The following is a 144,179-nucleotide window of genomic DNA, read 5'->3' as shown; positions in this document are numbered from 1 at the left end:
GTACTCAGCATTGCTCTGTATTGTTGACCCCAAGTATTTGAAGTCGTCCACCCTCGCTATCTCTCCTCCCTGGAGCTCCCCACCGGCCCTTTCATTCATGCACTGTTTTACTTTGGCTAATCTTCATTCCTCTCCTTTCCCAGTGCATACCTCCATCTTTCTAATTGTTCCTCCGCCTGCTCCCTGCTTTCACTGCAGATCACAATATCATCTGCGAACTTCACGGTCCAAGGGGAATCCAGTCTAGCCTCATTTGTCAGCCTATCCAATGCTACCGCAAACAGGAAGGGGCTCAGAGCGGATCCCTGATGCAGTCCCACCTCCACCTTAAATTCTTCTGACACACCTACGGCACCTCATACATGTCCTGTACTATTCTGACATATTTCTCCGCCACACTGGACTTGTGCATGCAGTACCACAGTTCCTCTCTTGGTACTCTCTCATAGGTTTTCTCGAGGTCTACAAAGACGCAATGTAGCTGATGAGTAATATTAAATAAAGGTTGACTGGTTGAAGGTTGGTTGGGTGAGAGACACTTACTCCTGAATAATATTAATACTGTAATGATAGTAACAATAAATTACTCTCACATAGCACTTTTCAAGAGGCAGCTGACTTCAGACGGATGGATGAAAGGCTTGAACTGCATACATTTGCCTTAAAAACAATCAACAACATTGCATCAGAGGTACATTTGCTTGTCTCAACTTGAAAACCATATCCATTCTTAATGTAAGCAACTCTTATTTTGGAGGGATTTACAGACAAAGCGTTGACTACTTGGTTGAAAATTACAAGTGGAAAACCGGCCATAAAACTAAAGGAGCTTGTCTCACTCAGCACTTAAAGAGGGATGAAGTAATGGAAGACTTGATGGCGTACACTTCGGACTTTATTTACTATTAGTTTTAATGGTTATCAGTAGCGGTAATTGTCATGTCTCTGCTTTCTACAATTGTACCATTGTATTCACTTACTGTTTCTGCCAATTCGTTACGACTTTGCGTGTTCACTGCTTTCGTCTGTTGTACAATGATTGATGATTCACTGACAGCCCATTTTGTTTTTGTTACCCAAACGTCTGACATGTAACATGGTTATGGAGATGTTTCAATGTTACTTAAATGTCTGTAACTCGCCACTTGTCCTGCTGCCCATCTGGCAAGGACACAGGGCACTCAAAAAAACAAAAAACCAAAAAAAAAGAAGAGATTCTGCTTCTTCTTCTCTATTAATACAGTGAAGAAAATTTATATTTGAACACCCTGCTATATTGCAAGTTCTTCCACTTGGAAATCATGGAGGGGTCTGAAATTTTCATCATTGGTGCATGTCAACTGTGAGCGAGATAATCTAGAAAGAAAAATACAGAAATCACAATGTATGATTTGATATGATTCATTGGAAAACTTAAGACGGGCCTTGACATGTGTTGGTTTAAGCAGGGGGAAGCTTCCGTGCCATGCAATATTTCAAACCATGACGTCTGACTGTATTATCAACAGTCACCTTGGAAACGGTGGTCTCAGCTCTTTTCAGGTCATTGACCAAGTCCTATCGTGTAGTCCTGGGCTGATTCCTCACCTTTCTGAGGATCATTGAGACCCCACGAAGTGATATCTTGCACGGGGCTCCACTCCGATTGAGATTGACCGTCACGTTTAAGTTCTTCCATTTTCTAATGATTGCTCCACCAGTGGACCTTTTTTTTTCACTGAGCTGCTTGGCAATTCCTCCGTAGCCCTTTCCAGCTGTGTGGAGCTGTACCATTTTGTCTCTGGTGTCTTTGGACAGCTCTTTGGTCTTGTTACAAGTTTGAGTCTTACTGATTGTATGAGGTGGACAGGTGTGTTAATGCAGCTAACAACCTCAAACAAGTGCATCTGATTCAGGATAATACATGGAGTGGAGGTGGACTTTTAAAGGCGGACTAACAGGTCTTTGAGGGTCAGAATTCTAGCTGGTGGACAGGTGTTCAAATACTTATTCGCAGCTGTATCACACAAATAAATCATTTAAAAAAATCATACATTGTGATTTCCGGATTTTTCTTTTTAGATTATCTCTCTCACAGTGGACATTGTCAGGATTTGCGAGTTGGACCCTACGCGTGTTCACGGATCGAGGAAGAGATGACCAATGATTAGACGAGTTAACAGCAAATGGATTTATTACAAAGGAATGGGCAATACAGACGTTAGGCATCTGCTGCACACGAGATGTGTCTTCTGACAAAATGGCCTAACAGGAAGACAAAGTTGCCCGGTAACACAAGGTTTTTATATGTATGGGTCCATGGTAGAAGTGGCTGCTGCCCCCAAGTCTGGTCCCGAGCCGGGATAGTAACTTTCCGCTCCTTATCTGGTGTTGTTCGTCTCCACGGCAACCCCTGGGCGAGGAGGATGTCACCAGCTGTTTTCTGCGTACAAAGATCAAGGACAACCGCCACGCTGCACAACACATTCTTGTATGATTAGCAAATGGACAACGCCTTATCTGTTCATTAAATGTATGTCAAATTTCAATTTCAAATATTGAAAGTACAATAAAAGTAAAATAGTCTTCAACATGCACCTAAGATGAAAATTTCAGCCCCCACCATGATTTCTCAGTGGGAGAACGTGCAATATTGCAGGGTGTTCAAATCCTTATTTTCTTCACAGTTCATCCTGGATAAATGGTTGCAGTTCAGACGTGCAACAGCCGCAGGTTTAATCTTGAAGTCGACCGCTTTCGCAAAAAGTTTTCTCCCGAATGTGGAAACGTGGTCAACCATTTGACTGGCGCTTCTGATTTCCCAAGTCAACAACAACAACAAAAAAAGATGTCGGCACACAATCGGAATTGGCCGTTCGTGCCTGCAATGCAAATCCGGCCTCCTCCTTGAAGCCCCGCCTCACAAAACTAATCCCCTTGTCCTAAACTCAACTCTCGACGGGTTTCCATCGTCTCTGCGCGATCGTTCGCCATCTGTCATTCTTTGTTCTTCTCCGTCTCTCTCCATCTCGCCGTCTCCCCAGGTTACTCTCGCACCTATACCCCGTCTATCTGTTTCCTAAACATGTCCCATTCTTTCATTGTCTCCAAGTCGCTCCATCTCTCTCCCCGCGCTGCGCTGATATGAGTTTATGTGTCACTTGATTTGATTGTGCCCTCCAGCTGCTGTCTGCCAACTCGTTCTCCCTCGTGTGACATTTTCTCTTTTTCCTCCGTTCTCTCACTTTGTCAGTCGTGCAGCCTCTTAAGATTCTTTCACTCTATCATGTTGTCTTGCCTCTCTTTCAGCATCATTCCTTTACTTTTGTCTGTGCTCCCACCCTCTCATTGCCTCCCTTTCTGAGACAGGCCTGTCAGAAAGATTCAGCCTCTTGTCTGCAAGTAGGCAGATGCGGTTGTGTGCGCTCCGGTATGTCTGCATGTGCCGCACGCCATCGTACTCGCATATTCAATTATGTGTGAGTGACAAAGGAACGCGGTAGCTGGGGAGCGTCCTGCAGACATTACGTGGGTCTAACCTCCGTGCGTTGTTGTCTTTGTGTGGGGACGGGAGGTGGGGTTGACGGCTGAAAAGGGGACGTAAGATTTCCTGTGTCATGTGAACACATCAAATACGCTCAAGAGATGGTGGTGTGTAGCGCAATAGTTTTATTATACAGCAAATACCACTGTTTGAACTTTAAAAAAGTTTGGAAATCGATGGGGCGACGTTGGATCTTTTGTTTTTCCTTTTTTTTTCTTTTTGAAGGTTACATTATTTAAGATCTTTGTCCCTGACACAATCCAATGGTTTTAACGGCCATGCATAAATCATGCAACAACAGATATTGTCCATCCATCCATCCATCCATTTTCTTAGCTGCTTGCCCTCACCAGGGTCGCGGGGAGTGCTGGAACCTATCCCAGGTGTCAACGGGCAGTAGGCAGGGTACACCCTGAACCGATTGCCAGCCAATCGCAGGGCACATAAAAACAAACACACCTAGGGGCAATTTACAGTGTCCAATTAATGTCGCATGTTTTTGGGATGTGGGAGATAAACTCCACATAGGTGGGTCCAGGATTGAACCCAGGACCTCAGAACTGTGAGGCTTTCCAGCTGCGCCACCGTGCCGCCATATTGTACTCAATAAAATTGAATTTGGATTACCGTATTTTCCGCACTATAAGGCGCACCTCATTATACGGCCCGGCTTCATTGATTTTTTTTAAAATTAATATCTAAGCCCCACCGCATTATAAACTACAGTAGAGGCTGGGGTTACGTTATGCATCCATTAGATCGACCTGCACTAGAGGCTTGATATTGATCCATACGGAAGGCGCACCAGATTATAAGGCGCACCGTCAACTTTTGAGAATATTGAAAGCTTTTAGGTGCGCCTTATAGTGCGGAAAATACAGTACTTATGTCAACTCTTAAAGCCTTGTAAGGGACATGACATCTAATATGTTTATAGTATCGTCTCTGATTCCCATCATGCTGTAGTAACACTAAGAATTTAAAATGCTTTCCTCTCTACAGAAGTAAAAATTAGATTTCTAGAATCAGAATATGAATCCGAATCATTTTTATTTGCCAAGTATGTCACACGAGGAATTTGTCACCACTATTTTTCATTCAAATCATCCACCTACACAGAAATTCAAACTATACAAGCAGATGGCAGGTAGGACTTGACTCATGCTGACAAGGGGGGCAGCTGCACTCCCATCAAATCCCAGACAGGCCCAGTGTAATAATGTGCAGCAATTTTGGATTCATAAGTTCAATAGTAACATTAATTCATTTTGCCCCATGTTTTTTTTTTATTTAGATTCTGAATGTATTAAGTTGTTATAGTTATTCTGACTATGTTTATGGGAATAAACTATGGTAATTTATTGGTGGCGAATTATAGAAAATCATTTTTGAAGTTCATAAAGGCACCTGAGACCTATAGGGTCTTTCAAACCATGAAAAGGTTGTGTAACCTTCAGTAGGCAATGTGCCTGTCTTCTTTCTTCTTCTTTTCCTTCCGGCTTGTCATCTTTTTCCATATCATCCATCTTCCACTCATGTCCTCCCTCGCAAACATCATCAACCTTTTCTTTGGTCTTCCGCTCCCTCTTTTGCCTGGCAACTCCATCCTCAGCACTCTTCGACAAATATGCTCACTCTCTCGCCTCTGGACATGTCCAAACCATCAAAGTCTGCTCTCTTGAACCTTGTCTCTAAAACATCCAACTTTGGCTGTCCCTCTAATGAGCTCATTTCTAATCCTATCCAACCTGCTCACTACGAGCGAGAACCTCAACATCTTCATTTCTGCTACCTCCAGTTCTTCCCGTTCTCTTCAGTGCCACGGTCTCTAATCCATACATCATGGTCAGTCTCACCACTGTTTTGTAAACTTTGCCCTTCAGCCTAGCAGACACTCTTCTGTCACATGGAACACCAGACACCTTCCGGCAGCTGTTCCACACTGCTTGGACCCGTTTCTTCACTTCCTTACCACACTCTCCATTGGTCTGTTTTGTTGACCCCAAGTATTTGAAGTCGTCCACCCTCGCTATCTCTTCTCCCTGGACCTTCACTCTTCCTCCTCCACCCCTCTCATCGTGGTCCAAGGGGATTCCAGTCTAACCTCATCTGCCAGCCTATCCATGACTACAGCAAACAGGAAGGGGCCCAGAGCGGATCCCTGATGCAGTCCCACATCCACCTTAAATTCTTCTGTCACACCCACGGCACATCACAGCGCTTATTCTTCTGCCCTCATAAATGTCCTGTACTAGTATAAAATATTTGTCTGCCACGCCAGACTTGCGCATGCAGTACCCAGTTCCTCTCTAGGTACTCCGGCATAGGCTTTCTCTAGGTCTACAAAGACACAATCTAGCTCCTTCTGACCTTCTCTGTACTTTTCCACAAGCCTCCTCACGGCAAATAATGCATCTGTGGTACTCTTTCTAGGCATGAAATGGGCAATGTGCCTGAGAGAGAGATCATTTGGAAGAGAAGGAAAACAACACATGCCTGGATCTTTGTGTCCATATGTGCGACATCCCATATGCGACATATGTGCCCTTCCTTTGAATGGACAAACGTAAAACAGACAGCTGCTCTTAAGACACTGAATGAACCAAGCAAAACGTACTCATGATAGCTTGAGCTCAAAGTAACTAATTCCTCAGATGAGCAACCAACGTGAGCGCCACCTCTTCATTCAAATAAGTTTTTACAAGGATTTTGGGGGCCTGACTGAAAAATATTTCAAACCCATAACACACCCCCTCTTTTAAATGCATTACATTTTCCTATCTCTGTCGGGCAGCAGGTTTTGGATCCGGGCGGGGGAGTGCGCTTTGGCACCCCCCCCCCCAAAAAAAAAGGCAAAACAGCGTTATACTGATCGTCCTTTCTCCATTAAGAAGTGAACGTAACGTTCCTCCTCGGCAAACACCACCACGGCTTTGTTGATATTTACATTTCGCATCTATTGCCAAGAGAACCTGCTGTACAGTATACCGAGTGTCTGACACCACTCTCGCGCTAAGTCTAATTGATAAGGGAGCCAAACCGTCCACGTGGAGACGCCACATGTGCCCTCGTATTCAATACCTCCCACCACGTTTACTTTTACTTCACTTTGCTTTCTCAGGCTCCCAGCATGCAGTGCAAGATAGAGAGATCGAAAGATGGGTTGTTTACTTGGCTTACAACATGACTAAACACGACTATACTCATCATTTGTCACATTTGCTGGTAACCTGTTGTCGCAATCCATATGATATTGATCTAAAACTGAATAATACATTAGGTGGTCTGAAGTGCATTTCATACAGTGTATATTCAGGGCCCTTTTCTGCTATCACATTAAGAGATAACATTACCTTCTCATGCTACACTTATTAAAATTATTATTACGGGCAGAATTTCTAGGTGCAGCCGAGGCGCAGAGGGTGTCCGGTTTGGTGGCGTTAGCATGGCATCTATGCTCTTTGCAGATGATGTGGTTCTGTTGGCTTCACCAAGCCGTGATCTCCAAGGCTCACTGGAGCGGTTCGCGGCCAAGTGTGTAGCGGCTGGGATGAGAATCAGCACCTCCAAATCAGAGACCATGGTCCTCAGTCGGAAAAGGGTGGCGTGTCCTCTCCGGATCGGGGATGAGATCCGGCTCCAAGTGGAGGAGTTCAAGTATCTCGGGGTCTTGTTCATGAGTGAGGGAAGAATGGAGCATGAGATTGAAAAACGGATCGGTGCAGCGTCTGCAGTGATCCGGACCTTGTAGCGGTCCATTGTGGTGAAGAGGGAGCTAAGTCCAAAGGCAAAGCTCTCAATTTACCATTCAATGTACATTCCTACCCTCACCTATGGGCATGAGCTGTGGGTCGTGACCGAAAGAACAAGATCCCGGATACAAGCGGATGAAATTAGTTTCCTCTGCAGGGTGTCCGGGCACTCCCTTGGAGATAGGGTGAGAAGCTCGGTCCTCCGGGAGGAGCCCAGTGTCGAGCCGTTGTTCTTCCGCATTGAGAGGAGCCAGATGAGGTGGCTGGGGTATCTGATCCAAATGCATTCCGGACGCCTCCTTTGTGAGGTGTTCCGGGCATGTCCCACTGGAAAGAGACCCCTGGGTACGACCCAGGACACGCTGGAGAGACTATTTCTCTCGGCTGGCCTTGGAATGCCTCAAAATCCCTCGGAACAGCTGGAAGGAGTGAATGAGGAAAGGGAAGACCGGGTATCCCTGCTGAAGCTTCTTCCCCCGACCCGACCCGACCCGACCCGGAAAAGCCGTAGATAATGGATGGATGTCTGCTGGTCAGTTTCAGCACATTTCACATTGCCATGAGAATCATGCTCACTGGAACCAAACCACCCACTCAGCTCTCTATGTCGAATCATATGTGAGAGTAATAATAGAATTTGTGTGACCGAGTGTGAGGCTCAATGAATAAATTAAAGTTAAACAGAACTACAGAGAAGCATCCATTAAAAGCCCATTAATTAAAATGAGTCTGCCAACAGCACATTTTGTTTCCATCATGATAGATGGTTTTGTTTAACTTGTAATGACTGGTGGGGCATTGAGTACATTGTAAACAAACTTTCATTCCAGTCTTGAGTCTTTGTCAGGTCTGCAGCGGGTTATACCTACGTGAAGCAACAAAGATGGGTTTTTAAGTGACTTATAGTAATTGCGTTCATGATGGGCCTAGTGGCAATTACAGTAGAATGTACCAAGTGCACCGTGTAAATCTCTGCTCAGTGAACAATCCTAAGTAGGGGTTTTGTCATTAGGACCCAGTCGATATTCATTTGGAAACCAAAGAAATAAGTATTGTACATGTATTTTCTAAGTGAATCTCATGAGAAGGGCGGTATCTATACACTTTTTCCCATTTCAGTGAGGAAAGTAACTATCGACTGTCCATTTAATCTTGTCGGGTCAAATCAGCCGGCAGTGGCTTTGCAAGAGAACAATTCATTTGTGATCTGGATGCGGAGGGGTGAACGTCTCTCGCTCTGGCTGCAGTCAGCAGGGAAAATCAATCTCCAAAGTAGCACAATAACATCCATCCATCCACCCATTTTATTTGCCGCACGAGGGTCGTGGGGCGTACTGGAGCCTATCCCAGCTGTCAACAGGCAAGAGGTGGGGTCTTCAGGGTGTTTTGGATCCCGTTAGGGGTCGCCACAGTGAAACGCTCAATTTTTACGCCGGCTGCCCTTCCTGATGCAACCCCTTTCGGGGAGTGGAGGCCCCAGAGGGATACGAACACACGACCCCTGGTTTACCGAACCAACGTTCTAACCACTGAGCTTTGGGCCCTCCCCTTTTCAAAGTGACACATTTACAGTACAGAAACAACAACTACTTGCTGGTAGTACACAGCTGGGCTCAATTACATCAATGTTTATCTTACATACCGACTAAATGAATGGGTATTTCATGCTCCGTCATCTGTGTCTGCCGAAAAATGTCCACATTTCAGCCTACAAGTGCCCCACCTTAAACTTGACAAAATGTGTTGTGGTTTTCTGTGTTATCTCTTCCCCGTGAGCCTTGTGCGGCAAATAAATTTGATGTAAGACCACTTCTTGTGGTTGACGGTTCCTTTGTTTTTTATTTTTGTTTTTGTTAACATTGTATTTTGGAGTACGTATCCGAAGTTGCACATTACAATTTTGGATTTTTCAATATTTGACGTTCATACTGTGATTTACAAAAAAAAAAAAAAACATCTAAAGGGACCAGTTACTCAGTATCCATCCGTCCCTTTTCTTTTGCCGCTTATCCTCACGAGGATCACGGGGAGTGCTGGAGAGAGAGCCTATCCCAGCTGTTAATGGGCAGGAGGCGGGGTACACCCTGAACTGGTTGCCAACCAATCGCAGCGCACATCGAGACAAACAGCCGCACTCACAATCACACCTAGGGGCAATTTAGAGTGTCCAAATAATGTCATGTGTTTTGGGGATGTGGGAGGAAACCGGAGTGCCCGGAGAAAACCCACGCAGGCACGGGGAGAACATGGACACTCCACCTCCGCCTAGCACAATAACAGTACGAAAAAAAGATGGAATAGTTGTCGCGATTCATGTTTGTGTTTTTAAAGCGTTGCCGGTGTGGTCTAAATAGGTTCTCAATATAGTGTCGCAACTCAACTCTAGATACAAATTTGTGTACTCTTACAAGTCAAACTCAAAATAAATCAGTCGTAAAAGTCAACAGTATACATCGAGAAATACTGTATGTGTCTCAGAATATACGAAGAAAAGGTGTACGTTGAACTAGTTTCCAAGATTTTCCACATTTTTTTTTTCTTGTTTTGTATATCTATAAGGTCTCAAAAGTCAGTGTGATCAAAACTTTACAAAGAAACCCAACCGTGACAACTGGTCTACTAATTAGTAGTGTACATGATACGCGGAGATGAATCCCCAACCGTTCTTCCCAGGCAAACTCTTGATGCGATACGCATTAATAGCATCCACGTGATTGTGCCAAGCGTCGTGGAAGAAACATTTCTCAATGATCTGAAGACTGTTGCTCTGCTCCGTGTGCCCCTTCACGATCTAAAGACTCTCCCACGGCACACCATTTTAGATCCGCTCAATCACAAGACAACCGAGTTTTAGACTTTTCTTTATTAGTTTTCCACGTTTTGTCATCCTCACCATGTTCGGCGGGCGGGATAAATCCCAGCAGCGGCAGACATGGTGTTTAAACTGGAAATCAAATACCGGTCGATATCAAATACTCCATCTTACATCACACTTTAATCATAGCTACTCCTCATGAGAGGTTATAACAACAAACATTTTAGAAACATTCGTAGCATTGCTCTTAACATCCGTGAATGCAGAATACTTTAGCGAAAACCAGTATTGCATGTGGGCTGGAAGAACCTCAGGACTTGTCAGCGCTTTGGTGTACCAGCCTTTATGGTGCGCTTTATTTTGTCTCGCATTTGATGCAACATCTCATTACCTATGTTATTTACTCATAAAAAGAAATTATAAATACAAGAAATTGTCTTCATCTAAAAATGTAATACCTAATAAGCTTATCAGTTTGCTTGATAGCGTTCTGAGGGCCCGGGTCCAATCCACAATGTTTTCTCCGGGCACTCCGATTTTCTCCCACATCCCGAAAACATGCAACATCAATTTGACACTCTAAATTGCCCCTAGGTGTGATTGTGAGTGCGGCTGTTTGTCTCGATGTGCTCTGCGATTGGCTGTACCCTGCCTATTGCCCGTTGACAGCTGAGATAGGCACCAGCACTCATCCCTTGTGAGGATAAGCGGCGAAGAAAATGGATGGAGGGAATTTACTTGATCTGGAGAGTCTGTCCCTCGTTCTCCATTGCATTTCCATTTGGCATGATGACGGTGTCATCTATTCTTAACCCTTTATGTTGCTTTTTCTATTAGCTTGTTTCCTGCACAATCTTGGCGCAAGTTGGAAGTTTTTTCATCACGTTGAAAATTTGACTGTAATGCTTTTGATTTGATATTGTCAGTCTACCAAAGTCCTGACCAGCTCCAGTTTCTTTCCTTTCTTTCCATCCATCAACCTCAGCCTTTCAAGAATCTCATTTGTTGCATATGCGCACATAATTGCTGAGTCCTCCAATGGCTCGCGAAGTAGCGGCCTCATGACTTTTCATTTTTTATGTTCACCTAAATACTTTTCTGACTCTCAACAATATGCCTCCAACCTGCAGCAGAAATTGTCATGCGAGTTAACTCCTCAATTATCAGAATAAGGAAGCACTTCTTGGCTGATTCAAATAGTTTCTTTATCATTGTGAACAGACAATGTGGATGGGGGGAGGGGGGGGTTTACAGAGCATCACCTTTTTTCTTTGGCTTGTCACCCCTCGTGAGAAAGCCTAACAAGAAAAACTCATTTTTACTCCAAAAGCATGTACCGTAATTCCCCGCCTACAGAGCGTACCTGGTTACAAGCCTGACCGGGTACATTTGTAAAGCAAATACCATTTGGTACATACATACGCCGCAGCTGTGTAAAAGCCGCAACTGCCCACATTGAAACCCACATTGAAACACGAGATATTTACAAAGAAAGACGTTACACAGAAAGAGTTTAACGCTAGCGCGGCACTACCGCAAACGCTAATGCTAGCGCCGCACTAAAGCTAGTATCAACGCTAACGCTAACAGGGCCGGTTAAAATAAAACTTACCGGTAAATATCACTGAGACACGCCAGTAACATAGCAGCAACATGCTAGCACAGTGCTAAAAGGGCCGGTAAAAGTCACTTCCTCTGCACCGGTCTCAGTCTTGAGTGCCCCCTTGCGGCCGTTGGAAAAACTGCACAAATGAGCTGCACCAGCGCATAAACCGCTGAGTTGAAAGCGTGTGGAAGAAAAGTCGCGGCTTGTAGCCCGGAAATTATGGTATTTGTTTAATTTGTTCCAAAACATGGCTCACGGTTCTGGTCCCGGCCCCGCCTATGTGGAGTTTGCATGTTTTTTTAAGCGCATGTTACAGGTATGGGGGAAGGGGGGGTTGTAGGTACTCGAGTTTCCTCCCACATGTCAAAAACATGCATGGAAGATTGATTGAAGACTTTTAATGGCATGCAAGTGTGTGAGTGCAAATGTTTTTTTTGTATGTGACCTGTGATTGGCTAGCGACCACTTCAGGGTGTGCCCCGCCTCTAACTGGAAGGTAGCTGGGATAGGCTTGCGACACCAGTGAGGATAAGCGGTAGAGAAGATAAATGGATTCATGGTTCTATTTTAGTTATCAATTTTTTTTTTTTTTGGGGGGGGGTAAATAATTATGTGCCCGCATGGTGAACGACGTAAATGAATTTTTAAAAAAATACATGCCGTTAAATGCTACTGGCTTCTTGTGTATGCGTGAGAGATCACACATGTTTCTGTAGCAACGAGTGTTTATTGGACGACGTGTAACACAGTGAGAGGGTATCGTGCACTCCCCAGGTAAAAACATAGAACAACATCAATAGATATCATAGATAAGAGATCAACCCATAACACCCAGGAGAGATGAAACAACCAATAATCTCCACATGCTTTCAGCTCACCCGTGTCATCTGTGACATATGTGTCGAACAGATGTGAAGCGCAACGTTCACAACCTCGCACATTTCCACGCCTCGACACCTAAAAACCGTTTTTATTGACGCGCACGCGACACAAAAAAAACTAGATTTGAGTTTGATAGCGTGATGTTTTCGTCTTCTTTCACGGAATTATATGCTTGTGTTTTACTTTGAGGTGGCATGTCAAAGTGCACGTTATCATTGTGTCAAGTGGCGTAGGCATGTCTGTAAGTACCTGTTGGGGACTGCATTTTAGTGTGCCTCCGGGTGTTTGTTTGTGCATGTGCGTCGTGTGTGTGTGTCTGCGTGTTGCTGGGGCTTTAGCTGGGAGTCAGATATGAATTCAAGGTTCCACGGGGAATAAAAGAGCAATTCAGCCGTTGCAGCAGACTGGTATTGATCAGCTGTTGTTTCATAGTGCTTTCCAGAAAACAAACTGTGATGTGGGGAGGGGGGGGTGGGGTTAAAAAATTGGAACAACCAAACATAAAAGGCTGGGGTTTAATCGGTGCAAGGACCTCGTTTGATTACAAAAATGTAGAGGGCACGTACTGGGGGAGCGCGTGCGAAAGGGGAAAATACCTTGACACTCCCAAGAAGAAGCAGACTGTTATATTCTGTGAATAGACAAATCGTACGGGCCATTAGTGGAAATAATTTGGCCATGGCTGTGCACACGTTTGTAGACTATCGCATAAAAATTATCACTGGCCCTAAAAATTAACATCCGTACAGAATGTATTCAAGGGTACTTGGAATTTACACATAGGTTCGAAGTGTCCAATTCCGATTCAGTTTCTAAGGGTCCAAGGCTATATCCAGCATTACTCTGTTTACATTACTTAAAAACTTGAATTCCACAGTACACAAGCCAGAAAAAAAATGCATATGAACAATCACTGCACAGAAATGTTTTCCATGTACTTTCAAGTTGTCTTCTGATTAGACATGGAACAAAGTAGTAAAGAATAATGAATGTTGCATATGCAAATACGACCATCATCATATCCCGTTTAGCTCCCCTGGATTGACCCTGACCCATCCATTTTCTTTGCCGCTTATCCTCACAAGGTTCGCAGGGAGCGCTGGAGCCTATCCCAGCTGTCAACGGGCAAGAAGCAGGGGACACCCTGAACTGGTCGCCAGCCAATCGCAGGGCACATGGAGACAAACTGCCGCACTCACAATCACACCTAGGGACAATTTAGAGTGTCCAATTAATCCCGCATGATTTTGGGATGTGGGAGGGAAACCGGAGTGCCCGGAGGAAACCCACGCAGGCATGGGGAGAACTTGCAAACTCCACACAGGCGGGGCCGGGATTGAACCCGGGTCCTCAGAACTGTGAGGCCAACGCTTTACCAGGTGATCCACCGTGCCGTTGACCCTGACCCCCACAGGTTTAACGACAGGAAATCTTGGGGTGCTTCCTGCGAACCACATCGAGATCCGTATTCCTCAAATGGCAAAACATGGAATAGTACTGAACATTCCCAGGAATGGCCAGCCTGCAAAAATGACCCCAGAGAATAATTATGACACATCCGGAAGGTCATAAAGGAGCCCGGGACAGCATCGAACGAAGTCCAGTCCTCCCTTCCCCAGTGTTCATGATTTAAAAATCAGGAAGAAACTGGGAAAAATGGCATCCATGACAGCGGTCCAAGGCAAAAACAACTGCTGACCAAAACAAACATAAACGGTTGAACGGTTTTAGAGTGGCCTTTAGTCAAAGTTTGGATTTGAGTTTAATTGACATGCTGGAACACAATCTGAAAACAAAAATAATGAAAATAAATTGAAACTATTCTTCAAGATGTGGAAAAACAAATAGCCAATTATAGAAAATGTGGCAGCGTGGGATCGATTCCCCCTCAGTGATGGTGTTGATAGCTACCCTGCGACTGACTGGTGACCACTTCAGGCCGTCTGAGTCTGCCTTTCGCCCAAAGCCAGCTGAAATAGGCTCCAGCGCTCCTGTGATCCTCGTGAGGATAAGTGGCTTGGATAATGGAATTGTTGAAAATGCTTGATTTAAGTTGTTGCTGCTCAGAGTGAACCAAACAATTTTTGGGTTCAGTAGACCAGGCCAGGTAGCTTTCAATCAGTTCATCCATCCATCCATCCACTTTCTTTGCTGCTTATCCTCACTAGGGTCGCGGGAGTGCTGAAGCCTATCTCAGCTGTCAACGGGCAGCAGGTAGGGTACACCCTGAACTGGTCGCCAGCCAATCGCAGGCCACATTGACATAAACAGACGCACTCACAATCACACCTAGGGGCAATTTGGAGTGTCTAATTGATGTTGCATGTTTATTCGGATGTGGGAGGAAACCGGAGTGCCCACCCGGAGGAAACCCACACAGGCACGGGGAGAACATGCAAACTCCACACAAGCGGGGCCGGGATCGAACCCGGGACCTCAGAACTGTGAGGCCAACGCTTTCCAGGTGATCCACCGTGCCACCTTCAATCATTTCATTTTTTAAATAAAATTACAATTTTGGGGGTTCAGGTTTGCAGACATTAATATTTTGATGATCTTAAACATCTGCCCCGTGACTGACTGGCGACCAGTTCAGGGTGTAGTCTTCCTTTCGCCCGAAACTAGCTCCCGTGACTCTTGTGAGGATAAGCGGATTGGATAATGGTTGGATAGATGGATGATCTTAAACATGAGGGTAGGGAAAATAATGATAATTTGTGAAGGGGTCAGGTTTTTTTTTTTTTTTCAAAGACATTGTATATGCATTCAGTAATTTACAGGTCTGTCCTTAACTGCCCTGTGGCTTCATTTGAATATTTATTTTTAATTCTCAACAAAACATAATATTGCTTGTGAAAAGGAGGCATGCAAGGCATGAAAGGCCCAGTGTTCACTGGACCTTTCAAAACATTGTGAAGAATTACGTTACTCCTGAGCAAAAATATAGCCCCTCAAGGCAGAGGTGACGGACGGGGCCATGCTTGTTTCATTCCCAGCAGCTTGTAGCCTTGGGTGCGATTCTGGCAAGCCGGTGTCGCACTCCACCGGCACGTTAGGGTCCCCCCTAGGGCACAAAACCGGGGTGTTTATAAAGCCGGAGATGCTTTTTGCATTGTTTACATACAGTGTGAGAGTGGCATGCCAGGAAAATAAACCTCTTCATTAGATCTGCGCAGGAACTATGCTCACTAACTGGATCCTTTCAAAAAAGCAATGTCAAAATAAACCTGTGGCACCGTGTTTCAACCAAGCGCTCCCTTTCAGCCCGTTCGGCTGGGTTTACAGAATACTACTCATTTAAACTGACACAGCACTGTGTTTTTGAGCAATTTGGATGTGCCATGGCAGCACACGGAGGGGTGAGAAAAACACAAAAGAGAAGAAGAGAAGAGACAACAGGAAGCAGAACTGGAGGTGGCAGAAAGGAAGATGTTGAGGTTCTCGCTCGGAGTGAGCAGGTTGGATGGGATTAGAAATGAGCTCATTAGAGGGACAGCCAAAGTTGGATGTTTTGGAGACCAGGTTCGAGAGAACAGACTGACAGGGCCCTGAGGATGGAGGTGCCAGGCAAAAGAGCGAGAGAAAGACCAAAGAAAAGGTTGATGGATGTTGTGACGGAGGACATGAGGACAGTGGTTGTTAGAGAGGAAGATGGACGTGATCGTCTTAGATGGAAAAAGATGACACGCTGTGGCGAGCCCTAACGGGACAAGCCGAGATGAAAAGAAGAAAGATGAAGATTCCGTATCATATGACACCCCCGCCCACCGCCCCCTCTATTTCAGGAGTATCTGAGACTACAGTGGGACCTCGGTTTTCAAACGTCTTGGTTTTCGTACAAATCGGTTTTCCAACGAAAATTTTGAGATTTTTTTTGCTTTGGTTTTCAAACAAAAAGGGGTATTCGAACACCCCAACCAGCTGACCCACGACGATTTGTTATTGTGGTTTCGAATGCACCCCTGAAAAAAAACGGAAAAGATGTAACGCGCGCTTACAAAAAGTATTTTTTTTTTTTATGCTTGGGACGCATTATTTAATTTTTCATTCATTCTAATGGGAAAACGTGCTTTGGTTTACAAACGTTTTGGTTTTCAACCAGCCTTCTGGAACGGATTGTGTTCGAGAACCAAGGCGCCACTGTAGTTTGAATCCTGCTTGTCTGGATGTTGAAGCTCAATGGCAAAGGACTGGTAAAAATGGGTTAACGTATATACTTTATGGAACACCAACCCATTGTGAGCATTATGCAAAACCACACATTAAATATTTAATACATGATTATATGTGTTTGTGTGTGGGTGAAAGGGAGGGGGAGTAGCCAGGGAGTAACAGAGGGGTGAATTATTTAGGAAAAAAAAAACCTAAGGGAAGAAATTGACACAAATTGGTCTTTAAAGGACTGCACTCCAGTGTGGATTTAGTCCAAGGAAAATACAGAATGACCAAGATTGCTGTTTATTTTGTATTTTTTAAGTGGATGCTCGGAAATATTGTAGGACGTGAATGTGAGCGCAAGGGTAAAGAACGTTGCCAAGATGAATTTGAGACGTAGGAAAGGAAGCGGATGAAGACAGGCGGTTTATGTCGTGACTGAGATCAAGAAGACATCCAACAGCGGTTCGGTTTGTGCCAGAAGGCAGACATATGATCAGTCACCAGTCACATACGTTTAGAACTGTCATTCAAGCAAAAAAACAAACAAACAAAAAAATGCTTTGGTAGTTGTAACAGTGTAAATCATGTGCCTCAAAAATACTCCAAGCCACCCGCAGCATACATTGTGTCTTTGTGGATCTAGAGAAAGCCTATGACAGACTACCAAGAGAGGAACTGTGGTACTGCATGCGCAAGTCCAGTGTGGTCGAGAAATATGTTAAAATAGTACAGCACATAGTACAGGATATGTATGAGGGCAGCAGAACAAGGGTGAGATGTGCCATAGGTGTGTCGGAAGAATTTAAGGTGGAGGTGGGACTGCATCAGGGATCTGCTCTGAGCCCCTTCCTGTTTGCGGTAGTAATGGATAGGCTGACAGATGAAGTTAGACTGGATTCAACTTGGACCGTGATGTTCGCAGATGATATTGTGATCTGCAGTGAAAGCAGGGAGCAGGCGGGGGAAAAATTAGAAAGACGGAGGCACGCACTGGAAAGGAGAGAAATGAAGATTAGCCGAAGTAAAACACGGTGTGACGACCCCCAATTGGGATAAGCCGAAAGGAAAAGAAGAATATATGAGTGTGGCTACATGTAAAGTGAGTGTTATGAACATAGATTGTTGCGTTGATTGGCCGTTGTGGACCGATTAATAACGGAATCAAATTGTGCAATATGATGTTTCACCTTCAGGGGGTGCTAGATTTACTACAGTCTCAGGAGTGCAAAACAAATGGCACCGAAACATAACAACAGAGCATATGCATTTTTTTTAATTATCCCTCAAAAGCAAAGTAGCTGTTGAATATAGTATTGAAATCATACATAGTAACAAGTGTGTTGAATTTTAGTGACCGTTTTAGAGTATCCAAGGAAGATGGAGCAGAAAAACTGAAAAGGAGTTTCCCCAAGTCCAGTTTTATTTTGAGGAGTAAACAGTCACTTGTGTTGATGCTTTATGAGTTGACAAGCTTAATAAAGTGCCGCCATACGGCGTCTGTCTGGATGAAGCAAATCTTCTTGACACAGGGCTTTTCCCCACCCGACTCAGGATCTCGTGAAAAATGTATATTTAACCGAGAAAGAGCTGTAGCTCAAATTCAAAAAAAAAAAAAAAAAAAAATAAAGTAAAATCTTGGAATGCAGCTGGTACACTTCCAAATGTGCGTGTCACTGGCGAGATAGAAAAGACTTCTGGAAAGAACAGACCAGTGTTTAATCCTCAGGCCTTTTAAGACCCTCCATAAAAGGGTGACGCGAGATTGACTTGATAGGGTTGCAAACACACCACGCCATTGTTCATACTGCCAGCCCCAAATTCAGTTTTTGTCCCGTCCATCTCACGTTGGTCAGATTTGATTAAGTCTGAACAGCAAAAACCTGACGGATCCACATTTGAAACGTGATTGAATCAAATTTATTCGAAACGCTCTGCTCTCTTGAATTGCTTATCAGATTGCCGTTTGCACCGCTTGGAGTTTCACACTCAACTTCTGCTAAAATACCTCAACACGGGGAAAAAAGCTCACCCTGGCCCGGACACGGACAGGATTGACAGATTTACAGCTCTTTCTCGATTGCATGGGTGGTGGTGCATAGCCGTTCTTAGTTGGTGGAGCGCTCTTTACAGGTTAATTCCGATAACGAACGAGACTCCGGCATGCTAGCTAGTTACGCGGCCCGCGGCGGTCGGCGTCCAACTTCTTAGAAGGACAAGTGGCGCAAAGCCACACTTGATGGAGCAATACGAGGTCTGTGATGCCCTTAGATGTCCGGGGCCGCATACACACCACACTGAGCAGACCAATGCGTCGCCTCCCCTGCGCCGACAGGTGCTGGTAACCCTCTGAACCCCCCTCATGATAGGGACTCGGGACTAGAACTATTTCCCACCAACGAGGAATTCCCAGTAAGCGCGGGTCATAAGCTCGCGTGGATTATGTCCCTGCCCTTTGCACACAACGCCTGTCGCTACTACCGATTGGATGGTTTAGTGAAGTCCTCAGATCGGCCCCGCCCGGGGTCGCCCCCGATCACGATCGAACTTGACTATCATTCGTAACTCCAGTAGCTACTTGCGGAGGCTACCAAAACTTTCACTGCATGAAGTAGTCCTCGTTGAGAACAGCTCAGAATACTCATTTTCCATGTTTTTATTTACTGACTATCTCTACCCTATGAAGCTGGTTGTACTGATCGGGGATGTGTGGATGCAACAGTTTGCCTTTCAGATCACTGCGCTTCATGATCAGATTTTATTTCTCCATTCTCCACACTGCTGATCCTATTCCAGGGTCACAGGGCACAAGAGTCTATCCCAGTTTACTTTGGGCGAGAAACAGTCTCCATCGTGAATAAGTCTCCAGTCAATCTTAGGGCACTTAGAGACAGAAAACCATTCAGACTCACTTTCGCACCGTCCCTGACGTGCAACTCAGATTTCGGTTACGGGTCAGATTTGGTTCCAGCGTGAAAAAGACCCGAGAGTTCATATCTGCTTTCCATTGATATTTTCCATTCGCCAAAAACAGATATTTCATTCATTTCATAACAGTATTGCTATTGAGAACAAAATGTCATGAGGAAATCAACGTTTTCAAGGCTTTTATAGTCATCTGGTATCCGTTCCTTCTGCACTGTGTACCAGGAGTAATGCTGTATCTGTATCATCTGTATAATTCTATCCAATTAGGATTTAGCAGGACAATCTAATATATAGCTTTAAGTTGTCTTAAAATATTAAATGTTTGTGTTTGCATGGCTTTGTATATTGCACATATCATGTTCACTGACCGAGTACACAAAGACCCGCAACGACAGGAATTGACAGCAAGACCAAAGGCTTAAACTGAACACAGGCGATGTACGCCGATCAATAAATGTGATCGACAAACTGAACGCCTGCATGAATGGACCATTTCAGGCCCTATTAACTTTGCCGACGGTGTGGACATGGTCAAGAGGTTTGTCAACAAACTCATCTCTGGTCTCCCTGTTAATCTGATCACTCGTCCAGTCGACTGCACACACTTCAATGTCACTTAAACTCAGATAGAGATGAGAGACACGACGGCAGCGGGACGTTCAAAAGCCCGACTGTGCACCGCACTGCCCCTCGGAGGCCAGAATGTGCACAGGAGGAAAACAGTGAGCCCGACATCGAAGGCACGAACAGGAAAAAAGTTTATTGCCCCACGTGAAGAAACGGTGGATCAGCCGGTAAAGCGTTGGCCTCACAGTTCTGAGGTTCCAGGTTCAATCCCAAACCCGATTGTGTGGAGTTCTCATGTTCTCCCTGTGCCTTTGTGGGTTTTCTCCGGGCACTCCGGTTTCCTCCCACATCCCAAAAACATGCAACATCAATTAGACACTCTAAATTGCCCGTAGGTGTGATTGTGAGTGTGGCTGTTTGTCTCTATGTGCCCTCCATATTGGGTGGCAACCAATTGAGGGTGTACCCCGCCTCCTGCCCGTTGACAGCTGGGATAGGCTCCAGCACTCCTGCAACCCTTGTTAGGATAAGCGGCTAAGAAAATGGATGGATATTATTTATTGAGGGTTTTTTTCATGCTCCATGTCCATTTTACCGGCCTCTTATCCTCATAAAGGTCATGGGAGTGCAGGAGCCTATCCCAGCTATCTTTGGGCTAAAGGCAGACTACACCCTGAACTGGTCGCACATTATTTTATGTATTTATTATGTTTTCTATTCAAATGTAAAATATGCTTGTTTAAGGTAAGCAGCGGCTGTCTTGCAATTTAAATATATTTATTGTTATGATGAAGGCACGGTGGATCAGCTGGTAAAACGTTGACCTCACAGTTCTGAGGACCTGGGTTTGATCCCTGCCCCGTCAGTGTGGAGTTTGCATGTTCTAACCGTGCCTGTGTGGGTTTTCTCCGGGCACTCCGGTTTCCACCCACATCCCAAAAACAGGCAACATTCATTGGACACTCTAAATTGCCCCTAGGTGTGATTGCGAGTGCTGCTGTTTGTCTCCATGTGCCCTGCGATTGGCTGGCGACCAGTTCAAGGTGTACCCTGCCCGTTGACAGCTGGGATAGGCTCCAGCACTCCCCGCGACCCTCATGAGGATAAGGGTTGAAGAAAATTGATGGATGGATGGATGGATTCGCATTCATTTTCACACCTATGGGCAATTTAGTGTCTTTAGTTAACCTACCATGTAATTTTTGGGAAAGTGGGAGGAAACGGGAGTACCTAGAGAAGACTCACGCAAGAACAGGGAGAACATGTAAACCCCACACAGGTGAGGATGGATTTCAATCCAGGTCCTCAGAACAGTGAGGAGGATATCATAACCAGTCATCAGACATGACTATTTTAATATTTTTTTTAGAATTTCAGATTTTTTTTTTATTCAATTTTAGTACATTCTTCAGTGTTACTATTTGTAACCATCTCTTGTAACTTTTGAAAAAGGTCTTGGCTGAGATGTGTGCTCTTTTCCAGAGAACCGGGGGCGTGGTTTAAGAAGATTGCAGCTCGTGGGTACGAGCTTGTGATTAAGAATGAATTCTGGCTCATTAACTGGTGTGAAGAAAATTGGCTGGTACATACGTGACATGAATGTGACAGGGATTCTGCACAGAAGGAGAGAACGTTGCTTTGCATTCATTAGTGAATGAAGCCCAATGATGCAAATGGGTTTAAATATATTACATTGCTATAAAGCCAAAATATACTAATAAATTTGACGGGGTGAATTGCGCAACAGGCTTAAAATGTGCCTTCCCAGATTGCTCAACTCACCCCATGATTACCATATTGAATTTACTCTCCCAAAACTAATATGATGCACTTTTGATAATACGATGCCTTCGACGTACAGTCAATAGTGCCACCTCTTCACTGAGACTGTCATTTGCACCTCATTTAAAGGGATTGAGAAGAGCTGCAGTGATTGGTGGCGACTCACACGGTGGCAGAGCTACCGATCCACTCTTAGATCTGCAGCCCGCGCTTGTTTGACTCACATAGTTGCAATGGCCGCCGTGCAGGGTTTACGCAGTTCACAAAAATAAAAGCCCTATTAGAGCTGGTGATTTGGTCAATACTGTAGTACACTTTTTTTTTTTTTTTTTAGAAGAACTTGTTCTTTTTCTTCTTTCGGCTTGTCCCGTAAGGGGTCGCCACAGCGCGTCATCTTTTTCCATCGCAGCCTATCTCGTGCATCCTCCTCTCTAACACCCACTGTCCCTCATGTCCTCCCTCACAACATCCATCAACCTTTTCTTTGGTCTTCCGCTCCGTCAACCTCTGGACATGTCCAACCCATCGAAGTCTGCTCTCTCTAACCTTGTCTCCAAAACATCCAACTTTGGCTGTCCCTCTAACGAGCTCAGTTCTAATCCTATCCAACTTGCTTACTCCGAGCGAGAACCTCAGCATCTTCATTTCTGCCACCTCGACTCCTGGTTCCTGTTGTCTCTTCAGTGCCACCGTCTCTCATCCGTACATCATGGCCGGCCTCACCACTGTTTTATAAACTTTGCCCTTCATCCTAGCAGATACTCTTGTCACATAGAACACCAGACACCTTTCCACCAACTGTTCCATCCTGCTTGGACAAGTATTTGAAGTCGTCCACCCTCGCCATCTCTTCTCCCTGTAGCCTCACACTTCCCCCTCCGCCCCTCTCATTCACGTACATATATTCTGTTTTACTTTGGCTAATCTTCATTGTTCTCCTTTCCAGTGCGTGCCTCCATCTTTCAAATTGTTCCTCCGCCTGCTCCCTGCTTTCCCTGCAGATCACAATATCATCTGCGAACATCACGGTCCAAGTTGAATCCAGTCTAACCTCATCTGTCAGCCTATCCAATGTTACCGCAAACAGGAAGGGGCTCAGAGCGGATCCCTGATGCAGTCCCACCTGCACCTTAAATTCTTCTGACACACCTCCGGCACATCTTACCGGTTTTCTGCTTCCCTCATACATGTCCTATACTATTCTAACATATTTTAGAAGAACATCCTCTGTTGTACAGAGAATTGTAAAACACAGAATGTATAAGTATTACACAGGCCATGACTCGGCCACTTTGTCCGTACTATGAAATGTAGGACACTGACAGGTAATCTCGAGTCCAATAAAACCCTTTTGAAGTGTCATTACTTTTGATAGTCCATTGTTAGCTGAATTGTTGCAATCACTCAAGTTGAATAGCTCCGTTGTCATTGTAGCGTGCTTCAGAATAATGGTTATTGATATCGCAAAGGGCTGCCAATGATGTCCGCCGAAAAGGTCGAAGTTGAATATTTCTCAATCAGATGGAACAGCAGTGAAGATGGAAAAGAGACGATTTGAGAAAGGTTGCCTAACCGTTTCTGGTAGCGGCGTGGACTTCTTGGAAACAATTACTAAATATACATCACAAACTGACACGTGGGTTTAACATATAGTTTTTTCTCTATGTGGAGAACATACAGAACTTTAAATTGACCGTAGGTATAAATCGTTGTTTGTTTATATCTGCCGGGTTTTTTTTGCAAACAGTTCAGTCCCCTAAACATACACATACACACACATTGTATATTCTATTTTTATTGATAGACACACAGTGTGTGTGTATAGATAGATAGATAGATATATAGATAGATAGATAGATAGATAGATAGATAGATAGATAGATAGATAGATAGATAGATAGATAGATAGATAGATAGATAGATAGATAGATAGATATTAAGTGAGGGAGGGGGAGAGAGAGAGAGTGATATATAGATAGATAGACTGTAAGAGAGAGGGAGCGAGAGGGAGATATACATAGATAGATAGATAGATAGATAGATAGATAGATAGATAGATAGATAGATAGATAGATAGATAGATAGATAGATAGATAGATAGATAGATAGATAGATATTAAGAGAGGGAGAGAGAGAGAGTGAGATATAGATAGACTGCAAGAGAGAGGGAGATAGATAGATAGATAGATAGATAGATAGATAGATAGATAGATAGATAGATAGATAGATGATAGATAGATATAGATAGATAGATAGATAGATAGATAGATAGATATTAAGAGAGGGAGAGAGAGAGAGTGAGATATAGATAGACTGCAAGAGAGAGGGCGATAGATAGATAGATAGATAGATAGATAGATAGATAGATAGATAGATAGATATAGATAGATAGATAGATAGATAGATAGAAACTAATCCATCTTGTCCTCACTCGGGTCACAAGCATGCTGAAACTTGTCCTTTATTGTAGTTGAGGCAAGTCAATGCATATGACTGTAGTTATAACACAACAAGATTTGACTGTCTTCATCTTCACAACCCAGATATATTCCAGTCTGCTGGCACGTTAAGCAACCTTAATTCTTCTTGCCGTAACAAAGATGATGCCACCGACAGTGGAGCGTTGAATTTCTTAACTCGAGGGAAAAGCAGAATTCCAGCCAATCACGGAATACTTAAATCGACTGACGCAAACTTGCCCCGCCAACACGTGAAACGTAACGTGAACACAAGCCGTCTTTGCTCGGAATTTGTTAGCATCTCTGCACCACTCCGACCATGATTACGACGATCCTGGCGGATGTGGCGTTTTTTTTTTTTTTTTTTTTTTTTTGGTCTTACGCGACGGAGGTGCTGACTCGTTGATGGTGCATTCCATTGATTGTTGTGAAGTTGCTTCAAGGGAAAAACTTTAAATTGGGCCACTTCATTGTGGGAGAGACCAGCTTGAAATAATGGTTCTTCCTTGCTGCTCTCTGAAGACGTGAAGCAAATATTATTTCAACCTAGTAAGGACAAGGGTAATGGACTTTAAGCACTACAGCAGGATATAATGACACCCGAATATAGGGCTTCCTTTCTTTATAGTTCCTCCGTTTCTCATGGCAACCATAGGCAAGCCACTTATCGTATTGGGAAGGAGAAAGCTTTACAGTATTTTTTGTCAGCACTCAGTTATTAAAGCAAAACTTGCTTTTCAGGGCTCTTAAACCTCCATTTTAAGTTGTAAAGTTAGATTGCTGAAATATTTCCGAATAGTTGGGAGAACAATCGACTGCGTGTTCTATTGTTTTGTTTTGTTTTTTACAAGTTGGTTTGTTCAGCGGTTTGGAAAATAGTGTTGATGGATTTCTACTGGGTGTATGTGGGATCAGCCAGCAATCTTGAGACTGAAGGCCCTTGGAAGATTGGATAATTTCTTATGGAAAGACACATCAATGCTGAATTCTGATCAGACCACAAAAAAACGAACCCTTTAACGAATACATAGAATCTGCACGTGGCGAGACACATGCTATAAAATGAGTACAAGAGACTCTCGGAAAGCAATTGATACAATTTTAGGTATGTTTTGAATGCGGGTCAGTGTTTCTGATAAGGGTGATGCCAGAAGAGAAGGCCCAAAGGCCCCCAGTTGCATCCCTCCAAGTGAAACACTTAAGAAATCACGTGGCAAGTGGTTTCCCAGACTAACTCGCCTCTCAGCATTTTCACTTGCGATTATTTTGTCTTACATATGATTTTGCTGTTGGGTGATTATGTTTAATATGACGAGGGAGGCATTAAATAACAATAATTACACATGTTTTAAATGTCACTGAGGGCTGAAAACAACAACAAAAAAACCAAATCCAGATAGAGGAGAGGCTGTATACTGTACATGAACAAGAACATGAAGAAAAACATGACTAATTCACACACACGGGCACAAACAAACATTTTAACAGTATCAATTAGTCATACTTGCGATTAAAAACTTCCATTTGCAGTCACTGGGTATTTGCAAAGAGCTCAAAAGTTAAATACTGGTGCAAACAAAGTGTAAAAGGTTGAAAAGAAAGAAATAATCCAGTCCTTTCCGTAAAACAAGATTTTTTTTTCCCGCGTGTAAATTGTGCATTTTTGAGCGCCAAAAGCACGGTGAAGCTCCCGCGCTGACGTGAAAGGAGCCATTATTAGATCGCACGCTATGAGTCTTTTTATAAAACAGTCACCTGGGCATGCGGCGATAAAGGTTTAGCTGTGACTGGTATTATAGAATACAAGATATTAACAACTGTTCTTTCGTATTTCAATAACATGAAAGCAACACTTGTAAGGAAAAAAAAAAATCAATCACAAATATCACATCAAAAGGCAGACACATGTAGCGCCACCTTAGTCATAGAATTGGTTCCGCTCAAGATTTAACCCGATTCTAAATGACAATACATTTATGGAAAATAATTTCGAGTGCAACAGTAAAAGCTTGTGACGTGAAAGATTACACCGATATTTAACTAATTTAAGAGTAACCTCCATCACCCAAAGTGTATATATCCATCCTTCTATTTTCTGAGCCGCTTATCCTCAGAAGGGTTGCGGGAGCTCTGGAGTATATCCAGGTACACCAGAAACTGCTTGCCAGCCAAAGGCAGGACACACGAAGACGGACAAGACGGTATCACACAACCCACACAGGCACAGGGAGGAGATGCAAAGTCCACACAGGCGGGCCAGGATTTGAACCGCGGACCTCAGAAAAGTGAGGCCAACACTCTACAGTTGCGCCACCATGCGGTCCAACGTGAATATCGATAGAGTAAAATTAATTCAACTTAATACTGGGAACCAACAACCAATTTAAAACGAAAAATGAACTACTTAAAGGCAGATTAAAAAAAAAATAGATCGCTTTTACCTACCCGTAATTGAATTCCAAAGAGTTTATTAACAGTGTATTTTAGTATATTTTCCGCTTATATTTTAAAGCTGTGACGATATAATTTTTTATATTTAGATAAAAGTTAGTTTAGTCTGATAAATGACATTGATTTGTGACCATCTTTATCACCTCGGTTAGGCCTGTAGAGTTTGGTGAGAAAAGGTAAAAAAAACAAAAGGACTAAGAATTAAGCCCTGTGGAACACCTCAAGCGAGGGGTGCAGAATAATGAAGAGATGAAGATATTATCGTGGCAGAAAAGAAATCTAAAAAAGTGAAAGAAAGACCCCACATGAGGAAAAACTCCTCGCGACAACATGGCAATCGATGTACAGTATGCAATGGTACGAAGACTTAACTGTGAGAGCCACTGCTTGTGGGACCATGTGGTACCTGGTGGTAGACAAAGCTAATTGTTAGCTTATCTCAGGGGTGTCAAAATCATTTTTGTCGCGGGCCACATTTTACTGACGGTTTCCCTCAGAGGGCCGTTATGACTCCAAAACCATAAAAATCTTCATGTTTTCATATGAAATTTATGAACTAGTTTTGGAATCAGAAATCAAGAGTTATGGGTTTTTCAACTATTCTCGTTTTGTAACACAAAAACGCTTGTAATATCTCAATGTTATCATTTATATGACGTGACAATTTAAAATTTTGTTACGGATTTTAACTTAAATCATGGAAGTTGAGGGCCACATGTCCGGATCTGGCCCCCGGGCCTTGGGTTTGACACCTGTGGCTTATCTGGTGACTACAGTCATGGGCACCATTATTGGAACCCCTTCATTTTTTGCATAACCTGTATAATAATATCAGAATTAATTTAATAAAGATAATGGGGTTTTTTTTTCAAACCCAGATATTGTAATTTCAAAGAAAAAGAAAAAATAACAACAATAACCGAATCTAGCATGTGCAGCAATATCAGCAAACCTTGTTAATATTTGGTTGCATAACATTTGACAGCAATGTCAGCCTCCAATTGTTTTTTTTTTTTTTGTATCCATCAATAAGCTTTTTGCACTTCTCAGGTGGAATTTTCTCCCACTTTTTCTTTGCAATTTGCTCAAGCGCTTGAACACTTGGAGGCTTCTTTTCCTCAATAGGAGATTTCAGCTCCGCCAAACATATTTCAGCGGGAATGAGATCATTACTCACTGCTGGCCATTTTAAAACGGTCGTTTTAGGACTCGTGATCTTCATCTCAATCGAAGTTTTCTCATACTGGGTAAGACATTTTGCTCTAAAAATCTCTTGATCATTTTCTTATTTCATGATACGGATGTCAATAACTTGAGCTTGACCGCGCATTAAAACGGTAAACTCATGCCTGCTAAAAATGTTTATAGAACATTTCGAAAGAACTATAGAAATTTAGGACCCAAGTCCTATAGAAATTCTATAGAAATTCTATTGTTCTGTACAAATTCTGTAGAATTTTATGGATTTCTATCAATTTCTATAAAAAAAAATTAGCAGAGATTTCCTTTCAATCATTTGGTGGTGTGGTGGTGAATGACTTGGGAGAGATGTTATAACTCAACCACGGTAATTTCCGAACTATAAGCCGCGACTTTTGCCACACGCTTTCAACTCTGCAGCTTATGCAATGATGTGGGAAATTTATGGATTTTTTTCTAACAGCCACTAGGGGCGCCTGAGCAGAAGAGGTGGAATATATGTGTCGAGGAAGACACAAGTTTAAATAAACTTCAGGGTTTGTGCATGAATAAAATTAGCATGAACAGAGGGTCATCATGGAAAATGCAAGAAGAAATGCATATGACGCAGCTTTCAAGTTAAAAGCAATCGAGCTGGCCGATAAAGAAGGAAACGGAGCTGCTCCACGTAATCTTGGCATAAATGAATCAATGGTGAGACACTGGAAACGGCAGCGGCAAGAACTGGAGCAATGTGAAAAGACAAAAAAAAAAGCTTTCAGAGGTAATAAAAGCAGGTAGCTTGAACCGTGTTGCTGCTGTGTTACCGTTGCGTCATAGGCACTGTTTGGAAAGTAAAGATAGGATATATTATTCAAATTTTGAAAACTCTTTCTGTGTACCGTCTTTCTTTGTAAATATCTTGTGTTTCAATGTGGGCACATGCGGCTTATACATAGGTGCGGCTTATGTATGTACAAAATGGGTTTTCCCTTAAAAATGTACTGGGTGAGGCTTTTAATCAGGTGCGGCTTATAGTCCGGAAAGGACGGCGATTGCAAGGTGTTGCGAGACCAGGTCACGTTATAACTTGAGTCCTTGGCTTGCCTGACCTCGTTGTTGAACACACGCAAGGATTAGCGAGTGAGAACCTGAACAAGTTTAATATTTATGATTGGCGTAGTGTTTTTCTTTTTTTTTTTAGCAGAGTGGGGATGAAATGTCGCTCGTGAAATTCTTATAAAGATGTCATCTTTTATCAAAATGGTGAGTAAATGTTCAGTTGTGGCTTAATTGTCGGCAGATGCAATTATAATAAAAACTGAAAGAAATAAAAAAAAGATATGTAGCTCATAAATGACTTTTATTTATGTATATCTCCATGCTTTCAGGATTTGGGCTTTAAAATGCCAAATATATACGTTTCGATCAAGCAAACTAACGACAATAACTTTTTTAGAAACCCGTCTTGCAGTGACTGTGTAGATCTACAGTATAGTTGGATCCCGTCACTAGACAGAACCACTTGGACTTTGAAAGTCAGATATAAAGTACAGTAAGCCACAACTGACCTGCTGTCAAACTTTGTTACCATTGATCCTGCTCGACTGTTTTAATTCCGGCACTTAAAGACCCTTTGTCTCAGGACTCACCTGATTGACTGCTGCATGGTCGACGGGTCCGTTTATTGGCACGCTTAAGTGTGTGTTCTCATTGGTGCTCTCACATGGATGGTAGAGTATAACGACCACAGCTTTCTAGAGTCTCAATTTGTTTTGAGTCAATGACAAATGTAATGAGACAAAGAAAATCACAGATTCCTTTATAATGCTTTCCAAATCCACGAACCCACAGTGAAGGAGCTATTACTCAGCTATTACACGGCATATCATGGCACATATTTTAATGTCTCTGCTGCTGTCATTTATTGAAGAACTTTGGTTTAAATATCCCCGAATTTGGCATGAAATCGACATAAATCTTCACGCATAGTCTCTATCCAAGCAAATATTGAATCAAGAAACTGCTATTTGCTTATTTCAATTAATAAATCACAAGTTTAATTAGGTCCTACTGTATAGCTAGAGGGGAAAAAAATAAAGTTGTATGGTTACAGATAGACTCGTTTCCGGTGAGAGTTGGACTCCACCAAGGCTGCCCTTTGTCACCGATTTTGTTCATAAGTTTTATGTACAGAATTTCTAGGCGCAGCCGAGACGTGGAGGGTGTCCGGTTTGGTGGCCTCAGCATCGCATCTCCGCTCTTTGCAGATGATGTGGTTCTGTTCGCTTCATCAAGCCGTGATCTCCAGCTCTCACTGGAGCGATTCGCAGCCGAGTGTGAAGCAGCCGGGATGAGAATCAGCACCTCCCAAATCCGAGACTACGGTCCTCAGTCGGAAAAGGGTGCCGTGCCCTCTCCAGGTCGGGTATGAGATCCTTCCCCAAGTGGAGGAGTTCAAGTATCTTGGGGTCTTGTTTACAAGTGAGGGAAGAATGAAGCGGGAGACCGACAGACGGATCAGTGCAGTGTCTGCAGTGATGCCTACCCTCACTTATGGGCATGAGCTGTGGGTCGTGACCAAAAAAACAAGATCTCGGATAAAACCAGTCGAAATGAGTTTCCTCCGTAGGGTGTCCGGGTTCTCCCTTAGATATAGGGTGAGAAGCTCGGTCCTCCGGGAGGGGCTCAGTGTCGAGCCGCTACTAATCCGCATTGAGAGGAGCCAGATGAGGTGGCTGGGGGATCCGATTCGCTTCCCGGACGCCTCCTGGTGTGGTGTTCCGGGGATGTCCCACCAGAAAGAGACCCCGAGGATGACCCAGGACACGCTGGAGAGACTTTGTCTCTCGGCTGGCTTGGGAACGCCTCGGGATCCCTCCTGAAGAGCTGGAAGAAGTGGCTGGGGAAAGGGAAGTTTGCGTGTCCCGGATGAAGCTACTTCCCCCGCCTCCCGACCCGGAAAAGCGATAGATAATGGATGGATGGATGGATGGATGGATTTGTTACAGATAGGGAAGAATATTGGACTGAATGTCCTTGCTCAATCAGTCGATCAGTGTAATTGTTTCTTTTCAACCATCTTTCCATTAATTTAAAATGGCAAAATACACTACGATGTAAAGGTTCTTTTTGAAAAAGAATCGCAATGTACATATAGAAAATATGATGCCTTGTCTTCTCGTCCCACAAGACTATAATTAAGTACGTCGTTGTGTAAGAGCTGATTTTTTTTTTTTTTTTTTTAAACTGGCATAGCAACCTGTGACTCAATACCATGCCATAATACAGACCTAAGTACAGCTTGTCCCTCTGGTCGTGAACATTTACAGGATCTATTTCCAGTCCATGTGGTCAATTTATAAAGTTTGCCTTTTTTGCTGCAATACCACAATTATAAAAACACGAAACACTTTCACACTCCTTATTTTTTCCATCCTCGGCGTGTAAGATCTTACACGTTACGTCAGAGCCTCGCATCTTTTGACATTTGCTGCTTGATACTTGGCCAGCCTAAAATTATGAATTTCACTTGGAGGTTTTCAGGTTTACAATGATAATCCTGTGGAAAGGAAATGCTGGAGTACATGTGTTGAAACCAATAAGGGAATGGTGACAAAATATGTGAAGTAAAATTAAATATCTGTATGAAATATGTTTTCCTCTGATGCGACAACACAATATGTGGTTAGCACCACCAATCACCTCAAACGATTTTGCTGTCTATATGTATTCTGTAGCATAAAGCTTCTGTTTTAAATCTTGTTTTAGATTTAGTGATTGTTTAATTGTTATTTTAGGGAAACAGTTTGGTTGTGGATTCTGTTATTATGGGGACTAAAAACAGATTTCTGTGCTTCCTTCCTTGCTCAGGAAGGCATTTTTTTGAATCAGTAAATGTAAAAAAAAGCTTCACAGCATTTCTAGTGGAAAAAGTGGCTTCCCCTTCCCCTCTGCTTATACATCTTTCAGTTTGTTTGGTGACTTTGTTGTCATTCTGCTGTTTCGTTGCAAACTTTGCCGCCTGCGACAAAAGAAACGTCCTTATTTCCACAGCCATGCTTTATTCATTATGTTTTTAATACATGCCAGCTCTGTGGGAGGCCCCTTAGCTCAGTGGTTAGAGGACTGGTTTGGTAAACCAGGGGTTGTGGGTTCGTATCCCACTGGGGCCTCCACTCCCTGAGAAGGGTTGCGTCAGGAAGGGCATCCGGCGTAAAAATTGTGCCAAACATATATATGCGTTCATCTGAGATGATGCGCTGTGGCGACCCCGAAAGGGACAAGCCGAAAGAAACACACATGCCAGCTCTCTGGTCTTCCTGGTGGCTTTCATTCGCATTTGCGTAACCGTATTTGCAGCGTTCCCCCCATCGAATTCCTTTTTTATTCTACTAATTGGTCAGCAGGAGTGGCTAAAACTTCTCTCGTGAGCAACCAGACTGTCGGCTAATGAGAGTAAATGATGCCAAGTAGGTGTCGGGAGGCAGAGGAAGCTGTGTGAGGGTGAGATCGCACTCCCGCACGCATACATGCGTGCACATGCAGTACACACGCATTTGCATGATTGAGACAGCAGGGAAGAAAGTCAAACAACGGGCTAAACACATTTGAGGAAACTATAATCGCACGTACGCAGTGTGTTGTAATGATAGACCACCCCCATGTTTCAGTAAATGTATTTATTTATTTCTGAGCCGCTTAACCTCACGAGGATCGCGGGGAGTGCCGGAGCCTAACCCGGCTCTCAACGGGCAGGAGGCGGGGTACACCCTGAACTGGTTGCCAACCAATCGCAGGGTAAATAGAGGCAAACAGCCGCACTCACAATCACACCTTGGGGCGATTTACAGTATCCAATTAATATTGCATGTTTTTGGGATGTGGGTGGAAATCGGAATACCCGCAGAAAACCCACACAGGCATGGGGAGAACATGCAAACTCCACACAGGCGGGGCCGGGATTGAACCTGGGACCTGAGAACTGTGAGGCCAACAGCTATTCTCAGTTTAAAGCATAACAGTAAAGTTCAAGCACCCGAAGCCAAAAGTCCGGGGAACCTCAGAAATGGAGCTGTGGGAACCTTGAGAGTAGTTGTTTAACAATCTCTCCCAAATCTTTGTTTTTTTTTTTTTAAGTCTGGGGGCTTTGGTTGAAAAAGTCCACTATCATTGTCAATTTCAATCTTTCGTTGCTTTCGTTTGTCTTTATTTTTGTTTGATCATGGAAGATTTTGGTCTCAGACTGTCAAGGTTTGAGATCAGTGAAGGAACAGAATCTTTGTGTTTGGTATTGTGCTGAAAATAGCGGAGTATAGCCAAAACTTTTAAATTCGCTATTGGTTTTTAATCTTCAGGTGTGGGGTCTATTGTCGTGGCTGTGCTCATCCAGATCTGTTCCTGTGAGCAGCCTCCCCACCTGTGCTTGTCTGGCCAAATTGCACCATGCTTATATACCTCGTGTCTCATTCTGTCTGTTGCCAGTTTGTTGTACCTTATCGTCTCATTCCTGCGTTCCTTGTTTCTCGTCATTGATTCTTTATAAGCTAGACCTTGCTACGTTTTTTTTTAACTTGCCCTTTTGCCTCATGATACTGGATATTGTTGCCTACCTGTGTACCGACCTCTCCCTGGAATTACACTTTCAAATGTCCTTGGTTCCTATCCCGTGGTCTGCCCCTGAAAACAAATCTTGAAATATTTGAAAAATCCTTATGTGTGTCCCTGGCCTTACACTTCCATGCGACTTCAAACGCATCAAACATGTTTCGAGTCAGGCCCTCTAAGCAAAAGCATTAACCTCTGAACTTACAATGTTTCCAGATGAACAAACGCACACAAAAAAATCTGTCAAAAAGAACTGAAATTCTTTCCAGAATGATGTAAGCTGTTGTAACTTGGATACATACCGCTTCCATTATTTTTTCAATTGTCAGTTCCAGTAGGTTTAATTCTCTATGTTGGCAACATTGAGTAGCCTTGACTTCAGTAGCTCCTCCATTCGACATTGAGGCATGAGACAGAGCCATCCATGAAAACCAAAAGTATTTGTTATAGTGTGTATGTACTTTCATTCATTTTCCTTTGTGTATTTTCCATAAAAAGATTGCCAAAAGACCTTTTATTTAGACAATTATGGGAAACTGTCACAAACCTCCGGTACGGGGGCGGACCCAAATGCAGGACTTTGAGGCGGAGGCATAATGTTCAGAGTAGTTTATTCCGGAAACTGGGTCATGCTCGGTGTAGCAGTCCGACAAGGCAGAGGTACAGAAACGCTAGGCTAGGCGGGATCTAAAAGACATGCAGCGAGGGTCCGATGACTGTGGGGCAAACTAACAACTCAACAGGACAGGATCAAACAAAAGGGCACAGAATCGCTATGACTAGGGTTACTCTAACTTACGCCTAGAGGCGGAGAGTCCCACAGGGAGTGAATGCAACTGACTAAGGCAAGGCAATGAACTGGCAAATGCCAGTGACAAAAACTCCAATTTAAATTCACGTCTAATTACAGTCTGAATGTGATACAGATGTGACCGGTGACAGGTGTCACCGCCCAGAGCAGTGGTCTGGCCAAGCCCTGCTCGGGACAGGAAACAATGCATAGTTTGTCCAGCAATATGTTTAATCTCAAAGGGGAAGGGTTTGTCAAATTCTGCCCCAGAAAATTACCAATAAAATGTTTTGGGTTTTTTTTTCAGGGGTGGGGGGAAATGCAGTGTTTCTCCCATTTGTGTACATCTCTTGTGGCTTGATTGCTGATTCTGTCTTTTCAATTGTCTGTTAAGACTAACATTCTTCTCTTGAGGGAAGAATTATTTTCTCCACACCAGAATAGGGCGCACAGGTGAGGACAAAAGTGAACGTGAAGCAGCTGTTAATCAGCAACGTGAACGACAGAAGCCAAGTCCAGCTTCTCTTCTTGCGAATGAAGAAGGAAATGGAAAGGAATGAAGAGACTCTGAGAGGTGAAGCTAAGTGGATTAGGACAGAAGGGAAGAGTAGGGGAGGGATACATCAAAGGTGCTCTTAAGTATGAAAAAGAAGCCAAAAGCAACAAACCGAATTGGACTAAAAACAAACTCAGCGTCGACTCCCACTAATTAAAATGCTTGACAGCGAGCATAACTTACACTGGCTGTATGACCATTCAGCTGATAGGTCTGAACTTAGCATCAATCCCTGCAGGCTATCATAAAATTTAGGTCAAAATGGGTCCGCCCTCTTATTGGCGCTTAAAAATAGGAATGCTCTTGAAATTCTTCCACGGTTTAATAGCAAAAAAAAAAAAAAAAAATGTTAGCTGTGAGAGCTTGCAACGACCACGAGACATAGACACATCAACTAGAAGCATAATGTTTGTTTAAAAGCCAAAGCGTAGAAAAATAGGTATGGCGTGATTGCAGTACTGCATTAGTACAGAGTGCTCGGGTTAATACGGTCTCGATCCAAGACGTTTCGACTTTACAACCCCCATCCCCCATCCACCATTTTGTCGGGCTAATGGTTGTCTGTGTTTATGCGCCGGGAGTATCTTTGCATTTTTTTACCCCAAAAAAGAAAATGCCTGTATCTTTTAGCAATGCTTCTGCAGCTATTAGAAAATCCATTACCATGGAAACAAAGCTCAAAATCACGAAAAGATTGGAGGAAAGAGAAACACCAAGACCACCAAGGTTCTTCAGTAAGTCGACCGCGGTCACAATTATTAAAGACAAAGCCCGTATTTTAGCGCATGTGAAGGGTTCCGTTCCTATGTCGGATCCAATGATCACAAAACAAGGTTCTTTGATACTTGTCGAGATGGCGAGAATTGAGGACCAGCTTCCTTCGCAATAGCCAAGCACAGCCTCCCCTTTTTCTTCTTCTCCATCCACATCTCAGCAGTAATGCTAAGTACGTCATCTTGTTTTTTTTTTTTTTTTTTACTTAAAGTATTTTGATGTAAATTCTGGTTTTAATGGCGGAATCCGACTTAAGTCAAAATTCGAGTTAAGTCGCTAATCTAGGAACGGATCTCAGTCGTAGACCAAGGACTCCCTGTATTTGTGTAAACACAGTCTTTCGGTTTCGTAACCATGTAAAATATAAAGAAGCATGTTGTGTATTTTCTTCTTGCCAGAGTGATTTTGTCGAAATCAAATTTGAAAAAAAATCTTTCACAGTAGAATGACCAAGACCAACACGTAACGCCGTTATTTCCCAGCAGAACACTTACTCATCGATCCACTGAGGACTTTTAGATGTATTCCTTTGTCTTCTCGCCGGACTCATAGGATGTTTCACGGTCAGAGAATTAGTATTTCAGTTTGTTGGGACAATGGATAGTGATAAGCTGGCTCTGTTGAGTCTTTGTTGTTCTTTTCTGGGTACAATTACACGGTGAGAGATGAGCTCCTTTGACATGTTCATGCCAAGCTTATGACAAGGGTTTCCCAGTGTCCCGTCTAACTCAAAAACGTGTCACTTTCATTTTGTTCGGCCTTGAAAGATACGTTTCAGTGGCGCTCGATTTTATTCTCACGCCTGATACCGGCCTACCTGCACCGAACCTAAATATCCGAACGTTTTTGCAAGGTAAGACGAAACAAAGGCTGGTGCTCAGCACCGCTGTGATTCTGTTTGTTGCCAATGCATACTGACTGCATTCCACCTCTCCCAGGGAGTCCAAAATCCAATTATAATGGGAGTTGTTGAGGCCAACAATTGAAAGTTTCTCTGACAGCCTGGCTCAGGGAAATATTGAAAGTGCTCGTGAGGACAAGTCAGCCTGTTGGCATATTACATGAGTAAGTGGTCTGGGATTGTGTCTGGTCAGGTAACTTTGGATAAATGGACTGGATATGATCCTTTTGCACTGGGTCCAAAAAGCACGTTTAAACTCAAAAGCTCTTTTAGTTCTTCAAAAACGCACAGAGAACTAAATGGGGGTAGGTACTGTTGCTTTTGAAGACTACTTTAGGAATGTAGTTGGTTCCAGTTATATGGTACCCTGTTGAAAATGTAATCCTGGTATAACTACTTCAATTACTTTTGCAACTTAATAGAACTAATTTCGCAATGTATCACAGACACGTGAAAAAAAATCATATTAGTTAAGAAAGCCATCTAAATTTAATTTTTGCGATTCTGTCATTAAGTAGCAATGTTTACATTTTTGTGAGCAAAATTTTATTGAATCAATGTATTCTGTAGGGCACCACAGTGACGCAGCTGGAAAGTGTTGGCCTCACATTTCTGAGGTCCCGGGTTCAATCCCGGCCCCGCCTGTGTGGCGTTTCCATGTTCTCCCCGTGCCTGCGTGGGTTTTCTCCGGGCACTCCGGTTTCCTCCCACATCCCAAAAACAACTTTAAATTGACCCTAGGTGTTATTGTGAGTGCGGATGTATGTCTCTATGTGCCCTCCGATTGGCAGGCCACCAGTTCAGGGTGTTCCCCGCCTCCCGCCCATTGACAGCTGGGATAGGCTCCAGCACTCCCCGTGACCCTCGTGAGGATAAGCGGCTAAGAAAATGGACGGATATACTCTGTAACCTGGACAAACTCTAATAAGACCTTGCAGCATTTCGATACAAAAATAATAATCTAACAAATACCAATCATGAGAGATAATTACAGAAATGAGAGGAAATGATCGTGGCTTTCTACTAATCAGAGCGGAAAAGAGTGGAGGGTGCATCTAGAAGGTAAAAAAAAAAAAAGGGAAGAAGCATAAAATCACGTTTGACATTTGAGAGTCTGGTGAAAAGAGAGAGGATTGGATATAAAAGAATAGGCATGGGATTAGAATTGTTTCTCTCTTGAATACATGTGGGCGGAAGTGAGAGGAGGGCCTGTGGACATCGAAAAAACAGAGACAGAAACCACATGAGGATGTGTTCTGCATTCCCATCACACAAATGTCTTATCAAAATGTTTTTTGTTGCTATTTTCTTTCTCATTCGCAAGAGCGGTTTTCAAATTTGGGTAGCCTTCCAGATTTTGGTAAGATTTGATCAAATGTTCTCTCGTGGTTGTTGGAATCAGGCCACAGAGGTGAGAATGTCAACCCGGTACATCCATCCATCCATCCATTTTCTTTGCCGCTTATCCTCACCAGGGTCGCGGGGAGTACTGGAGCCTATCCCAGATGTCAACGGGCAGGAGGCGGGTTACACCCGGAACTGGTCGCCAGCCAATCGCAGGGCACATAGAGACAAACAGCTGCACTCGTCATCACACCAACGGGCAATTTAGAGTGTCCAATTAATGTTGCATGTTTTTGGGATGTGGGAGGAAATTGGAGTACCCGGAGAAAACCCACATAGGCACGGGGAGAACTTGAAAACTCCACACAGGTGGGGCCGGGATCAAACCCGGGTCCTCAGAGCTGTGAGGCCAACGCTGTACCAGCTTACCCCACCGTGCCGCCTCAACCCGGTACAGCTTATCTGGAAAACTATTTTTATGTTTTTAGTATTTTGTGTCTCTCTGTGCAACACTTTTCGAAATGGTCGTCATCTCAGTCTAGCGTGGTAAAAAAATACAAAAAGCACAATAAAATGTATATTAAAAATTTGAATATGCAAAGCCACATTTCAATGTGATTGGAATGTAAGATTCTAAATTGTAAAGGTTATTTTGTCTCACCTGGTCTCCTGCACACAATCCATTCGTGATAACGGATTAGAAATTAATGTTTATGTATCAGAATAAGAGTCAAGTTTTGATGTAGAAAAATTCCAGCACAGAGTTCTGAAGAGTTTTAGGTCCGTGCTAGTGATTGGTCAATGGTCCAAACTGACCTCACAGAAGAATATTGGAGTCTGGCCGAGTGGCAAAAAATAAACGAAAAAAAAAAAAAAAAATTAACCCATATTTCCCATATGTGCTTGTGAAGATTCTGTGAAGATAGTTTTGAATGTAATTGACTTTTAACTACCTAGAAAAGGGATGGATGGCTTCTGTGAAGAGTAATTAAAAAATGATTGATTGATTGATTGATTGATTGATTGATTGATTGATTGATTGATTGATTGAAATACGACTGTCCTTGAAACTAGCTTGTTAATGTCAATATATTTCACACTAACAAAGGAAGTCCGTGTGTGTGTGGGGGGGGGGTGTCTGCTTATGTCATAATACTTCAATACATTATAGTCCAGTTATTACATAATGGTCCGATTGAAATTGAAAATTTAAGAACAGATTTATTACAGTATGTTATGGGCCATTATTATGGTATGAGCTTATGAGTTATGAAGTTCCATTCCTTTTTTTTTCTTTTTTTTTTTTTGGTCGTGTTCGGCTGTCAAGTGAAAAAAAAAAATGGAGTATCTATATCCTTTTTTCCGCCAGAATAGTTTTATTGTGTCACGTTGCAGTTTGAAGGATACCTCAGCCATTTATTTTTTTAATATTATAATTGATGTTTAGGCACAATCGATCAGTTGAACAGAACAAGCTTTCTCGAGAGGGAAGAAAACAGAAAGAAAAGACAGCGCTGGTTATAAATATCAAGTGAAATAAAAAATAAATCATTGCATATCTACAAGAAAGTCTCTTTAAATGTACAGTAGATTTAGCCTGGGGCTGTAGCGCTAAACCCTGTGAGGGAAGAAAAGAACCAGAACAACTGAAATGTGACAGGATTAACTAAGTAAATCATAAAGTTCTATGGAACAAAAGTATAAGTCTGCGATCCACAAGTTATTTTCGTGACGAGTGGTCTCACGCCCAGTGAAAGAGTCCCTGGGGTGTGTGCCCGCAGACCTATCCAAGTGAATCCACACGATTTTTCATGAACCAAGACTGACCGTAACATCCCGTGATTGCTGTGCCTGCCCCGTGGAGGCTGAGGTCTCCCATCCAATACATCGAGGGCGGGATCGGGCCCAGTGGACGGGAGACGTCCCGCACCGAGGGACCCGGGCCGGTCCGGCGGTACCCCCGAGGTGTCCTGCCAATTGGTCACTCGGCGACGTGACGCAACGCAACAACGCAAGCACCACAGCCCGAACGGGATCACCCGGCCCCGCCACAAAAAGAGGAGGAGGCGAGCGCAGTAGGACCCAAAGAACGTACAGAAGAGAAGAAAGCACACCCGAGGAGCAACAAGGCTCCATTCCGAGTCCGTTTTCCTTTGTAAAACAAGGTCCATCCATCCATTTTCTTACCCACTTATCCTCACAAGGGTCGCGGAAGTGCTGGAGCCTATCCCAGCTGTCAACGGGCAGGAGACGGGGTACACCCTGAACTGGTTCCCAACCAATCGCAGGGCACATGGAGACAAACAGCCGCACTCACGATCACACCTAGGGGCAATTTAGTGTCCAATTAATTTTGCATGTTTTTGGGATGTGGGAGGAAACCGGAGTACCCAGAGAAAACCCACTCAGGCACGGGGAGAACATGCAAACTCCACACAAGGAGGGCTGGGATTGAACCCAGGTCCGCAGAACTGTGAGGCCAACGCTTTCCAGCTGCACCACCGTCCTCCAAAACAAGTTCCATCATTAATTTTTAATATTACTGCTAGTCAACCTGTGGCCACGGTACGACAATACTGATAATATATACTGTAAGGTGGCAACACATTTATATTTTCAAAAGGAGTAACACATAATATTGGTCTGACACTGTAGGGCGGTATTAAGTTATTTACTGAAAAATACTAATCATATTTGACAACACCATTATGAGTCATTTAAACTCGCAAGAACCCCCGCTGAGGTTATTTGCATGTAATTCCACTATTCGTTTGCCTTTGAAACCCCGAAAATATCCAGCGATGAAGTGGATTTCGTGCCTCTGAGTCAAGGAAACTGCTTGAGGCCAGATTTATACAGCAACTTGAATGAGGGATCTCTTTGAACTAATTATACTGATGTAACGTACTCATCAATATTAAAGGCCAATCACGGTCTTTCCCGCTTCTGATTAGAAAATTGGCTGGAAAAAAAAGTAAAAAGGTTTTACAATTTAGACAGGAAATAAAGGAGTTACTTCATGACTGGGCAACTTTTTGACTAATGGCAAATGTATATAATCACACAACCGCCATATCACATGGGATTCTTCCAAATATGAATTGTCATGAGCGGGGCTGGAGCACTGCCACGACGGGCGTGGCTTGGTCACCGCTCTGGGCGGTGCCACCTCGGGCACTCCTCACAGCTGCTGCGTTAATTGTCTTATGTTAATGTTAATTAATCATGTATTTATATTGGAGTTTACGTCACGGGCATTTGCCAGTTCACTTAGTTTGCGCTGTGTTACTGTGTGCGGACACTACTTCTTCAATAAAACCCACCGGACAATATGCCTTTGTCTCGGAGTCCTGCATTTGGGTTGCGAGAGTGCTGGAGGGCGGGGTACACCCTGAACCGGTCGCCAGCCAATCGCAGGGCACACGGAGACAGACAACAGTCGCACTCGCAATCACACCGAGGGGCAATTTAGAGACATAATAACAAAGTCAGCATGCGTCTCGATCATTAGTGGATCACTTTGCTCGAAGTAAATGCAATAGTTTTGCCTTCTCCCGGCTAATCTAATTCCATACGCTACGAGGTGAACCGACGAGCCGACTGTGAGCCAAAAATATTGCGAAACAGTTTCAGTTGGATTTTGAGTGATGAGATCGTTTGTATCATAGCGGGTGTCATCCTCCTACACAACGCATTTGCAAATAAAAACATTCCACGAGTCTAAATTTACCTGCCGCTGAGACAATCACAATGCCGACATCCCTGTGGTAGAATTTGTTCTGCAGTTAAAATGAGCCACGTTTCTGATTCATTTTCTCATCAAAACAAATAAATCTACCATGACAGACAATCTTACCAAAATAAGGAGATTGCTTTTCTCAATAACGTTTTCAAATTAAACGTATCCTAGCAAATCAAGATTTTAATTCAGACTCGTAAAAGGAGCATTTAAGTTAAGCGCTCATGTCGCGCTTAGCATAGCGCAGAGCAAGAAGGTACTGTACTACAATTACATTTTATTTGGATTTCTTAGTTCAGGACTACGTTATCTTAAGGGTGAGGGGTGTGTGTGTGTGTCATAGTAAGATTTTTATAGACTTTGTCACTACATTACCTAATAATAGTTCTTTGTGGTGCGACATGAGAAGACATTTAGTTCAGGTTTCATCAGAAAGGTTTCTTGAGGCTGCATTTTTGAAGATTCATTTGGGTTGTCATGCAAGTACTCTCAAAAAGCTCAAGAAAAGAAGAGTTTTTAGCCTGGATTTAAAAAACAATCATAGCCGCGACTGATGTCACTTCTTTTGGCATCTTATTTAATTTGTGTGCAGCATAATAACTAACTCTTGCTTCACTGGGAGCGGCATGGTGGGGCACCTGGTAAAGCCTTGGCCTCAAAGTTCTGAGGTCCCGGGTTCAGTCCCGGACCCGCCTGTGTGCAGTTTCCATGTTCTGCCCGTGCCTGTGTGGAGTTTCCTCCGGGCAATCCGGTTTCCTCCCACATTCCAAAAACATGTAACATTAATTGGAGGCTTTAAATTGCCCATAGGTGTGATTGTGAGTGCTGCTGTTTGTCTCTATGTGCCCTGCGATTGGGTGGCAACCAGTTCAGGGTGTACTCTGCCTCCTGCCCGTTGACAGCTGACCAGCACTCCTCGCAACCCTTTTGAGGATAAGCAGCAAAGAAAATGGATGGATGCTTCACTGTGTTTGATTTGGACTCTATGCTCCACTATTTGACCTGTCTGTCGATCTCAGAGCCCTACTGGGTTTATATCCCATGAGCATTTTTTCACGTATTCAGGACCTAAAGCATTCAGTGGTTTATAGACCAGTAGCTGAACTTAAAAAAACGTATTCTAAAGCTGAGTGAAACCCAGTGCAAAGACTCGAGTCTTATTTTCTGACCTCCTGATATATACTAAGTCTGAGAAATTCAAACGATGTGATTTCAGTCCTCTTGGCTGAAAAACGGGCGCCATAGAGCCAATTTCACATCTGAAATCCTTGAAAAAAATGTTGGGTTGGCAAAATATGTCACAAAATATTGCAGGATTTCACAAAAAAGATGAATTTTTGTCTTATTTTCCAATGAAGTTGCTGACATTTCTCTGGCTAACTACAGAATCATCTGAGTGTAGTTTTAGCCGGATTTTGCTAGACGGCATCAGTAAGAAACAGAGAAGGTCGTGAGATTTTAAATGGTTGCTGAATACATTCTCGTTGGCCATCCATTGGATCCTCTCTACTGTTTCTCCAGATCTGTGTACAAGCAAACACAAAGATAAAGTTACTGAATAATATATCAACCCAACCTCTTCTGATTTGTTCAGTTTCAGCTTGTGCCGTCAAGACTCACCGCAGCATTCTTCATTCTTCTACATGTAAGCCCGACTCCTGCATTCTGATCTCTAACACCAACTACGCTTGTCTTCCCTTACTACATCCATCAACCTCCACTTTTGTCTTCCTCTGGCTGTCTTGCCTGGCAGCTCTTTCCTCCTCCTCCTCCTACCAAAATATTGATTTTCTCTCCTATGAATTTGATCAAACTATCTATGTCTGCTCTATCTAACTTTGTCACCAAAACGACTAACTTTGGCCGTCAGATCATTTCTAATCCAATCCAACCTGCTCACTCCTGGGGGGACACCTGAACATCTTCGTTTCCGCCACCTCCACTGTTTCCTGTTCCCTCTTCCGTTTCCATTCTGTACATCATGGCTGCCCTCACCGCTGGCTTACATTGCAACCCCAACATACCTGTAAATCTCGTCATCCATGAAATTTTGAAGGCTTTTGACTTTGAAAGTTCCTCTCTTCCCTTCCTGAGGTGCTTAAAGCCCCCACCAGTCACGTTGCAAGCCTGATGCATCCACTTTGGAAATCCTTTCAGTCCTCTTCCAAACCGTGAATTATGCCTGAAGCTGATGATTTGGGGGAGAAAGTGCTTTCAGCGCATCTTACATGTAGAAGGCGGTAGAACTCCCATAGCACACATAATTGCTCTCCTTCTCTCTTGGTTAAGTCCCTCTAAAAGTGATTGCTATGTGTCAAAACTGTCTTTTCTTATGGTGGCACTTGGTGTTGTTCAGGTCTTGTCAGTCAAACGGTTCCGGCATTGTAATTTGGAAAGCTTGCATCCGCAATTATAGCCGTTTATTCTATATTTCATTTGCAGTTTCCATCCTCTCTCCAATGTGACGTTCGTGTTTTCATCCGACATAAAAGATCAGACGCGCAGATGTCACATTGCAGCGGTGCTCTCGTGTGGGTACCCAGAAGGGTTCCATGGAACGGTTTTGAAGTCCAACGTTTATCTTCGTGAAGAGGACAAGATGTATCTTATTAGTGTCTACGGGTCCGCTCCTGAGTGCTATTGAACAAGATGGTGACACTGAACACAAAGACAGGTTGTTTAATAACTGAAATAAATCGATAATTGTGGCAGGGCAGGGAACCGCGGTCCCCCAGCGAGAACGTTATGGATTCAAACCCACCCCCGTGGAAAGAATATATACTCTGTATAGAAAAAAAAAATAGATGCGCACATACAAGAATGAATGCAGCAAATGGCATGTCAATCATTGTAACGCAATAAAAGTATCTTTCTTCACATAAATACTCAAGTAAAAGCAAAACGTGCGGTGCATTTAAAGTACTCTGACAAGTACAGTTAATGGTAATATGGTATGAAAGTAAAGTACATAGAACGGAGTGAATATAGTGCTTTACTACCCACCTCTTATTGTCCTAGGAAAATATTACACCCTTCATTCTCTTTGGAGCTCGTGCACCTACGTCATCAAATCACGTAACTGGACAGAAGTGCCGGTCAAACAAAGCATTCTTCAATGCTAAGTCGGTTGGAGACGACGTGAAAATACGTCTTGTAGTTTTGTGCGATACAGTTAAACATTTAGAAGGTGATAATAAACGAAGGTATGTGAAAAATGAGAGACACTTGGCATAGAGGGACCCATATTTAATGCCGAAGTCGATGTTTTCGCCGATAAAAAATTGGTCTATTGATCCGCTTCCGCTTGTCTTGGACAACTGGATCTAGACATGGATCTGGTGAGGAAGTCGTCGTGATTTACATGGAAGAGTTTGAAAGCGTAGAAAAGTCTGGACGCGTCTGTTCACTCCCTGTCGTTTTTTTGTTTTTGTTTTCAAACGCATTGTTCTCAAATTAGCCACCTTGGCATTATAAATACTTCTTGAGAATTTGAGATTGAGAAGAATAATTCCTATGTTTAATTGCCAAAATCCGTTGATCTTTTCTCGTCTTTTCAGCGGGTGTTCTACAGAATGATCTCTTTGAATATCTGTCTCGTCTGTTGTAACAACCAACAGCACAACAGATCTCAGGTATTGTGAATATTCTGTTCCGGTTCAATGTCCCCCCCCTCACCCCCTCCCCCACACACACACACACAGTCAAGCAGCTCTTTTTGACCGGCAATATGGCGCCGTCACGTGCACGAGCTCTATTTCCATCTTGAGCTGAAAGAATTGTATTAATTAAGCATTTGTTTTTATTTTGTAAAACCTCTCCACATTTCAGTGTAATACTAGGTGGAGAACATTGCTGGGTCATGAATGTGGGCTAAGAAACGAATTAATGAGGGACTCTTACACTGGTACGTTAATGTACTTTTCGGGTTTCACTTTTCTCCCGATAGCTTTGAACGCACCACAGTTTACGTCACTGGTTAATATCCCAGAAGTCTTTGCACCAGGAAGTGGGAAGCTGTCTATCTGTTTAGTGTTTTGACAATGATGGAGGAAGAAGAATTTGAATTCGCCGATGATTTGGAGGCAATTTTGCACCTCACGCCAGAAGTACAACTAGCGATTGAACAGGTGGATTTTTGGAGTGTTTGAAGCGAATAATTGACGGATTTTGATAACTAATAACAAGGATGCATGACTGCCTGGTCGTTGTGATGGAAGTGCAGCGTTATTTATTTTTTCGTTACCCCGTCGAAAACACTATCATATATGTGTTAGCTATTTTATAATCCTTTCCACAGGCGAATGTCAAAGAACTCATTTAACAAGATAGAGACATTTTATTATGCTGCTGTTACTAATCGTTGCTGGTTGGTTTAATAGGTGTGTGAATATAACGCGTTGATTAAACTAATGTTATCATGTGTTCTCAAGGTGTTTCCAAGTCAAGATCCGCTTGATAAAGCAGACTTCAACGCTGTGGAATACATCAACACATTGTTTCCCACCGAACAGGTAAAAGGACAGCAAACTAACTTTTTTTTTTTTGCATGTAAATGCATCTGAGAAAAATAATGTACATTATAGGACAGTTCACTGCATTTCAGTGTACAATTTAAAACGAAAAACGTTCCCTGTATTCCTTGAGTTAAAAAAATAATAATAATAATAAAAAAGTCATGTAATGTGTGGTGAGGTTCATGGCTAGTGAGGCACTGACAGTTGCCAGATTTGTATGATTGTTATGAGCCGAACAGAGAGGCATAATTCTTTTCAAAAATATATTTATTTGGGGCAGCACGTTGGCTAAGCTGGTAAAGCATTGGTTCAATCCCGAATCCGCCTGTGTGGAGTTTGCATGTTCTCCTCGTGCCTGCGTGGGTTTCCTCCGGGTTCCTCCCACATCCCAAAACATGCAACATTAATTGGACACTAAATTGCCCCGAGGTGTGATTGTGAGTGCGGCTGTTTGTCTGCATGTGCCCTGCTATTGGCTGGCAATCAGTTCAGGGTGTAACCCGCCTCCTGCCCGTTGACAACTGGGATAGGCTCCGGCACTTCCCGGACCCTCGTGAGGATAAGCGGCAAAGAAAACGGATGAATGGATATTTATTTCGCCATTGAGTTAGAAAGCGAATTCGCCATTGCAAAAGGCAGGTGAACACTGCATCCCGTAGAGCCACCATTATTTTATTAAAAAAATGTAAATACACGTCTTTTTCAACCGCACGGTTATGCAGAATTCTGGCCATGCATGCCCTAGGCGGTTTTGCGATCATCTCTGTACAACTTTTTAAGTCATCCACTTGATGCATCCTCTATTTGACGAATGGGGATTTTTTTTTTTTTTTTTTTTTTCGAAAAGAAAAATAAACTTTAGGGGAAATGTTTGACGATGTAAGTCCAAGCACAACAGGTTTTTGTCATTTTGAATTTCACGGCAAGAGTAGTCATCCGCCTTCTACCACCAAAAAAGTACTTTGGTACAAATTGTTCATAAACATGTCACCGTCTCTCCAAAATGGACAGATGGAAAATCCTTTCATGGCTCTGGAACATGGTCACAGTCTACTTGTGTAGGTATCCTATATTGCCATGAGGGGGCTCTGTAAGCCAAAAAATACAACTGGAATAGTAAGCAGAATTCAAAAGATATTTTGGGATTCAACATAAATTGTTTATATGTACCCTGCAATTGGCTGGCGACCAGTTCAGGGTGTACCTTATCTCCTGCCTGAAGATAGCTGGGATAGGCTCCAGCACGCCCGCAACCCTAGTGAGGATAAGATGAATGGAAACTGGATGGATGGATGTTTCACATAAATATAGCATGAAACGGCTTACGTTTTTGAAGACTAGTATTGAAGTGTTGCTTCAATAATAACTTCTAACTTGTGTAACTTTGTTTGATATATATATTTTTTTAAACCCCCAGTCCCTTGCTAATATTGATGATGTGGTAAACAAGATACGTCTGAAAATAAGGTCAGTCGATCTCAGTGTTTTAATTTACTCGCTCCGGATATATGCGTATGTATGTGTGTGTAATAATAATAATAACCATGTCTTACATTGTGCAGGCGCCTTGATGACAACATCAGGACGGTGGTGAGAGGTCAGACCAACGTGGGGCAGGATGGCAGGCAGGTGAGTTGACGAGTCAAATTTTGCACTGTTGTTATTCAGCCTAAAAGAGGAATTATTTCTTTCCTTTGTCCATTGTACAAAACTATTAGTGGGGGATACACAAACGATTCTCCTATACAGACGTCATTTATCCCAAGAAATTATTTCTGATTATTTAGGAGCTATTGTATTGCTTTAAATTTACAAACTCATTACATTTTTTTAATTAGTGTTACACGCTATTTATTGCCTTGCTCAAAGTCCACTGGGATAGGGTTCAGCATGCAGATGTCAATTGTCTGAAGTTCCACATTTTCCACAATATGCATTGTTATTCTGCAGTGCAAATAATATCTCACTTATTAAAATATATCTTTAACACTTTTAGCTCTTAAATTACTGTACAGTTGTTCTTAATGGATTGATTTAAAGCTTGGTACACATATTTTTTTTTTCTTTTTACATCTTGACCAATTTTCAACATGACAGACCCTACATGCTCAGAAAAAAGAATTCACGTGTGTTCTTCCTCTTTTTGTAGTCTTTAATGTACGTACTCAAGATGACCAGCACTCCCCACACGTGACCATATGTCCACAGATAAAGTCCAAAAGTTTGGCGTAGTACTACTGTACTAGACGGCAAGGTGATATAAAAGAAGAATTCAAAGATGAAAGGCTGGCTGTTAGCATATCTGGTAACTAAGTTATGGATGCAAAATGTCCTCCTTGTTGTTTTTATTCTGCTGGAGGACTTTAAAAAATTAACAGAACAAATCACTCCTCTCTTTTTTTCTCGGAACAGTGAGAGGTGCAGGTTATTTTCTAATATACTGTTGTTCTGTTTCACGTCTCACTCATAATGCGGAACGCTGTGTTGACCGCATATGAGAATTTCGTAAATCTGTTGAGCATTTACGACTGCTGTCAGTCCCAACTGTTTTGAAAGCTGGTAGAAGAGGAAAATTCTCTCAGCACACCCAACCATACATCATATCAGTCTACCGTAATTTCCGGCCGATAAGCCGCAACATTTTTCACACAGTTTCAACCCTGCGGTGATGCGGCTAATTTGTCCATTTTTTCTGATGGCCGCAAGGAGGGAAAAGGCAAGAGTGAGACTTTTACCAGTCCGCCCCTGTTAGCGCTGCGCTACCGTGTTACTGCCATGTCTCAGTGATTTTTACCTGTATGATTTTTTTTTTTTTTTTAACCCGGCCCTGTTAGCGTGGCGGCGCTACCGTTAAACTCTCTGTGTACCAGCTTTCTTTGTAAATATCTCTTGTTTCAATGTCGGTTTCAATGTGGGCACTTGCGGCTTTTACACGGTTGGGGCCCATCTCTGTACCAAATGGTATTTCTTTTACAAATGTACTGGGTAAGGCTTATAACCAGGTGGGCTCAGTAGGCCGGGAATTGCAGTACATAAAACTAGACTGAGAAACATCGCATTTAATGTTAAATATACATGTTACATGGACAGTTAAAGAGCTCTCAACATGATCTATCTCCTCGAGTCACAATGGAGCAAGTGGTCATGGATGTTCTCATCTCTGGAAAAGCAGGAATCCTTGTTGCTTTCCCTTTCCTTTGTCCACACTGCAACCCATGGAAAAGGACATGATGACTCAGATTCATCCCCATTGCGCAAACTGTACCTTTTTGCAAAAAAACATGTCTGGGAAATATTTCCCCTTGTGTATACTTTAGTAAAAACCCAGGCTTTCTTGTAAGCGCGTGATGGAAAAGACAAGCCCCTGCATATTTAATCCAAGCCTTTTCCCAGTCAAGGGTTTGTGGTTTAAAGGGAACATGACACTTGACAGTTGAGCCGTGAAGGTTCTGAAAAGTAGACTTCATTTGGTGTGCGTTGTCTTTTGGGTGTCTGCGCTGGTGGCCATGTCTTTTCCAGTTTGCTACTGTTTGGAAGCGGAAACACTTCAGGACAACCCCAGACGAATAACATTATCTGGTTGCACACACACACACAATAACTTGTGGTTGTTTTTCCAAGGCCATGAAGCATTTCCAACAGTTCCAGGGGGAAAATCTTTTCTGCAGATGGAAAGAAGGAAAGGTGCTCTTTTCAGAATGATTGAGCCATAACAGCCCCACTAGAAGAAAACCAACGTCAGAAATGTTGTCTGAGCAAAATGTGACCGCTGGTTGACACTGAAGAATTTAACTCTTATGAACTAGAGGGAGTTGACTGTATTAAGCAGCAAGATTAATGATACCCTAGTACGCTGCTAGTATAGTACCCTTAACCCGGGTTTGAACCCAGTATCTACTCATAAATATAACTGTGCACTGATTATGACAGCAAAACGCCAACCCCTTTGAAATGTAAACCACTTGACATACACATATTCATAATTTTGCCAGAATAGAATCTCACACACCTGCCTCATTCCAGTTCTCCTGGGGCTTCACCCACCTCTGAGGTCAATCTTACAGGAGTAAGAACTGCAGCTGCCACAGAGGTCTCTTGACAAACCTACATATGTCGGACATCATTTGTCATGGAACCTCAGTATAGAAGGCCACAACTCTGTATGAAGTCCGTGTTCAGGTTTTGTGCTCAGAGTTCAGTGATAAACTCTGTCAGAAGTGTGACTTTTTGCAGTTTGCCAAACCAGTGATCCCAGTTGGATCGACTCTTCACAAAAGTGTGCAATTGATCCCGAAGCTGCTTGCAGTCCAAGTAGGATTGAAATGGTTTCCATGGTGTAAGGGAGAAGAAATCTCATTGAGAATGTGACCACTATGGCTGTGTGTACTGGGCTTTACACAATCAGGGTTTTTGGGGCAAATCAGTGAGTTTAAAAATCCCCGATCCGATGACGATATGAACAATGTGTGTATTTATATGACTTCTTCATTTACCAGATAGCTAAAAAAACCCATCTTATTCTCGGCTTGTCCCATTCGGGGTCGCCTCAGCGTGTCTTCTTTTTCCATCTAAGCCTATCTTGTGCATCTTCCTCTCTAACACCCACAGTCCTCATGTCATCCCTCACAACATCCATCAACTTTTTCTTTGGTCTTCCTCTCGCTCGTTTGCCTGGCAGCTCCAACCTCACCACCCTTCTACCAATATACTCACTCTCTCACCTCTGGACATGTCCAAACCATCGAAGTCTGCTCTCGCTAACCTTGTCTCCAAAACATCCAACTTTGGCTGTCCCTCTAATAAGATCATTTCTAATCCTATCCAACCAGCTCACTCCGAGTGAGAACCTCAACATCTTCATTTCTGCCACCTCCAGTTCTGCTTCCTTTTGTCTCTTCAGCGCCACCGTCTCTAATCCATCTATCATGGGCGGCCTCACTTTGCCCTTCATCCTAGCGGAGACTCTTCTGTCACATAGAACACCAGACACCTTCCGCCAACTCTTCCACCCCACTTTAAACCGTTTCTTCACTTCCTTACCACACTCACCATTGCTCAGTATTGTTGACCTCAAGTATTTGAAGTCGTCCACCCTCGCCATCTCTTCTCCCTGGAGCTTCACTCTTCCCTTTCGTTAGAAACAGCAGTTCTGAAAATTTTACATTCCACACGTATTATACCTGTCCTCCATCTTTGACAGATCCATGTATTTCTTTCTTTTGACATTGAATCAGGTCTTTTGTGCCTTTCTAACAATGTGCTTTTCACGCTTGTCATTTAAAGTAACATCAGTGACACAAGCAGTAGTAGCATTACGCATTCGTTTTTCAGTTATGTGCAGTGATTTGAAGATAAGAATCCTATCAGATGCGACTGCTTCAATTGCTTTTGCAGACTCAGTATGTGGGGTGTTTTTCTGTAATCCTTTTTTTGATGTGTGTGTGTAAAGTGGATTACTTAAAAATGCTTGCATAACACCGTATGCCAGGGAAATGTTTCAACTCTCAAATTTATTCCTGCAAGTTATTTAATTTTGATAGTGTTTAAGTCAAATTGAAACAGAATTTTGAATTCACGTCAATGAAAAAGCATTTTGAAGAAGGCGTTCTCTCCCCTTCAAAACATCTCAATACAGACTTACATATATGTGATGGGAGGTGCTTCAAAGGCGTATACTGTTGTGTTTGTGTGGAAAGGCAGATAACATCTCGGGCATGAAGGCGCCTGCTGGGCAGTGGTCTCCCCCTGCTTTCCTCAAGGCTAAATACAGGAAATGAGCACTTGGCAGCAAGCCAGATTGATTCGGCTGAGTTTGCATGAGTGACAATCGCAGCCTTGAAGGCTCTTGGCTAATCTGGATGTACAGATCTTCTTTGAGATCACCTAAAGGGAAGTCCTTTAAAATTATCAGGAACTCGCATTCATTCAACTACCAAATCAACTCGCGGACCTCCAGTTTACATTCATTTTCAAATATTTCTAAATCTTCTTTATTGCAGGGGAATATTAGGGGTCCAAAAGAATAAAATCATTGCCACAATGAAATTAATCGATCAGTCAAAATGCTTAAGTTAACTGGGTCCGTTTAGATGATCGACCACATCCTACAAAAGAAGCAATTTATCGTAATTCCCGGCCTACGGAGCGTACCTGGTTACAAGCATCACCTAGTACATTTGTAAAGGAAATACCATTTGGGACATACATACGCCGCAGCTGTGTAGAAGCAGGAAGTAACCACATTGAAACACGAGATGTTTACGAAGAAAGACAGCACAGTTTAACGCTAACAGGGCCGGTTAAAATAAAACTCACTGGTAAATATCACTGAGACATGCCAGTAACACTGCAGCAACACGCTAGCACAGTGTTAGCGCAGCGCTAACAGGGCCGGTAAAATTCACTTCCTCGGCACATATATTCCACTGGTCTCATTCTTACCTTTTCCGCTCGAGTGCGCCCTTGCGGCCGTTGGAAAAAATGCACCTATTAGCCGCATCACCAGATAAACCAGAGGGTGGAAAAAAGTCACGCCTTGTAGGTTGGAAATTACGAAAAGTTTTATCATTTTAGCTAAGGACCGGATGCAGCTTTTTTTTCAGTCACATTTAACTGACTGATAATCATACTGTCTCGAAAAACTCAAACCAAATTGTGAATGGACAAGCTATTCAAGTCTTTCTTGTTGCAGGTTTTCATTTATGCTCATATTTGTTTTTTCCTTGTAATACGAGTAGAAGTTGTTTTTTTTTAAAAGAAAAAAAATCATGTAATGTGAAGACCTTTTCTCGTTTCATAATGACGTTATATGACTTTTCAAGTACTTTGTGGTGCAAATAACGTCTTTCCTGTTTCCTTGGTGATCTTCAATCATAAACTTCCGTAGAGCTCATGAAAGTGTAATTTTGAACGCTCCATTAGTGTTGTTATATTGTGGCTGCCAGTGACTTGAGGAAGCAACGATACACATTAAAAATCAGTGCGAGCAGTATTTACTGTATATACTGTATACACACATTTCTCTAGTGTATGTGCGCAGCTGGCGCCAGCTGTTCAACGTCCGCTTGTGTGCTAGCATTTGTGCCATTTTCTCATCGAAGTACATGTACAGTACAATGAGTTCAGTCATCCTAATTCTTCCATTTCTTTCCACGTTTTCATACTTATTTAATTCTGTCAGGGAAATTTTTGTTTTGTAAGTTGGTTTGGTGAACAAAACTACCGCAATTTCCGGCCTACAAGCCGCGACTTTTTTTCACATGCTTTCAACCCTGCGGTTTATGCGGTGATGCGGCTAATTTGTGCATTTTTTTCTAACGGCCGCAAGGGGGCACTCGAGTGGAAAAGGTAAGAGTGAGACCGAATATATGTGCCGAGGAAGTGACTTTTACTGGTCGGGCCCTGTTAGCGCTGCGCTATCATGTTACTGCCGTGTCTCAGTGTTTTTTACCAGTATGTTTTTCTTTTTTTAACAGACTCTTTTAGCGCGGCGCTAGCATTAGCGTGGGGATGCTAGCGTTAAACTGTCTAAACACTGTAGTTGACATTATTGCTTTCATGACTCTCTATGCCATAGCAACCAACCTCATGGGTTGCCAAAGCCCACGCCAGGAGCAAATCACACCATCACCCAACATGCTAAGATATGTGGTAAATTGCTATAACATTACCAACGTACGCCAGAGTTTGGACGGAAAACAAAATAGTAACCTTTTATAATAGTTTTAATAGTTTAAGTAGATGCCGTGTGAATGTATCAGGAACTCAAATTTCAGTGTCCATACAAATAACGATCTGGTGTATATGAGGTGTTGAACAATAATTAAAAAGAACAACATACTTTTGTGTTTTGTGCTCATGATTAATTTGTGAAATGTGAATTGATGAATTAATTTCCATCCCTATGCTGTAATCACACAACAGATTTCAAAACCGCTGAATAACCTCTTTTTTTTTTTTTTCATTTCATATGTTATATGCAGGCTTTGGAAGAGGCCCAAGTAGCAATTCAGCAGCTTTTTGGAAAAATCAAAGACATCAAGGACAAGGCAGAGAAGTCTGAACAAATGGTATGTATGCGCACACAGTTCAAGCTGCACCCTCAGTCAGTTATAATAAATAAGAGTGGGCAGCCTTTGTGTGAGTCTGTTTGTGTGCTAGGGGAAGGTTTAGAATGTGGAGGGAGTGAAAGGTAGATCCTCCCTGAAGTTTTCTAAGCAATGAGTGCTCAGACCAACGGAGCTATTGCTCTTTATCTTAGCTGTTTTCCCCATCTGAAAAACTCATTTTCTTGTCTGCCATTTTGTTCACTGCATTTGCTTTGTTTTTCTGTCGTTTCGCGTCCCTCCTCTATCTCTGATTTGTCTAACCTGCTCGACTCCTTCTTTTTCTTCTGTAGGTAAAGGAGATTACCAGGGACATAAAACAGTTAGACCATGCAAAGCGCCACCTCACGACATCCATCACCACGCTGAACCACCTGCATATGTTAGCGGGAGGCGTGGACTCTTTAGAGTGGGTACAACTGTCTTGCACACAAAAACACCTTTTGATTTATTTGCAAATGTGCGCCAATCAAATGAGTTCACCGAACATGCAGAAATGCCCCTTTTTTACCTGGATATTACGCATTACACCGTAATTCCCGGCCTACAGAGCCCACCTGGTTATAAGCCTCACCCAGTAAATTTGTAAAGGAAATACCATTTGGTACATCCATACGCCGCATCTGTTGTAAAAGCTCCAAGTGCCCACATTGAAACCCACGTTGAAATGGGAGATATTTAACAAGAAAGACGGTACACCGAGATTTTAACGCTAACGCTAGCGCCGCGCTAATGCTCACGCAAGCCTTGCGCTAACAGGGCCGGTTAAAAAAAAAAAACATACCGGTAAAAATCACAGAGACACGGCAGTAACACGCTAGCGGAGCGGTAACAGGGCCTGACCGGTAAAAGTCACTTCCTCGGCACATATATTCCACTGGTGTCACTCACTTTCCGGTCAAGTGCCCCCTTGCGGCAAGTAGAAAAAAATGCACAAATTAGACGCATCACCGCATAAACCGCAGGGTTGAAAGCGTGTGAAAAAAGTTGCGGCTTATAGGCCGGAAATTATGGTAATTGTAAGAATGGGATCGTATATGTATTTATACAATGTCATTTTAGACTAAAATTTAGAGATCATATTAAACTTGAGACTGTGTGTCCAAGGATGCGCATCATGGAAACAATGACAACGTTTTTTTTCGGATTTTTCCTGTTATAGTAATACTATATCACGGTTCTTCCTTTGCAAATTATTCACTTACTCTTTTTTTTTTTTTTTTTTTTTTTTTTTTTAAATTGTGCTTTTACAATATATTTGCCATTGCTCTTGCTGTCTCTCAAAATACAGTATGTTGAGGGCTGCCACGCTAGCAAATGTTTTAGAACACTATATAATTTTTTTTTTTTTTTTTTTTAGGGCAACATATTATATAACCATACATAACTTTCTCTAAAGTGTGTCAGTTGTAGCTAAAGCCATTTCGCCGGTAGCTCGCGTCATCATGAGCGGCGTGCCGGATGCTACCACAAGAATGACAACTTGTCGAGTCCGCAAAAAGCCGCTGTTGTATTTTCGGAACGATAAGACGCCCTCCTCTGCCACTGATTGCCTAGTACCAAGACAGAACTTGTACTTTTAGCGGATAATTACTCGCTGAAGCACTTCATGAAAACGCACACACGACTCGCACACAGAGGTAAGAAATGTCGTGCAACGACAGAAGCAGAGTGATCATGTTTTATGCCTCCCTGCCCATTTTTGCGTATCTCAGAAGCAGAACGCACATCCAAGGAGACTTCTGATACTATAGTATCAAGAAGTTAGTTGGTCAATTGTTAGTTGGTCAAGAGTAGACTAAAAATGTTTTAGTTTTTAATGTGTTCCAATTTTAATGCAACTGACAATAAAATGGTACTTGCACAAACAATGTTAAACTGCAATCCAGTCTCTTGTTAATACTGTTTTCAACATTTTATAATGTAGATTAGTCTTTTCATAACTAAGTTTTTGCATTTTGTACGTTCTAATGCATTTTTGTCGCGGGCCCCATTGTAGTTACAGTGTCGCGGGCCATGTTGTAGTTACAGTTTCCCTCAGAGGACCGTTGTGGCTGTGAAATCGTAAAAATCTCGGACCGCCTAATCATAGTCACACGTGGAATTTATGAAGTAGTTTTGGAATCATAAATAAAGGGAAGGGTTTTTCAACTATTGTTGATGTTTGGCAACACAAAAATGCTTGCAATATCTCAATATTATCATTTAGCACAGTGATTCCCAAACAGTGTGCCGTGAGCGCTCTTCACGTGTGCCCTGGAAGTTATCCAATTTTATGTAATTGCTAAAAAAAACATTTATTCCAAGAAATAATGTATCTTTATTCGTCTATTTATGCCAATGAGGCACAATGACAGACAGAACAAAAAAATCCTCTTGTATTAGATGGCAGAAAGTACATACAGTAATTAATCGATCCATTTTTGGTAACATTTACTTTCATTGGTGTGCGGTGGGATTTTTCAATTGTAAAATATGTGCCTTGGCTCTATAAAGGTTGGACATCACTGATTTAGGATATGACAATGGGAAATTTTGGTGCAGATTTTTGCAAAAATCCTGGAGGTTGTCACACATAATTTGTCTCCGCGGGCCACATGAAATCTCGTGGCGGGCCGGATTTGGCCCCCGGGCCTTAATTTTGACACCTGAGTTCTAACGAAAAGAGACCTTTACGTTTGTGGTGAATGTGTGCGTGTATATATGTTTTCACACTGCATTAAATTATGATCAATAATGCAGCTTTTCAATCTTCACTGTTAAGTCGTAGAGTGATGCTCGAGCTTTTTCAGGTATTTTAATTTAATGACCTTTACAGTAAATAAACTCAGGCATCTATGCATTTGTTTCAGGGCCATGACCAGAAAAAGGCAGTACGGTGAGGTGGCCAATCTCCTGCAAGGAGTGGTAAACGTTCTCGAACACTTCCACAAGTATATGGGCATACCACAGATCAGACAGCTCTCTGAGAGGTACTGTACCTCATACTGGGCATTTGCACGCACAGTCGCTTATATGTCTACCGCACTCAAAAGTCCTTCTAGATTATGCATTTTGTATGCCAAGTTATGGACTTATTTGACAACGGTTCTAGAATCCGATAGGACAAGGCCGCATATATCCAGGTTCAGAGTCGTGTTGATCCGCCAGATCTGGAAAGAAGAACCGTCTGCTCTGCTTTGACCGAGGTGTGGCAGACAGTGTTGAATACCAAACAACAGCTGCGCGGAAGAAGTGACTCTTCAGGAAAAACAGATGGGGAAAGTAAAGAAATATGAGAGGGGGGAAACAATGAATGCAGAGGAGCTAGACAGAACAGGTTAATAGCATGAAGCGCAACAGGAGACTCAATGACTGAAGCTTTTAAAATTTTAGAGTACAGATTGGAAGATTGGACAAGCAGAATTGTGTATTTTTATTAACTGACTTTTCTCCGTTTTTTTTTTCCGCTTTGGCAAAAGGTAATTAGTGAACCTGTGTGGCATTGTCCGTTAAAAGTGAACATTATTGTATATGTTAACGACCATATCAAAAAAATTCCATTTTGTTGAGCAACTTTTACAATATATACAAGTAATCAACAACTTTTAGACGGTGCCTGTTTTGGAAAACATCATCAGTATAGCGCTCGTGCACCTACGTCACCGATGTAACGTGACTGGCCATATTGACGGTCTGACAGAGTCTTGTTCAATGCTAAGTCTGTTCGAGAGGGCACGAAAATGTGTCGTACAGCACGACGCCCAGACTTTTGTCCGATACCGTTAGACATTTAGACGGTGATAATAAACGAAGGTACTTGGAAAAATGAGAGACACTTGGCATAGGGGACCCATATTTAATGCCGAAGTCGATGTTTTCGCCAATAAAAAATTGGACTGTTAACCCGCTTCCGCTTGTCTTGGACAACTGGATCAACACATGGATCTGGTGAGTAAGTCGTCGAGATTTACACAGAAGAGTTTGAAAGCGTAGAAAGGTCTGGACGCATAAAAATACTTTGTTGCTGGATCTGTTCTCAATCAAGAATAAATCCCACATAGTGATGGAGCCATTCACATTTTTCAATGCCAATATTTAAATAAATGACCCCTGGTTTTACACAAACTCACATTCATTAACTATGATTGAAAAAAAAAAAAGACAGCGAGTCGGCTCCTCCGTACACGGAGGCGTGTTGCGGCCACACGTTAAACTTCGGGAAAACCTCTCTGTGACATGTTTTTTTTTTTTAAATGCTTTGTTTTCAAATGAGTCCAATGGGTATTTAAAAAAACAAAATAAACCGCTGGGATAGGCTTCAGCCCCCGTACACGGAAGCGTGTTGCAGCCACACGTTAACCATCGTAAACCTCTGTGTGACCGACGGTTTATTTTTTTTTTTAAATACGCATTGGACTCATTTGAGAACAATGCATATTTAAAAAAAAAAACAAAAACAAATCTGTCGGCGAGAGGTTTGCCGAAGTGTAACATGTGGCCGCAACACGCTTCCGTGTACGTTGGAGACGCCTCCCTGTCTTTTTTTCTTTTTTAACGCATTGTTCTCAAATGAGCCAACATGGCATTATAAATACTTTTTGGGAATTTGAGATTGAGAAGAATAATTCCTACTTGAAGTGAAGTGCTCGTGTGTATTTGGTTGGGCACCTTCCATCACGTTTAATTGCCAAAATCCATTGCTTTTTTTTTGTCATCTTTTGAATTGGTATTCCATAGAATGATCTCTTTGAATATCTGTCCCGTCTGTTGTAACAACCAAGAGCTCAACAAGTCTCGGGCATTGTGTATTTTCTGCTCCTGTTCAATTTCCCCCACACTGTCGAGCAGCTCTTTTTGACCGACAATATGGCGCCGTGAAAACGGTGACGTCACGTGCACAAGCTCGATACTTTGTTTCCGACTCCGAATGACCTCTACTTATTGGTCCGAGATATGGCACACTTAAATTTGACATGATGGATTCGCGATTCTAGAAGTTATTCATTTGCATTTAGAAATATTGCCAACCGCTTCAGAATAAATGGGTAGTTAATGGGAGCACAGAGAAATATTTTCAAAATTCTGACAGCTCCACTGTGAATTTCCTCTTTGACTTGTGCAGAGTCAAAGCAGCCCAGAGTGAATTGGGCACACAGATCCTGGCAGATTTTGAAGAAGCGTTCCCGTCTCAGGGCTTCAAGGTAAACACATGCCACATGACATCTTAACAAATGTGTTTTCAGACGCTTTGAGGTTTGTTGTCCAAAAATCCACCGTGTTCTTGATCTTTTTATTTTTTATTTATTCTTTTGCCGCAGAGGCCCGGTGGGCCAAGCAATGTGTTAAGGGATGCCTGTCTGGTTGCAAATGTTCTCGACCCACGCATCAAACAGGAGATAATAAAAAAGTTCATTCGGCAGCATCTCTCTGAGTACCTTGTGCTCTTTCAGGAAAACCAAGATGTGAGTAAACACTCACAAACACACAACTGTTAACCTACTTATAGTTTGGCTTAAAGAAGGCTTAACGATTCATACGTTTTTGGACGATAGCGAGCAAGAAAAGTGTTTTACCAAATGTTTCAGGTTGCGTGGCTCGACAAGATTGATCGCCGCTACGCCTGGATCAAGCGGCAACTCATTGACTACGAGGAAAAATACGGACGCATGTTTCCAGAGGAGTGGTGCATGACAGAACGTATCGCAGTGGAATTCTGCCACGTCACCAGGTAAATTGAAAAAAAAAAAACCACTTTTTCTTGACAGATGAGCGTACAAAGCCTTTCATTCTTTCACAATAGGGTTATTAAATCAGAAAGTACTTCAATAATCAATTACTTCCAGAAAATGAGACAATGTGCTTGTTGTGTTTTTGATTTAGGCCAATTTCCAGTTCAATTGATATAGTTCAGTCTTTCTTTTCAGTTAGAGAGTCTCAGGAGTTGTCATAATTTCGCTCTGCTCTTGGATTTAACTGTTTATAAAAGTGAAGTGAATGTTGACTATTGAAAACTCACAAAGGTGACAGTACATTTATTGTAAAAATACGAAGAAATAACCTACTCATCATTTGTCTGTCAAACCAACTGCCGCCAAGGAAAAAAATATCTATATAGCGAAACAAAAATGGGCACCTGGCTATCATACCTATGGGAGATGAAAGTGGAAACAAGCGCGTCTAGCCGAATTCGTGATTGATTAATTTGGGGTTTCTCATGCTTTTGTCGGCTAGGGAACCCCTCAGAAGGGTGAACATTTTTTTTTAATCATCACGCATGTTTTATTTATTTTTCCTCTCCGAAAACGCCCTAGAGATTATACTTTATTTTTTAACCCTAATACTTTTTGGGAACATATGGAAAATGTACTTTATAATTGCTTGCATGTTTCTACTGGTGTTCAGGTCAATATGCAGCCTCCTGCGCCACTCCGAGTTGTCATAGTAATGAAATCCATACTTGCCATTGCACCAGCTGTATATGGGGTGGGTATAACTGTCATGCATTAGACAGGGCCACTTCAAAACAGGCTAATAATAGAAAGACAAAAAATAGGGTGTCTTTGCTGTAATGGGTTATCCTTTTCGGTAGTTTGATGAACAAATGTCAGTCATATTTTGTACCAATACACTTACAAGTTAATACAAAAGATAGATTTCTAACTTTTAATTACCAGTATTAGGATTGGTGCATTCTTAAATAACCCAGGGCTTTTTTTAACTAGTTCATACCATAAATATTACTTAAGCCTTAATATATAAACTTTTAAAGACATATAACTATGTATTTTTTTTTTACCAATTGAGTGTGTCTTTTTTTGCTCCAATGAATCCCTCTATGTTCTGAACGAAACAAAACTCTACCTGCTGTTATTGTGATTTTTTTTTTTTTTTTTTCAAAGTTTCGCCAATTTTGATTCTGAATTGTTTGACGTGTAAATGCATTACAAAATGCTGCAGCTCAGATGTAATGTTGGAGCTGTGCACCACGTGTGTCACAATCATATCAGTTTTATTTTTGTCCAATTGTAATTCAGACTTATTGGTTCAGATAACATACATTCGTAATTGTTTGCAGAACTTAATCATATTTTGGGCAAAATAGTTTGAGAATGGTGGAACTAGTTACTAGAGTTCTGTGATTTATTTATTTTTTTCCTCCCAACATGTAGTATACAGTAGATCCCCACGTATTCAGTTTGGGATTTGTCAAATTTACTGATTAACCGTTTTTGGCTCATGCTAAAGCATTAAATGTATTAGTTTTGCACCATATTGTGGCTGTTTGGGGCCAAGGAACTATGTGAAAGTGAATTAAACAGATCATTTAGATGAGTAGTTTTTTTTTGTCTGCATCTTCTGGCATATTGGTGTCAAGCAGCTATGTTGAATTGAGTGGAGGAGTCCAATTTTGACAAAATTAGTGCTTTGTTGCCATTTTCTGGCATTTATAGAAAACAAACCCTTTGGCGAGGGCCACTCATGACTTGCTGTAGGTGTTGGTCCTTATCACCTGCAAATAATAGGGAAGCACTGTACCTCTAACGGTCACCTAATTCATCCATATGTCATCCATGTGTCACCTTCTTTATGCATGTTTTTTCCAAAAGAGCTGAGCTTTCCAAAGTAATGAGAACACGAGCCAAGGAGATCGAAGTGAAGCTGCTTCTATTTGCCATTCAGAGGACCACAAACTTCGAAGGTCTGCTAGCAAAACGTTTCACAGGAAGCACATTGACTGATGCCCCCGTGGTAAGTCCTAGCATACGCACGCACATTCTTTTTATTCTCACATATTGTGAAATGTAAGACAGAATTCACTGCCTCCGTTTATATTTTAAATTGTTAGACAGAATTCTCTGTCCGTTTAGGGACGCGTGGTCGGGCCTTAGAAGAACATGACATATTTAAAAAACATTTTTGCTATTTTTTTCCCCTAACATTTTTTTCCTGCTTTATTCCTCCTAATGCAAATTTTTGCCAGTTAAAAAAATGCATCATCTGTCACGAGAAAAACGGAAATCAATATTATTCAGTAATGTGAATATAAGTGGTTCTTGGAAAAAAAAATCTATTTTTCAAAACAGTTGGAAGAAAAATCCCAATTAAATGTGTAACATGGTCAACAATTGAACAAAAAATTAAGTGGTATATGTACAGTATAACAGATGCATCTCTTCCAGCTGTCTTGCAGCCATTTCTCATGTAAAGTTGCACAGGTGCGGCAAGGTGACCTTGGTAAATTATTTGCAGCCTCAAGGCTCATATCTCAGGTCACGTATGCAGCCTGTCGATAAATCATTGCTTTTGCAATACATAAATGGACACGGTTACTATCCAACGGGCTTCTTTCATGCCAAATGTACTACAATGGGAGTATGGCTCCACTCATGATGTCTATTTCTAAGTTAGTTTCTTTTTTAAGGGTGGGATTTCATAATTGGCTGTTACATGAATGTCTTCCAATGATAATGGATGGTCCTTTTTGTAAATGTTAATTTGTTAAATTATTCCTCCGCCAACTAGAATTGTGTGATATAGATTGCGCTGTACAACCAAAATAATTTTGTTTTCTGAGCAGAAGCAGAGGCCAGAGAGTCCTTTAGACCCATCTAATCCTTTCTTGGAGGATGATCAAGGAGATGATGAGGGTACTCAGAAAGATGACAAGGATGAGGATCTGGCAAAGGTGAGATAAATGCCTCAAAAACGTTTACTGCACTCACGGTAAAGTATAGTTCCCATTCATTGGCTTTACTAATAACTGGGTTCTTTTTAGCTTATTTATCTTGCAGATTTTTTTTCAATATCTAAAATACATATGCATTACACAACTGTCCCCATCGAGTATGTGTTCTTGCTGCTGTGACTGGTTTATTAATAGATTATTAATTTGGCATTAACCGGTGAATCTTGAAACCTCAAGTTTTTTAGTAATAAAATGTGAGAATGCTCATTATTTAAAAATGTGGTGCATTTGCTTCAATGGACAGGACGCAAAATATTCTTTTTTGATTGTTTTAAGCGCTACTCCTTAAAACAAATCTTAGTTGTTTGTCTTAATGATTGTTTCTTGCATTTCTGTAGCCCAGAAAACCAAAGGCTCCTGATAATCCTTTCCATGGCATCATCTCCAAGTGCTTTGAGCCCCATCTGTATGTCTACATAGAATCTCAAGACAAGTGAGCAACAAAAATATTTACTTTATATACATATAGTGGTGTGAAAAAGTGTTTGTCCCCCTTGTTTTATTTCTTTATGTTTGTCACACTTAGTTTCCCATCGTCAAACAAATTTGAATATTAGTGCAAAAAAATTGGTTTTAATCATTTAGAGAGGAAAAAGTAAAAAAATTATCCTCCCTGACACACACCCACACAATAACTGTGGGTTCTCATGCCTGAGTTCAATTTCTCTAGCCACACTGCGGCCCGATACGGCCCCACCTGTTCTCAATCAAGGTATCACTTAAATAGGAGCTGCCTGACTAAGTCAAGTAGACCAAAAGATCCTGAAAAGCTAGACATCATGTTGAGATCTAAAGAAATTCAGGAACAAATGAGAAAGAAAGTTTGATATGCTAGTGTGGGAAAGATTTTAAAGCCATTTGTAAAACTTTGGGACTCCAGTTAACCACAGTGAGACCCATTATCCGCAAATGGTGAAAACAGAACAGCTGTGAACCTTCCCAGGAGTGGCCGGCTGACTAAAATTACCTTGAGTGCGCAGTGACGACTCATCCAACACGTTACAAAAAAAAACCAAACCCACAACAACATTCAATTGACTACAGGACCTCATTTGCCAAACTTAAGGTCAGTCAGGGTTCGTAACTCCACCATATGTGCAAAAATGGCCTGCAGGGCAGAGTTCCAACATGAAAACCACCGCTGAGAAAAAAGAACATAGAATGCTCGTCAATTTTGCCAGACGACATCTTGATGATGTCTTTAGACTTTTGGGAAAATAAAAAGTTGACCTTTTGGGAAGGTCTCGTTCCCATCACATCTGATGTAAAAGAACATCATTGTGGGGGTAGTGTGATGTTTTGCTGCTTCAGGACTTGGAAGACTTGCTCTCATAAATGGAAACATGAATTCTACTGTCTACCAAAAATCCTAAAAGAGAATGTCTGGCCATCCGTTCTGGACCTCAAGCTGAAATGCTCTTGAGTTCTGCTCCAGGACAATGACCCAAAACACTACAGCAAGTCCTCCTCCGAACGGCAAAAGAAAAACAACATGAAGACTTTGGAATGGCCTCGCCACATCATAACTTGAATCCTGATGAGGTGCTGTGGCATGACTTCAAAAAGGCGGGTCGTGTTGGAAAAACCTTCCAATGTGGCTGAATTCCAACAATTCTGAAAAGATGCGTGGGCCAAAATTCTTCCTCGGCACGTTAACAAACACTTGATAGCAGTTGTTGCTGCTAAGGTTGGGTCAACCAGTTATTAGATTTACATTTTGCAATCACATTTTCACACAAAGGGGTTTAGGTTTGTATTTTTTTCCTCCCATTATGATAAAAACTTTCATTTAAAAACTGCATTTTGTCTTTACTTGTTTGCTTTGACTAATATTTCAATTTGTTCGACGATGGGAAACATTTCAGTGTGACAAACGTTAAAAAATCTGAACACTTTTTCCGCAGGACTGTATAAGTGCATAACCAGGGACTGATTGTGTATAAAGTCGACACATACATCCTTGTTTCCCAATTTGACGTTCCTCACTAACGCACACACACACCCTCGTGCTTTCTACCTCACTGGCTTGTCTGTCTTTCCATCTCTTATTCCTGGACATGCCACCGACTCGGTTGTGGCAGAAATGTTTCCCATTAGCTACACGACCACAGACGCTGAGAGAGCGAGAGAGCTCGAATAAATTGCTGCCTCAGCAACCACTTTTTTTTTTTTTTAATCCCCACCTCTTCATTTTTTTTTCTTTCGACGCCCCCCCCCCTCTCTTTTTAGTCTGCTCACTCCTTGTTGGCTTTCTTCTTTTCTCTCCCTTTTCCCATATTTTCCCCTCTGTTACTGCCACCGGCCTCCACTATTCCCCCAACACTCCCTCCTTCCCACAGGAGGTAATGATTGCTCCAAAAACGAATGGAGTTTTAGGAGAGCTGTGATTGCGCAGTTATATGCGGCTTTAAATTATGTTAGTCAGTGCTTATTTCAATTAAATCCAGAGGCCCGACTATCGCATTTTTATGTGTGTGCCAATTAACCCTTCTGGCAATTCTGTCTGTGCCTCTTTCAGGAACCTCGGCGAATTGATAGACAGGTTTGTGGCTGACTTCCGAGCACAAGGCCCACCCAAGGTCGCCACCGATGAGGGCGGCGCTGTTCTGCCAAGCTGTGCCGACCTCTTTGTCTATTACAAGAAGTGCATGGTCCAGTGCTCCCAGTTGAGCACTGGGGAGCCCATGATTGCCCTCACGACCATCTTTCAGAAATTCCTGCGGGAGTATGCCTGGAAGATCCTCTCAGGCAACCTGCCCAAGTACAAACACATTATTAGTTCTGTTCAACTATACACATAATATTGGGGAACACAATATATGTTGAGTTAGGTTTGACTGATGTTTTTAACTACCGTAATTTCCAGCCTACAGAGCGCAACTGATTATAAGCCTCACCCAGTACATTTGTAAAAGAAATTCCATTTGATACATGCACAAGCCGCACCTGTGTAAAGGCCGCAAGTGCCCACATTGAAACGCAAGATATTTACATAGAAAGATGGTACACAGATATTTTTCAAAGTTTTAATACCTTAGCTTACCTTAACATATCAACAACACAGTAGCACAAACACGGCTGGTTAAAAAAAACAACAAAAAAAACCATACCGGTAAAATAAAAACAGGCGCGGTCGCAACATGGTAGGACAGCACTAACAGGGCCAGTTAAAAAAAAAATCATACTTAAATCACTGAGACATGGCAGTACTAATGCTACTGTAGCGCTAGCACGGCGCTAACAGGGCTGGTTAAAAAAACACATACCGGTAAAAAAATCACTGAGGCACGACAGTAACACAATCAGCAGCATGCTAGCGCAGCACTAAAAAAAAATGCCACATGCGCTAACAGGGTCGGTTAAAAAAAAAAAACGGACAACATACTGGTAAAAATCACAGTAACACGCTAGCGGTAAAAGTCACATCCTCGACACATATATTCCACCAGTGTCACTCTTACCTTTTCCGCTCGAGTGCCAGCTTGCGGCCGTTAGGAAAAAAAAATGCACAGATTAGCCGCATCACCGCATAAACCGCAGGATATAAAACATGTGAAAAAACTCATGGCTCATAGGCCGGAAATTACGGTAATTTTTGGTTGCAAAATCCAAAACTGACCTCAGTTTTTCTCTATCACGTCAAGTTTTTCATAATCATAGATCCGCAATTTTTTTTTTATAAATATGACAAATACTCTACCTATGTGCTTGCTTTATAAAATTGTCAATTATTGAAAAGCATCCATCCATCCATTTTCTTCGGCGCTTATCCTCACGAGGGTCGCGGGGAGTGCTGGAGCCTATCCCAGCTGTCAAGGGGCAGGAGGCTGGGTACACCCAGAACTGGTTGCCAGCCAAACGCAATATTGAAAAACAATGAAATATGAAATAATCACCCGTGACTGCAATATTTTTGCACATGATTGTTATACAAAGGAAATGACACAAGTTCTGTTCATTCCTGCTATGCTATCTTTGTGTTCCAGATATTGATAGTACTGACATTTTGGGAGCTGCACACACTTCTCACCGCACTTTCTCAATTGAGACTGCACAACCAAGTTTCCACATAGCTGTAGAGGAGTCCAATCTGTAATCAGATGGCAAGTCTGACTCCATCTTAATCAGTGGATTTTTTTTTGCTTATCTGGAGGGTAATCAGTTGGGGGGGGGGGGGGGACTTGGCATGGTAGGGGGAAAAAAAAACCTGACTACAATTTTAGACTCCGCGTGCCACTTTTGGTTTTAATCAGGATAAAAAAATCTAACGCCAAGTGAAATTATTCTCAAATTGTTCCCCCGTGTAATTTAATCCACATTTGTCACACCCGTATGTGGTCTTTCTTCTGGTGCGGTGATAAAGCCATTAGGGACTTTTGAGAATTCACTTTGAAATGAAAAGCTTCTGTCGCGGCAGTATTTTAATGGGGAGCAGTAACGTGGCAATCGGAGTGTGTTGTGGAATATCAATAGCGTGCAAATTGCAGTACCATTATTTGGATCACTACCCACACTAGAAATCATCACTGACGGGTCTTCATACACAATGAGGCCGTTTGACCTGCAGATATGCTAACATGCTAATTACACATGCACTCACTGACTAATGTTTGCCATATTGCCAAACATATGCGATTACTTATACTCTTTAGGGTACTCTCTGTGACACACTTGTCTTCTATGGTGAGTTATGACCTACTTTTTTCGAGGTTTATTGAGAGCAGCTTCATATAAATGATCGTTGATCACATCACGTTATTCGAGCTAATTAATGTTAATCTGGTTGCTGTAGTGTCATTATACTTTTATGTACGCTATTCGTTTCAACATGGAACAAACTTGCATGAGTAGGTTTCAAATTAATAAATAAGAATCTCGATTCCAGCACTATTATCACTTCCTGCTTGGTATGACAGTGTCGTTAGTTCTCAGTCGGTTTGTATCCATCTCCAGGTCAAGCAGTAACAGCGGGGTTCTGACGATCAGCAGTCTGCTGAAGGAGAAGGAAGGCTCGGAAACGGCCAAGTTCACCGTTGACGAGCTGTGCCTCATCTGTAGCATCCTGAGTACTGCGGAGTACTGCCTTGCTACCACCCAACAGGCACGTACCTTTAATATTAGAAAATCTTTAAATTGTGTCTGCTTTTCATCAGCTGTATGGAAGATTGCAAAGGGGTATTTGGTAGACCCGGGTTCAATTTTCATGGGGAGTTTAGATGAAGTGGGAATTAATGGGAAAAAAAATTAACTCAATTTTTGCTATTTTACAGAAACATAATAATGAACAGATTTTACTCATTTTGTTGACCATCGCAGTATTGTAGGGTCATCCGCCTCCTTTACTCTGCAGGATTAAAACTAAATAAATAAATACACCTCTGTATCTTGTAGGGTTTCCAATTTACGCACCTATGTTTCAATATATCTACTTTGAGCGTTTTTACCTTTGACATGATTTTTTTTACTTTTTTGAACTCCATTGTCCACTGAGATAATAGAGTGAAACATACCCCAAAAGTATGTTTTGGACAAGTCACTCATATGTTACATTGTTCTGTAAGTACAGTGATGCCTCTGTTATCGACCACAATCCGTTCCAGAAAACGGTTCGAGAAGTGATTTGTTCGAAAAGCAAATCGATGTTTCCCATTACAATGAATGGAAAAAGAAATAATTCGTTCCAAGCCTAAAAAAATTAGGCTTTTTAAAGGATTATTTTTTAGTTTTTCCTGATAATAAACTTCAGAGTAGAAATACATGTATAGTTTAAATAGTTTATATAATAAAATAATTTAAGAAATGTATTTATTTTTTGCTTAAAATGTATGGTTTAGTAGTAGAGTACGCTAGGCTGGGAGTGCATTGCCGTATCTGTAGCGACTCGGCCCCCAGACTTGTAAACTTTTTTTTTTTTTTTTTTTTTACTAACAAAAGTGCAGAATAACTTTAAACCAGCAACTTGTCTTTGTCTGTGATTGGGGGTTAATAAGATCGTCCCAATTTTTGTTTTTTTACGTTAATACGGTAGTCCTCGATAAGAAGAAGAACAACAGTCACTACTGGGATACATCTGTGTACAGAGGCTGCGTTATCCAGAATAACAAAAGTGCACTTGTTGTGCACGTTACGTCGTTTCCGGGCGTTCGAAATGACAATAACAAAATGCGCCGTGGGTGGGTCATCTTCTTGCACCGCGCGCGTTATGTTATTTCCGGGTTTTTTCAGGCTATGTTCGAATAGACAATAACAAAACGCGTCGTGGGTAGGTCAGCTGCTTGAGCCATGCGCTTTATTTCCGGGTTTATTCGCCGGCGTAGGAATTCACAACAAAGCGCGTCGTGGGTCAGCTGGTCTGGCCGTGCGTAATATGTTATTTCTGGGTTTTGCTCGAGTACCGATTTTCGTTTGAAAACAGAAGCAAAAAAAAAATCTCAAAATTTTCGTTCGAAAACCGATTTGTTAAAAAACGGGGGCGTTCGAGAACCGAGGCTTTACTGTACTTCCCTGACTATTGTATGGGCATCTGCCTTTTTACAGCTTGAAGAGAAACTAAAAGAGAAAGTGGATAAAATCCTGGTGGAGAGAATTAATTTGACTGGAGAGATGGATACATTCAGCACGTATGTAGCAAAATATAATTCATAGATTGTTTCTTCAATAGCAGCCTCCCTTTTATTTTATGTTATATTTTTATAATCTTGTGTTTGAACTTTTTTACCAGCGTGATCTCTAATAGTATCCAGCTACTTGTGCAAGATCTGGATGCCGCTTGTGACCCTGGTCTCACTGCAATGAGCAAGGTCGGACACTTGATTAAATATCAATTGTTAAGCCAAACCCACGGTAATTTAATAAAACATATATATATATATAACATATGGCTGAGTGTGTGAATTTGATTTTCTTTCAGATGCCGTGGCAGAATGTGGAGCATGTCGGTGACCAGAGTCCATATGTGACTTCAATCATCATGCACATCAAGCAGAATGTGCCGATCATCAGAGACAATTTGGCCTCCACGCGCAAATATTTCACGCAATTCTGCATCAAATTCACAAAGTAATACACATGAGACATCCTTAGTTTCATGGCACATAACGTGTGGAGCAAAGATGCATAAGTTAAATGTTTTTCAACTCTCATTTCCAGCTCCTTCATCCCTAAATTTATCAATCACTTGTTCCGATGTAAGCCTATCAGCATGGTGGGAGCAGAACAAGTATGTGCATGCTAATTATTTCACGTCCGCTTCATTTTCGTTACAATCTTAAGTGGATTGCTCGGTCCACCTGTTTGTGCTACATTGGTACAGTGATGCCTCGGTTCTCGACCACAATTCGTTCCAGAAAACGGTTCGAGAAGTGATTTGTTCGAAAACCGAATTGATGTTTCTCAGTACAATGAATGGAAAAAGAAATAATGTGTTCCAAGCCTTAAAAATGTGGCTTTTTAAAGCATTTTTTTTTAGCTTTTCCTGATAATAAACTTCAGAGTAGTTTTAGTAGTAGTTTAATTACTTTATATAATAAAATAATTTAAGAATATATTTATTTCTTGCTTAAAATGTATGCTTTAGTAGTAGAGTACGCGAGGCTGGTAGTGCTTTGCCGTATCTGTAGCGACTAGGCCCCCAGACTTCTAAACTTTTTTTATTAACAAAAGTGCAGAATAACTTTAAACAAGCAACTTGCCTTCTTTGGAGCCATGATTCGGGGTTAATAAGGTAGTCCCGATTTTCGTTTGAAAACGGAAGCAAAAAAATCTCAAAATTTGCGTTCGAAAACGGGGACGTTCGAGAAGCGAGGCTTTTCTGTACAGCTCCTGTTTTTGACTGGAATTATGATCTTGTCTATTCTTCCCAACAAGCTCCTCCTGGACACACACTCCTTAAAAACAGTCCTCCTAGATCTGCCCTCCATCGGTTCCCAGGTGCTTCGCAAGGCACCTGCCAGCTACACTAAGATCGTGGTGAAGGGCATGACCCGTGCAGAGATGATACTTAAGGTGAGGAACAGTAATGTTGCAGTTGCATGATTCTATACAAAGTAGTTTTAGGTTTAAAACATGCCATGCATAGCCTGCCTTTCTTGGACACATTTTGAAAATAAAACTTCGGTAATTGTAAAGTTTACTTTTCCCACAACCTCAAGATTTTAAGATGGTCATTATAAGGGGAGTGTAGTGAAATAATATCAGTGACGCTCATTTTGTATGGAACACTTGAAATAAATGCTATGACATATTTAACGAGTGTAGATAAATGTATGCCATCAACCAAAGAATCAAAAGTCTTAGAACTTTACTTTAGAGGTCCTCTTATATTTGGTGTCCATTTAACTAATGTAGTAATGGAAACAAATATTAGCTTGCAGATGTGATTTTCCCGTTCTGTCTTTTTAAATTGCATTGATTTAAAAAAAAATTATATATATATATATATATATATATATATATATATTTTTTTTTTTTTTTTTTTTTTTCTGTTTTTCTGCAATATTCCGACCGTAACCCGTGCCAAAATCCACATTCGTTCAAATTCCGGTCCGACTTTTGGAAGCGAGGTGGAAGTTTAGATACACGTCTGTTGATTGGTCGAATGTGTTCCTCCTGACCAATGAAAACGCTTGTTGTATACAAGGCGGTTCGTGGGGCCATTTTCAAGTGAACACGATGGCGGTGCTCAAGAGCAAAGATGCCTCTCGAGTAAAAGAAATTCATATGTCAAAAATCACTTGGAAAGAAGGAAGTTGCCACTCTGTTCAGCGACTTTATTCGCAAAATCGATCGACCCGGTAAAGCTTTGTGCACACGGGGTCAGGATAATATTGACTATGGATCAAAAGGTTTCAAGGCATTGGAAGTTCATGCGAAACAACAAAAACACGTCAAACAATTGAAAGCAACGAAAACAAACTTTTCCATAGCTGCTACCTTAAGATGTCAACCCAAGGCCAACAACCAACCCCAGTTGCAGACTGTGACAGTTCAGAAGCGATTACTTGTAAAAATGTCTGTATTATTTACTGATAACGACACATGGCGTTAATAATTCTTGTCAAATTCATGCGTTTCAATCATTTACTAAAACAAAAAATTTTTGAATTGATACACGCTATGAAAAGCACGCTTGCATGCCATGATGCAAATCTGTATTCAATTTAGCAGTTGGTTGAATTTGTATTTGAATTTATAATTTTTGGGGCTTAAAGGTATGCACCTAAATAATGAACGATCATATTTTGTACATTTTAAAAACAGAATAGCATTTATTTATAGATGTACTAGATATATTTCCTTTATAATACTATTTATAAAACTTGCACGTTAAAATTGGTGTTCATCCTTTGATCACGCTTGCAGCCCCCAGACCCCCCGGCTATTTTTCACTTTTTTTTTTTCATTCAGTCAAATCACGTCTGAGCTTGGCACCACTTGCCTTTCCAAACTGAATGAGGTACTTTCATTGTCCTCTTGAGGGAAACAATTTGCTATTTTAATCTTTAATTGGAGTCCCGTTTGTATAGTGGGAAATGCAACATTTTATCTGCAGAAAATTTATATAAAATCAAATAATAAAAACCTGCATTCATTTCATTGGCGATTCCAAGGTGTCCTTATGTGTGACTGTGACAATGATGGTTCGGGTTGTTTTGGTTTGTAGTGTTTTTACTATGTTTATGGTACTTTGTACTTATAATGAGAATAGCAGCATCCACTTGAACTCAAAAAGGTACTTGGCCTATAAAGTGCTTCTGAAAGTACACATATTGGACAGCACAAATTATGCAAAACATATTAATGAACATGAACACTGAGAGGTCAGAGTGAGAACAGCGCAAATAAACGCAAATCCAACAATAAGTACCGTAATTTCCGGCCTACAAGCCGTGACTTTTTTCACACGCTTTCAACCCTGCGGTTTATGCAGTGATTCAAGGGGGCGCTCGAGCAGGAAAGGTAAGAATGAGACCGGTGGAATATATGTGCCGAGGAAGTGACTTTGACCGGCCCTGTTAGCGCTGCTCTGGCATTAGCGCTGTGCTAGCGTCTTGCTGCTGTATTACTGGCGTGTCTTAGTGATATTTACCGGTAAGTTTTATTTTAACCGCTCGTGTTAGCATTAGCGTTACCACCGCGCTAGCTTGAAACTCTTTCTGTGTACTATCTTTGTAAATATCTTCAATGTTTCAATGTGAGCACTTGTGACTTTTACACAGCTGCAGCGTATGTATGTACCAAATGGTATTTCCTTTACAAATGTACTCGGTGAGGCTTGTAAGCCAGGTGTGCTCTATAGGCGGGGAATTACGGTAGTTTGACAATATGATGCCTTGCACAGGGGCACTGGAGGGTGCTCAGGTGAACAAGCCTGTCCACATTCATTTTTCACCTTTAAACCTCAAATTGGAGCCCCTCCATCATCTAAATAAAATGCAGCTAAGCCCTAACAGTGTGCTACTGTCATCAAAAAAATATACAGTAAAAGGAATAAAAAAGTTAAGTAATATCAAACTATCTCCAAAACACAGTATGTGTGTGGGATGTAAGTTGTGAAAGTCAAGACGTTTGGCCTTGTCTGTGACATCCAAGGGGAACCTGGTATGTTACTGCCCCAGATCTCTCTCTCCCCCCCGCCATTCTAAACTGTCCCTGGAGTGAAGAAAAATGTCCACACCCATGAAGTGAATGTGAATGCCTGTCGGTCTTTTGAATTTGGTGGGACTCCCAAGAGCACTTCTTTCCTTCCGAACGTTCTTCACGGTTGTCCTGTTTTGTCTCCATGTTGCTGAGATTTGGTGGAGCAATTCCGACTTCTGGCTTGAAAGCCAGAGAGCGCTTTGATTGACCGTGTTTTTAAAACAGCTGTGACGTCTCTCGAGTTTAGATGTTTTCTATCAGTACTGACAGTGCAGCAAAGGGAATACTTACACATTGCTTGTTTTTTTTCGTTAGGAAACCAGTGTTCGGTCACTTTAAGGGCCTGGTTTGCTAAATTTCCTCTTCCCCAACAGATCGTGTGCTCCATTGCTGGGTGTGTTTCGTGTGATATACTGAGATGGCAATCTTGTACTCCGATTGCAAATGGCAGCCGCTTAATTGTGTGTGCGTTCACTCTTCACAGTTTGAAAGCACTTTTGGCACCAGTTGGAAAAGCGGTGGACACCGGCGTGTTTAAGAGGGTTTTTGCGCTTTAATTAGCTGTAGTTTTTTTTTCACCGTAGAGCGAACCATTTGCGAGAGCACCGCAAGCACAAAATGGCATTTCAAGTGACGGAAATGGAAGTGTCAGTTGAATACAAACGGAGATATTGTAGTGAAACCTGAAATTAGTGGTCCCGCAAACAACTGACTGGATTTAATGAACAGATGTGGCGGTCTCTGACTGGAACTCAAAACACCCACGCATAGCAAGCGCAGTCTGTTCGTTCCTGAAGTAGCTGCTGTTGTTCACTGGCACAATCAACAAACAGAGACTGCTGACAGTCCACGGGCCAAAAAGGCCCGATAGGATTGCTTCTGCTCGACAGGATCCCTCAAGGTTGGTGTCGACCGGCACCAACCACCCTCTTCTTCTTTTCCTTTCGGCTTGTCCCGTTCGGGGTCGCCATAGCGTGTCATCTTTTTCCATCTAACCCTGTCTCGTGCATCCTCCTCTCTGACACCCACTGTCCTCATGTCCGCCCTCACAACAGCCATCAACCTTTTCTTTGGGTCCTCTCGCTCTTTTGCCTGGCAGCTCCATCCTCAGCACCCTTCTACCAATATACTCACTCTCTCGCCTCTGGACTTGTGCAAACCATTGAAGTCTGCTCTCTCGAACTCATTTCTATTCCTATCCAACCTGCTCACTCCGAACGAGAACCTCAACATCTTCATTTCTACCACCTCCAGTTCTGCTTCCTCTTGTTTCTTCAGTGCCACCATCTCTAATCTGTGCATCATGGCTGGCTCACCACTTTGGCCCTTCATCCTAGCGGAGACTCTTCTGTCACGTAGAATACCGGACACCTTCCGCCAACTGTTCCACCCCCTTGGACCCGTTTCTTCGCTTCCTTACCACACTCACCATTGCTGTGTATTGTTGACCCCAAGTATTCGAAGTCGTCCACCCTCGCCATCTCTTCTCCCTGGAGCCTCACACTTACCACATTCACCCACAAATATTCTGTTTTACTTCGGCTAATTTTCATTCATCTCAATCACCAGTCTTAACTGTGGAGGCACGGAACATGGCCCATTCAGACTGAAAAATCAGCCGCTGCAAATTACACACATTACTAAACACGAGATTATGAAACGTTTTTGCATAACTCCTCGAAGGATAATTTTGCGCATTCTGTGCACCTATTTAGATCATCTTCCACTTTCTGTTTGCATCCTTTTTTACATGTGCAAACCTTTTATAAATCAGACTCTTAATGCTGAGAATGCACAATAGCTACATGAGATTGTCATTTCATATTTTATAATAATGCAAAATAGCTACAAATGTGTTTTTTGTTGTTGTTTTTTTGACACCCAACACCCCTATTTACCGGGTACATGGAGTTTAAGTACCGTAATTCCCGGCCTTTTGAGCGTACATGGTTATAAGCCTCACCCAGTGCATTTGTAAAGGAAATACCGTTTGGTACATACATAGGCCGCAGATGTGTAAAAGCCGCAAGTGCCCACATTGAAACTGACATTGAAACACGAGAAAGACGGAGAGTTTAATGCTAGCCCCGCCGCACTAACAGGGCTGGTTAAAAAGAAACCATACTGGTAAAAATCACTGAGACGTGGTAGTAACACGCTAGCACTTTGCTAACAGGGTCGGACCGGTAAAAGTCACTTCCTCAGGCACATATATTCCACCAGTCTCACTCTTACCGTTTCCACTTGAGTGCCCCCTTGCAGCCGTTAGAAAAAATGCACAAATTAGCGCACCACCGCAAAAAGTATAGTTCCGCTGGGTTGAAAGCGCGTGGAAAAGAGTAGCAGCTTATCGGCCGGAAATTACGGTAATTGATGGTCGCTGGCTGAATATCATCTCGGAGCCTTAAAGACAACACTTGAATACAGATTTTTCAGAAAGTTCAGTCACACCTGGATAAGATGGTGGAATAAGAGTTATGTAGCCTCGGGAAGTGAGTTGAATTTAAATGTTAAGTTTTAAGTTGTTACGTTTTAAAAAGACTTATTGGGTAGAAACGTGCTATTTAATGCAGCCTCCATGTTCTTTGTGGGTAATTACTCCTTGGACTGAAATCAAAGCTTTTTAATGACAAAACCTGCACAAAGAGGTGTCAGTCCAAGTTACTGTACTTGGGACTTGAAAGCTGCCATTTTTAGCTCACTAAGAAAATGTAGATCTCACTTCTTTCAGGACTACTTTTTAACCAACCTCAAAATTATTTTCCATTTGCTCTTGTATGAACAGTTAAATCATACCAAACATACCAAAATTGTACCTAATAAGGTTTAAGAACCAAGATTTAGTACCATTATTATTTTTTTTTTTTTTTTTTAGCTCTTGCCATTGCCCAGTCCGAAGACTGTCAACCTGGGTCGAGTTTTTGCTCGGTTGCTTTTTCTGAACTTGTGATCCCGTTGTCGTGTCCAACAAGGTTGTTTTGTGCGCCGCTTCTCAGTTCCGTCCAGAGCTTTCCGACTGTCTGCGGCGGTCTCTCCTTGCTGGTGCAACCCCTGTGAGACGTGGCTGTTTTCCACTCTTCCGACCCAGCCCAGGATCACTCCGATGCTCACTTGTGAAGGTCTTCTCTGGGGACTATTTTAAAAAAAAAAAGAAAAGTCAAACCCCATCCCCACCCTTGTCGAGCCCTCTTTTTATCCAGCTGGGTTTTTTTTCTTCATTGCAGTCTTCAACTTGTTTATATTCTACAAAACCCACAGGGCTTTTCTTTGGCCTGACTCCAGCCCAGTTGCAAATAAATCACTTGGTCAGCAGGGCGAGCAAAAAAAGCTAAGAATTCTACACAATCCACAACCTTTTCTGCCTGCTAACGTCTCAAATTCTTGTAATTCCTTGACAGGGGTGTTCTTTGGATCACCTTTTTGTGCATTTCTGTAGTAACATGAGGTAATGCGTGACCATTCTTACCACTGTTAATGTGCGTTACCCTGTAAAAAGAGGAGAGGGGTTCTCGTCCGTCAGCCTTTTGTGACTGGAAAAAAATGTCTTCTCGTCCAAGCTTTCCACCTTGTTGCGAGACTGTTGAGAAAGCGACATTTAAAGACCCACCGTCGTGGAATGCATGATTTTTAGTATGTTATTCATGAAAAAAACTGCAGCCGGTATGGACCCATCCGTTTTTTCACCACAAAACATGATTTTGACGTATATGGCTTTTTGTAACTTCCGCCATGAAAATCCTCTTGAGGGATTTGTTTTCGAGAAGAAGCAGGAAGTGACGTACACGGCAGTAGCGCATTCGAGCGGTCTCGTCTGTTTCTACTAGTTTTACCTGCGTTGTTCCTTCGTGTTAGCCAAGATGGCAGCTCGTTGCATTGCTGGATATTGCTCGAACACTCGGGAGGATGGATTTACGCTTCATACTTTTCCAATAGACCCGGTTCTTCGTGAAGAATAGATGGGGGGGCGGGGGAGGGGGGGGGCGTAATCCGTATGTCAGGGGTGCTAAATGTGTCGATGTTCGCATCGGAAGGCTTCCGTGCAGCAGCCGCTGAAGGACGGCCTCTACAGACCTTGTGGATTGCTGCTGGCCTTGTGGATTGCAACCAGCCGGCCTTGTGGATCGCCGCTGGCCTTGTCAAAACTTCTTCGGCCGGGGTGGCTCGGCACGGCGCCGGGCTGCGGTGGCCCGTCTCCTCTAGCTGTACAGGGAGGCAGTTTGGCCGCGCAGTCATCATCGCTTCCGGGCGGGCTGCGTCATCGTTGCTCGTGGCCCCGGGCGCCGTTCTTCATCACCGCCGGAGAGGTAGATCGGGCGGAGAGGTGGTTTGGCTGCATGCGGTTTGGCTGTGATCCGCATATCATCTAAATATGGCTTGAAACGATAGGGAAATGTTGCCCCGGTCACTTCACTCGGTTGTGAGATGTTCTCTTCTTCGAAAACGGGTTCCGTGTCAGAAGGTGCATGTTCGTCTCCCACAGTAGGGGCCACAGTGTGTTTTCAATGGTGAACATCCCAGTGTGACGTCGCGGGCAGGAGATGTAGAACAATGTGGCGACCACTTGAACGTCGAATGAGACTTCCGCAACTTTGCCCATGGATGACGCGCTCTCCGCTCATTTTTTTGATCGTATAGACATTGAAGTGAATAATGTTATATGTATTTTTCATTACAATATCTATTTTAGAATGTTTATAGGCACGACACTTGGGCTTTAACATTTTCATTCATCTCATCATATCTCTTTCAATATTTACTGGTTAAGTTCATTCTCGGCTCAACAAATTGCACTTACTGCATGTGGTATAAAATTCCAGTGCAGAATGGTGAAATATGAAAATCTCAACTTCATTTGTTGCCAGAGCGATTGGTTGTGTCAGATTGAAACCCCCACCCCATTTGCTTGATTTAGGTCATTGCAGCAGCATATGGGATCATTTAAAGATCTCTTAGGTCATACCATGATGGCGCACAGGAGAACCATGGAGAGTGGGGAATGGGGGGCAAAACAAACTTTAAATTCTTTCTTTTTTCTTTTTTGTAGGTGGTGATGGCCCCACATGAACCGCCCGTGGTGTTTGTGGATAACTACATCAAGCTCTTGGCCGACGGCAATCCTGAGACTTTCCAGAAAATACTCGACATGAAGGTTTGCTTGCTTGGCCAAAATAAGTTTGATTGTGTAGTTTGGGACATTTCCTTGTATTATCTTCTGTCTGTCTATACAGTGGAGCCCCACGTATTTGCGTTGGGGCCCCCATAGTTTCACCTCGTCATGGTTAATTGTATTCATCTATTTTTCTGGCGGGAGGGGTTAGCGGGCTAACCTCATTTCCCCCCCGTATTGATTGGCGGTACTGTTTCACATTAACGCCCGGCAACTTGCCATATGTTGAGATGTTGGTGAATGTCCGCCGTGACAGGTGTCACTTCCATTAGCACAACTTGCCCCGATTATTGTCAATCAGGAAAATGTTCTATCAGTTCTAACAGTATGGTTTCATGCCTAAGAAGTGTACCGCAGACCCTGAGGATGCTCGTGGAAAAGTGCAGAGACGGTCAGAAGGAGCTACATTGTGTCTTTGTAGACCAAAGGAAAGCTTAGACAGAGTACCACGAGAGGAACTGTGGCACTGCATGCGCAAGTCTGGTGTGGCGGAGAAATATGTTAGAATAGTACAGGACATAGTACAGGATATGTATGAGGACAGCAGAACAGCGGTGAGATGTGCCATAGGTTTGTCAGATGAATTTAAGGTGGAGGTGGGACTGCATCAGTGATCCGCTCTGAGCCCCTTCCTGTTTGCGGTAGTAATGGATAGGCTGACAGATGAGGTTGGACTGGAATCCCCTTGGACTGTGATGTTCGCAGATGATATTGTGATCTGCAGGGACAAAGCGGAGGAACAATTAGAAAGATGGAGGTACGCACTGGAAAGGAGAGGAATGAAGATTAGCTGAAGTAAAACAGAATATATCTGCGTAAATGAGAGGGGTGGAGGGGGAAGAGTGAAGTTCCAGGGAGAAGAGATGGCGAGGGTGGATGACTTCAAATACATGGGGTCAACGATCCAGAGTGAGGGTGAGTGTGGTAAGGAAGTGACGAAACGGGTCCAAGCAGGGTGGAGCAGTCGGCGGAAGGTGTCTGGTGTTCTATGTGACAGAAGAGTTTCCACTAGGATGAAGGGCAAAGTTTATAAAACAGTGGTGAGGCCAATCCGGCCATGATGTACGGATTAGAGACGGTGGCACTGAAGAGACAACAGGAAGATGAACTGGAGGTGGCAGAAATGAAGATGTTGAGGTTCTCGCTCAGAGTGAGCAGGTTGGGTTGGATTAGAAATGAGCTCTTAAGAGGGACAGCCAAAGTTGGATGTTTTGGGGGCAAGGTGAGAGAGAGCAGACTTCGATGGTTCTATCAGCACCACTACCCACTGTATATTTCATTTTTGGGAGATTGGAATTCACTGACTGTATTTGCTTGATTGTCTGTCATCCTTTGGTGTGCAGGGTTTAAAACGTGGCGAGCAGAGCAGCATGCTGGAGCTCTTCAGACAGAGGTTACCCACACCGCCCTCGGGGGCCGAAGGCGGCCCCTCCTTGTCCTTCAGCGCCCCCACCCCTGAGCAGGAGTCCTCCCGCATACGTAAACTAGAAAAACTCATCAAGAAGAGACTGTGAAGGGAACAATACTTCAAGATGCCGTGTGCGGCTGGCCTGGCCTTTACCACTCAATTATTGATCTCACAAAATGTCGCTCTGCTGCTCCGTTGACTTATTGTTCAAAACAAAAGCGTTGACTCCATTTTTCATCACACATAAAAATAAACCAAGGTCCTGGCAAGTTAAGAAAAAAAACTTCCCCAGTGGTGACTTGCTGTTGGTAAATATTCGTTTATTTGTGCAATTTCCTTCCCGTTGCGTTCACACCGAGGCCAGCGGTTTGATTGGGCGATAGCGCAATTGAGTTTCCGTAATTCCCGGCCTACAGAGCACACCTGGTTATAAGCCTCACCCAGTACATTTGGAAAGGAAATACCATTTGGTACATACATACACCGCAGCCGTGTAAAAGCCGCAAGTGCCCACGTTGAAACAAGATTTTTACAAAGAGGTAGACAGAGAGTTTAACACTAGCGAGAGTTTAACACTAGCGAGAGTTTAACACTAGCGCCGCCACGCCAACGCTAGCGCCGCCGCGTTAACGCCACCACGCTACCGCTAGCACCGCCGCGCGCCCTAACGGCCGTTTAAAAAAAACATACTGGTAAAAATCACTGAGACACGGCAGTAACACGCTAGCGCCGCAGTAGCAGGGCCGGACCGGTAAAAGTCATTTTCTCGGCACATATATTCGGTCTCACAAATCACGGCAGTAACACAGCAGCAACATGCTAGCGCAGCGCTAACAGGGCCGGTTAAAAAAAAAAAAGAAAACATACAGGTAAAAATCACTGAGACACGGCAGTAACACAGCAGTAACATGCTAACACAGCGCTAACAGGGCCAGTTAAAAAAAAAAACATACAGGTAAAAATCACTGAGACACGACAGAAACACTCTAGCAGTAAAAGTCACATCTTCGGCACATATATTCCACCGGTCTCACTCTTACTTTTTCCGCTCGAGTGCTCCCTTGCAGTTGTTGGAAAAAAAATGCACAAATAATCCGCATCACCATATAAAACGCACGGTTGAAAGAGTGTGGAAAAGTCCAAAATTACAAAAGAATGAATGTTCTTATGAGCCAAGTGAAATGTTGTTTTCTTATTATGATAAATGACTCTACCCGCAGGGCCATGGTGTTAAATGGCAAATCTGAGTGTATTGATTTGAATTTTACACTTCCCTTCCATAGATTTATGAACGAGAAAATAAAATGTTCTTCGCGTTTATGAGGTGTCTTGGGGAATGTCCAGTTTAGACATCATATGCACCGGGCAGAAATTCACAATTAAAATAAATTCAGAGTATGAAATCTCATTCTAAAAAGCAATAGCGGGATAAGTGAATGTGGAAATAGTTATTCAACATTTTCAATTGCTTTTGATTTCTAGCGCATTTAGCAACATACTACTTTCTAGGGCACAGGTGTCAAAATCAAGGCCCAGGGGCCAGATTCGGCCCACCACATGATTTTATGTGGCCCGCGGAGCCAAATCTGCATTGTCAATTTACATGATTATTGCAGTATCTGTACCAACATTTCAAATTGGCATCGTCATTACCGATGAAGTTGAGATATTACAAGGATTTTTGTGTTACTTGATGAAAAACACGTTGCCCTTGATATCTGATTCCAAAACTAGTTCATAAATTGATGTAGATCTGATGAGATTTTAATTTATTTTTCACAGTCACAACAGCCCTCTGAGAGAAGCCGGTTCTACAATGTGGCCCGTGAGAAAAATGAGTTTAGGGGGAAAAAAAAATTGTACTGTATGGTTGTGTTGTATGATACAATGAGAAGTTATGATTACTAAATATTGCCACAAAAGAATCCTTGTGCGTCATTGAATAGTTTTGCATTCATTTTAACATGTTTTGGTGAATATCAATCGGAAAAGATTTTATCGGCGGAACGGTGGTGCAACCCCTTAAGGCACGGGTGTCAAACGCAAGGCCCGGGGGCCAGATCTGGCCCGTCACATGATATCATGTGGTCCACAAAGGCAAATCCTCGGTGCCAAAATCCGTGATTCTTGTCCCAACATTTCAAAATTGTCATATATCATAAATGATATATGTTGACATATTATCTGCATTTTCGTGTTACCAAACATGAACAAAGGTTGAAAAAACCCATTATGCTCGAGTACTGATTCCAAAACTAGTTCATAAATTTCATGTGTAAATATAATAAGGCGATTCAGGTTTTTCTACGGTTTCACCATCACGGCCCTCTGAGGGAAATCATAACTACAACGTGGCCCACGACAAAAATGAGTTTGACACCCCTTGCCTTAGAGCGTTGGCCTCACAGTTCTGAGGACCGGAGGTTCAAATCCCGCCCCTTCCTTCGTGGAGTCCGCCTCCTGCCCCGTTGACAGCTGGGATAGGCTCCGGCACTCCTCTGACCCTCATGAGGATAAGCGGCTCAGAAAACAGATGGATGGAAATGATTTTATCAGTGTTGGAGGTGCGAAATTTACAGCGCGGCCTCTGTAGAAACGCGACCGATCCGACTGAAATTTGACAACTTTGTGCGAGTTCGAAGGAGGTTATGAGGCCAGCTAAATTTCTCTGAATAAATAGTAAATAAATAAAATAATAATAATTTAATTGAATAAATAAATGAATTAAAGTAAATAAAATTTATAAAAATAAAATAATAAAATGAATCAACATAATAATAAAATAACTAAAAGTAAATAAATAGTAAATAGAAAAAGTTACTTTCTTTTGCAATTCAACAATCTGGGCTATATAGATAATAGAAGTGCATCAAATATGCATAATAGCAATGGGAAAAATGGTATCTGCATGGGGCCTGGGATAGAGAAAAAAACTGTTCACCCTAATGCCCCCCCCTCCCCAATTACAGACCCAAGCAGTTAAACGTGCACAGCAGTTTTCCATTGTGTGCGTGAGCCATTTACATGACAGTAACATGATTGAGTTGTAAAAAAAAAATTATTATACATAATTAAAATTTTTCAACACGTGTATTGGCTTCATATTTACCCACTTTGGTTAGGACGTTTTCATAAAAACATGTTTTGCGTCTATAATCTCTTGGTGCTTTTTTTTTTTTGGGGGGGGGTGCATAATAAACCCTCCCATTGACTTTCATTTTTGTCCTCCAGCCAATCAGCCTCAAGGAAAAGCCTTGAAGGGGCGTGTCTTTCCCTTTTAATGCCTGAAGGGACTTTAGAGGGAAAAGTTTGAAGCTGGGCTGCGGGCCTGTTAAGGCCAAGATCTTTATTTTTTTTTTTTTTTACACATGTAAAAGTGAAGTTTGACGTATTAGAAGGTTCACAGGAGGGGGGGATTTCAACCTGGAGTTAAACTTTTTTAATGCCCCACAACGCCTGGGTTAGCTACAAATTAGCAGCCAGGTGTTCTTCGAGTACAAGTCAGACGAAACTTCGGAGGACGTCAACACAAAAAAAAAAAAAGGAAGAACTTGACATCGTATTGGAAATCCTCCGCAATTTATTTATTTATTTTCTTGCGGGCACGTGAAAAGGGAAATGGTCGGACGGTTGCATTTTGCGAATGTTTGCGAAGAGGACCCGCTGGGTATGAGCTGCTGCCGGGCGGACAGAGGACTCGACAGCCCGGACTCCGGCTTGCCGCCGAGTCCGAGCCCCGGCGTCTGGCTCCTGCCCCAGGACAAAGCGCGCGGCGTCAGTCCGGTGCCGGAGGACGAAGGGAGGGAGGAAGGCTCGCGGGTGGGTCACCGAATTACCGCATAATGGTGTACAATGCGTGTGAGAACATTCCAATGTAAATATTCGTTTAAAAAAAAGAGTCTGAGCCTAATTTGAGCAGAGGTGCATCGTTGTGGTCGACCTCAATGTTTGGCACCGGGTTTCCTCCACGTGTCGATGCTAAAATGCAATCAATCATCGCTATTTGTGGGATTAGGGACTCAAACCTGACTTGAATTGCGAGAATTCCCAAATAGCAGATCTCTCTCCCTTGTCTTGATGCAGTATTTCAGACCCCGAATACGCTATTTCTAATTCTTTAACTCCAACTTTCCGACCCGTCATTGTTTTTAGTGTCCCTTTTTCGTCTTTGTGATTGTTATTTGATTCTCTGACCCTCGTGGGGATAAGCGGCAAAGAAAATGGATGGACGGATGAATACGGTACAGTAATCCCCCGCTACTCACGGGTGGTAGGGACAGATCTTTCCGCAAATAGCAGAAAATGTAGTCATTGACAAAGCCCTGAAAATTGCGTGGAAATACCTTTTTATTAATAAACTGTGTGTGTATATACAATACTACAAATAGCCCTCCTAAAACATGTAAACATTTCAAACTCATTTTAGAAAATTTGTCCTTAGCATTAAATGACTTCTACAGGACAAAATTCTCCAGAAATGTACATGTAACAAATATTCCGAAACTCAACCCATTCGTGGGCAACGTTTGGGACACCATGATTTTCACGCATTATATCCTTCATATATCAAAATATTTAAAGTGATTTGATTCTGGTTTTTGGGACGATCTACCAAGAAAACCCAAGTACCCTCTTGAGGGCAGCGTCGAGATTATAAATTTAGTAAAGTTATCATAGAACTTAAAAGGAGAAAAAGAAGTGTTATTTCCTTGATTGTGGCCTGTTAGGAGACTTTTATCTCAATAAGGCAACCCTGCCCATGAATGGGTTATAAATTAATGTTTTTCCTGGCATAAAAACTAAATTGGTCTCCTCGTTGATACCAACTTCGCCTTTCCCATCAGTCAGGGTTTTGCACAAAAGCCGGCGTTCGTTTTCGGGCAGGCCGACAGTTAGCCGTTGACGAAATGTGAGCTCGGCCGCCGTTAGCATGGAGCATTTAGCAAGAGCACGCGAATGTATGTGTTTTGCTACAAATAATTTTTCGCCTGGGCAAAAAAATATCACAGAGGTGTATGCAAATTGTGATTTTGGATGCAGAGGGAAACGGATCTCCATTTGAGTTGAGGCATTCACTTACACAAACGCAAGTCATTAGCCTAAAAGCATAATTGCAAAGCCATTTTTTTTTTTTTTTTAAAACTTATTTGAAAAGCAAAAAGACAAATTCAACAAACAACCCCAGTCGGCGAGGTTCGACCTTACGATTGCGAGAATCTGGCCGTCTGAGAATCTACATAGGTTAATTTTATTTATATATTTATTCATATTCTGCCAGGAAGTTAAAAATTACTTAGGCCAGTTATTTAAAACATGAGGTATGTAGCTTTTCTCAGGTTGTATGCGACTGAGTACCATTAAGTTGTATTTTAAATTTTAATATATTTGCATTAATTTAAGACCTGCTTATTTTAAGCATTTTTTTACACTTTGTGTAATTTTAGCTTTTTTTTTTTTTTTTTACCAATTCCATATCATTCAAACCAGTAATAAGCAAACTACATGATGTTACAGTTGATTATAATAAATAACTGTATTTAATTATATATATTATGTATTTAACAATAATGGCAGTTTAGGAATAAACAATCTTAATTTTGATAAACACATGGGCCTACTATGCTTATGTTTTAATGTTGGTCATGATGCTGGTATTGGAGAGGTCAGCATTTTTATTATATTTTATTTGTTTTACTTGGAGTACTAATAAGTATGAGAGCCACTGGCTTAGGCAATATGGATCCTATAAGTAAGGATGTGCAAAATCGCAGTTGCTGATTGTTTTACGGAGAAATTACTTTGTTTGCATTAGTAGATGATACAAGGGGGCCCTTTTGTTTATGATAATTCTGTCCCGACTGCGGTGGGGTGACTCAAATGTGTACAGAAGTCGGAACCTACCACTAATCTACGCTAGTGCAGGGGTAAAGTCATAGTTGACATTTGTATGATCACACATCTAAGCTGTTTAAAAAAAAAAAAAAAAAAAATGAACCACACAAATGGGAAGTTGTAACCGAGCGCGCCTTCTTGTGCTGCGTGACGTCATACTTTTATCTTGCTACGCAGAACTACAGTAATGTATTTCAGCGTTCGCAACCTCGAAGCACCGTACGTCGGGACCGTCGTAAAACGAGAACCCCCTTTTGACATCGGCGATGCATTTTGAAAGAAAAGCGTTGCGACTGACGGGTTAAGTTAGACCGGAGACAGGTTTCATCCCAAAATGTATTTATTGATTTTGCAGGTTTCGGCTTTGCCCTCTGGGTCCTTGCAGCCTTTGTCCTATGGGGAGGGTATCGCAATTGAGCCTTTACCCCCGAAAGAAGTAAGGTGGGTTCTGTTGACAAGTGCTCTGTCTTAATTCTATACGGTCATTAACATCGCAGCATTGTACAGTCGTTTAGAAATTGCAAAAGTAAACGCCAATGCTAAAGTTAGTTTACCTTGTTGCTAAGCGCTTGTTCTAAATATTTGAATCTTGGTTCATGATCGGCGGCACGGCGGATCAGCTGGAAAGCGTTGGCCGCACAGTTCTGAGGTCCCGGGTTCGGACCCGGCTGTGCGGAGTTTTACTTGTTCTCCCCCGTGCCTGCGTGGGTTTTCTCCAGGTGGGCAATCCGGTTTCCTCCCACATCCCAAAAACATGCAACATTACCGTATTTACCGGCCTACAGAGCGCACCTGGTTATAAGCCTCACCCAGTATGCTTGTAAAGGAAATACCATTTGGTACATAAATGCGCCGCAGCGGTGTAAAAGCCACAAGTGCCCACGTTGAAACGCATTATATTTACAAAGATAGACTGTGCACAGAGTTTAATGCTAATGCTAGCAGCACGCTAACACTAATCCTAGCGCCGTGTTAACGGGACCGGTTTAAAAAAAAAACATACCGGTAAAAATCACTGAGACACGGCAGTAACATGCTAGCGAGCGCAGCGCTAACAGGGCCGGACCGGTAAAAGTCACTTCCTCGGCACATGTATTCCACCGGTCTCACTCTTGCCTTTTCCGCTTGAGAAAATTTTGAAAAAAATGCACATATTAGCCGCATAAACTGCAGGGTTGAAAACATGTGAAAAAGGTCGCGGTTTATAGGCCGGAAATTACGTTAATTGGACGCTCTAAATTGACGCTAGGTGTGATTGTGAACGGTGTTTCTCTATGTGCCCCGTGATTGGCTGGCAACGGGGTTCAGGGTGTACCCTCCCTCCTGCCCGTTGATAGCTGGGATAGGCTCCAGCGCTCCCCGCGACCCTCGTGAGGATAAGCGGCTTAGCAAATGGATGAATGTTTCATAATCTCCATCTGGCTGAAGAGATCCAAGTAGTCTTACCATAGCCAAAAGCATGCAAATTAGGTTCAGTGAAGATTTGGGTTTTTTTTTAATTAAAATTAGGGGATATTTTTTAGTGTCAAAAAGATGACTTTTAACACCTTCATATATTTTCGTCTTCAAGTTCAGAATTTTTTTATTTATTTTTATTTTTTTTACATTGTTTCACATTTACATTGAACTGGGTAAAGTAATGAAAGTTGTTCTCAAGTAAGAGATCTGTGAGGCTAACACTCACCAATTTGCTCCACCGCCCAACAATATCACTTTAACTCAAACCGTATATTAAATCTCTATGGAATAATGCGGCGGGGAAAAAGGCTAATTCGGCCAGAAGACAAGCTCTTAAATTACAGTAATTGAATTTATTTGCACTAGTGAAACGCCCCAATTTGCTCACCGGGAAGGAAGAATGTAGAAAAACTGGAACAATGGAGCTCAGTACATTAGAGAGCTTTTTTTTTTTTTTTTTTTTTTTTTTCCTGGGGCATTTGTTTCCATGTGCCCTGATTGGCTGGCAACCAGTTCAGGATTTAGACTGCCTCCCGCCCATAAGACAGCTGGGATTGGCTCCGGCACTCCCGCCACGCTTTTGAGGATAAGCGGCTCAGAAAATGGATGGACGGAGTCAAATGTCAGTGACATTTGCATGGTGGAATAGTCTGCGACAAGCCAAAATCGCACAATCTATGATAAATGCCTACAAATCAAAGTGGGTTGAGAAGGATTCTAGTTCAATATACCTGGAAAAAGTCGGGTTGTTTTTTTTTTTTTTTCTACTAAGAATACGACGGAGCCCCTAAAGGGAGATTGGAAAAAAAAAAAAAAAACTGGTTTCTCATTGTAATGAGAAACTTTCCCATTGTAATAAGTTTCTCATTGTAATGAGTCACCAGCCCATTGCATGTATGTATGTATAAAAAAAAAAAAAAAAACAACAAAAAAAAACCTTATTCAGGTAGCTACCGCTAGCCGGTAAATAAGCTTTGAGCCATAGGTAGCCATTTTTTGACACTCTCATTGTAATGAGTAACTTACTCATTAGTTACAATGAGTAACTTACTCATCAGTAAGTTACTGAACTTATTGTCATGAGTAACTTAGTCATTGTAATGAGAAACTTTCGCATTGTAATGAGTAACCAGCCCATTGCATGTGTGCATGTATGAAATAATCTTATTCCTTATTCAGGAAGCTACCGCTAGCAGGTAAATAAGATACGACTCCCTAAACGCAGGAAGCTACCGCTAGCTGGTAAATAAGTTGCGAGCCATAGGTAGCCATTTTTCGACACACTCATTGTAATGAGTAACTTACTCATGAGTTACAATGAGTAACTTACCCATGATTAAGATTCTCATTGTGATGAGAAACTAGTCCATTGCATGTGTGCATGTAAAAAAAAAAAAAAAGAATATTATTCCTTATTCAGGAAGCTACCGCTAGCAGGTACATACGCTACAACTATACCTGAATGCAGGAAGATACCGTGAGCAGGTAAATAAGCTATGACCCATGGGTCTTACTCATGAGTTACTTACTCATTACAATGAGAAAGTTACTCATTACAATGAGAAACCTTTTTTTTTTTTTTTTTGGTTTTTTTTTTCAATGTCTGTTTAGGGGCTCCGTAGAATATTAAAGTCAAACCAAGTAAAAGTATATATCAGCCATTAAAACCACTCTGATAGAGCGCATCCAAAAATGTATTTGTAACACAGTAAATTCAGATCATTCCTACATAAAGTTTTTTGCATATCTGCTCCGAAAATGAGCTAAAGGCACGCGGGCCAATCCCTCCGTTCAATCCACAGATACACCTCGTCGGTGCAGTACGACTCGGACCGCCACTTCGTCCAGATCGTGTCCCTGCAGCCGTGGTGCCAGGACCTGGAGCGCTGCTCGCAGACCGTCACGGCCGTGGCCCACAGCACCTGGCGCCGTTATAAGACTCAGCTGGATTTCCAGCCTCGCCGCCGGCCGCAGAGCTTCACGAGCACCGTCATCGTCTACCCCAAGAAAACCAGCGCCGTGTACGCCACGGAGCTCAGCTACGACCGCCGCCGACGAGCCAGGCGTTTCCTCTCCAGCGTGGAGATGGAGGCGGCGGGAAGCTACCTCAGTAAGAAAGGATCGATGGATCCCGTCCTGTAACAGGCGCACCCCTTGGCTGGCTGCCGGTGACCCTGCTGTTTTCCCCTTTTACGTTGAAGTAGCCAAATTTGCGTTTTTTTTTTTTTTTTTTTTTTTTTTTATGGCCGTGAACCAGGAGAACATGCGATGTCTTGTTCCTTCCAGCAGAAATCTAAAGACGCAGTCCGAAGTAAATTTAATAATCCTGCCAGTGGATGAGTCATCCATTAGAAATGACCTTTTGTATTAATTTCCAGGAGTACTGTACTATCTCGGTCTTCAGTCTTTTTTTTTTTTTTTTTGCACATCATGAACAGGGAAAGCTAATGACTTGCCCACGTTGAGGCGTCCCACCAAATTGAGCGCTGCCTGGTTTATTAAGGAGAGCAGAGACTGATAATAACTGCGCCGATTATGGAAAGGAAGATAAAATTCACCGATTTTTGCTGCATTCTTAGAAATCACTCACTGTACAAGGGATACTTAGCTATGAGGTTGGTTTATTTTTTTATTTTCATTCCTGCACTAAATTTAGCACAAAATGAGCTCTTCACAGCCTTTGTTCTAGCTATTGATACCAAAAGTGTGATGCTAACGGTGTATTGTGTAAGCTTTTAGTAGGAATGATTTATGCACATTGCGGATGGAATATGAATCCGGAGTGACAGTATTGTTGAAATCACTCACTGGCCCATTAGTGGAAAATAACAAGCTGCGCTTCACTTTTGATGGCATTTCAGTGGAATTTGTATTTATTGTTTTTTTTTTTTTCAAGTTTTAATAGGTTTTAACATTTGATGAATTTTTCAAGTGACTTACATTATTTGCAGCGTCTGTGCCTCGCTGATGTTTCATGCTTATATTGTGCCGTTGACTTTTTTGCCATTTTAAATAAAGTAATTCAAGATCAATTACTGCTTCATTTGATGGGATGAATGATATTTTTGAGAATGTTATGTCATTGGTGTTTGGAAATCATAATTCCCATGACTTTGTTCCAGGTATCAACGGTAGATGCACATGTATAATCGAGATAGTCTCAATTCATTGAGAAAGTTGTTTTGAAATCATTGTGTTATTAATTTCACATGATCTTCCATGCATCCATTCTCCTTAGTTTATTCTCAGGAAGGTCGTGTGCTAAATGGAGTACCCGGAAAAAAAACCCCACATAGAGCCCGGGCCACAGAACTCTTTAAGTTGCAGTTTTGAATGACCTTCTTGTTCAGTGGTACTTGAGCGCCTCATCGTGACTCAAGAGTGCAACGACTTCACTTTAGAGGGGGAAAAAAAACAACTTCCGTATCACAGGGAGATTGATTGGACTTGATTGATGATGATTCCATTTTCCTAAAATTTTCTCTTTCACCCATGATTCTATTTTCCTAAAATTTTGTCCGAGTAAAAAAAAAAAAAAAAATCATGTTTCCACCCGGTCTCGAACCGGGGACCTTTCGCGTGTTAGGCGAACGTGATAACCACTACACTATGGAAACCTCTGATGCATGCCTTCCTCCTCCTGATCAAATTTACCTCAACTCATGTGCGGTGTGCAATGTATATTTTCATGTTTTGTTGCATTTTAAGTATTTCTAACTTGTAGGCAAACGTTAATTGATTTTACATTGTTTTTTAACATACGGGACGATTTAGTGTTTGCTGGCGTCATTTTTTAAAGGCCACGCCCATGTTTTGCGGCGTCTTGGACGCAAGCCTTGACTTCCATGTGTCGAGCACGAAATCCGAAACTTTGCTCCTATCTTTAGCTTTACTCTGACAAACACACGTTAGAAACGCGGTATTTTTCTTTATTTTTTTATGTGAACCAGTTAAATGCAACTTGACGGGGCGTTTCGCCAACAATCGACGTGGGCACCGAGGAGCGTTAGCTGCTTAAGCTAAGTGCTAACGATGAAGACTATGAACTCCAACAGCATCGTTGACATGTTTGAAGACGGAAACGTGGTCAAGATTTGTGCGCCGATGGTGCGATATTCAAAGTAAGTTCCATCTTTTGTTGTGGATTTTTGTCCCTGCTTTTATTTCCGTTGAAGCGTTTTTGTTTTGTTTAGTCTACACCTCGATTTTTGATGCGGGAGTTTCCATTTAACCAACATATCATGTTTGCTTCATCTATTTCCGCTCTAAACTTTTTTTTTTTCCCCAAGTTTTGATTAAGTATTGTCGTCTCATTTCTCTCCAGGCTGGCTTTCAGGTCATTGGTGAGGAAGTACAACTGTGACATTTGCTTCACTCCAATGATTGTTGCTTCTGACTTTGTGCAATCCGTCAAAGCAAGAGACAGTGAATTCACCACAAATGAGTGTGAGTAACAGTCATTCTAAAGTCAAATAAAATGACTTTATTTTGCTTCCCACTGATCCACGTGACTGACTACATCGCTACTTGGTACTTGTTTTTTTTTTTTTTTTAATGTTGTGTTTTTGGTGATTGTCTGCCATAGGTGACAGACCCCTGATTGTGCAGTTTGCTGCCCATGATCCTCAAACTCTGGTTGCTGCAACGTGCGCAGTTGCACCTTTCTCTGACGGAGTTGACCTGAACTGTGGATGCCCCCAGAGGTGCTTGTCTCGCTTCTTTTAAGTTCCATTCCTCGGTTGGATTGACACAGCTAGTCCACATTTCAAAGGAGCTTGATTCTGATATAAGATAATCTGCCTCTGTTGTGTGTGTATGTTTAGTGACATGATCTGGCTTTAGGAGGGGTGTGAAATTTTCATTTTAGGTGCATGTCCACTGTGAGAGAGATTGTCTAAAAAGAAAAATCCAGAAATCACAATGTATGAATTTTTTTAACGATTTATTTGTGTGATACAGCTGCAAATACATATTTGAACACCTGTCGATCAGCTGGAATTCTGACCCTCAAAGACGTTTTTAAAAGTCCACCTCCACTCCATGTATTATCCTGAATCAGATGCACCCATGTGAGGTCGTTAGCCGCATAAAGTAAGACTCAAACTTGTAACATGGCCAAGACCAAAGAGCTGTCCAAAGACACCAGAGACAAAATTCTACAACTCCACATGGCTGGAAAGAGAAATTGCCAAGCAGCTTGGTGGGGGAAAAAAAGTCCACTGTTGGCACAATCATTCGGAAACGGAAGAAGCTAAATGCGACGGTCAATCTCAATTGGAGTGGAGCCCCATGCACGATATCACCTCGTGGGGTCTCAATGATCCTTAGAAAGGTGACGAATCAGCCCAGGACTAAATGACAGCACCTGAAAAGAGCTGAGACCACCGTTTCCAAGGTGACTGTTGCCAATACACTAAGACGTCATGGTTTGAAATCATACATGACACGGAAGGTTCACCCTGCTTCAACCAGCACACGTCAAGGCCCGTCTTAAGTTTGCCAATGAACATTTGGATGATACAGAGGAGTCATGGGAGAAAGTTTTGTGGTCAGATGAGACCAAAATGGAACTTTTTGGTCATAATTCCACTAACAGTGTTTGGAGGAAGACGAGTGATGAGTTCCATCCCAAGAACACCGTCCCTACTGTGACGTACGGGGTTGCGAGCATCATGCTTTGGGGGTGTTTTTCTGCACATGGGACAGGACGACTGCACTGTATTGAGGAGAGGAGGACCGCGGCCATGTATTGTGAGATTTTGGGGAACAACCTCTTCCCCTCAGTCAGAGCATCGAAGATGGGTCGTGGCTGGGTCTTTCAAGATGACAATGACCCGAAGCACATAGCCAGGAAAACCGAGGAGTGGCTCCGTAAGAAGCATATCAAATTTCTGGCGTGTCCTAGCCAGTCTCCAGACCTAAACCCAATAGAAAATCTTTGGAGGGAGCTGAAACTCCGTGTTTCTCAGCGAAAGCCCAGAAACCTGTCTGATCTAGAGAAGATCTGTGTGGAGGAGTGGGCCAAAATCCCTCCTGCAGTGTGTGCAAACCTGGTGAACAACTACAGGAAACATTTGATCTCTGTAATTGCAAACAAATGCTACTGGACCAAGCACTCCCACAATGCCAATAAACAATAACTCCCCATTCTGGAACTAACAAACTTGGTCACCGGCAGTTTCAGTGAAAACTGGAAACTATTTCTGGACACATTGTTTCGTTTTGACGGTCCATTATATCCGATTTCTCGATTTTATCGAGGCTCCCCCCCGTACTTTCGTGATCGAAAATATTTTGCTTTCAGATGGGCCATGTCCGCAGGATATGGCGCGTGCCTTATCAACAAGCCTGAGCTGGTCAAAGACATGGTCAGACATGTCAGGAACCGAGTGGACAATCCAAACTATACAACATCCATCAAAATAAGGTAAAAAAAAAAAAAGGAGTCGTTCAGTCCTGGTTTTGTGAAGTGAGCAAAGATGATCACAATTGTATGAATCTGTAGAATTCACAAGGACTTGAGGAAGACGGTGGACCTGTGCCAGAAGGCCGAGTCCGCGGGCGTATCGTGGATCACGGTGCACGGTCGCACGTCGGAGGAGCGACACCAGCCGGTCCACTACGACGCCATCAAGACGATCAAAGGCAGCGTGTCGATTCCGGTCATCGCCAACGGCGACATCAAGTACCCAAGCGACGTGGAGTCGGTCCACCAGCTCACCGGTGTTGATGGTGATGTTTTTTTTTTTTTTTTTTTTAAATGAAAAATTAAATCCAAATTGCGTCTGTGAACATATTTTGTTAAAATGGATTTGATTGTTTTCTAGGTGTGATGGCAGCGCGAGGGTTGCTGGCGAACCCGGCCCTGTTCGCCGGTCACGAAGAAACGCCTCTGGAGTGCGTGTGGGACTGGGTGGACATTTCGGTCCAGCAGGGCACCCCGTTTACTTGCTTCCACAATCATCTCATCTACATGCTGGACAGGGTCAGCTCTCAGCCCGAGAGAAAAGTATTCAATTCTTTATGTAGTACGTCAGCCGTAATAGACTACCTGCAGAGCACGTATGGCTCGGCTCACGATTGGGGAACATGAGCGATCATTTTTAATTGCACTCGGCTCATTTTTTGTGTCGTGAGTGAGCTCGATCCCATGCTGCCTGCCTTTGGGCAGGTTTTAATGTGCGCTGGTTTCCCAGCCAGTTGCAGAGCATGTCGAGACCATTGATATTTAAAAAAAAAAAAAAAAAAAAAAAAAAAAAAGGACTGGATAGCACATACACTTCGAGTGGTATGTCAATTGGTTGAAGCCAGTTGGCTGCCATCTTGGTACTCCCACAACATGAGGAGGATATGGTTTACAGCAGGGGTCACCAACGCGGTGCCCGCGGGCGAATGGTAGCCCGCGAGGTACGTTCTAGAAATAGCATAAGCTACAAATTGTTACTATTATTTGTGCTTTAAATTCTGAATCTGACTTGCTTATGTGAGTTCAAATTTTAAAATACCTGTAATGTCGTTTACTACAATAAGTTATAACTAAAATATTTTATGTACGTGTAATGAAGTGAGTCTTTTTGTCGCAAACAGGTCGCGTCGCCCTTCATACGATCGGTGCTCACGAAGTAGACCTCAGCCTCAAAAAGGTTGTTGAGCCCTGGGATGGCGCATCCGCATCGAGCGGTATGTCGATTTGGTTGAAGCCAGTTGGGCGCCATCTTGGTACTCCTACAACGTGCGCAGGACATGGTTTACAGGTTGGATTATGGCGGGTTTATCCTCAAAATTTGGCATGTAGAATTAAAACTGGTGATGTGAGCTTGGCATTTTTTCAGTTCTGGTGACATGAAGGATTTTTAATTCGACTTGGTAAGACAAAAAAGGCGAAGTGCAAAGGAAAGACAGAACAAACATAGCAAGAAACCTTGCATATTCCCTAGGGCCCGATTTCCGTGGCATGTTAACTTTTCCCAAAATACGCTGTGAAGCACTATCACCATAGCATAGCAAAAAACTAAGCATTTTGGGTCATAAAAACATTAAATTTTAAGTCAGTCAGTTCGATATATTTGTGGAAATAAGGACTCGCAATGGGAAAATACATGCTAACCGTGTTGTTCATTTGTTGTCTCTGCGACGTCCCATTTCAGATAAAAAATTCAAACTTTTTTTTTTCCTCGCATTTGAAAATCAAATTCTATTTGTAGAGTTCCGTATAATGAAACTCATCAAAAATTTCACAGAAAATGTTTTCTTACTTATCCACTGATGAATTTGGGAAAATATTGACATTGCTTTTTTTGCAAAAAACCGTCATCTTATGAAGGTGATGCAGAGAGTTAACAGTGAACAACAACAATCGTAAACAAAAATCTGTTCAAGTGAATTAAACTCATCAGAAAATTGGGGAAAAAAACAACTTTACAGTGTGTAAAAGAAGGGGAACTATGAGACCGGGTAATTTCCGAGTCCGCGTCTGCTACGTACCCCGAGTTCCCCTGTTAGTAACGCATGCGCATTCATCACAAGGAGACTTTTCAGCAAGGGGGACTGCTCAGACCGTCACACCGGACTTGAATAGAGGACCTCTGAACCGTGAGGCAGCTGTGCTAACTAGTCATCCACTGTGCCGTCTATTCAATTTAAAAAAATTCAAACTATGTTTGTATGACTGTGCACATAAAAGAATGTGACTAAATTATAAATAAAGAAATTATCGGCACATATAATTCCTAGTGTGAATTGTGCGGAACAGCTTTAATTAATTCTGAATTATTTATGGCACCGTGATGGTTTGTCGCCTTCAACGACTAAATCCAAAATGGGGAAAAAAAAAAAAAAGACTTGAGGCGCACTAATGGGAGATTTCACCAAATGGTCACGTGGTCTCGGTTCCCAGAAAGTCCACCACGAGTTATTGGCCTTTTCATGCTTATTTTCATTAATGAATAAATGCTAGGGATACACTTGTTTTCATTAATGAATAAATGCTAGGATAGTGGTGCTAAGGATAGAAAAACAGTTTTGTTTTGTTTTTGTTTTTTTTAACAACGAGTTACCTTGAGACAAATGGCCTAAATTTGAATGTTTCGAAATGTTTGACACACTTAAAAATGGCTCCATCTGTTGACTAAACCTGCGTGTTGCTTTAAAATTAAGTGTAAATAAATGTATATATTGACCCTTATCTGTTGATGTCTTTTTTTTTTTTTTTTTCAAATAATGATCCATCAAAGGAAGTTGAAAACACTGATAAAGATTTTGACTGGAGCGAACCAGAAGTCACTCACCTTCAAAAGAAGAGCGATTACGAGACCGAATTGAGCTGTTTTAAAATTCAAAGTATCGTCCTTAAAAGCAAAAAAACATTTACTGTAGTATGGTTGAAGTAATTTTTGCTGCTATAGCGTGATTTTGCCCTCCCGCGTGAAGCACGAGTGCAGGAAAGTTTCAATTTGAAAGCAAGCGGAAGACATTGTTCTTACCGGAAACGTTGTGGGGCGCATGAGCAGGAAGTGCGAAACGCAGACGGTCACAACTTTAAATGGCTCCAAAATTGTTTGGTAAAAATTAGATTTTCTTTTCGTCGTTGGTTGTCTGCTTTGCCGGTAAGTCAACAAGCCGCGTACTTCGCGAGTAAGAAACGTTCTGATATTTAAAAAAAAAAACTAAAATAAAACAGAGTAGAAGTACCTTTAATTGCTGTGCTCATGGGGAAACTACGTGAATGTATGATTTTTTTTTTTTTTTTTTTCACTTTTTCGTGTCTTTTGTGAGGAGTAGTTCACGTCACACAGTTGCTTGAAATGGCCTCGCGGCGTGAAATGTCTTGTTAAAAACTATTGTCTCGAAGTAAAGTGATCCCAAGTAGTGTTGACATACGAGTAGACAATTGTCAGCGATGGACCACGCCTTCTATTCAACCTGCTGCAAGATGACGGAGGTTGTAAAACCAGTGTTCCCTAATCTCTCTTTTTGTGTGTGTGTGTTTCAAGTTGTCATCACCTCTGAGAGATGACGTTGCAATGGACCGCCGTGGCCCTCTTCCTCTACATGGAGATTGGCCTCCTCGTCATCCTCTGCCTGCCCTTCATTTCAGCTAAGAGGTGATGCGGAATGTTTTATCCTCGCGAACATTTCGAACGATACACAAGCAGGGTGCGCGCAGTTCGATAACCGAGTCTGCTTTGACCCGCGAGTCCAACCTTTTTGATCAAGTCAGCCTGTATCCCCAAAAAAATAATATGATGGGCGATTATTTTGTGGTCTGGGTTGTGTTTAAAAAAAAACAGCGATTAGAGAGACTTGATGTTCCACTTTTAGTAATTTATTAATGTAGTCACGCATGGAAAGACAGTTGGTCCTGATGACATACCGGTGGAGGTATGGAAGCAATTTGGTGAGGTGGCTGTGGAGTTTTTGACCAACTTATTCAATAGAATACTAGCGAGAGAGAAGATGCCAGGAGAATGGAGTAAACGTGTGATAGTCCCCATTTTTACAAACAAAGGTGACGTTCAGAACTGTGGAAACTACAGAGGAATAAAGGTGATGAGCCACACAATGAAGTTATGAGAAAGAGTAGTGGAGGCTAGACTCAGGTCAGAAGTAAGTTTCTGCGAGCAACAGTATGCCTAGAAAGCGTACCACAGATGCATTATTTGCCTTGAGGATGCTCGTGGAAAAATACAGAGCTACATTGTGTCTTTGTAGACCTAGAGAAGGCCTACGACGGAGTACCGAGACAGGAACTGTGGTACTGCATGCGCAAGTCTGGTGTGGCGGAGAAATCTGTAAGAATAGTACAGGACACGTATGAGGGCAGCAGAACAGCGGTGAGGTTTTGCCGTAGGTGTGTCAGAAGAATTTAAGGTGGAGGTGGGACTGCATCAGGGATCCGCGCTGAGCCCCTTCCTGTTTGCGGTAGTAACGGATAGGCTGACAGATGAGGTTAGACTGGAATCCCCTTGGACTGTGATGTTCGCAGATGATATTGTGATCTGCAGTGAAAGCAGGGAGGAGGCGGATGAACAATCGGAAAGGTGAGGTACACACTGGAAAGGAGAGGAAGGAAGATTAGCCAAAGTAAAACAGAATCTATGTGCGTGAATGAGATGGGCTGAGGGGGAAGTGTGAGGCTACAGGGAGAAGAGATGGCGAGGGTGGATGACTTCAAATACTTGGGGTCAACGATCCAGAGTGAGGGTGAGTGTGGTAAGGAAGTGACAAAACGGGTCCAAGCAGGGTGGAGCAGTCGGCGGAAGGTGTCTGGTGTTCTATGTGACAGAAGAGTTTCCACTAGGACAAAGGGCAAAGTCAAACTAAGCCCCTTTATTGATTTGTGTGTACCCCATTTTGAGTGCTCAAGTGTGATAACTTTGCCCGCTTGTGGATGTGTTTCAGATGGCAGAGCGTTTTCAATTTGAGAATCTGGAGCCCGGTTGCCCGCTTTTGGAACAAAGTCTTCCTCACGATGATTATCATACTTATTGTCCTCTTCCTCGGTAAGTGCACGGTTGTTTACGACTCCCCCGCCCACAAATATATATTTGGCACCAAAATCGGGCGGGGGATAAACGCATCCATGTTAAATCTGGGACTGAATGGCCAGGGTTGAGTGGCAGATACTTTTCATTTCACCAGCCTGAGAATGAAGTAGTTGACAGTTCCCTTTTCGGTATTGTATGTATTTGATGGGCTATTACCATCATAATACCGGTATTTAAATATTTGCCACCCATTCAGTCCCCACAAATAACCAGCTGCCACTTTCACCCGACAATCTCAAACGGATGATGATGATGATGATGATGATAGAGTTTCTATGGTGTGTTTGTTCATCTCCTCATGTAGATGCGGTCCGCGAGGTGAGGAAGTACTCGGTGAAAGATCTCGGCAGGGACGCCAAGCTGCTGCCCAACATGCACGACCACATGCACATGAAGCTTTTCCGGGCCCAGCGGAACCTTTACATCTCTGGCTTCGCCGTCTTCCTCTGGCTGTGAGTCTTCCTTCACTGCGACGGGTCAAACTTACTCACTTATTGGAACAAATAACTCATGAATATGCTAATTGCTTGTGCGCCGCCTCAGTTATACTCTTGTCCTTTATACATTCATAATCTACATGCAGACTCCATCCATCCTGCATGCCTTTTCTCTCGTCCTGTCCTCCCCCCACAGTACACGCAACAGCCATGTTTAAAGCTCCACTGCCATGCTTATGAACATTCTAAAATAGATATTGTCATGAAAAATACATATAAAATTATTCACTTCAATGTCTATACGAAAAAATAAATATGAGCAGAGTGTGCGTCATGCATACGCAAAGTTGCAGAAGTGTCATTTGACATCCAAGTGGTCACCATATTGGCTGCGTCTTCTGCCCATGACATCACAATGGGAGATTCACCATTGAAAACAGGCTGTGCCACCTACTAAGGGAGACGAACACGCACCTTCTGACACGGAAGCTCCTTTCGGAGAAGAGAACGTCTCACGACCGAGTGAAGTGACCGGGGCAATATTAGCCTTATCATTTCGAGCCATATTTAGATGATATGCAGATCGCAGCCAAACGTTATGCCGCCAAACCACCTCCCCCCCTCGATCCACCCCTACACAGCGGTGATAAAAACAACAGCGCCCGCGTATGACGATGACGCTGTGGCCAAACCGCCTCCCCGTCCGATCCACCCCCACGCGGCAATGGTAAAAACGCCGCCCGCGAGCAATTAGGCAAAGCCGTGATCGGCAGACGCACATCGACACATTTATCACCCCTGATTTACGGATTATGCCCCCCCCCCCAACTTTTTTTTTTTTTTTTTTTTTAGTAGGCGTATACACACCTACCTGTCATTTGGAACGCACAAAGCTCGTCCTTTGCACCTGTGCAATCCATTTTCCACTACGAACCGGGTCTTTTTGAAAAGTATGAATCCATCCGCCCGAGTGTTCGAACAATATCCAGCAATACAGCCAGCCGGCATTTTGGCTAACACGAAGGAACAACGAGCTACCTTCCCGCAGGTAAAACTAGTAGAAACATACGAGATCGCCTGAGTGCGCTGGGGTTTTGACATCACTTCCTGCTTCTTCTCCAAAACAATTCCCTCGAGAGGATTTTCATGGCGGGAATTCCAAAAAGCCATATATGTCAAATTCATGTTTTGTGGTGAAATAACAGCTGGGTCCATTCCGTCTGACTTTTTTTTTTTCATCAATAACATGCTAATAATAATCATGCATTTCCTGACACTCGACCTTTAATGTTTCATTGTTGACAGAAATGAGTTACTTTCCTCATTCACTTTACAATGAGTGTTTTGTCTACGGTTCTCTCTCCGCGAAGAAACCTCGTTCTGTTCCGCTGATCGACTCATAGTAGAAGTGTTAATAAACTGCTATTATAATACTAAGAAACCACAGAAGTTCAATGTGAGACAGTGAAACTGTTCCAACCAAAAAGGGATGCAGATCCTCCATTCTTCTCCATTCCTAGCAGCCGCACGGTGAAAACAAAAAAAAAAAAAAAAAAGTTTAAACATTTTCTTTCTTCCTTCTTATCTTATTTTTGATGAAAAGGGTGATGAAGCGAGTGGTCACCTTGATAAACCAGCTGGCTTCGGTTTCCGGGACCACTGCTGCTCTGCAGGCGCAGGCTGAAAATGCGAACAAAGCCGCCGAGAAGTATTTGGAGGACAACGAGCTGCTGAAGAAGGTACCCGCCACGGATATACCGATAGATGGCCAGCTGTACTGTACAAAAAAAAAAAAAAACATACTGGTAAAAATCACTGAGACACGGCAGTAACACTCTAGCGCAGCGCTAACAGGGCCAGACCGGTAAAAGTCACTTCCACGGCACATATATTCCACCGGCCTCACTCATCTTTTCACACCTTTTCCAGTCGAGTGCCCACTTACGGCCGTTAAAAGGGGTTAGGGTTAGTGTCACCGCAGGGTTAAAAGCGTGTGCAAAAAAAATTGCGGCTTATAGGCTGTAAATTATGGTAGATCTTTTTTTTTTTTTTTTTTTCCCCCTCACTAATTGGTGCAAGTTCCACTCCAACCTTTTACCTCCGTGGCCTCGCTGTCGCCCCTATTAATTGACATCAAAGGCACATTTGACTGTCGATAGGATCCAACCCAGTTTTTTTTTTTTGTTTTGTTTTTAATCGTACGCCCCCACCCCCCGCCGCCCCGGCGCATCATCTTTTCAGACTCTGATGGAGGGGACAGGAGACAAAGCGACGGCCGAGGGAATGGAGCTGTTGAGGAAAGAGCTGGAGAAACTGAAAGAAGAACTGAAGACTTCGGAAGACGGTTAGTGCCATTTGACAATTTCTGAATGGGTATTTTCTGTGGTGCACGATATACAAAACACTCCCACAAATGTGGGGCATAATTGATTATTTGCGAAATGTATCCATATTAAAAGATGTTTTTTTTTTTTTTGTCTTTTTAATGTTGCAAAAATGAGTAGCGCACACTGGTTTATGCAAGTCCGGTAAAGCTAAATTATAGGATAAAAGAAGATGACGTGAACCACAGGTGAGTATCGTAATCCTAAAAATTGTGAGAAAATTGATTTTGTGGTAGTTGAGTGTATATACGAACAAGGGAACATGTTGTGTCTTTTCTTGTGAGGCACTTTTATTTTTATTTTTTCTTCTGACTCATTAACATGAAGCCAATTGTTGAACAAAAGGGTGCCTTAATTTGTCGTGTGACCAAGCTCGGATGTCATTTTACCGTAATTTCCGGCCTACAAGCCGCGACTTCTTTCACACGCTTTCAACCCTGCGGTTTATGCGGCCATGCGGCTAATTCGGGCATTTTTTTTCTGATGGACGCAAGGGGGCACTCGAGCGGAAAAGGCAAGAATGAGACCGGTGGAATATATCTTCCGAGGAAGTGACTTTTACTGGTCCTGTTAGCACTGTGCTAGCGTGTTGCTGCTGTGTTACTGGCCTGTGTCAGTGATATTTACCGGTAAAATTTGTTCTTTAACAGGCCCTGTTAGCGTTAGCACTATAGTTAGTGTTAGTGCGGCGCTAGCGTTAGCGTAGTGCTAGCACTTGGTTTAGCGCGGCGCTAGCCTTAAACTCTTTCTGTGTTACGTTTTATATATTAATATCTCGTCTTTTACACAGCTGCGTCGTATGTATGTACCAAAAGGTATTTCCTTGACAAACGTACTCGGTGAGACTTGTAACCAGGTGCGCTGTGTAGGCCGGGAATTACGGTACTTGTGTACCAAATAAATGTTTCCCAGTGAAACGACTTGAAATGCCATCAATGTTTTCCATCTCCCCGAAGAATATAACTTTTCTTAAAGGTGTTTAATAATGGGGGTAAATGTAAGTATGCTCGAAGAACATAAGTATTTTTTTTCATAGATGAGAAATTTTATGGGGTGGCACGGCGGATCAGCTGGTCCCGGGTTCGATCCCGGCGCCGTCTGTGTGGAGTTTGCATGTTCTCCCCGTGCCTGCCTGGGTTTTCTCCGGGTGGGCGCTCCGGTTTCCTCCCACATCCCCAAAAACATCCAACATTAATTGGACACTCTAAATTGCCCGTAGGTATAATTGTGAGTGCGACTGTTTGTCTCTATGTGCCCTGTGATCTGCTGGCAACCAGTTCATGGTGTACCCGGCCTCTTGCCCGTGGACAGCTGGGATGGGCTCCAGGACTCCCTGCGCCCCTCGTGAGGATAAGGAGCTAAGAAAATGGATGATGGATGGATTCATTAGGGCCATAGCTTGGTCGGTCACCTCAAGAACTGGTCCCCTTGGACTCTATGTGGGCGAAGTTTTGTTGGGTGGGGGAGGGGGGGGTTATCCATCCCCCCCCCCCCCCCCCCCCATCACACTGCACTGTATCTTTTTGTCTGTGTGCCGCTTGGCTTCACAATGAAGGCCATTCGTCGCCATCCGCTCCCCTCGAGCAGGTCGGAGCGCGCACCCCCGCTTGCACAAGCCGTCACTCACCGCAGCGGCGGAACGAACAATACGTCGCTTCGCAGTTTTGTTTTTGGTCCCATTTTGTGTTGTCGGGTTTTGATCTCCGCCCGTCTGTGTGTGAAACACAGCGCTGAAGAAGTCCGAGAGCGACGCGGACGGCTTGAAGAAACAGACGGACGGTCTCGCCAGGGAGTACGACAGACTGCTGAAAGAGCATCAAGAGCTTCAGGTGAGGCTTTTTTTTTTTCCCCCAAGAATTCCTCAACGACTATATCATAATTTTTCATGCGATATTCTTTGTCTTCCAGAATATTCAAAGTCCTGTCGACAAAAAGGAAGACTAAACTTCGGAACGAGTTTTCCGCACAACTCCGTGACTCGGCAAACGATGCAGGAAATGTAAACAAGCTTTTGAATGGAGCCGATTATTATTATTGTTTTTTTTTTTTTTTTTTTTCAGGGGATAGAGGGGGGGGGGTCTCCAAGCGCCTGACGATCTTAAAGGGGGAGTTTCCTGTTTCTGCCTGGCACTGCGACTAAGAGGATTGCCGCTCGAGTCAGTGCTCTTTCATTGTGACTTTGGGACCGCTACGGAGTGTGATTTGGGGGGGGGTGGGGGCTGTAATTTTTTTTTTTTTTTTTTCGTTTAGTCATTCTTCGAAAAAGTTATTTTTCTTTTATGTATTTTTAGATTTCCTAACACCTGACCTCCATCACAAGTGAAAAGTTGCTGTTATGTAGATGTCGCGCACACACTTTGCTGTCAAATCATGACATTTTGTGGGGGAGGGGGGCGTTTGTATGTACTAATTTTTAGCAGTGTGCTATTACGGTCGCGAATTCCAACATTAAGTAATTCCCCCATTTTGACCTTGTCTTAATTTGAGTGTGTCCCCGTAAAATATGGAAGAGGTAAACTTTGTTGTTTTGGGAGTGTTTTTGTGACAGTTTTACTGGGTGAAAAGTTGTTTGTTCTTATGGTTTGGGTCTGAAATGCACCAAAAATTGGGGTATACGTGTGTGTGTATATATGGAAATATGTACGGCAAACGTGCCTGTCGTGGAGATGTGGAATATATACCGAAATTATCGGCCTACAGAGCGCGCCTGGTGATAAGCCTCGGTACGCAGAAAGAATTTAACACCTGCGCGGCAGTGCTAACGCTAGCACAACGGTGCTAACACTAGCGTAGGAGTTCTAACGTGGCGGCGCTAATGTGGCGGTGCTAGCGCGAGTGCAGTGATGCTAACGGTAACACGGCGGTGCAAATGCAGCGGTGCCAACACTAGCGTGGCCACGCTAACGCGGCGGTGGAAATGCGGCAGTGCTAACGCTAGTGCGGAGGCGTTAACGCGGCAGTGGTAACGTTAGCGCGGCGGTGCTAACGCTAACATGGTGGCGCTAATGCAGCAGTGCTAATGCTAACTCGCGCGGCGGCTGTGGAAAAAAAAGTCCCAGCTCGTAGGCCGGGAATTACGGTATATATTTTTTGTAACCCTCCATCTTAAATAATACACCCCAAGACATCTTTGGATTGGGTATTAAAAAGTTTTATTAGTTGTATTTTTTTTGACATTTTTACAAAAATAATCCTTAAAAATTATGTACATTCTTATCACTTTGTTGCCGCTCTCGTGTACGCACTCAACGCGTTTGTCTGATGCGGCTGAATTCAAAGACGCACGATACAGTTGAACCTACAGCGTAACCCCAATCGGGAGAAAGTCTTACAAAAACAATATCTACACCTATGAGGGCATTTTTTTATACATAATCTGAATGTATAATGGCTATGCGTATTAGTCTGTTCACCCCCCCCCAAAAAAAAAAATGAACAATAAAACACCTGAGAAAAGTCACGTCTGTCGTCGTTGGGGTTTGTGTGTCAGTTTCTCCGCAAAACAAAGTCACGAGCGTAAAGTCTTAACGTCGTCGAGGTAGAGCTAAAAACACGTCGGCAATATCAATAAAATATTTGTGTCACAGTTGAGCCGAGGGCAGCGTTTGGCACGTATTGCGTGGCGACCGCCGCGCAACACAAGGCGAGCGATGGCAGTAAGGCATTGCCATGGTGACGAAAGATGAAGATATGAACGTAATTTGTGTGCTGCTTCCGGAGCAAGGCACTGCCTGGAATCGCTCCTCGTTTTGGACGCCATCTTTTTGGTCAAAACTATTTCGGTGGGGCTACATCAGCGCATCGAGTCACGTGAGACGGCGATCAGGAATTCGTGTTTTACGAGTCCGCCGGGCACCCTGCAGATCTAGCGGTCGGGAAGTCTGACTCAGTTCTGAGGTTCAGGTTTCTTCTGGCTTCCTCCCCGGATTCTCTGATATAACGATTTGCAGAGTTTACAACCGCCATATAGCAAGGCACTTTTTTTTTTTTTTTTCTTTCCCCAGTACGATACATTCAGGGTTTCCTGGCGGTGAGGTGCCGTTAAACGCTGTTCCTTGCACTCTTCTACCCCTGCAGTTACACTCAGGCCTAAGTGGTGTCCCGTTTTCCTCAGCGCTCCCCAGTCGACACCGTCGAACCCCACGAGTCCCCCCCCCCCCCGTCCCTCGTCCTCGAGTCTTGACGTCGCCGATGACTCACATGCGCGCGCGATGACGCACGGGAGGCTGGTGCGATTCTGTCGCTCTCATTTTTGCACCCAGTCCTTTGTTATCCCTTTTGTCTTCCCGGACCGTCCTGTCACTCAAATTCTTTAAACGGGTCCCTGTCCTGGAAGTAGCCTCCACGGGCTGCTTTTCTGGTCCTATCAGGTCCTGTACTACTTGTCGACTGTACGTGTCGCTTCCTCGCAGAGTCTGGCGCGAGCTTTGCAGTTCACAAAACGCTTTTTCAGTCTTCTCACGAGGGAGATGTCGATTCTACGGCAGACTAGGCGTGGCCTTGGAGAAATTTGTATTTTCAGCAATGAACTAGTCGGGGGGGGTGGCACAGTCCCGGCCCCGCCTTTGTGGAGTTTGCATGTTCTCCCCGTGCCTACGTGGGTTTCCCTCCGGGCACTCCGGTTTCCTCCCACATCCCAAAAACACGCGACATTAATTGGACACTCTAAATAGCCCCTGGGTGTGTTTTTCTCTACGTGCCCTGCGATTGGGTGGAAACCGGTTCAGGGTGTACCCCGCGTTCTTGCCCGATGGCAGCTGGGATAGGCTCCAGCACTCGCCCTTGTGAGGATAAGCAGCTAAGTAAATGGATGGAACTAGTGGGGCACAAGTGATGATTTTTTTTTTTCCACTGTGAACGGCGAAAATCCTGCCCAATGTTGTTGTTCTTCTGTTTTTGTGTTGTGTTCTTTTTTTGTTTGTTTTTGTTCTGTTTTGCTCAGTTCTCTCAAACCTTCTAAAGTCTGTCAATATTTCCCCAAATGCGTTTTTTTGTCCGTGCCTTGCAAACTGCAATGGAGGGAGTATGTAAAAACTCTCGCCGCAAAGCAAAAACAGATCGGGCACTGTAACTCGTGTCGCACGAGTAATATGCCCAAGCCTGCAGTTAAAAAAAAAAAAAAAAAAAAGTCAAAATATTCCGAGGATAAAGTTGTAATTCAGAGTAAAAACAGTCATTTTACACTAACATGAGAACAATAAAAAATGTTTTTTAAAAAAGGAAAACAAGTATGAATCCCTCTTTTCAAACAAACCCTCATTTGTTCACTAATCGGTAATCATTTTAACAAAAACTAATCATCTATGAATCCATGTCTGATCTCTACAGAGTGAACAAAAAAAAAATAAAAATTACAACTTCATTCTCACTTTACAACTTTTTCCTTAAAATAAAAATGATTTTATTCACATGGTACTGACTCCCCCCGACCCTTCATATGACAACTTTATTCTATTTTTACTCACATTTCTTTGCTGCTGTATTTCTCGTCAGTGTGGCACTAATAATCTATACATAAAAAGAGATAGATACCCATTTTTTTTTTTTTTAGAAAAACAACTACAATACATTCAAGACAAGTATTTAAGCTACAGTATAACAAATGTCTCTCAAATCCATATGAAGTAGTAAATATAGACTTTAAATATTCAGATTTAATGATTCCCTGCAAATGTATGTGTGTTTGTGTGTAGATATGTTTGTTCATCTGCGTGTGCGATGAAAAAAGGAGGTCGGCGGTCCTGAGAGGTCTTGTTTTTTTTTTTTGTTGTTGTTTGTTGTTTGGAGGAAATCAAAGCCGCGTCTCACGATCCGTACCGTTTTCCGACGTTCTTTTCAAAGTCTCGGAATTCGAGATGACAAATTCCTCTTTCCTGAGCGCTTCGAGCTCGGTCCCGCCATTGGCGAGCGCTCCGCGGAGGGCGTCGTGTTCCTCCTCCTCCAGCTGCCGGCTGAGCAGGACGAAGCCCGGGATGCAGATCAGGAAGGAGATGGTCCGCAGGCCCAGAGTCAGGCCCAGGTAGGCTATCCTGAGAGGAAAGAAGAGGGGAGGAAAAAAAAAAAAAAAGATTGCAACTCACGTGGAAATGCAGTTCGATGGAATGTAATTTCCGGACTATAACCCGCGACTCAACCCTGCGGCTTATACACTGATGCGGCAAATTTATGCGTTTTTTGGCGCTCGAGAGGAAAAGGTAAGAGTGAGACAGGTGGAATATATGTGCCGAGGAAGACGTTGGGCATTGTGCATGAATAAAATTACCATGCACAGACGGTCATCATGTAAAAATGCAAGAAGAAATTCATACGATGCAGCTTTCAAGTTAAAAGCTGGCCGATAAAGAAGGAAAGAGCTGCTGTATGGAAACTTGCCATAAATAAATCGATGGTGAGATGCTGGAAACGGCAGCGGGAAGAACTGGGGCAGTGTAAAAAGATGAAAAAAAAAAGCATTCAGAAGTCATAAATGCAGGTGGCTCGAACTGGAAAACATTCGAGAAGACTGTGTGAATGCATTTTGTGTTTCAATGTGGGCATGTGCGGCATATACACGGGTGCGGCTTATGTATGTACAAAATGGTTTTTCCCTTTCGAGACGTCACCGTTTTCACGACGCCATGCTGACGGTCAAACAGAGCTGCTCGACACTGTGTGTGTGTGTGGGGGGGATATTGAACCGGAGGAGAATATTTGCAATACCAGACACCTGTTGTGCTGTTGGTTGTCACAATAGACGAGACAGACATTTAAAGAGGTCATTCTATCGAATACCAGCTGAAAAGACCGGAAAATATTGATGGATTTCGGCAATTAAACGTGACGGATGGCGCCCAACCAAAATACACATAAATTCCTGTGTAGCGATCGTTTCATTTCAGGTAGGAATTATTCTTCTCAATCTCAAATTACCAAAAAGTATTTATAATGCCAAGTTGGCTCATTTGAGAACAATGCATTTAAAGAAAAAAATAAAAATGATAGTCATCTCCAGCATACACGGAAGCGTGTTGCGGCCACACGTTAATCTTCGGTAAACCTCTCCTCGACAGACTTTTTTTTTTTTTTTTTTTAAATATGCATTGTTCTCAAATGAGTCCAATGCGTATTTAAAAAAAAAAAGAAAATAAACCGTAGGTTACATACACGTTTACGTAGGTTAACGTGTGGCTGCAACACGCTTCTGTGCACGGAGCCTGAAGCCTATCCCAGCGGTTTATTTTCCTTTTTTTTTTAAATACACATTGGACTCATTCGAGAACAATGCATATTTAAAAAAAAAAAAAAAACGTCTGTCACGGAGAGGTTTACCCTAGTTTAACATGTGACCGTAACACGCTTCAAAATGAGCCAACTTGGCACGACAAATATTTGTTGGGAAACGCTTGTCCTCTTTTTTTTCCCCAATCATAGTTAATGAATGCGACCTGGGGTCATTTATTTAAATATTGGTATTTGTATTGAATACTAGCTGAAAAGATTGATGGATTTCGGCAAAGGTTAACGTATAGCCGAACACACTTCTGCGTTCACGAGCCGTCTCTCCATTGAGAACAGATGCAGCAATAAAGTATTCGTATGCAGACATTTCTAGTCTTTTAAAACTCTTCCGTGTAAATCTCAACGACTTACTCGCCAGATCCGTGTGTAGATCCAGTTGTCCAAGACAAGCACAAGCGAGTTAACAGTCCCAATTTCTTATAAACAAAAACATCGACTTCGGCATTAAACACGGGTCCTCTATGCCGAGTGTCTCATTTTTTCCACGTACCTTCTAAATGTTTTAACGGTATCGGACAGAACTCTGGGAGACGTATTTTCGTGTCGTCTCCAACCGGCTTAGCATTGAAGAACGGTTTGTTTGACCGGAACTTCCACTTCCAGTTACGTGATTTGATGACGTAGGTGCACGAGCTCTATATACAGGTGCGGCTTATGAATGTACAAAATATTTTTTTTCCTTGAAAAATGTACTGGGTGAGGCTCATAATCAGGTGCGCTGTATAGTCTGGAAATCACGGTACGTCTTAACACGGAAAGTTCTACCTGTACGCTGTGGTGTTGTAGATTCGACACGCTCCTCTTCCACCGCAGCGCTTCTGACCCCATTTTAGACACGTGGTGTCAATGATGGCGCCGAAGTAAATGGGTGCTGGGATTCCGGCTGTTTACAGAAAGTGAAATCATTTTAGTATAGGAGAAAAGAGTACATTGGATAACAACCAGCAGAGGATACGTGAAGGAACTTACCGAGTGTATGAGTTGCTAGAGCGTGGAATCCCAAGGCGAATGATTTTAGTTGTGGTTTGATGCACCTTCAACAAATACATTTGGAGTAGTGTATAATACGTGAATGAAAACACAAGTTTTCCCGATTGAACTACTTCCCCTGGAATCTCTTGAGGAAAAGCATAGCACAAACACGAAGAAATGAGTCCAAAGAGAATGCTGGACTGCGGACAGACACAGAGCTGGATCATGTTAGCTAAAAATCTACTGCAGAGTCGAATAAAATTGTGTGTAAACTCGTGTTTGTTTTCTTGAATACAGTTGATCTTGTGACTGAAGGCAGACTAGACAACAAAACTATTTTTAAACTGTGTTGATCGAATAAATGATCCAGAATGACTTCATTAAAGTGCGGCACGGCGCTCGTAGTTAGCGCGCCCGCTCACAAAAGCCGTCCTGAGCCGGTTTTCTCCAGCCGACTCCCGCATTTCAAAGGCGTGCGGTTCATACTCCGAATCAAAATGAGTCCAAGCGGTGGTGTTTCCAGTACTGTGAAATCAAATTACGCAGTTGAATTACGCTACGGTGTCAGTGAGCAGAGCTGAACACAGTTTAAGACAAGCAGCAGTTTAGTAGCTACTGAGCAATTCTTCTTCTTCAAAAAAAAAAAAAAAGGCTACAAGGTCTTTATTAACAAGCACAGTTTTGGTTTATTGTCAAACTGAATATAAAACAAAGAACAACAAAAATACCTAAATTTGCTTTATAGAGCTCATGCACTTGCGTCATAAAATCACTTTTGTTTACGTCGCCATATTCCTGGTCAAGCTGAGCATTGCTCAATGCTAAGTCGGTTGGAGACGACAGAAAAATGTCTTGTAGCACGACGCCCAGAGTCTTGTCTGATACCGTCAGACATTTAGAAGGTGAAAATGAACGACGGTGCGTGGAAAAATGAGATCAACCCGTATTTAATGCTGAAGTCCATGTTTTCGTAGATTAGAAAGTGGACTTTTCATTCACTTCCGCTTGTCAACTGGATCTACGCGTGGATCTGGTGAGTAAGTCGTCGAGATTTACACAGAAAAGTTTGAAAGCGTCTAAAACTCTGGACGCATACGAATACTTAGTTGCTAGTTCTGTTCACGTCAGGAATAAATCCCACGCAGTGACGGTTTTGACGGCACATGAACGCAGAAGCGTATCCGGCCACATGTTAACCTTTGCAGAAATCCATCAATCTTTTCGGCTCGTATTCAATACAAATACCAATATTTAAATAAATGACCCCTGGTTTTACACAAACTCACATTCATTAACTATAATTGTGAAAAAAACAAAAAAAAGAGGACAAGCGAGTCGGCTCCTCCGCAGCGGAAATTTCCCAAGAAGTATTTAGAATGCCAAGTTGGCTCATTTGAGAGCAATGCGATCAAAAAAAGATAAGACGGAGTCAGGTGCTCCGTACACAGAAGCGTGTTGCGGCCACACGATAACCTTTGTAAACCTCTGTGTGACCGACGGTTTATTTTCTTTTTTAATATACGCATTGGACTTATTTGAGAACGAGAATTGGCAATATAGCGCCGTGGAAATGGTGACGTCACGTGCCGAGCTCAAAAGTCTGCTGGCTTGAGGCTCACGCGTTATGGGAAACGCCACAGATGGGCTAACGACCAACATGTTATGGCCCTTTAAGCAGCGGATATTTAAACACAGAGGAACAACACCTGTAGACTGATAATAATAATGTAACTTTTTGCATTTGTTTTTTTTTTTGCTGATGCAATTATAATTAGACTCAATCATGTGCAAATTCCCACTATTTGCGGTACAGCGTGTTCCCCGTCCCCCGGGAATAGCGGGGCTCCGCTGTTCTCCGAAGAATATATTCTTTATCCTCTCCAAAGAATCGCTAATATTTCCGCCACAGCGAGCGGCGGCTCGGCGGTAAAGCGTGCGCAACATTCGTCTCGTCCCGTCGGGGGGTGTCGCCACAGAGAGTCAATCGCGTGATTTGTTTGGCACAGCTGTGATCCAATTTGTGAGCAACACAAACTGATCTTTCAAGATTTAATATAGATCATGTGATGGAAAGAGGCTTCTTTTTTTCTCTCCCCCCCCCCCCCCCTTTTTGAAACGCTTGGCAGATGGCCCGGCGGGATTTCCAGCTACAGAGACAAAAATCTGCGGAAAGAGCAAACTACACTAGGACTATAAATAACCGATGATATTGTTTCTGCAGGCTTTGATGGAAATGAGGCAAAAGTCCCTCATATTCACATACAAATTACACCTAAGCGATATAGTGCAAAGCATTTGGAGCCCAAGTGTCATCCCGATAAACATTCTAAAATAGATATTGTAATGAAAAATGCATAGAACATTGTTTACTTTGATGTCCTTACGAAAAAATAAATGAGCGGAGAGCGCGTCATCCATGCGCAAAGTTGCGGAAGTCTCATTCGACATCCAAGTGGTCGCCAAATTGGCTGCATCTTCTGTCCGTCCCATTCTAAAACGGAAGCTCTTGTCGAAGAAGAGAACATCTCACAACTGAGTGAAGTGACCGGGGCAATACAACCCTATCGTTTTGAACCATACTTAGATGATATGCGGATCACGGCCAAATCACCTCCCCGCAGCGGTGATAAAAACGCCACCCGTAATCGACGATAACGCCGTGACCACACCGCCTCCCCGTCCGATCCACCTGCGCGCGGTGGTGATAAAAATAACGCCGCCCGCGAGCGACGACGATGACGGCACGGCCAAACCGCCTCCCCGTCCGATCCACTTCCGCGGCGGAGATGACGAGCCACCGGCGGCCGGCGGCGATCCACAAGGCCCGCGGAGGCCGTCCGACGCGCACATCGACACATTAAGCACCCCCGACTTACGTACGCAGATCTTTTGATATGTTATGAGAGGATTACGCCCCCCCCCAACTGTTGTTTTTTTTTTTTTTTTAGGAGCTGTATACACATCTACCTGTCATTTGGAACCCACGAAGCTCTCGTCCTTTGCACCCGTGCAATCCATTTTTCACGACGAACTTGGTCTTTTTGAAAAGTATGAAGAGTAAATCCATCCCCCCGAGTGTTCCAACAAAATCCAGCAATACAACGAGCCGGCATTTTGGCTAACACGAAGGAACAACGAGCTACATTCCCGGAGGTAAAACTAGTAGAAAGAAACGAGACCGCTTAAGTGCGCTACTGCCCCGTACGTCACTTCCTGCTTCTTCTCGAAAACAAATCCCTCGAGAGGATTTTCACGGCGGGAGTTACAAAAAGCCATATACGTCAAAATCATGTTTTGTGGTGAAAAAAAAAAGCTGGGTCCATATCGGCTGCTGTTTTTTTTCATTATTAACATACTAAAAATCATCGTTTCGTGACAGCGGACCTTTAAACATGCAGTATCCAAAGTCACGCAATCGCTATGGAAACATCTCCTAGTAACAGCACAGCGTTCAGTCCACTCAGATCTCGAAATAACGCCAATGATCAAAGAATGAGGGGCATTAAAGCGTTTTTTTTTCCTTCTTCTTCTTTTTTAATGAGCTTTGGAGCTCGTCTGACCTGATGAGAAGCATGTAGCCCGGCGTTCCTCCCAGGGAGATGATGAACGAAGTGATGACGGAGAGGGCCAAGAAGTACGGGAACATCCTGTCGCAGTCGTCCTTGTCGGGGCACTGACCCGCGTTGGCTGTCGAGTTGGCAGCCGCGCCGACACAGCTGCAGTTGGAGAAGACCTGGGGAAACACGTGCGGGTGTGTAGAATTAGACACGTGTCGGGTCGGTTTCCGTGAATAAAGCAAAAAAAAAAAAAATAATAATTTTTTTCCTTGTGAATTCTGGTAACCACGTCTCAATCCAAGACTTTTAAACTAATACCAAAAACTGAACTGTCTGTGAATCGTGAAATCGTGCACCCGAGCGCTCAATGATCCATCTACCGTACATCAACTGATTAGCGGAATTTGTCGATAAAAACATTACTAGAAATGTCCTCAAGACAACTCGTGCTCCGGTGGTGGGTTCGGAGTCCTCGTGCCTGCGAGCACTCATGAAGACGTCTGAGCATCCTCCTGATGAGAGGGCTCGGTTGTTGTTTGCTTTCATGTGGACGACCGAAAACACCGTTTGGAGTTGCACTCTAATCGTTATGTGTTAAATATAAAGTATATTGTTCGTGCAATTTTCGAGCAGTGCAATTTTAGGAGAGTCATTTTAATCTAAAAATTCCTGTTTGTTGTGACAGAGCAGTTGCCAGTGTTGCCAATGTTATGACAATTTATGATCTACCGTAATTTCTGGACTTTTCACACGCTTTCAACTCTGCGGTTTATGCGGCTAATTTGAGACCAGTGGAATATATGTGTCGAGGAAGTGACTTTTACCGGTCCGGCCCTGTTAGCGCTGTGCTAGCGTGTTACTGCCGTGTCTCAGTGGTTTTTACCAGTATGTTTCTTTTTAACCGACCCTGTTAGCTTGGTGACACTAGCGCTAGCATTAGCACGACGGTGCAAGCTTTAAACTCTCTGTATGTATGTACCAAATGGTATTTCCTTTACAAATGTACTGGGTGAGGCTGATAACCAGGTGCGCCCTGTAGGCCGGGAATTACGGTAATCTACTGAGTCGGGGTGCTCGGGGAGAAAACGAATTTCTAATGTCATGTAAGATTGGGAAAAGTTGGTCTTATTCAGCAGGAATTTAGCTGTAAAACGTCGGCCTCACAGTTCTGAGGACCCGGGTTCAAACCCGGAGCCGCCTGTGTGGCGTTTGCATGTTCCGTGCCTTCATGGGTTTTCTTCGGGCACTCCGGTTTCCTTCCACATCCCAAAAGCACGCATTCATCGGCGACTCTAAATCAGCGGTCTCGGACTCAATTTACCTTGGGGCCGCCGGTGGCGGAGTCTGGCTGAGGCATTTTTTTTTTTTTTTTTTACACACAAAATGAGATGAAGAAGGAAGCTAGTGTTTACAACTTGTGTGCAAAACTTTGGAAAAAAAAAAAACACGCTGCTGTAACTTTCTCATTGATTTTTTTTTTTCTCTGCTTGCATTAAGCCCGGTCGATGTCACACGCCCGACAGCCATCTACCCCACCGTGATTGGTCTGCTCCGCACACAACACGGTAAAAGCGCCATCCGTATAAAACTTGAGGACTGCACTGCCATTACACTTTCATATTAAGGTGGTCGGTCGGTCGGTTTCTTTCGGCTTGTCCCTTTCGGGGTCGCCACAGCGTGTCATCTCAGATGAACGCACATATATGTTTGGCACAATTTTTACGGGGCCACAAAATATCATCTCGCGGGCCATTTGGAGACCCCTGGTCAAAATTGTCCGTAGGTAAGATTGCTAGTGCGACTGTTTGTCTCAAAGTGCCCTGCGATTGGCTGGCAACCAGTTAAGGGTGTACCCCGCCTCCAGCCCGTTGACAGTTTCAATAGACTCCAGCATTCCTGCGACCCTTGTGAGGATAAGCGGCTAAGAAAAGGGATGGATGGATGGATGGATGAATTATTAATCGAATGCTGTGGAGTGCTAAAATGTGCGATAGAGTCCAGCATTTGCTTAACCCCCAATTTCACTTACTGTGTTTTTCCCCGAACCGGTGGAGCTGGTGCAGCCGGCAAGGCAGGGGGAAACATACGTGATGCCGTTCCCGCCGCAGACCGGGTCCCAGTTGTTTGCGGGACAAAAACAGTTGGAGTTGCAGGCGGTGAAAACCGAGTGCTTGTCGTACGAGATGCCCTCCATGCTGGACGGGAGAGAAAAAAAAAAAAGAAAATACTAATAAATACTGCTTGTGATATGTACAGTGCCGAAGTAGAAGCCCCGGTCCACGGATCTTTAACAGTACGTAATCTAAGCATTTTCTTTGCTGCTTATCCTCATAAGGGTCACTGGGAGTGCTGGAGCCTATCCCAGTTGGCAACAGGCAGGATGCAGGGTACGCCCTGGACTGGTTGCCAGCCAATCGCAGGGCAAGTACATTTTTTTTTTTTTATTAAAGGTATTTATTAATTTGTATTTTTTTTTTACTAATTCAGCAAATTTCCGCTAGCGTGTTACTGCCGTGTCTCAGTGATTTCTACCGGTATGTTTTTTTTTTTTTTAACCGGCCCCGTTAGCACGGCGGTGCTAGCGTTCGTGTTAGCGCGACGGCTCTCGTGTTCGTTTTAGATAAAACTCTGCGTACCGTCTTTCTTTGTAAATATCTCAAGTTTCATTGTGGGCACTTGCAACTTTTACACCGTTCCAGCGTACGTATGTCCCAAACGATATTTCCTTTAGAAATGTACTGGGTGAGGTTTATAACCAGGTGCACTCTGTAGGGCGGGAATTACGGTAAATATTCTTCTATTTTTCATAAATAAAAATTCGCAATTGTAGCACAATTGATTGTATCCATTATTATATAATTTTTTTTAATGCCCATCGTTTCCTTTAGAGAAAAAAAAAAAAACGTTTTCAACTGCAAACAAATGTTGTCTTTCATTTATTATTATTATTTATTTATTTGAATCCACATGGTGCGTTCGTTTTGCGTTTGAAATGATGTATTGCGGCATTTGAAGAACGCACCTGTCGTACGGCAGCGTCACTCCGGCTATCTTGGCGTTCTCGCAGCTCATCACGAAGAAGAACAACGAGAGGATGTAGCCGATGAACGAGGTGACAAACGCAAACTTGGCTGCCCCCATGATGTTCAGCTTCATCTTCTTCATCAGGAGCCCGCCGGAGAACATCCCCAGCGCAACCGCGGGGATATTAATCACGCCTGAGATTTGTGAGAGCGAAATGCAGACACGTGGAATCAAAAGCGGAACTATGCCGTGCGCTTGACTTGGTTCGTACCCATTAGGAAGTTGGCCTTCGAGGCCGACTGCCTGAAGTGCTGCTCGATGTACTTGGGTTTGTACGTGACCATGCCGATCAGAGAGTTGAGCTGGATGATTGTCACGCACAAGTAAATCAAATAAACGGGGTGGCCCAGCAGGCTCCGCACCGTTGGAATAAAATCTGTGAAAAGACATAAATGGGGAATAAAGTCTACTCAGTTCACGAGTGAGGGAGTACAACAATCATGACATTCAGGACCCGTGAGCGTGACGTTCACATACATTCATTGGAATTTATTAAAAATGGATTGAACGTGGCCAAAGGCCAATTGCTTTTCCACGCACGGACTGCAAACAGGGATGAGAATGACCAATTGTGGAAAAACACTGAAAATGTCTGCCTTGGGGGGTGGGGGGGGGGGTTTATTTTTTATAAAACAGACAGTTAAATGGTGAACTCTGGTTACTTCTAAGAGTGTAAATACCGGGCAATCATAACATTTATGAGTCCAAACAACCAAAATAATTTTGCCAAACTTCAGACATAAAAATGTAGACTGAGTGAAATTGCTATCAAAAAGGCTACTGCACTGACAAGTTATACTTCAGAAATAAGTACACAAGTAATTTGTTTATTGTATAACATTTTGAAACTTGAAATATGAGTCCAAACAACCAAATATAAAATATATATTTACATATATATATATATATATATCTTAAAAGTCCAAACAAGCAAAATAATTTTGATTTTAATCAAATAGGCTACTGCACTTACAAGTTATACTTCAGAAATAAGTACACAAGTAATTTGTTTATTTTATATATATATATATATATATATATATATATATATATATATATATATAGAGAGAGAGAGAGATCATAAAATATAAAAGTGAGCGATAAAATGCATGATCTACACGGCCAGCGCTACAGATAGGCCTAATCGTATTAGCAGTTGTCAATTATATAATATTTGAGAAATGTACGTCCAATTTACCTTTATGTTTCCTGGTTTGGATATATTCCTGGATATTTTTTGCTCCTCGGCTTCCATAATTGATCGTATTGGAACACGGAGTGCGCGGCGCTTTGCCCGGAATGTCCACTTTTTATACTCATATTTTAAGTTTTCAAAATATAGAGAGAGAGATCATGAAATATTAAAGCGAGCGATAAAATGCGTGATCTACAGGGCCGGTGCTACAGATAGGCCTAATTGTATTAACGGTTGTCAATTATATAACATTTGAGAAATTTACGTCCAACTTAGAGCACTTTGCCGGGAACGTCCACTTTTTGTATGTGTTCGGTCAGACATGTTGAGACCGTTTTTGTTCCTATCTGCACGGTTACGCTTTTTTCAAGCCGTGCCCGTCTGAAAGAGTTTTTTTACCCCGTGGTTTTTTTCAATTTCCCTGGCACGATCTTCATCTTTTCGCTCCAAGACTTTCGTCATACTGGCAAACGTGCAGACCGTCCGATAACATATGCGTACGTATATCTATAAGTTATTAACTATGCCGTAATAAACACAATGTTTCTCTATGAAATGTTAACAGCGGAGTGAAAATACCGACGAAATACCGGCAAAACGCTGCCGGAAATCGGAACGTTGTTGTTATTATAAACAGCAAATTTCATGCAAACAGATTGCAATGCCGTTTTCCGCTATGACAGTTGTGACTAATTTCACGACGAGCGTTGCCGAAAGGTCACAACATTGCCTCACGTCAAGCCATACCGTACCCCCCCCCCCCCCCACAAATTTCAGAAAAAAAAAAAAAAATCTGAATTCCGCGAATCCACAGAAAATTCTCATCCCTGTGAAAAGCACAGATTCTACATGATGTCCTCTGGTACACAGATGGATAATCATAAGATTTTTTTTTTTTTTTTAAAAATCCAAACTATTCATAGTATTCCTTTCCTCACCTTTGGCCATTTCTATGAAACTGGTGCGCTCTTCCGCTGGATAATTGTGCTTCACGGGGGCAGAGTCTTTAATAAAACTGGTCTGCTCTGGGTTTTCTGGGCCGCGCGAGCCGGGGATCGGCAGCGAGCGTGGTAGGAACCAGAATGGAATGGCGGAAAGGAGGGTGATGACACCGGCGATCAGGTAGCCCAACCACCAGGCTCCCACCCAGCGGGAATCTGCCGGGGTGATCGTGATCGTTTCTGCGGTGGGGGGTAAATATAGAGTGACCTTTATAATCAGCACTTATTGTTCGCATGTTTGTGGCGTGCACATTTACAGGAGCTCCACTGCGGGGGAGTCGGTGACCTTAATTGGGTTCAGCGCGTTCGAATCTAAATCACAACCTCATTTTCATTTAAAAAAAAAAAAAAATATATAGTAAAATTAAAATATTACCCTTGTAGAACTATGCCATTTTTCATGTAAAATGTTAGTTTGTAATATTAACATTTTATTCCTGTAAAAAGAAATAAAAAAGGTTTTCAGTCATGTTAAAATTGTTTTAACGTCGCTGTTTTGTCCACATAAACGTATTATTTTACACTGTAACTCACAGTTGTCAAACTCGAGCCCTGTGGGCCAGATCCAGCCTGCGACATGATTTTATGTGGCCCGCTATGGTGAAACATGTACGTCAACTTCCATGATTCTTGTTCAAATCCATCCATCCATTTTCTTTGCCGCTTATCCTCACGATTGTCGCGGGGAGTGTCGGAGCCTATCCCAGCCGCCAACGGGCAGGAGGCGGGGTACACCCTCAACTGGTTGCCAGCCAATCGCAGGGCAAGTGGAGACAGACAACAGTCGCACTCACAATCACACCTATGTCCAATTAATGTTGCATATTTTTGGGATGTGGACCTGGAGAAAACCTGCAAACATGCAAACTCCACAGAGGTGGGTCCAGGATCAAACCCGGGTCCTCAAAACTGTGAGGCGAACACTTTACCAGCTGACCCACTGTGCCGCCTCCTTGTTCAAATCTGTACAAAAATTTCAAATTGTCATATCATAAATGACAACATGGAGCAATTGCAAGCATTTTTGACCCATTACCCTTGATTTCTGATTCCAAAACTAGTTCATAAATTTTCACGTGTAAACATGATGAGGCGATTAAATGTTTTTAATGGTTTCTGTCATAACGGCCCTTTGAGGGAAACCGTAACTACAATGTGGCCCATGACAAAAATGAGTTTGACACCCCTACTGTAACTTCATAACACCTTTTCCAGTAGTAACGCACCATTTTTTTTCCATCGAATACCAATTTTATTCCCGTAAAATTTACAGTCTATACTATTTTGCACCTCGATGACCTTAACCTGTTTGTTTTCTCCTTTCTCTGGCATTAAAGCTAATGGATGGAATACTCCATTAATAACACATGTAAAGAGCAATATTTATATTCGTTCGGACTTGCAACGTCTATAAGGTCTATAGTCTAAGTCCAGCTGTAACATCGCCCGCATTCAGACTTCCTCTCCGCGTGTAGCACTCTATTTAATTGAAAGCGCCGCCGGCTCATTAACTAAAAGACGCTAACCCCGAACATCTGCTCTGACATCTGCTGCACTTGCTGTTGTATCGATAACATCATGCCTCTGTTTTATGAATGAGGGAAAAATAAATAAATGAATGCTAATTCTCTCGGACCGAGAAATGTGAACACGGAGTAACTTACCCAGTTTTACGAATCCAATGTCCACGTAAATCTTCGCACACAAGGAGCCTAAAAGGTAGCCGAAGACGGGCCCCACCACGGAGATGGTCTGCACGCAACCTGGAACGCCCCCAAACGCGCTCAAATTAAAAGAAAGGAATTGCAGCCCAAGATGTACACGGGGGAGACCGCGCACGTCCATCACTCTGCAACCTAATGCTCAAACGTTAATGCCGTCGTGTAATTATTATTGAGAAAGATGAATATGAATTTTGTTGATTACAGTATAGCATACCGAGAGTGTCTCAAGGGTATGAAGTGATAAAGCAGCAGATTAGCATTAATAGTAGAAGCCCTTCAAGGACCAACAGCCAGACTCGATAGATACCGTAATTCCCGGCCTGCGGAGCGCACCTGGCTATAACCCTCACCCACTACATTTGTAAAGGAAGTACCATTTGGTACAAACATAGGCCGCAGCCCTTTAAAAGCCCACATTGAAACACAAGATATTTACAAAAAAAGACGGTACACAGAGAGTTTAATACTAGCGCTAATGCTAACACTAGCGCTGGCGGTAGCAAAGCGCTAACGCTAGCGCCACCGCACTAACGCTAAGGCTAGCACAAACACGCGCGCTAAGGCCAACAGGGCCGGTTAAAAAAAAAAAAAAAAAAAAAAAAGCATACTGGTAAAAATCACTAGAGACACGGCAGTAATACGCTAGCGCAGGGGCCAGACAGGTAAAAGTCACTTCCTCGCCACATCTATTCGGTCTCACTCTTACTTTTTCCGCACGAGTGGCCCTTGCGGCCGTTGGAAAAAAAATGCACAAATTAGCCGGATCACCGCATAAAAGGGTTGAAAGCGTGTGAAAAAAGTCACGGCTTATAGGCCGGAAATTACGGTACTTGTCAGGGGGATGGCCAAACCACTGCCATGGGCGGTACCACCTCTGCCAGCTGTCACCCAGCTGCTTTACATTGGACTAACTAGACCAGGCACTTAAGTTTTGAATGCGTCATTGGCATTTGCGAGTTCGTTTGTTGCGTTGCATCACTGCATGTACTGCATCCGCTATTATGCGTATATTCCCAAGCCTTGTGTACAGCATCCATTTGTCACAGCGAGTCTTTGCCTTCACAGCTTTGTTACGTTTTTTGTTCACCTTTCCAATTTTGCCTCATCATCGGACCTTGCTTTATGATTTAGGATCTTGCCTGCAGCCTCGCGTTTTTGTGCTTCTGCTTCTCGAACACCTTAAACCGTGTATGACCTCAGTTTGGAATAAAACCACTCTCAACATTATGCCTTTGGCTGGGGGTCCTGCATTTGGGTCCAGCCCCTTGCCTCGTGCCCGTGACAATACTGTAGAAAGGTATTGGAAATGGCTTTCTTACCCACATACAAAGCAGCATTCTCCTCATTAGCAAAGTCATCAATGTAGGAGATCCCAAGGGGTTGAACAGGAGTCTCGCCGATCCCTCGTAGGACATTTCCCAGGAGCACATAAATCCACATGGACAGGTTGGAATCTCCTTCACAATCTGGAGGAGATCATTCCATGACAGTACTCGTGTGTGGGCATCTGATTTGTGTTTATCCGAGCAGACACACACCTGTGCTTGCCACTTCGAGTAATTTACTCTCCTGGCTGAGGTCAGATGTCGAGCCCACGGAACACGGCGACGGGCTAAGGCTTGAATTCACGACCCAGCGCGCCGAAGACTCAAATTCATAACTGGAGACGAAGCACGGAATCAAAAACGTGAGGAAAAAAACAAGTCGGCAACACTCGGTCGAAGTGAAGTTCTTTACTCACCGCCCAATGATGAAGTGCGGCAGGGCAATGATGAAGGTACCGATAGACATCAGCACGCAACCCGCCGCGATGATCTTTGGCCGATGGAGCTTGGCACCAAAGTAACTGACGAAGGCTATGACTAACAGGTTACCTGGCACAAGAAAGGAAATACTGGTTGATTTGGAGGGAGACACGCAGTTTTGTATTCAAAAGCTGGGGCAACGTCCTTTGCTAGCTTACTCTTGCACAATAAGTTGGACTCTACATGTACAGCTGGAAAGAAAATGGATCTGCATGCAAATAATGACATAGATATTCCGCTAATAGTTACTTTAAAATACCGGTAATACCCAATAATAATGAGCGGTAATGAAGCCGGCTAAACATTTTGATGATTGTACATTTTGTCAAGGTGCATGGCTAAACCACTACCCTGTGCAGTACCACCTCTGACAGCTGTCGTGCATGTTGGATTTTCCGCTATTGTGCGTAAGTCGCTAGCCTTGTGTAGAGCATCAATTTGTCACAGCGTATCTGCGCCTCCTTAGTCTTGTTAAGTTTTTGTTCATGTGTCAAATGTTGCCCCATTATCATCGGACCTCCGTCTCATGTTTTTGGACCTTGCCTCTACCCTCACGTATTTGTGCCTCTGCCTATTTTGGACTGCTTACGTGTGTATGACCTTAGCCTGGAATGAAACCACCTTCAACACCGTGCCTTTGCCTGGGAGTCCTGCATTTGGGTCGTTCCCCGAGCCTCGTGCTCATGACAGAACGAACTGGGCAATGCCGATGACACATTCAAAAACTTAAAGGGCTACTGTAATAGAATGCATGATTTTTAGTATGTTATTAATGAAAAAATGGCAGCTGGTATGGTCCCATGCCTTTTTTCACCACAAAACATGATTTTGATGTACATGGCTTTTTGTAACTCCCTCCATGAAAATCCTCGAGGGATTTGTTTTCGAGAAGAAGCAGGAAGTGACGTACGGGGCAGGAGCGCCCTCAACCGGACTCGTTGGTTTCTATTAGTTTTACCTGGGGGGAGGTAGCTCGCTGTTCCTTCATGTTAGCTAAAGGCTCACCCTTGTCGGCCAGGGTGGCTCGTTGCAGCCAGGCCACGGTGGCTCATCTCCGCCGCGGAAGTGAATTGGACAGGGAGGCGGTTTGGCCGTGATCCGCATATCATCTAAAAATGGCTCAAAGCGATAGGGTAATATTGCCCTGGTAACTTCACTCGTTTGTGAGATGTTCTCTTCTTCGAAAAGAGCTTCCGTGTCAGAAGGGGCGTGTCCCATAGTAGGGGCCACAGCGTGTTTTCAATGGCGAATGTCCCAGTGTGACGTCACGGACAGGAGATGCAGCCAATATGGCGACCACTTGGATGTCGAATGACACTTTCGCAACTTTGCGCATGGATGACACGCTCTCCGCTCATATTTATTTTTTCGTATAGACACTGAAGTGAATAATGTGATATGTATTTTTCATTACTATATCTATTTTAGAATGTTTATAGGGATGACACTTGACCTTTAAATGCCTGGTCTAACTAGTGTCCAATGTCAAGCAGCTGCGTGACAAGTGTCAGAGGTGGTACGGCCCAGGGCAGTGGTTTGGCCATGCCCCTCACAGGAAGCACCGCCCAAGGGCAGCGCCTCGGCCGTGCCCCTGACACGTTTATGTTTTGTAGGTCAGCTTTGGCTCATATCAGAAAATGGGAAGATAAGCCCCATGTGTAGCCTTTAAAAAAAAAAAACTATAGTTCCCAAATGTGCTAAATGATTTATTGTTCCTTGCAGATGACTGCATGGTTTCAAACCAATTACCGTAGGTCTTTAAGAAGCTCACATTGATTTCACACAACATAGATCAAGCGCTATGATCGTTATAAAAATGGACGTGATCTCGATCCCACTCCCGCAAGTCCAGCGCGTCGTTCCAAGTTTTTGTCCCAAGTCAGCTGGGAAAGGCCCCGAAGTCCCCCGCGCCGCCGAACAGGATGCGCGGTACAGTCTCAGATCTTGATTGTCCCCAATTTGCCACTGCGAATAATTGATATCACACTAAAAAAAAAAAAAAAAAAAAAAAAAAAAGATTATAACTATCTATAGTAATATACTGAACCAAAACTATACCGCAAGCTACAATCCCCCAAACACTTCGAGAGTATTTCAAAGGCTTACAAACATCTTCAAAAATTGCTGCACCCTTAAATATACGGCACAGTAAATCGCGTAGCGTGCAATGTACATTAGCGGTATGCAGATGTCAACAATTCTGACAGTATTTTTCCATACGTGTGTATATATAGATAGCGATATATACATATGAGAGATTTTCCAGTCGTGACAAAAGATGATTTCCGTATAGATGAATTTGCAAATGCTAAACCTGAGCTACACGAGGGTCCACAATATCAAAAAAAAAATGGATGGAGCATCCCTATTTTTTACTCGCCGCCATGTTCCTCCACTGCTCTGTTCTTCACAGTTGTGCCTTCCTTTGCGATTTGTATTCACGTTGGCCTTCGTATTACTCTGTTTCCCTGACAACCGTCCTATAGGGGTCGCGCCTCGCCTTGACCGCATGTGAATATCTTCCACGGGAGAAAAAGGGGACGGCGCTGCCGGTGACCTTCTCAACTTTTCAGCGACTGGAACTTACTTTCGTGCTGCCTTGGCTGACGGGTTTAATTCATTCTGTGACCAAAAAAAAAAACTCTTTTATCCCAAATCATATTTTGCCATGAAAACGAAATAAAAAGGAAATGAGTACATTGGCGCCCTCGTATGAGCCCAACATTTTTTTAAATTACGTTTCCGACGAGAAAAAAAAACATATTCATCATACAAACGGTAATTAAATGAAACATAGATAATAGTTGGCACATCACGATTTTATGGTTTATTACATTTTGTGGCTTCTTTTTGCACGTGCATCTACCTTGGCAGGCAAGCAGTATAAAATATATTGTAGATGGTGGTACGTGTATACAAAAACGATGGTCCCAACTGCACAGTATCAGGCCATTTTCAAAGACTATGCATGTATATGCATGTGAGTATTGTTATATTGTCTGTTTACGTGTGTTGCTGCATCATTTCTGTTCATACAGTAAATTAAAAAATTAAATTAAAAGGTGATCACACAACAATTGATGCTGCCTTTGTTAGCGTGTCTATGCTACTCGAATTGTGTCTCAGGACATTTGTTTGGATGTGGGTTGTCGAAATATACAAATTGTAATTCTGTTTGTTTTAAGTTTAATTTGGGGGCGTCAATAAACAGCTTGCTGCGAGCACTTAACCTCTTCTGAACTGCTCCCCATCTGCCAAACTGTTGCTTCTTGTGAAGTTCCCTGGCAAAGTTTAGCAGGCGGAACCCAAATATTTGCTTAAACCTTAAGACAAAGAAATCGGCTGAGCCGACAGCTGGTATCGCCCAGAAAAATTAATCGGGTCCTTCCTAGGTCGCCGTATCAGTTTTTGCGAGATTGAATAGCTAAAAGGACTTCAACAGTGTATTTATCCATCCATCCATCCATTTTCTTCACCGCTTATCCTCACATGGGGCACTGGGTGCGCCGGAACCTATCCCAGCTGTCAACAGGCAGGAGGCGGGGTACACCCTAAACTTGTTGCCAACCAATCGCAGGGCACACTGAGACAAACAGCCACACTCACAATCACACCTCCGGGCAATTCAGAGCATCCAATTAATGTTGCATGTTTTTGGAATGTGGGAAAAAAATAACGGAGTGCCCACCTGGAGAAAACCCACGCGGGCACGGGGAGAACATGCAAACCCCACACAGGCGGGGCCGGGATCGAACCCGGGTCCTCAGAACTGTGAGGCCAACGCTTTACCAGCGGAGTCACCGTGCCGCCTGATTATGACCATACATCCAGAAACTGATCTTATTTTGACTCAATACAATTTGTGAATCATACATTTTGACAAGCACAAAAAAAGGTCAAGAATGCATGCAAATCATCCCTGCCAACGGACAGACGTGCAGTAAAAGGATTATTAATCACAGCAATACTCGGGATGACACTGTAAACATTCCTGCTCGAACTTCAGAAGTACTGTTTGACAGTGAAGTCCAGTTCCGGATGGATTCAGAACATTGACGGTACAGTTTTGGCCGTGGGAAAAATTCAACTCCACATAGCCTCATCTCATAACCTATATTATAGCGTTGACCGAAGTACATTCATATGACGGAACTATAAACCCTGCATCTATTAGAGCGCAGGCATTGATAGTCATTATTAATTTGATTTTATGCAGTACTTCCTTGCCGTGGCCTGTAATAAAAGCCGCACGTTGAAAAGGTTGAGTGGCTCTGAGTTGCATTTTTTTTTGTCCTTTCCAAGCGAATCATTTGAGCGTAACCCTTTTTTTTTTTTTTTTTTTTTTCAAAAGAGGTACAATTACATCTCCAGCAGCTTGGCCTGTCTTCCTTTTCACTTGGAAAAATCGATGGCGGTCCAGCGACGAGCCGACCGCCGCTTCACCCCGCGTTGGCGCTGTCAAAAGCTCCACCTTCAACCATCTACACGACCGGGGGCGTGAAAACAATGTGGACGGAGAACTTTTCTTGCCAGAATCCGTCCTTTGCTTCACGTTTGCGCCCAAAGTTTGTCTTCCAGTTTCTGTGCTCCAGTCCTCATCAGTCTCGCTTTGAGCCAACTTTATTGGCCAACTGGCTCCCTGCCCGGTCTTTCTTTCTTCCACATATTCTACTTCAGTTTTTATTTGGCTCTTCCTTTGTTCCTTTTGTTATAACTTGTCCTTTGGATTAACAGCAGTGGCCGGTATTGATATGTTGTGAAGAATCACTGGGTGCAAGGCGTACATCGACTTCACAATTTTTTTTTTTTTTTTTTTGTGCTGCGGTCTTGGTTCTTATCCACCTTGAGTGTAATGAGGGTTAATCTTACTTAGTCTGCAAGGTCAGCCAAAAAAATTAAAAAAAAAAACACATGCCCCTGCACCTAAATCCAAGTTTCCATTGCTGCTGTTGTCTGGACCCTAACGGACGGACGCTCATCGGAGTTCTTGTCCTCTCAGACTTGGCTTTAAGCCCAAAACCAACTTTCTATTCAAAGGTCAAGTGTCATGCCTAGAAACATTCTAAAATAGTTATTGTAATGAAAAATACATATAACATTATTCACTTCAATGTCCGTACGAAAAAAGAAATATGAGCGGAGAGCGCGTCAACCATGCGCAAAGTTGCGGAAGTCTCATCGGACATTCAAGTGGTAGCAATATTGCCTGCTGCATACTCTGTGCATTACGTCACACTGCGACATTCGCCATTTAAAACGTGCTGTGCCACGGAAGGTGACCGAGGCAATTTTGCCCTATAATTTCGAGGCATATTTAGATGATATGCGGATCACTTCTAAGTAACAAAAGACTCCCAGACAGTACGTATGAGCCAACTCGGCCGAAGCCATCCGCCGCGGACACAATCGAGTGAAGTGGCCAGGGCAATTTTATCCTATCGTTTCGTTTCAAACCATATTTAGATGATATGCGGATCACTTCTGACAACAGACTCCCAGACAGTATGGATGAGTCAGTCCGGCCGAAGCCGTGCCCCTCGTCCGAAGCCGTGCTCGGTGCCGACGGGTACATCAACACATTTAGCACCCCTGACTTACGTGCGCGGATCTTTTGTTACATCCTGAGAGGATTACGTCCCCCCCACCAAACTATTATTTTTTTTAGTAGCTATCTACACAAGCTCTCGTCCTTTGCACCCGCGCAATCCATTTTTCACGACAAACTTTACTTTTTTTAAAAGTACAAAGAATGAATCCATCCTCCCGAGTGTTCCAGTAATGTCCAGCAGTAAAACGAGCCGGCATTTTGGCTAACACGAAGGAACAAATAGCTACCTTCCCGCAGGTAAAACTACGAGCCCGCTTGAGTGCGGTACTGCCCAGACACTCCCAGACACTATGTATGAGCCAGACCAGCCGATCGACACATTTAGCACCGCTGACTGACGTACGCAGATCTTTTGTTACATAATGAGAGGATTACGTCCCCCACCCCCACAAACTATTATTTTTTTTTAGTAGCTGTATACACACCTACCTGTCATTTGGAACCCACGAAGCTCTCGTCCTTTGCACCCGTGCAATCCATTTTTCACGACGAACCGGGTCTTTTTGAAAAGTATGAAGAGTAAATCCATTCTAGCGAGTGTTCAAATATTCAGGAATACAACGAGCCGGCATTTTGGCGAACCCGAAGGAACAAAGAGCTACCTTCCCGCAGGTAAAACTACGAGCCCGCTTGAGTGCGGTACTGCCCTGTACGTCACTTCCTGCTTCTTCTTGAAAACAAATCCTTCAAGAGGATTTTCATGGCGGGAGTTACAAAAAGCCACATACGTCAAAATCATGTTGTGTGGTGTAAAAACGGATGGGTCCATACCGGCTGCCGTTTTTTCATCAATAACAAACTAAAAATTATGCATTTCATGACAGTGGAACTTTAGGTTCACTTGCATTGACGGCTTGAGAAGTCAAAAATGTTCATGTTAACTGGGGTGGAGGAAGGGATGGGGGGGGCAGTGTTGAGTACAACAAGGCCTATATGGGACACAAATGAAAAGATCTGCCTTTGTCCTCGCTCAACATCGTGAGTCACATTTTCGCAAATACAAACACACACAAATCCTCTTTCTCTGTACCTTGAATAACTTTGGGAGCTGTTCATTTCTCCAAAGTGAGGGGTGAGTGGATGACGTATTAGTGACAAGGATGCTGTAGACAACAGCGCCCCCCCCCCAAAAAAAAAAAAAAAACAAACAAACAAATGTGATGACAAGCAGACTTACGCACCGATCTCAAAGCTTCCGTCGATGATGCCTATTAGGTAACTGGGAATGTCAAAGCGCCTCTCCAGCTGAGTTATGGTGCTCTTCATGTAGCTTCCTGACAGAGCCTTCGCAAAATAGGCAAAGGACAAAGCCACCAGAAACAACTGCAAGGAAAATTAAGACAAATTAGATACAGTACGAGTTGACGGTGTTGGAATTTACCTACATTAAATGATACAAAATGATCCAGTAATTGTGTTGAGATGAGAGTAAAATATCATGACAAAAAGGTAGCATGCCGTTGGCTTTTAATCTCAGCCACGTGGCGCCCCCCCATGTCAAATCGTCAAATATTTTCTGTAGTCCTCGTGCCATCAAAGGCATCGCATGAGATAACATATCTCAAGCATGTTTACTCCAGCGCTTGTGTTTCTCTCGTCGCTCGAACATTCTGTTGTGGTTTTTGGTACAGTATTCAGTTGTTTTTGTCTTATCTACGGTATTCAAAATGGAGGTGAAAACAGGAAGCGCGCCAATCAAGAAGTTTCATAAAAGTGACTTGCCACTGCGACTTTCCACCAGTATGCCATTATCGCCCCTCCCAAGATCCAGCGAGTTAAGTTTGGACAAACTTTAAAACCTTTCAAACATTTTCAAACTTTTTTTTTATATTTATTTACAGTAATCTTGTACTATAGCAAAAAGTCATTCAGCACTATATTGGGTAATTAGGCCATGAAAAAAAAAATGCTTTATCGGATGACACCTTCCTCCTTTTAGTGCGTTAAATCAATGTTCCGCTGTAGCTTTATTTAGGACTGTGATGAAATTCTATAACACTTTAGATTATATATGTGCTATTTTTTTTTTTTTTTTTTGATGAAACTAAAAATAGTTACAAGGACTGTAGATGTTTGCGTTCAAGTCCAACGATTGTCACACTGATATTATTGTTAGTGGCATAATATTGTACACATTCATATTGGGAGTTACTCCAATATCATCACTACTTCTTTATCATTTTTATTCAATTTAAATCTGTTGGGAAAGTCAAGAGATTGATGGGGTTGCTGTGGTTACAACACAGTTCAGTATGTTATTTTGGTAATTGCACATTCCCATTTTTTTAGATTACTGTGATTCCCGGTCTACGGAGTGCACCTGTTTTGTAAACCTCATCCAGTACATTTGTAAAGGAAATACCATTTGGTACACACATGGGCCGCAGCTGTGTAAACGCCGCAAGTGCCCACATCGAAACATGAGATATTTACAAAGAAAGACGGTACACGGAAAGTTTAACGCTAGCTCCGCCACGCTAACGCTACCACGCTAGTGCTAACGCTAATGCAAGCACTACGCTAACGCTAGCGCCACCACGCTAGTGCTAACGCTAGCGCCGCCACGCTAGTGCTAACGCTAGCGCCGCCGCGCTAACGCTAATGCAAGCGCCACGCTAACGCTAACACTAGCGCCGCGCTAACAGGTAAGGTTAAAAAAAAACTTACCTGTAAAAGTCACTGAGACATGCCAGTAACACGCTAGCGCAGTGCTAACTGGGCCTGACCACTAAAAGTCACTTCCTCGGCACATATATTCCACCGGTCTCACTATTACCTTTTCCGCTCGTGTGCCCCCTTACGGCTGTTAGAAAAAAAGCACAAATTACCCTCATCATGCATAAACCGCAAGGTTGAAAGCGTGTGAAAAAAGTCGCGGTTTATTGGCCGGAAATTACGCTACATTAAATATACGTTTAATTCATTCTAACCCCTGCCAACTTTGCATTATCATTATCTCCGAGCAAATTGTAAATACTGCGCTCTCAAACTATCTGCCCTGGGCGTGCCAGTTCGAAACGTTAGCACAAATACTGTAAGTTGTTAGTCTGTGTTTAATGTTCACAGTTAGCACATTTTTAGATTTGAGACCAATTAAGCTGTTGGATAAAGCCGTTGAGACGCATTTAATCAGCCCTCAATTGTAGCCTTAATTAGCAGACATGTGAAAACCGGTTCTTAAGTTATCGTGCACACATACACAAAGAGTGATGATAATCCCCTTAACTTTCATGCAGGGTAAACAAAGTGCGTTGGAAAATGTACAAAAGCTTTGCTCCAATCTGAGGATTCTGTCAAGTTCTGTCCCACAATGAGCTTGTTTGTTCCCGAAAGAATGCGTACACCTTCTTCCAGATTAAAACAAAAAAACAAAATCTGATGTTCTATACTCGTTTGATCAAATTCCATTCAAATCTTCAAAACATATGTTCCACGATTTATCTTTGAAGTTTATCATTATTATTGGAGCTACATTTTGCGAGCAGGGATGTTGTAACCCAATCTCTATTCTTATCGGTACAATAGAAAAACAGGCAGGTAACAAAAAGGGTTCACAAGGTTGCGCTACGTCCCACCCAGGAAACAGAACAATAATGAGAAGAAATAAAGTCGGTCCAGAGACGCAGTCCATATTGTGAGAAGCTGCTTGAACGCCATTGTCTCACATCACTTTCATCAGGGGAAGAAGCACCACCAGGATTTGATCTCTTTTCAAGCTGCACTCGACTTTGAAGGAAGACTTTTTTTGCTTATTTTTTAAAGGATGTCTGACGTAAAAGAAAGGCAACCGTGAGGCAGAAAATCCCGAGGTGGTCTCATCAAAACTGCCTCATTTTTCAGCGCTTTCTTACGGGGGACCGTGGACAAAAAGTTACAAGGCAGATGGATCTTGAACCGGGTCAAAAGATCTTGCCGAGCCTCACGCTGGAACGGTTAGCTTGACACAAGACGATCTCGCTTTGGTGAGTTCTGGCTCTGAAGAAGCTTGGAGAACTTTCGTGATGAATACCCAAACGGCCATTTAATGTGCTTCCAATTAGCGGAGTAAAGACCACATTCTTGAAATGCAAGCAAAGGAAGACCCTCGATTAGTTTTGTTTTGGTTTGGTTATTTTGCCAACACCTGTTTTGGCCAAAGCATTTGACCTTAATTTACTGCCTGTGTGGAATTCTGTGTTCTCCCCGTGTCTGTGTTGGTTTTCTCCGGGCACTCCGGCTTCCTCCCACATCCCGAAAACATGCAACATTAATTGGACACTCTAAATTGCCCGTAGGTGTAATTGTGAATGCGGCTGTTTGTCTCCATGTGCCCTGCGATTGGCTGGCCACCAGTTCATTGTGTACCCAGCCTCCTGCCCGTTGACAGTTGGGATAGGCTCCAGCACTCCCCGAACCCTCATGAGGATAAGCAGCAAAAGAAAATGGATGGATGGATGGATGGATGGAAGGATGAATTTGCCACTAGGTCTGATTTTGATTGCCGCTGTTTGTCATCATGTGGCCTGCGATTGCCTGGCAACCATTACAGGGTGTAACCCACCTCCTGCCCCTTGACATTTGGGATAGGCTCCAGCACTCCCCGTGACCCTTGTGAGGATAAGCGGCAAAAGAAAATTGATGGATGGATGAAATTGCCCCTAGGTGTGACTGTGAGGGCTGCTGTTTTGTCTCCATTGTGTCCTGCGATTGGCTGGCAACCAGTTCCGTGTGTACCGCGCCTCTTGCCTGTTGACAGTTGGTATAGGCTCCAGCACTCCCCACAACCCTTGTGAGGATAAGTGGCAAAAGAAACTGGATGAAATTGCCCCTAGGTGTGACTGTGAGTATTGCTGTTTGTCTCCATGTGCCCTGCGATTGGCTGGCAACCAGTTCAGGGTGTATTTTGCCTCCTGCCTGTTGACAGTTGGGATAGGCTCCAGCACTACCCGAAGCTTCGTGAGGATAAGCGGCAGAAGAAAATAGATGGATGGATGAAATTTCCCCTAGGTGTGACTGTGAGGGCTGCTGTTTCTCTCCATGTGTCCTGCGATTGGCTGGCAACCAGTTCCACGTGTACCCCGCCTCCTGCCCGTTGACAGTTGGTATAGGCTCCAGCACTCCCCACGACCCTTGTGAGGAGAAGCGGCAAAAGAAAATGGATGGATGGATGGATGGATGGAAGGATGAAATTGCCCCTCGGTCTGATTTTGAGTGCCGCTGTTTGTCTCCATGTGGCCTGCGATTGGCTGGCAACCATTACAGAGTGTACCCCGCCTCCTGCCCGTTGACAGTTGGGATAGGCTCGAGCTCTCCCCACAACCCTTGTGAGGATGAGCGGTAAAAGAAAATGCATGGATGGATTATCCCAAGAAAGATTATACAAACTCAAGGGAAGTTTTGCGCAGTGAAAGTGGTGAAAAATATTCAACAGCGGCCTCCATTTTGTACAGGAATTTATGCTTTAAGAGTGATATTAGCGAGTCAGATGCACCCATAAACAATGACAGAGCAATAAATTGAAATCTACTTCCCCAGCAACATTTTCCTTCTGCAAAAAAAAAAAAAAAAAAAAAACACTTGCCTTGAGACTGGAATAGGACGAGGCACGTGTTTTTCCGGACGCATCGTCACCGCGTCGATTCTTCTGCATGTCGCCGCGCTGGGCTCCCACCTCCATGCTCCCGAAAGGTCACTGTGTCTGCTTTGCTGTAGTCTACGCGAAGTGCAAATTCTTGGCACTGATGCATGCAAGCCTGTAAATGGATAATTCAACCATGTGACCCACTTCTTATTCTCAGCACAAACAGAAACATCTTACAACAGGCGGAGGGGAGTCCACATGAGCGAGCACTTTGGTTCCATGAGGGGGGGACCTTCCACAGAACATGAGACAATGTGTTGTTTGTAAACAGAGCTATTTAAAAAAAATATATATATATATATTTGCAGTACTAAAATGCTCAATCTATTGAGACAACAATCCGTCTCGGATGCAATACATGCAGAATTGTGCTAAAAAAAAAAAAAAAAATCTAAAATTAATGTGCAAAGGTCCAAGTATCAAAGCAACCCTGAAAACCTCTTTGAAATGTTTTGTCTTGCTTCATGAGCCTCGCCATGCCTTTTCAGCCCCGCTCGGTACGTTTTATCCTAGAGAGGAGTCATGTGAAGATTTGAATGTGATGCCTCAGGGCGGGCGGGGGGAAATTAGTGACGGCACTCCAGCAAAGCTAGCTCAGAGAATACAGCAGCAGTTATAACTGTCAACATGGAAAATTTTGCTTTCCTGCAGTACGCGATGTTACGATGGAAGCTTTTGGGGAGTTTGGGCGAATCACGGGAGTTTAATCAACATTTGATGAGAAGCGAGTACGTCAAAACGACAGAGCGCAACCAGATCAGTGGCAAGATAAAAGAAAAAAAATGTATACGGCAATGGACCTTTCCGACCCGTCAATCACTCGTACAATAATTACCAATCAGATAACCGCATTGTCTGACCCCCTGGCTTGACACGACCCTCTCGCATGCAATCCTGGTTGTCAGTGGCGTGCGCTTGGAAAAGTTAATGTTACAAAGGAAATGGTCCTCAGATGCGTTTGGGGAACGTGCAATTCTGATGAAAGATATCCGGCTCGGTTACGAGGGGCCCGCTTGATTCATTTACCAAAGCCTAAAACACAGTTGACGAAGTGCCTAGAAAATCGAACGTAACTCACTTCTAAAGGCTACAATGATATTACTCGTGATCTTTCCAAGTAAAAAATACTCACCCTGCTTTGCATGCGCTGTACGATTCCTCTATTTTATCCCGTCGGATTTCAATATGAAGTTTGCGAGGCGTCAAACCTTTTTTGCATCGATCGCCGATGTTTCGCCGTAACTCTGACATTGCGTCCTGCTGCGTCCAAAATATTAATTCCGTGTACATATCATTGCGTGAAATAGTTGAGACATCTCTGTCGAATTCTCTTGGACAAGTCTGACGCATTTGCAAAAAACATACCACAATATTATCTGGAATACGCGATAGAGTATCCAGTTCAAACCTGTTATGTTCAGTCGCCATTTTGGAAGCTTGTGGGATATGGTGACTGTAGCAAAGGGGGAGGAGCTTAAGATCCATTATGTTCATCTCTTCTTTAAGGTTCTCTGAAAGGCACGTTACAACCCTATACGTTGTATGCATGAGTAGTTATTGTGTTTTTTTTTTTTTTAAATGATGTTCGCATCTAGTATATTCAAATGCTATTGTTGAGCAAAACATGTTATTCATTCTGTCACCCTTGTGAGGAAAAGCGGCTTGAAAAATGCATCATGTTCTTTATTGTTCCTAACGTCTGTAAACACGGATCAGGATTGAGGAATGGCAGAAGAATGCAAAACCCAGCGGAACAACGTTTAAGGACCAAATTAATAATCCAATTGCCGTATTTTCCGCACCGCAATATAAGGCGCACGTTCAATGACTGGCATCTTTCAAAACCTTTCTCATATATAAGTTGCACCGCATTATAAGGCGCATAGAATAGATGCCACAGTCGAGGTTGGGGTTAATTTATGCATCCATTTTGTAGGCTGCGCTAAAGGCTCAATATTGATCCATATATGAGGCGCACCTGTTTATAAGGCTCTTAGGTGCGATTTATAGTGCGGAAAATACAGTAGTTATAGGTCAATATGAAGTGATTTGGCATGTGCGATACATACAATAATTATAGAAGAATTAGCACCTGACCAATGAATCGGTATATCCATTATCTGAGCCCCTTATCCTCATGAGGGTCGTGGGAGTGCTGGAGCCAATCCCAGCTGTAATCGGGCAGGGGGCGGGGTACACCCTGAACTGGATGCCAGCCAATCGCAGGGCACATAGCGACACACAACAGTTGCACAGTCACACCTACGGGCAATTTAGAATCAGCAATGAATGCATGTTTTGGGGAACATGCACACTCCATGCAGGCGGGGCCGGGTTTGAACCCGGTCCTCCGAACTGTGAGGCAGAAGCGTGGGATCCACTCTCGCTAAGAGGTGGTGTCGATATCTGCCCTGCGACTGACCCGTTCACGGTGTCGTCCGCCTTTCGCCCGAAGCTAGCGGGGATAGGCTCCTGCTCTCCTGTGACCCTTGTGAGGATAAGCTGCTGAGAAAATGGATGGATGAATTAAATACACATTAGCACATTACAACACAAGACAATATGATGACATTCTTGCATGTCCATTTTATTGTACACTACACAGTACACTACCCGCAGATGCTGAAATGTACACGATGATGCCAACTACACGGACCCGCGACGTCACGTCATTCAACCCTTTCGGGGAGCAGGTGTGGGCCGAGCGTTGCTTCCCGACAGGTAAATTTTGAAGTTTATAACTTCCTTTGTGAAAACTGCAATCTGTAATGGCCCCGTCACACCACGGCGTTCTGGTCAGCGTTCTGTAGCGTTTGAGGAAACGTTGGTAGTCGCCCACGGTTGCCGGGATAGCTCCAGAAGAGCGTTGTTTGAACTCTAGTGAACGTCAATGATCGCTGAGAATCGGCGAAGAACCGGAAAAAAAGCTATGAACATGCACAAAAGTTCTCACCGAGACTAGCGTTCATCAACGTTTAATTTTAAACGCTGCAGGACGGTCGAGAACGTTCGTGGAACGTTTTACTGAGGTTCGCCGAGCGTTGCACGCGTTTAGCTATCGTTAGTCAGTCGTTACTGTCGCGTTACTTGGTTGTTACTTCATCGTTTGCTTTGCTGTCTTTTCTTTCGTTATTCACCCACTGGTCACACGCTCAACACGCTCCTCCTACGTTGACAAATCGCTCGTCGCGCCCCAATGACGCGTTTGCACACGCTAATGGTTTTTAGGGGTATCTTATTTGGTCGCTGTTACACGCTTCTCGTGCGTTAGACACACGTTAAGTCATGCGTTAGACACGCGTTAATCACACGCCAGATGTGTCATCCGCGTTTGAGAACGCTGGAAAATAGAACGATTGAAATCTTCAGAGAACGATGACCAGAACGTCATGGTGTGACGGGGCCATAATGAAGCCGGCCATGTTTTTATTTTTTTTGCTGTGTCACCGTGGCGTTTTTAAGCTTCCGCTGTGGTTTCTTGGTATTATAATTGAAGTTCATTGAGAATGGATCAGTTGTACAGAAACAGAATTTCTAGAGGTGAGGGTGAAACGAAGCACCAGGGGCGTCCGGTACCGGGACACACAGATAAATTTGAATTTATTTAGATTTTAGTTTTCGCAGCGTGGGAGACTGGGCAAGAATACTGCACCCAACCGCCTCCCTCAATGATTAGCTTCATGAAATCAAAAGTACCGTGAGAACGTGTAAACCCACCAGAAGGGTGTCTCAACTAGCCTACGATCATGTCACCATAGACACCTGAAAAATGTAACGTTTTTCCTCCCATGAGAAACAGTTTCTAAGGGAATTCAGTGTCTTTACTGGTCTGAGCTCCTCTTTAACGCATGTATCAGAGAATCCTTACATAACCTAGTTTTGGACAGTACTGTTTCATTGTCCTCTCACATCTTAGGGAGACGGTTCCATCTCTATCTTAAATACCCCCCTTACGGCAAACCTCATCCATATTCCAATCATCTGTCTATGGTCAACATAAAGCAAGTCAATCAGTGTATAGTAGTGCGATATACAGATACGCTGGAATGTACATGAATCAGTATATGTACAGGTTTTCCATCAGTATCCAAAGACAGTCCCCAAATTGCAACAAGTGTTTTCCTCCAGACCAGCTGTACACATGGCGGGTGGGGGGGTCGGCTGCACTCCCTGCTGAATCTGTGGCATTCTATTAAAGGGCATCACTCCTATAGCTCATCCTGCACTCAAAATACTGTGGAAGATATGACATACCTTGCCATGTGGTACGTCTAATTAACTGAATTCATTCATTGAAAATCTGGGATGAGAATCAGCGCTTCCAAATCCGAGACTATGATCCTCAGTCGGAAAATGGGTGACGTGCCCTCTACAGGTCGGGGATGAGATCCTTCCCCAATTGGAGGAGTTCAAGTATCTCGGGGTCTTGTTCACGAGTGAGGGAAGAATGGAGCGGGAGATCGACAGACGCATCGGTGCGGCGTCTGCAGTGATGCGGACTTTGTATTGGTCCGTTGTGGTTAAAGAGGAAGCTAAATCGAAAGGTGAAGCTCTCAATTTACCAGTCGATCTACGTTCTACCCTCACCTATGGGGATGAGCTGTGGGCCGTTACCGAACGAACAAGATCCCGGATACGAGCGGACGAAATGAGTTTCCTCCATAGGGTGTCTGGGTTCTCCCTTAGAGAATGGGTGAGAAGCTCGGTCATCCGGGAGGAGCTCAGTGTCGAGCCCCTGCTCCTCCGCATTGAGAGGAGCCAGATGAGGTGGCTGGGGCATCTGATTCCGATGCTTCCCGAACGCCTCTCTGGTGAGGTGTTCCGGGCATGTCCCACCGGAAAGAGACCCCGAGGACGACCAAGGACACGCTGGAGAGACTATGTCTCTCGGCTGGCTTGGGAACGCCTCGGGATCCCTCCGGAAGAGCTGGAAGAAGTGGCTGAGAAAGGGGAAGCCTGGGTATCCCTGCTGAAGCTACTTCCCCCGTGAGGCGACCCGGAAAAGCGGTAGATAATGGTTGGATGCAGTAGAAAAATTCCTTGTGTGTTTTTACACACCACATGCAGACTGGAATTTGTCTCTGTGCCCACAATATAGAGACAGTCTGTTAGTGGGTCACTGAATACTTATTTTTTTTTTTTTTTAACTTTCAGTGACATTTTGCCAAAAGTAGACAAGACTGCACAAAAATGGTATGGTCCAAGTTCACTGCTACAAGAAAAGTGAAAATCCTCATTTACATGAAGAATCAAACGAATATCGTTATCTTCCCTTAGATGAGTACAAGTCCTATGTACTTAAAATGCTAGGAAATTATAGCTATGATAAAGAGTTCTGATTTGAAAAAGCATTTTGTGACAAAGCAGAGGAATTTTTTAAGAGAAATTCTGTCAAAACGCAGAGGTTACCACAAAAAAATAAAATATAACTGCAGTACATTTGAATTATCAAATCAACCTCCAAGCGGGATTCTTATCACATCGAGGAAATTGCGACAAAAAGCAACAGATTGGTTACTTGGTGTGGATTTTGGGTAAGTACCCAAAAAAAAAAAAAAATAAATAAATAAAAATAAAAAATTCTCAGATGCGGAAACAACAAAAATTGGCGGTGATCTGTCTCGGCAGATGTGATGGAATAAAACGTGTATTTTCCTAATTGTGGATGAGTCCAGAGACCTCAAATAATGCTCAATTTACAGTTGACAGTTTGTGAATTATTACGGGGTTTACTTGGGCCCTTCAAAGTCGAAATTACGTCTCATTTTAGTGAATATTTGCTGTTGTTGTTTGAAATAAAAAGGACATTTTGTTTTGTACATTACAACATGATCGCATGTGGTCTGACCGATCTGCAAGAATGGACCTTTGATTCATCAAAACATTATTTGTGGACCTTGAGGATTTCAATTTTTGTACTCCAGGTCTAGACAGTCACAAGCTCCTGTTTAAATGTATCCATCTGTCCATTTTGTGGGCTGCTTATCCTCACGAGGGTTGCAGGTTGTGCTGGAGCGGTTGCCAGCCAATCGGAGGAAACGTGGAGACAGACAACAGCCGCATTCACCATCACACCTAGGGGCAGTTTAGAGTGTCCAATCAATGTTGCATGTTTTTGGGATGTGCGAGGAAACCGGAGTGCCGGGGCCACGATTTGAACCCGAGTCCCTAGAACTATGGTGGCAACGCTCTAACCAGTTGCGCCACCGTGCCAACTTGTTTACAGCGTAAAAATGAAATCAACCGAGTCACCCTTCCTAACAGGTCTTTGTGAGGAATTGTAGCGCTCGCCGCTGGGTCAGCAGCCTTGGCTTCTTGCCCGCTACTTAGCGCACTTGAGTCTTAACCCTTGGCACGGTGGAGGCGAGAATTCAAACCCGAGGGATGAAGTGCTGCCCTACAGGAGTGATACGGTCAAAATCGCTGTTGTCTAAAAGACAGTTGCGATATCGGGCCTAGTGCCGATCGAAATTTTATGCCACCAAAAGTCTTTGCCTGTCACTGATGGCGTAGTGGTACACACGCCTGCCATTGGTGCGGGCAGCGTGGGATCGATTCCCGCTCGGTGATGTCGTCGATATCTGCCCAGTGACTGTCTGGCGACCAGTTCAGGGCGTAGTCCATCTTTAGCCCGAAGCTAGCTAGGATAGGCTCCCGTTTTCCCGCAACCCTCGTGAGGATAAGCGGCTTGGTTAATGACACGACAAGTCAATCTCTGCCCAGTGAACCCTGGTTGGACCTGCCCCCAAACCCCGCCCATCTCACAAAACTGTATTCATTAGCACAAATGGTTGAGACAGAACCATCCCCTCAAAAAAAAAAAAAAAAAAAACATATTTTAAAATGTGGGTGCATAAAGTGTGACGTAAGTCTTGATCCTCGGAGTGTTTTGATGAAAGCACGTCAGCGAACGATTTACATTGTGGAAAATTAAGGCGTGATAGGTCTTTCTCCTTTCTAATTAAGAAATCTAAATATGGACTAGGAAAGTCCAAATATGAACAAAGCATAGCTCCTTTGCCGCAGGGTCATATTAATATGACTGTCACCAATTGGTCAAGAGCGAAATAACATCTCAGAACCTTTCACTGGCTTAAGTGTTCGCGAGCTGCTCTGCATTACACTGTACGGAACTCATTGGACCAGATCAAATGCGTCCACGCTTGTGACGTTCATATTAATAATGAGGGTTTTATGTACGATAACTCCCGCTTTCTTCTCACTCAGATCTTTTGTAATGTAATCATTTTTATTCTGACAACAGAACTGTCCCTGTGAATGGCGTGCCCACCAGCCATGCAAAAAATAAAATGAAATGAAATAACCACTTTGATTTTCTACTTGACTCCAAATTCCTAAGAATTATGACATTTCCAAAAACACACACACACGTGTTTATACATTTCCTCCCTCGTAATCTTGACTGCGGTCTATGATATAATACAGCGATTATACAGTCACCCGTGTGACATCATGAGGGCGCATCCAGGGGTGCGGCAGGGAATCGTCCAATTTGTCTGAAAACCATTATTGATCAAAATATATATACATATCTTGGTTCATCTGTTTATATCAGAATAAAATTGAATATTGAAAGGCAAATAAACGCTCCGCCATTAGATGGAAATAAGTACTCGGAATAAAACTGGAGCCACCTGTTGCAACTCATGCAACAATTTGTCATATTTGTGTTGGACAAAAACGACCAGATTTCAAACTACGTCGCTGTGTGTGCAAATTCAGACGACATCTTTATTAATGCATTATTACTACTTTTTGTGACATTCTCGTTTGTTCAATTTGATGTCTAATTAGGCTCCTCAGAGGTTGGCATTGGGAGACATCGCAATGATGTGAACCAGCGTAGCATAATAATACTGCTTATCTTATGATATTAATAGATGCCATGTTCATTTGTTTTGTTTTTACTGAGCTGGACAGACGTGAGATAAAACATAAATAAACGAATCCGAAGGTAGCACGTGACGCCAGCGATGACGTGTTCACTGTCGGCGGTCGTCGTAATTTATTTCGGAACTCGTGCGGCGTCTGCATTTCAAATGAGACTTGCCCGTGCTCAAATTCGGTGTCAAGCGGAGTCCGCGCGCGAGTGCGAGTCGCTCACCTCCGGTGACAGGAGCGCGTTTCGAGTCGAGGCGGAGATTCCGAGATGAGGGGAGCGCAGGTAGGGCTCAAAGTTCTCACGAGGATGGCGGAGAATGGGAGGAGGCGTCTGCTCTTAACGGCGCTCGGACCAGCCTCCTACGCGAGAGAAAAAAAAAAAAAAAAAAAAAAAGAAAAAAGGAACAACAGAAAAACAGAAAAAGACCATCAAAAAAAAAGAAAAGAAAAGAAAAAGAAGAGAGGGACCGAGTCGAGCCAGCCTCCGCTTACATTGTTCATTTGGTTTGTTCTCCGCATTACGGCAACGCGCGCAGAGGGCACATTTCAAAATAAAAGCCGAACGAGAGTATCTTCCGGATGTTGACGGTTGCGCGATAACAATTGCATTATGTGTAATATGACTTCGTTTTCAAAAGCAATAATAGCTTTAAAAAAAAAAAAAAAAAAAAAAGGCTTTATGGCGCAGCTGGAGAGCGTTGGAAAACACGCTTCTGAGGTCCGGGGTTCAATTCCCTGACCCTGCCTGTGTGGAGTTTGCGCACTCTCCCCGTGCACTGATCAAATAGGTCGGGGAAAAGGTCAATAAACGTCCAAAATATTGATAACTGTTTTCTATATTCCTGTGTTTCAAATTTGTTTTGTAATCTATTTTTTTATTTACATTCTTTATGTCTAGTTATATTGCAAAATGATGTCAAATCCACAAACGTTGCACTTCGAGTGACGTGCAATTCAAAACAGTTTGATTCATATTTGCACGACTATCACAAGTGTAGTGCCCCCCCCCCTTAGCTTTTCTTTTGAAATATGCACATGCACATATCTGTCATTTTGCACTGTTGTCGTTGTGCTTCATGTCTCACGTTGTATTCTATTTTTTTTTTACATTCTTTATTTTCTAGTTATGTTACAAAATGACGTCAAATCCACTAATCTTGTACTTTGAGTGACGTGCAATTCAAAACGGTTTGATTCATATTTGCGCGGCTATGACAGGTGTAGTTTTTTTCCCCCCCTTAGCTTTCCTTTTGAAATATGTACACGCACATATCTGTCATTTCGCACTGTTGTAGTTGTGCTTCATGTCTCACGACCCGTCTTTGAAGTGAGGAAGTGAGGAAAGGTTTGTATGAGGTTAGCGCCCCGCTCTTGAAACGTTTACCTCATTTTACATTGGGTGAAACCCCCCCGGAGCGTTACGGTTATTGTTCATATAACACCGGCGGACTCGGGAGATGATGAATGTTAAAACACAGCGGTTGACCTCCTTTGTTCACAGCTGGCACAGTGTGTGCCAATAATAGACAAAAATCTTGTGCGATTTTCTGTTGCCATGGTTACATGTACTGTAGCCCATTCAACTTGAGCTGATGACGCGAGACGTGACTCCTGCATGAATATTGCTGCGTGGCCAAGATGCCGAGTTTTCACATGAGAAGTCAGACTAAAACTAAACTTTAAGAATGGAGAACTGGGCTACAGTAAATACTGTCATGGGAATTGCAACAATGTAGCTCAATTGGGGCACAAGCCAGTGCAATCTGTAGGCCGGTCCAAAGCCGGGATAGGTGCAGTCAGTCGGGAAAGGCACCCGGTTTAAAAACTTTGCCCAACAAATATGAGCATTCGTCGAAAGAATCCCATACCGGATCGGTCAGGTCCCGGGTTAATAACGCCCGCCCCCAGAAATTCAGCTACTGTGGGTCGAATCCGAAGAAGAAGAAGAAGAGGAAAGTGGATTCTTCATCAAAAAGAGAAGAGGAAAGAGACTTTGAATGTTGGAACTATGATTGGAAAAGCTTGGGATTTGGTTGATGTGATCTTCTTCTTCTTGTTTTTCTTTTGGCTTGTCCTGTTAGGGCTCGCCACAGCGTGTCATCTTTTTCCATCTAAGCCTATCTCGTGCATCTTCCTCTCTTAACACCCACAGTCTTCATGACCTCCCTCACGACATCCATCAACCTTTTCTTTGGTCTTCCTCTCCCTCTTTTGCCTGGCAGGTCCATCCTCAGCACCCTTCTACCAATATAGTCACTCTCTCACCTCTGAACATGTCCAAACCATCTAAGTCTGCTCTCTCTGACTTCGTCTCCAAAACGTCCAACTTTGGCCGTCCCTCTTAAG

General features: G+C 43.0%; 4 protein-coding genes and 1 non-coding gene across 6 annotated transcripts; 3 read left to right on the top strand and 2 right to left on the bottom strand.

Annotated features, from left to right (window-relative positions):
- Positions 1-45,783: 45,783 nt before the first annotated feature.
- On the top strand, positions 45,784-81,690 carry vps53 (VPS53 subunit of GARP complex). Its single transcript, XM_061827655.1, has 22 exons — positions 45,784-45,937; positions 46,241-46,321; positions 47,742-47,791; positions 47,887-47,953; positions 54,307-54,393; positions 54,723-54,838; positions 57,282-57,401; positions 59,534-59,612; positions 59,730-59,873; positions 59,997-60,139; positions 62,019-62,160; positions 62,990-63,097; positions 63,496-63,590; positions 65,676-65,918; positions 68,111-68,258; positions 69,695-69,777; positions 69,879-69,957; positions 70,068-70,216; positions 70,307-70,376; positions 71,024-71,161; positions 78,840-78,944; positions 80,306-81,690. The coding sequence occupies exons 1-22, from the start codon at positions 45,851-45,853 to the stop codon at positions 80,474-80,476; spliced, it is 2,505 nt and encodes an 834-aa protein (XP_061683639.1). The 5' UTR covers positions 45,784-45,850; the 3' UTR covers positions 80,477-81,690.
- Positions 81,691-83,657: 1,967 nt separating this feature from the next.
- Positions 83,658-90,445, top strand: rflnb (refilin B). The gene is made up of 3 exons (XM_061828334.1): positions 83,658-84,189; positions 86,618-86,703; positions 89,523-90,445. The coding sequence occupies exons 1-3, from the start codon at positions 83,989-83,991 to the stop codon at positions 89,860-89,862; spliced, it is 627 nt and encodes a 208-aa protein (XP_061684318.1). The 5' UTR covers positions 83,658-83,988; the 3' UTR covers positions 89,863-90,445.
- An 819-nt stretch (positions 90,446-91,264) lies between these two features.
- On the bottom strand, positions 91,265-91,337 carry trnav-aac (transfer RNA valine (anticodon AAC)). Its single transcript has one exon. It is a non-coding gene; the product is annotated as a tRNA-Val (tRNA).
- A 177-nt stretch (positions 91,338-91,514) lies between these two features.
- Positions 91,515-105,499, top strand: dus4l (dihydrouridine synthase 4-like (S. cerevisiae)). The gene is made up of 13 exons (XM_061827697.1): positions 91,515-91,841; positions 92,045-92,166; positions 92,306-92,423; positions 94,025-94,147; positions 94,226-94,452; positions 94,548-94,810; positions 97,732-97,823; positions 99,121-99,221; positions 99,571-99,718; positions 101,307-101,442; positions 101,945-102,047; positions 103,816-103,916; positions 103,996-105,499. The coding sequence occupies exons 1-13, from the start codon at positions 91,753-91,755 to the stop codon at positions 104,029-104,031; spliced, it is 1,659 nt and encodes a 552-aa protein (XP_061683681.1). The 5' UTR covers positions 91,515-91,752; the 3' UTR covers positions 104,032-105,499.
- slco1c1 (solute carrier organic anion transporter family, member 1C1) lies at positions 104,476-142,341 on the bottom strand. 2 transcript variants are annotated; one of them, XM_061828409.1, is made up of 16 exons: positions 142,326-142,341; positions 142,057-142,193; positions 133,872-134,043; positions 129,493-129,634; positions 122,640-122,772; positions 122,437-122,558; positions 122,218-122,364; positions 120,839-120,937; positions 119,112-119,354; positions 117,190-117,354; positions 116,917-117,112; positions 115,924-116,089; positions 113,898-114,070; positions 110,335-110,399; positions 110,131-110,248; positions 104,476-108,116 (listed from the first exon to the last, which is right to left on the bottom strand). In XM_061828409.1, the coding sequence occupies exons 3-16, from the start codon at positions 133,965-133,967 to the stop codon at positions 107,879-107,881; spliced, it is 2,103 nt and encodes a 700-aa protein (XP_061684393.1). In that variant the 5' UTR covers positions 133,968-134,043; positions 142,057-142,193; positions 142,326-142,341; the 3' UTR covers positions 104,476-107,878. The 2 variants fall into 2 exon arrangements, with proteins under 2 accessions (XP_061684393.1, XP_061684394.1); XM_061828410.1 differs by lacking the exons at positions 133,872-134,043; positions 142,057-142,193; positions 142,326-142,341 and adding an exon at positions 129,697-130,006.
- Positions 142,342-144,179: the final 1,838 nt, after the last annotated feature.

The sequence above is a fragment of the Syngnathoides biaculeatus genome, chromosome 8 (assembly GCF_019802595.1).
Source record: "Syngnathoides biaculeatus isolate LvHL_M chromosome 8, ASM1980259v1, whole genome shotgun sequence".
In the NCBI taxonomy this organism is placed as follows: Eukaryota; Metazoa; Chordata; class Actinopteri; order Syngnathiformes; family Syngnathidae; genus Syngnathoides; species Syngnathoides biaculeatus.
This window is presented reverse-complemented; position numbering and strand designations above follow the sequence as displayed.

Excerpts from the sequence above, each read along its gene's own strand:
- vps53 (XM_061827655.1), top strand. The coding sequence starts at position 45,851 with ATGATGGAGGAAGAAGAATTTGAATTCGCCGATGATTTGGAGGCAATT. Across the intron at positions 47,954-54,306 it reads TGGGGCAGGATGGCAGGCAG|GCTTTGGAAGAGGCCCAAGT; the intron begins GTGAGTTGACGA and ends TGTTATATGCAG. Across the intron at positions 57,402-59,533 it reads ATCAGACAGCTCTCTGAGAG|AGTCAAAGCAGCCCAGAGTG; the intron begins GTACTGTACCTC and ends TGACTTGTGCAG.
- rflnb (XM_061828334.1), top strand. The coding sequence starts at position 83,989 with ATGGTCGGACGGTTGCATTTTGCGAATGTTTGCGAAGAGGACCCGCTG. Across the intron at positions 84,190-86,617 it reads GGAGGGAGGAAGGCTCGCGG|GTTTCGGCTTTGCCCTCTGG; the intron begins GTGGGTCACCGA and ends TTGATTTTGCAG. Across the intron at positions 86,704-89,522 it reads TTACCCCCGAAAGAAGTAAG|ATACACCTCGTCGGTGCAGT; the intron begins GTGGGTTCTGTT and ends TTCAATCCACAG.
- dus4l (XM_061827697.1), top strand. The coding sequence starts at position 91,753 with ATGAAGACTATGAACTCCAACAGCATCGTTGACATGTTTGAAGACGGA. Across the intron at positions 99,719-101,306 it reads TTCGCCGTCTTCCTCTGGCT|GGTGATGAAGCGAGTGGTCA; the intron begins GTGAGTCTTCCT and ends TTTGATGAAAAG. Across the intron at positions 101,443-101,944 it reads ACAACGAGCTGCTGAAGAAG|ACTCTGATGGAGGGGACAGG; the intron begins GTACCCGCCACG and ends TCATCTTTTCAG.
- slco1c1 (XM_061828409.1), bottom strand. The coding sequence starts at position 133,967 with ATGGAGGTGGGAGCCCAGCGCGGCGACATGCAGAAGAATCGACGCGGT. Across the intron at positions 129,635-133,871 it reads CGTCCTATTCCAGTCTCAAG|TTGTTTCTGGTGGCTTTGTC; the intron begins GCAAGTGTTTTT and ends TTTTCCTTGCAG. Across the intron at positions 122,773-129,492 it reads CGACGGAAGCTTTGAGATCG|GTAACCTGTTAGTCATAGCC; the intron begins GTGCGTAAGTCT and ends TTCTTGTGCCAG.